The 142,380-nt window shown below is 45.2% G+C and overlaps 4 protein-coding genes and 1 non-coding gene across 9 annotated transcripts; 2 read left to right on the top strand and 3 right to left on the bottom strand.

Annotated features, from left to right (window-relative positions):
* The first annotated feature begins 3,780 nt into the window (after window positions 1-3,780).
* Window positions 3,781-32,479, top strand: MOSPD1 (motile sperm domain containing 1). The gene is made up of 6 exons (XM_033137539.1): window positions 3,781-3,900; window positions 13,850-14,109; window positions 14,900-14,975; window positions 18,270-18,487; window positions 30,747-30,908; window positions 32,037-32,479. The coding sequence occupies exons 2-6, from the start codon at window positions 13,956-13,958 to the stop codon at window positions 32,066-32,068; spliced, it is 642 nt and encodes a 213-aa protein (XP_032993430.1). The 5' UTR covers window positions 3,781-3,900; window positions 13,850-13,955; the 3' UTR covers window positions 32,069-32,479.
* FAM122B (family with sequence similarity 122B) lies at window positions 23,835-63,084 on the bottom strand. Of its 2 annotated transcripts, none has more exons than XM_033137537.1 (11): window positions 62,942-63,084; window positions 55,651-55,729; window positions 50,688-50,744; window positions 46,425-46,468; window positions 46,281-46,335; window positions 46,003-46,104; window positions 43,022-43,110; window positions 38,026-38,090; window positions 37,302-37,398; window positions 35,906-36,475; window positions 23,835-23,911 (listed from the first exon to the last, which is right to left on the bottom strand). In XM_033137537.1, the coding sequence occupies exons 1-10, from the start codon at window positions 63,046-63,048 to the stop codon at window positions 36,325-36,327; spliced, it is 846 nt and encodes a 281-aa protein (XP_032993428.1). In that variant the 5' UTR covers window positions 63,049-63,084; the 3' UTR covers window positions 23,835-23,911; window positions 35,906-36,324. The 2 variants fall into 2 exon arrangements, with proteins under 2 accessions (XP_032993428.1, XP_032993429.1); XM_033137538.1 differs by having other exon boundaries at window positions 38,026-38,087.
* On the bottom strand, window positions 51,803-51,937 carry LOC117040547. Its single transcript, XR_004425874.1, has one exon. It is a non-coding gene; the product is annotated as a small nucleolar RNA U109 (small nucleolar RNA).
* A 20,357-nt stretch (window positions 63,085-83,441) lies between the features above and the next one.
* Window positions 83,442-127,012, top strand: LOC117039929 (integrator complex subunit 6-like). Of its 4 annotated transcripts, XR_004425807.1 has the most exons (19): window positions 83,443-83,639; window positions 83,843-83,920; window positions 91,867-92,016; window positions 95,712-95,801; window positions 99,091-99,274; window positions 102,024-102,152; window positions 105,142-105,305; window positions 106,878-107,030; window positions 109,446-109,578; window positions 112,295-112,389; window positions 113,188-113,298; window positions 117,993-118,208; window positions 119,455-119,578; window positions 120,164-120,306; window positions 120,443-120,674; window positions 124,531-124,929; window positions 125,673-125,766; window positions 126,073-126,466; window positions 126,852-127,012. XR_004425807.1 is itself a non-coding variant. In XM_033137322.1 (18 exons), exons 1-18 carry the CDS (start codon window positions 83,529-83,531, stop codon window positions 126,170-126,172), a joined length of 2,706 nt encoding a protein of 901 aa, XP_032993213.1. In that variant the 5' UTR covers window positions 83,443-83,528; the 3' UTR covers window positions 126,173-127,012. The 4 variants fall into 4 exon arrangements, 3 of the variants coding, with proteins under 3 accessions (XP_032993215.1, XP_032993214.1, XP_032993213.1); XM_033137322.1 differs by having other exon boundaries at window positions 126,073-127,012; XM_033137324.1 differs by lacking the exons at window positions 113,188-113,298; window positions 117,993-118,208; window positions 119,455-119,578; ... (4 more) ...; window positions 126,073-126,466; window positions 126,852-127,012 and adding an exon at window positions 109,763-109,842 and having other exon boundaries at window positions 83,442-83,639.
* A 4,822-nt stretch (window positions 127,013-131,834) lies between these two features.
* Window positions 131,835-140,836, bottom strand: MMGT1 (membrane magnesium transporter 1). Its single transcript, XM_033137500.1, has 4 exons — window positions 140,695-140,836; window positions 137,548-137,600; window positions 135,945-136,048; window positions 131,835-134,481 (listed from the first exon to the last, which is right to left on the bottom strand). Exons 1-4 carry the CDS (start codon window positions 140,774-140,776, stop codon window positions 134,319-134,321), a joined length of 402 nt encoding a protein of 133 aa, XP_032993391.1. The 5' UTR covers window positions 140,777-140,836; the 3' UTR covers window positions 131,835-134,318.
* Between the last annotated feature and the right edge of the window lie 1,544 nt (window positions 140,837-142,380).

The raw sequence follows: 142,380 nt of genomic DNA, 5'->3' as shown, positions 1-142,380 counted from the left end.
TATACAGTGGCTCCGCTCCTTCCTCCTGGGCCATGTTAAGAAAGTGGTGATGAGGGATGAGCGTTCAGACCCCTGGGCTCTCACTTGTGGGGTGCCTCTGCCCCCATGCTTTTTAACATCTACATGAAGCCTCTGGGAGAGACCATCAGTATGCAGATGATACCCAGCTCTGCCTCTTTCAAATCGGAACCAGTGAAGGTGGTGTGAGTGCCTGGAGGCGGTTAGAGGATGGATGGTGGCTAATGGATTGAGGTTGAATCCTGACAAGACAGAAGTCCTGTTCTTGGGGGACAGGAGGCAGGCAGTGTGGGGGATTCCCTGGTCCTGAAATTCTTACAACAAATGGGGTAACTGTGCCCCTGAAGGACCAGGTGTGAAGCCTGGGAGCCATTTTGGACCCACAGCTGTCCAAGGAGGCACAGGTCAATTATGTGTCCAGGGCAGCTGTCTACCAGCTCCATCTGGTACACAGGCTGAGACCCTCCCTGCCCACAGACTGTCTCTCCAGAGTGGTACATGCTCTAGTTGTCTCCCGCTTGGACTACTGCAATGCGCTCTACGTGTTGTTCCCTTTGAAGGTGACTCGGAAACTGCAATTAATCCAGAATGCGGCAGCTAGACTGGTGACTGGGAGACTGGTGACTAAGACCACATAACACCAGTCCTGAGAGACTCCCAGTACGTTTCCGGGCCCAATTAAAAGTGTTGGTGCTGACCTTTAAAGCCCTAAACGGCCTTGGTCCAGTATACATGAAGGAGCGTCTCCACCCCCATTGTTCCGCCCGGACACTGAGGTCCAGCGCCGAGGGCCTTCAAGCAGTTCCCTCGCTGCGAGAAGCAAAGCTACGGGGAACCAGGCAGAGGGCCTTCTCAGTAGTGACACCCGCCCTGTGGAACACCCTCCTGGCAGATGTCAAAGAGAAAAACAACTACCAGACTTTTAGAAGGTATCTGAAGGCAGCCCTGTTTAGGGAAGCTTTTAATGTTTGACGCACTATTGTTGAAAGCTGCCCAGAGTGGCTGTGGAAACCCAGCCAGATGGGCAGGGTATAAATTATTATTATTATTATTAACGAAAATATAACCTAAAATTGTCATTTAAAAGCTTAATCATTTTGGTTGCACAGCTTGTTCCCTAAGTTTTATGGCAGTCGCGTGGAATTTGGCCACCCTGAGTGTGATCTCTGGATCCTTATCCTCTACCAGGGATTTTAGACATTGAAGTTCGGACCCATTTGGAGATTTTTGCATAGCAGGGGTGATCAGTACCAAGCGTATATCCCCCATAGAAACGGCAGCGTAACAAGGCATGAGAGATAGTTTCTACCTCTATCAAGCCGCAGGGGCAGACTCCTTCCACGTACAATGTGCCCTAAATGCAATGAGGGGGGGGGCAATCTTGTATGTTTATATGAGATGTTACTAGGAAGGAATCCTGTAAATCATGAAATGTACTTTATTCCTGAGAAAAGCCACAATTACAAAGAGGCGACTCCACAAGCCTCCTGATACACTCCACTGACATACCTCACACATTCACTGAAAGAAATTACATCAGGCAGGATAACTGACAATAGATTCATAATTTATTCATTAGCTGCAAACGTTGAGACTACAAGTAAATGTGCATGAGGAGATGAGACTGCAAGGGGCCACAAACATTCCAGCGGAAAACCATAGATGTCCTGAGTCAAGTACCGGTAGCTGTTACATTCTTTTAGCAAAGCTGTTCCTGTTGGGGTGAAAGAGCTGACAGATTAGCCAGCAATTATGCATACGCCCAACTCCCGAAGACCCCCATGGCTTGGGGCAGATCTGATCAACAGGAACTGTCTGTATTTAATAACGTGTTGAGCTCCAGCCAATGAATGTTATCTAACAGCGCCATCTAGAGTATGTAACTCTGGTACTGCAGCCATATGAAATGTTTCCCCTTCAATTGACAGCTGTCATCTCAGCCGCTTACAATGTTACTATGTGTCTAACCTAGAAGTCATTGTATCCTGTCTAAGTCACTGTGTAAAATGCACTGTGCAGAGCCTCAGGAGTCAACTAAAAGCAGCTGCTCCTTACATCTCCATGAGTCCTGTTTGGCACAGGGAAAAGGAGACAGCCAAGTACAGTAGGCAGAAAAACACATCACCCCAGGGGTGACACTTAACTCAAGTGTCAGACAGGTAGTCATCAAGATCACAAAGAAAGACAGCCCAGGAATGGAACTCCAGGAATGGAGAAAAAAAGAGGACCACGAGCAACTTGACCAGTTGGGTCAGGAAGTGTAGTTTTATTGTCTTGTATTATTGGGTGTCAGGTGAAGGGGAAAAGGTGAGAAGGACCTGACACCCAGATACTGCACAGGCACCTCCCCTCTGATGATGTAGAGATGACATAGTGATGATGAAAGGGGGGGGACTGGAAAGTGGGGGAACTAATAAAAGTTGGGAGCACCTTCTGGGAGGGGTTTGACTCATCTCTTGCCAGAGGAGTGCAGACCCTGCTACTATAGCAGTTTTGCTTATACAGTGGTACCTCTGGTTACGTACTTAATTCATTCCAGAGGTCCGTTCTTAACCTGAAACTGTTCTTAACCTGAAGCACCACTTTAGCTAATGGGACCTCCCGCTGCACCGCCAGGGCACAATTTCTGTTCTTTTCCTGAAGCGTTATTTCTGGGTTTAGCGGAGTATGTAACCTGAAGCGTATGTAACCCGAGGTTGTTGTTGTTCAGTCGTTCAGTCGTGTCCGACTCTTCGTGACCCCCATGGACCAGAGCACGCCAGGCACGCCTATCTTTCACTGCCTCCCGCAGTTTGGCCAAACTCATGTTAGTAGCTTCGAGAACACTGTCCACCCATCTCATCCTCTGTCGTCCCCTCCGCCTTGTGCCCTCCATCTTTGCCAACATCAGGGCCTTCTCTTCTCATGAGGTGGCCAAAATACCCGAGGTACCACTGTACAAATAAAGGTCAGGCTTCTTAGTCACTTTGCTCTAAGTTTTACCTTGGTCTTGCCTGTTTCTTCAAACCTCCGACTTCAGGGAATCCTTTACCTAGCGGGCTCACAGAATCCCCTAAGCCTAAGGACTAGAGACCAGCCTGTGAGCATTTTTGGTTCTTTTGAATGGATTACCATTGAATCTGCCCTGCAATAAGGCAGATGGCAGCACGTTGAACCTGGTGAGGCCCTCCAGTTGTTTTGGGACTACAACTTCCATCATCCCTAGTTGACAGCGGTCAGGGTGATGGGCACTGTAGTCCCCAAACAGCTGGAGGACCAGATCCTTTACAAACGGCAACACCAATAACTCATTCCGATAATGCAGACATTGCAGCGCTTCAAGTTAATAAACTATAACGGATTAGGGTAGGAAGCATAGCGCTGAGGGTCCCGTGAGCAACAAGCGACGAGGGGCGGGCCCGAGCGAGGCCCTCCTCTCTGCGCACGCGCCGGAGAAGCTACACCTACCGCCTTGCCCCCTGCCGCCCACGGACGTCGAGAAGAGGCGCCGCCTCTCGCGCCTCTGTCGCCCTTTCCCCGCTTTCCACTTCACGTTCCCAGCAGCTCTAGCGACTGGTGACGCGAAAATGGGCGGCCCGGGCGCCCGTCAGCTGAGGTGGCGGAGCGAGAGGGAGGCGGAATTCGCCTCCTTCCCAGCAGCCCTAGCGACTGGTGACGCATAAATGAGCGGACCGGGAGCCCGTCCGCAGAGGCGGCGGAGCGAGAGGGAGGCGGAGTTCGCCTTCTTCCCAGCAACCCTTGCGACTGGTGACGCAGAAGGGACGGGGAAATGGGCGGATCCGTCCGCTGAGGCGAGGGAGAGAGGCGAAGAGGCGGCGCTTCCTCGGCGGCGGCTGGTGGACCGAAAGAACCCGGAGGAGGAGGCAACGGCGGGTCCGAGGGGTGAGTGAGGGCAGGGAGCGATGTTCCGCCGTCGCCCAGGAGGGTCCTCAAGGGTCTCCTTCCCGGCGAGGGGGCCTGTTTCGGGACTACAACTCCCATCATCCATCACCGCTGGCTCCTGCTCTCTAGGGATGATGGGAGTTGTAGTCCCCAAACAGCTGCGAGGCGACCCCAGCCTGAAACAAAAGCGGGCCTCCTCGGGCTTGAGGGGAAGGGGCTGCTCTGCGCTCCTCTGCGGCTCCGGGGCGAGGGGGGGGGGCCGGCTTCGCCTCAGCCCGAGCGCGCCCCCCCCCTCGGCGGGGAGGGAGCGATCGAGGTCTCTGGCCGGTGGGTGGGTGGGGGCTTCTTGGGGGTAATGGCTCCCGAAAAAGCAGGTGACCCTCGCTGAGGGCGAGGAGGGCCTGGTTCTTTTGGGGAGGAGGTCGTCGTCGTGCCTTTGGCAGAGTTGTGTCAGCCTTAGCTGTTTGGGGACTACAATGCCCACCATCACTGCCCACTGGTCCTATTAGTTAGGGATTATGGGAGTTGGAGTCCCCAAAAGAGTTGGAGGGCCAAATTTCAGGCAAGACCCAACTCGGACATCCAGCTGTTTGGGGTCTGCATTTCCCCTTATTCCCGGACTCTGGTCCTGTTGGCTAGGTATGATGGGAGTTGTAGTCCCCAAACAGCTGGAGGGGCAAGTTTGGCTGGCCATGCCTGCTGGCAGTGCAATGAGTCTGGTAGCCCTGTTAAATAGAAAGCGAGCAGAAGCTCAGAAGCCCCTCGCCTAGAGGGGGCTGCAGCAGCAGCAGGGGCCGGATCCTCGGAGAGAGCACGTATCGATCTGAAGGTTTGACGCTGCCTGCTTGTGCCCCCGCCCCTCATTTCTTGTCTGCTGTTCCAGCCAATCTGGACAAGATCCCCCTGCCGCTATAAACACTGTAATGTGACTTGGCAGAGTTTTGTCAAGGGTGCAAGCTAGACTGGAGAGGGCCGGATTCATGCCTCCTCTACAATATTCCGTTCTGTTTGTCAGCCATTCATTTCTTTGGATTCCTCGTTCCTGCTTGGTGTGCCTGAAACACATCTGGTGAACCGTGCGTAGTAAGCTCCTTGGCCAGGCTTCCTGAACCTTGGCCTGCCAGATATTTTGAGACTACAATTCCCATCATCCCTGACCACTGGTCCTGCTAGCTAGGGATCATGGGAGTTGTAGGCCAAAAGCATTGGGAGGGCCAAGGTTGAGGAAGCCTGTCCTTGGCAATAGAGAGGAGGAAATGAATGGGAGGAGGAGAATCCAAGTTGATCCTCCAGTTCCTGTAGACCAGGGATGTCCAACAGGTCAATCGCAATCTACTGGTCGATCCACGGGATGTTGTACTCCTCCATCCGTCCCCACCCTGCCCTCGCTGCGAGGCTGACTAGCGATCTGCTGGCAAGCGATTTCATTACTTTTCTCCTTTGCCTGGATCCCTCCCAAAAACGTGTATCTCCTCTCCACAAAAACGGGACTTTCCTCCCTTAAAAAAGCTGAACGACTTTGACCTGACCCCCCCCCCATGGGACTTTCCTCCTTTAAAAAAGCTGAACGTTTTTGACCTGACCCCCCCAAAAAGGGACAATCTTTCCTTAATAAAAGCTCATCAACGTTCAGCTGAACTCCCCCCAAAGTGGTAGATCACTGCCAGTTTTTGTTTGTTTATTCCCCCCTTTATTTATTTATTTATTAAAGTCATATGACACATTAGTTACCATACAATTCTAGCACTATACATAACATATATTATATAATAATAATAATAGTCTTTATTACGGTCCAGAGACCCAACATATATTATATTAACTATACGGATTCCCCACATCTAATCCTATACCCTATTCACCATCTACCCAAATACCATGTGACTTCCCTCGCTACATTAAAACTCCATCATTGGGTTCGCATTTATTCATCGCATTAATCAATCCTCCATTCTAGAATCATTGCCTCTTAGTTTAATGAACTTGATCAGCACTTACCCCAAGATTGCCATTGAAGTCGCACTTCCATTCCTTTATTAATTCTTGTTTTGATTGCATTCTAATTGACGCTGTCATCTGGGCTAGTTCAAGTTTTGCCAGTTTTGAATTGTGTGAGTAGATTGCAGTCCTGAGAGTTGGCCCCCCTGCTGTTTCCGATAACAATGACGTGATTCATAAATGTGGCAGGCGTGCAATTTTAAGGATTAATTGGCATGGGTCTTGTGAATAGCTGCTGTGGGATCTAATAGATAGCTGCATAAAAGCTGTTTGATTACCAGGCATGGCCCAACTTGGCCCTTCAGCTGTTTTGGGACTACAACTCCCTTCGTCCCTAGCTCACAGGACCAGTGGTCAGGGATGATGGGAATTGTAGTCACAAAGCAGCTGGAGGGCCGAGTTGGGTCACCACTGTTCTAGATGAGGCATGGCCTAACTTGGCCCTCCAGCTGTTTGGGCTGGGCGTCCATCAATATGGACCCAGCTCTACCTCTCTTTTAAATCGGAAGCAGAGAAGGTCCTGTGAGAGTGCCTGGAGGTGGTTGGAGGATGGATGGCTTCTAACAGACTGGGGTTGAATCCTGACAAGAGAGAAGTACTATTTTGGGGGGACAGGAGGCAGGCAGGTGTGGAGGACTCCCTGGTCCTGAATGGGGTAACTGTGCAGCCTTGGTGTGCAGCCTGGGAGTCATTTTGGACTTGCAGCTGTCCAAGGAGACACAGGTCAGTTCTGTGTCCTGGGGGTCATTTTGGACCCATAGAGGCGCAGCTCCATTCTGTGTCCAGGGCAGCTCCATCTGGGATGCAGGATGAGACCCTCCCTGTCCAGAACAGTGCATGCTTTGGTTATCTCCCACTTGGACTACTGCCATGTGCTCTACATGGGGCTGCTGTCAGGGAGGTTCCCCCCCCCCCCCCGGTACTGCAGGAAGGTTTTGGGAAGTATAGAGACGTCCCCCCCCCTCCTCTCCAGCAGTGATAGTTGTTCGCATTCCTCCTCACATTCCAGTGAGGGGGAAGCAGGGGGAGAGAAAGCAGAGAGCGGCACAGTATCACAGCCGCAGTACAGCACTGAGAATTGGGGCACAGGTCAGGGTCTCACGCTGGGTGACAGAACTCAGAGAGGGAAAAGGAGGAGCTGGAAATTTCCCAGGATGCTTTGCTGGAAAGGGAATAGGAGGAGTTCATTGCGTGGATCTGACTTGTAATGGGAGGACGTGTCTAGCTTTTGCTCTGCTGTAAATAGCTTGCACAATAAATAGCTTGGTTTTTAGAAGCTGTTTGGCTCCGGACTGTTTTCTCATGAGCAACTATCAAGCACCTCCTGACAGCATCCACGCAATCCCTGTCTGTTGCTTGTGAGATTTATCTTTCGGGACGGCTTTGAAGAGGCGGCATGAGTTCGGAGGAGGAACGATTGCTGGCTGCCGGTCAGCAGCTGAACGCTCTCCAGAGGCGAGTGGAGGAGTTTGAGAAAGTTATCAGGCAGAGAGACGAGGAGCTGAAAGGGACCCGGCAGCAATTGGCAGCGCTTCAGACACGCAACGGTGAGCTGGAGGGACATGTACAACTGCTGAATGCACGTTTGGAGGAACGCCGGCAATTGGAGCAGCATGTGCAGCCAGGAGCCGTGGGACGTAAGCTGGGGGCGCTGGTGAGCAAATTTGGAGGGAACCCTAGTGAATATTTGGATTTTAAGACTGAAATGCAGTATGCCCTGAAGCTGCAGGAGGGGGAATTCACCCACGACAGGGAGAGGATTGCGTTTGTGATTACTCATCTGGAGGCGGGGGCCAAGGCTTGGGTCCGGCCTTTAATAGCCTCAAAGAACAAGGCGTTAGAGGACCTGGATCAATTTTTTGAAGCTATGGATGCGATGTTTGTTTCTTCAGTCCAGAAGGACGTGGCTCAGCAGGAGCTGCTGACGCTTAAGCAGGGAGCCATCACGGTGCGCGATTATTGGGCCCGATTCTCGATGCTGATCCATAGCGTGGGATGGGATTTACTGGGTGAACAGACTCAAGCGATGTTCATGGGGGTCCTCAATGAGGAGGTGAAGGATGAACTGGCCCGTTGCCCGCGCCCGAAGGACATGAATGAACTGGCGCGGGCCTGCCTTGCCATTGGGGTCACGTTGGAGGAGCGCGCTCGACTGAAAGGGGCGCAAAGGGCGGAGCATTATTTCAGCAACCGCATCCCGGGCAGTGGTGGGAATGTACAAAGGATACAGTCTCAGCCAGAGCCCATGGAGATTGGAGGAGCACCGGCCAAGCTGCTGCAGGCGCCAGGGGGCGGGCGCAAGGGGGAAGGCAAGACTCCTAAGACTGGACTCAAGTGCTATGTGTGTTCCCAGACTGGACATTTTGCTTGGTTGTGCCCCCAGAGGAGGGGGTGGCAGGGCATGGCGGGCACGGTTCAGCCTGAACAGGTCAAGGCGGAGCCGCAGGGAAACGAGGCAGCCTGGCTGGAGAGAGGAGGGGAGGGGCCAGCAGCCAGGCGGAGCAGCAGTGAAAGTGCCCCGACCAGAGGCGCCAAAGCCTAGCATTGTGGTCAGAGTGACTCTAGAGCTCCCTAATGGCCATCCGTTGGAGGTCCAGGCCTTGTTGGACTCAGGGGCAAGTGCCGACTTTTTTAGTAGGGAGTTCGCACTGGAGCACCAGCTGCATTTGCTCCCGTTGGACTTTCCCTTGCAGGTGTCAACGATTGACGGGAGAAAGCTGCTGGGGGGTGAAATCACCCATCAAACCCCTCCGATGCGCATGAAAATTGGGGGGCATGCGGAGGTCATAGCGTTTAACGTCACCACCTTGGCGGGACCGCCCATCGTGTTGGGGATGAGCTGGCTAAACCAGCATGACCCCGTGGTGGCCTGGCATCAAAGGTCCTTGACTTTCGGTTCTGCTCATTGCGTGGAACACTGTCTGGGTGGGAGGAGCAGCGAGAGCCGGAAGGTGTTGGCGGCGGCGGTCCAAGTCGAAAGGGGAGGCCAGTTGCCAGAGATTTACGCGGAATTTGCCGAGGTGTTCAGTGAAAAAGAGGCAGACCGTTTGCCCCCCCCATAGGCCCTACGACTGTCAGATTAACTTGGTGCCAGGGGCGAGGTTGCCAACGGGGAAGTTGTACACCATGTCGGACAAGGAGATGGAAGACCTCAAGGAGTTCATAGACAAGAATCTGAGACGTGGCTTCATACGAGAATCGCGAGCAGTGGGAGGTAGTCCCGTGTTCTTTGTGGACAAGAAAGACACCTCCCAGCGCAGATTGGTCGTGGACTTCAGATTTGTCAACTCCTTGACGCCACCTGTGACATTTCCCATGCCGCGAATCGACGATCTGCTGACGGGGGTGCGCGAGGGCAAGATTTTTACCAAATTGGACTTACGGGGGGCCTACAACTTGATCCGAGTGAGAGAGGGGGACGAATGGAAGACGACCATGTTTACCCTCCTGGGCAGCTACGAGTATTTAGTGATGCCTTTCGGATTACAAGCGGGAAGCCCCTGCTTCCAGGCCTTCATGCACCACGTGCTGGGTCCCCTCTTGTACAAGAGTTGTGTTTGCTATTTGGACGACGTGCTCATCTACTCAAGCACTGAGGAGGAGCATGTGCGGCACGTTAAGGCAGTGCTGAGGAGACTGCAGGAGCATCAATTGTACGCTAAGCTGGAGAAGTGTCAGTTTCACACCAAGGAAGTGGACTTTCTGGGCTATCGCTTGACAGACAGAGGTCTGGCCATGGACAGGAAGAAGGTGAAGGCGGTGTTGGAGTGGGAAAGCCCCAGGAACAAGAAAGATGTGCAAAGGTTTCTTGGTTTCAGCAACTTCTACCGCAAGTTCATTCCCAACTTCGCCAAGGTAGCAGGGCCCATAACAGACTGTTTAAGTGGCAAGAAGAAGTTCGTGTGGTCAGAGGAGGCCCAAAGGGCTTTCGAGCGTTTGAAGCAGGTGTTTGCATCGGAAGAGCAGCTGATGCATGTGAACGCACACGCTCTGCTCAGGGTGGAGACCGATGCTTCTGATCGAGCAATTGGTGCAGTGCTTTTGCAGCAGGACAATGCAGGTGATTGGAGGCCGTGTGCCTTTTTCCCTAGAAAGCTGAACAAGTCGGAGCGAAACTACACGGTGTGGGACAAGGAGCTGTTGGCCATTTATGCTGCTTTCAAACAATGGAGGCACTTTTTGGTGGGGGCCAAGCATCCGATACAGGTCTGCACCAACCACAAGAACTTGGAATACTGGCGCACGGCGAGGGTGCTGAATCAGCGGCAAATTCGTTGGGCGGAGTTTTTTGCTGACTTCTACTTCAAGATCCAGTATGTTCCGGGGGAGCAGAACGTCAGAGCGGACGCCCTGTCACGGAAGCCCGAGTATCTGGAGGATGAGGGCCCTCCGGAGCCGAGGCACATCTTCAACCAGCAGCAGTGGGCCTGCGGGGGGATTTTGGATCTCCAGGGGGAGATCGCCAGGCTGATCAAAAATGACAACTTTGCTAACAAGCAGTTTCAAGTCATCAGGGGGGTAACTCGGAAGGGGATTTTGTTGAGAAAGGGGGGGTTACTCTATCGCAGGGGTGTGTTGTATGTACCTGAGAGGGAGCTGCGGGCCAAGGTACTTAGGCAGGTGTATGACACGCCCACGGCAGGACATTTTGGTCAGCGCAAGACCATGGACCTGGTCACGAGGGACTTTTGGTGGCCGGGAGTGGGGGAGGACGTCAAGGAGTATGTGCAGGGGTGTGATATGTGTCAAAGGGCCAAGGGGGAGAGGGCGGCGCCAGCGGGGCTCCTGGAACCGTTACCCACGCCCAGTGGGCCTTGGGAGGTAATTTCGGTGGATTTTATCACTGATTTGCCTTGTTCCCAGGGGCAGACGGCGATATTGGTGGTGGTGGACTTGTTCACCAAGATGTGCCATTTCGTGGCTTGCCCGAGGGCCGTCTTGGCGGAGGAAACAGCCAAGTTGTTTCTCAAGCATGTATTTCGCTTGCATGGTCTGCCCTCGAGGGTGGTTTTGGACCGTGGACGGCAGTTCACTTCACGATTTTGGCGCAAGCTCATGGACTTACTGCAAGTAGAGGTGGCGCTATCCACGGCCAGACACCCTCAAACCAATGGCCAGGCAGAAAGGGCAAATGGGGTGTTGCAGCAATATCTGCGTTGCTATGTGAATCAGAGGCAGACGGACTGGGTGGACAAGTTGCCACTGGCCGAGTTTGCATATAACAACGCAGAGCACGTCACCGCGGGGATGAGTCCTTCCATGGCCAATTATGGGAGGCATCCAAGGGCTTTTCCGGGGAGGGACGAGGAGGTCTTGGAGGTGCCAGCGGCACAGGAGCTGGCGGGAGAAATGGTGAGAGTGCACCAGCAGCTGGTGGAAACTTTGGAGAAAGCCAAGGAGGACTACAAGAGGGATGCAGACAGGCATAGACGGGAGGGGGAAAGCATCCAGGTAGGTGATCGAGTATGGCTGTATTCGAGAGGTCTGCCCATAAGGGAGGGGTGCAGGAAGTTGGCGCACCGTAGGCTGGGGCCGTTTGGGGTTATCCAGCAAATCAATCCCGTCACTTTCCGGCTGAGGTTGCCGGAGGTCATGCGGATTCATCCGGTGTTTCATAGGGCACTTCTATCCAAATACAAGGAGGGGAGTCGTTTTCATGGGGGGGGGCCAGGGGGAGGTGCCAATCCCGGTGTTGGGAGAGGAGGAAGCATGCAACGAGGTCACCGAGATCCTGGACTCCAGGTGGAAGGGAGGTAATCTGGAATATTTGGTGGCTTGGGAGGGGCAGCCGGAGTCGGAGAATGCGTGGGTCCCAGCTGATACCATTGCGGAGGAGTATCTGATACACGAGTTTCATGCATTGTTTCCGCACAAGCCCAAACCGACGCTGAGCTCTTTGGAGGAGATATTTACCCCTACGGACGACAGCGAGGAAGAGTTCTGGGGTTTCAGATCGGGAGGGAGGTCAGACAGTGAGGAGGAGGAGGTAACAGGTGGGACACCTGCGGGGTTTAATGACATCTTCGCCCCCACCGATGAAGAAGAGGAGGAGGACTTCCGGGGTTTTCCAGCATCCCCCTCCAGTCGGGAGGAGAGGGAGTTGGGGGAGACGGGAGGAGGCGCAGAAGGTGAAGATAAGAGCCCGGCCTCGGGGGAGGAGGGGGGCTTTGGGGGGGGTGGATGTCAGGGAGGTTCCCCCCCCCCCGGTACTGCAGGAAGGTTTTGGGAAGTATAGAGACGTCCCCCCCCTCCTCTCCAGCAGTGATAGTTGTTCGCATTCCTCCTCACATTCCAGTGAGGGGGAAGCAGGGGGAGAGAAAGCAGAGAGCAGCACAGTATCACAGCCGCAGTACAGCACTGAGAATTGGGGCACAGGTCAGGGTCTCACGCTGGGTGACAGAACTCAGAGAGGGAGAAGGAGGAGCTGGAAATTTCCCAGGATGCTTTGCTGGAAAGGGAATAGGAGGAGTTCATTGCGTGGATCTGACTTGTAATGGGAGGACGTGTCTAGCTTTTGCTCTGCTGTAAATAGCTTGCACAATAAATAGCTTGGTTTTTAGAAGCTGTTTGGCTCCGGACTGTTTTCTCATGAGCAACTATCAAGCACCTCCTGACAGCTGCCTTGGAAGGTGACCCGGAAACTATAACTAATCCAGAATGTGGCAGCCAGACTGGGGTCTGGGAACGGCCGCCGAGACCACATAACACTGGTCCTGAGAGAGATTAGGGCTCTAAGCTAGAGCTTTTTCAGTTTATGTAAATCCGGCACTGCCATAGATGGATGGATGGATAGATAGATGAGTGATCGATAGATTAGATAGATAATAAATGGATAGAAGATTATAGATTAGATAGATAGATTAGATAGATAGATGAGACCCTACTTGCCCAAGGTGGCACATGCTGTAGTTATCTCCCGCTTGGACTACTGCCATGCGCTCTACGTGGGGCTACCTTTGAGGTGACTCAGAAACTGCAATTAATCCAGAATGTGGCAGCTAGATGGGTGACTGGGAGCGGCCGCCGAGACCACATAACACTGGTCCAGAAAAACAGAGGTTGGCTCCCAGGATGTTTCCGGACACGATTCAAAGTGTCAGTGTGGATCTTGAAAGCCTGAGGGCCTTCTGGCGGTTCCCTCCCTGTGAGAAGCGAGGTTACAGGGAACCAGGCCAAGGGCCTTCTTGGTGATGACTCCTGCCCTGTGGAATTCCATCCCATCAGATGTCAAAGAAATAAACAACTATCTGACTTTTAAAAGACATCTGAAGGCAGCCCTGTTTCAGGAAGTTTCTTAATGTTTGATGCTGCCTTGGTTGGAAGCCACCCAGAGTGGCTGGGGAAGGCCAGCCAGATGGGTGGAGTATAGATGATAAATTATTAGTATTATTAATTACTAGTGGAATAGCAGTATGGAGTATAGTGGCTAAGAGTATGAGCTGTGAAACAGGAAGCCCTCCGTTTGATACGACTATGAACGAGGCCATTCAATATTATTATCATTGTTTCTATATATCAGGCTTCCTCAACCTCGGCCCTCCAGATATTTTTGGCCTCCAACTCCCATGATCCCGAGCTAGCAGGACCAGTGGTCAGGGATGATGGGAATTGTAGTCTCAAAACATGTGGAGGGCCGAGGTTGAGGAAGCCTGCTATACAGTGGTACCTCGGGTTGTGCACTCAATTCGTTTCGGGGTGCCATTCGAACCCTGAACAGTGTACAACCCGGGCGGTGCTTTTGCACTTGTGCAAAGCGTGATATCGCACTTCTGTACATGCACGGGCATGCGCCGAAGTGTCCGCGCTCCGTGTTGCACTTCCGGGTTAGTGGAGTACGCAACCCAAACGTACGCAACCGGGGTATGACTATATATTAATTCATGGTCCAACCAGCTGCAAAGTAGGCAAACCGGAGCCTTGACCTTTGCTGGTTTTTTCATTCTGCCTATAGGTTTGCCAAAATGCTTTCGGATTCCTAAATTGTTCTGACGAGACGTTTGGGGAGACAAAGCCATCCGGCGAGCAGAAGGCGCAGCGGTGAGGACGACTTGGGGCCAATGCAGCAGCAAAAAAGGCAGCCAGAGTTAGTGGAAGGAAACCTTCCCGTCTTTCTATTCCCCACGGAGCTTATCTTTTACGCGGACGACCAGTCCACCCATAAACAGGTGTTGACTCTCTATAACCCCTATGAATTTGCCTTAAAATTCAAAGGTGCGTCTCAGGTACAATTCAATTTAAGGGTTTGCTTGGGGAGGAGGGATTGTCTCAGCTTCCTTTTTTTCGCCTTCTGACTTGCCTTTTGCCTGAAGAACTTGGGAGTCGCCCAACTAACTAACACGACCAGTGGTCAGGGATGATGGGAGTTGTAGTCCCAAAAAATCTGGAGGGCCAAGTTTGCCTATGCCTGTTCTAGATATTTGCTTAGAAAGAATAATTCTCCTTTTAATCGACACATCAGGCCACAATGCTGCCTGGCTTGGTGATTTTTCTTTTACAGTAACTACACATTATTTTATCGATGTCTGCTCGGATCGTAACTCTTAATTCTTGGGAAAGCGCTCAATTTTATACGAGTGTTAAAAATGTCGGTGGGGAACCTGTCGCTGTTGCCATTAGGATCACTTGTTCTGAAGCAGGCATGGGCAAACTCCGGCCCTCCAGATGCTTGGGACTACAACTCCCATCATCCCTAGCCAACAGGAGCAGTGGTCAGGTTGATGATGAGAATTGTAGTCCCAAACATCTGGAGGGCTGGAGTTTGCCTATGCCTGTTCTGAAGGCTAGAATGGAGTTGAAATAAACTAGATCAGGCTTAGCAAACTTGGGCCTCCAGCTGTTTTGGGACTACAATTCCCATCATCCCTGACCGCTGGTCCTGTTAGCTAGTCCCAAAACAACTGGAGGCCTGGAGTTTGGCCATGCCTGATGTTGAGCTTTGCTTCTGTGCCAGTTCCTTGTGATTGGCTGACATTGGATGACGGCCCCTTTTCTTTTCTTTCAGTTCTTTGCACAACCCCAAATAAATATGTTGTGGTTGACGCGGCGGGCGCAGTGAAGCCTCAGTGCTGCGTTGACATGTGAGTAAAAGGCTGGTTTGGGGTTTGTTGCTTTGTAACAAATAGCAACCACTAAGCTGCTTTTCAGAGGCTGTTCGTTCATTTATTAGATGTATAGTCCACCCTCATCAAGACATCTCAGGGTGGGGGAAATAAAAATTTTTTAAAAATTGTCCAGTGGCACCTTGGAGACCAACAAAGTTTGTTCTGGGTACTGTATAAGCTTTTGTGGGCATGTGCCCTTCTTTAGATACACGGAAACCGACGTCTGTATAAGAACTAGTATGAAAGAGGCCTCCCAGCATTCTCACAGGCCCATATAAGAATAGCGCAGACAGTTGTGCCTGATGAGCGTTTACTGTTCCCAACCCTAATCCTGCAGAAAGCCATCTAATTGGATTTGAATTTGATCCTGACTTCTTTTCAGGAGGTAATTTCATTATTGCTTGATTTTATACCAGTGTTACATATTTGGTGTTAGACACCCTGAGTCCAGTTTCGGCCGGGGGAGGACAGGATACAAATAAAAGTTTGTTATTTATTATTATTATTAACCAGACCCTGATATATAGTGGGGTGGGGCAGGGTTTTCCTCCGAAGGGTAGTAGGACTCAGTGGGTATGGTCAACCTGTGGGCGACTGTGAACGACTGCAAATAGTCCTGCAGGAAAAAGTAAAGAAGAGTATGCAGATGACCAAAAATAGCTGAAATAAATAAAAAAAAATTAAAAAGACGCCCCTATTTTGGGGGACTCCAAATTAAGAAAGCACCCTTAGCATTACCCTTGTATACGGCGAGACCCAATTTTAAACCTCATCTTTTGGTTAAAAAAAAAAACCCCATCTTATACACGGAAAAATATGGTAGTTTGAGTTATTAAACCTTGCAAGGCAGACATGCACGCTGATGAAATAAATCAGAAAATTAAAAAATTGTCCAGTAGCACCTTAGAGACCAACAAAGTTTGTTCTTCTGGGTATAAGCTTCTGTGTGCATGCACACTTCTTCAGATACACTGAAACAGAAGTCACCAGACCCTGAAATATAGTGGGAGGGTGGGGTGGGGTTTTTCTCCGAAGGGAGATGGGTGATTTTATGGTTCCCAAAAGGAAACCTTCCTCTGCTTGTCTATATTGAGAGGATGCCAGAAAGGCTGAACCTTTCCGTAAAAAAGGATTACAGACTGCGCCTCCATGATTGACATCTTCTTAATACTTGTATTCAATAATAATACTTGGCTGTCGTGGGCTGGCAGACTTCATCAGATACACTGAAGTGGAAGTCCCTAGACCCTGATATATAGTGGGAAGTGGGAGGGTGGGGCGGGGTTTTTCTCTGAAGGGTAGTAGGACTCAATGGGTATGGTCAACCTGCTGGTGACAGTGAATGACTGAAAAAGCAAGGGATGGTATGCAGATGACCCAAAATAGCTTTAGCATGTGTAATGAGACAAGAATCCAATATCTATATTCAGACCAGGGCAGTGCCCTTCTGCTATATATATTGGACCAACAGGCCAAACCCGACACCAAAGGATAAAACAGGGATGAGCAAAATTTTTCAGCAGGGGGCCAGTCCACTGTCCCTCAGACCTTGTGGGGGGCTGGACTATATTTTGAAAAAAAATTAAGTTAGCGAATTCCCATGCCCCACAAATAACCCAGAGATGCATTTTAAATATAAGCACACATTCTACTTGTGTGAAAACACCAGGCAGGCCCCACAAATAACCAAAAGATGGATTTTAAATAAAGGGGCACATTCTACTCATGTCAGAACATGCCGATTCCCGGACTGTCCGCGTGCCAGATTGAGAAGGCTATTGTCCTGAATCCGGCACCCGGGCCTTAGTTTACCTACCTATTATATAAAGGAAAACAATATCGATCTAGGAAAGAAGGTTTTTATAAAACAACACAGAAAACAATGATTCAACATTCTTATGAGAAAGGAAAAAACATGGAGGATGGGGAGTCATAGGTTCGTAAAGAAAGCCCATAGTCGAAACTGTATGTATCTTTTGTGATCACTGATAGCTTTACAGTGGTACCTTGGTTTACGATGGGCATAGGCAACCTCGGCCCTCCAGATGTTTTGGGACTACAACTCCCATCATCCCCGACCACTCTTCTTGTGAGCTAGGCATCATGGGAGTTGTAGTCACAAAACAGCTGGAAGGCTGAGGTTGCCTATGCCTGGTTTTCAACCATCATCCATTCCGGTAACCCAAGACACGCTTTCGCCAATGGGGCCTCTGGAAAAAACGGGTTGTTGTCCAAAAAACCGTGTTCGTCAACCCAAAAAACTGTTTGTAATCCCAAAAAACAACGGGTCATAACCCGAAAAAGGTTCACAAACTGGCACTTCCGGGTTTGAATTGGTTGTCACCCAAAACAGCTGTAAGCTAGGCTGTTGGCAAACCAAGGTACTACAGTCATACTTCGGGTTATGGCCACTTCAGGTTGTGTGATTTTGGGTTGCGCACTGCGCTGAACCCGGAAGTAACGGAACGGGTTACTTCCGGGTTTTGTCGCATGTGCAGAAGCGCTAGATCACGCTTTGCATGTGCGCAGAAGCGCCGAATTGCGTCACACGCGTGCGCAGATGCAGCGATGTGGGTTGCGAACGCTCCTCCCGCACAGATCGCGTTTGCAACCCGAGCGTCCACTGTAATAAAAATGATTATGATGACATGTTGTGCATATATAAAAAACGAGCTGTTTATAAATCTTAGAAGTAAGTCTAATTAGTATGGAGGTAAGGCAGGCTTCCTCAACTTTGGCCCTCCAGATGTTTTTGGCCTACCGCTCCCATGATCCCTAGGTAGCAGGACCAGTGGTCAGTGATGATGGGAATTGTAGTCCTAAAACATCTGGAGGGCCGAGGTTGAGGAAGCCTGAGATAAGGTAAATAGGGTGATTTAGAAATGCGAAGATAAAAGTGAAGTGCATAAGGAAGTCAGGGAGGGGAACAGGGGGAAGTCAAAGCTCAATTTGAGCAAAGATATATGTCACAAAGAGTCGGACATGACTAAACGAATAAACAACAACATATATGATGAAGAAATTCCCAACCTTTGCCCTCCAGATGTTTTGGACTACAACTCCCATCACCCCTGGCTACTGGTCCTGTGAGCTAGGGATCATGGGAGTTGTAGTCTCAAAACATCGGGGGGGCGAAGGTTGGGGGTGCCTGTTATAAAGGACAAAAGAAAAATGAATAAACATTATACGGTATTAAAACAAAAAACGAAAAAGGAGCAATAACACGTTAAAAAAGGAAATGTGGCCATTCACACTCTCCTCCTTTTACAGCGTCATCCGTCACCGAGACGTCCGACCTTGCCACTATGGTGTGATCGACAAGTTTCGGCTCCAGGTCTCTGAACAGAGCCAGAGGAAAGCGCTGGGGAGGAAAGAGGTCATCGCCACGCTGCTTCCAGCGGCGAAAGAGCCAAAGGAAGAGGAGGAGAAGAGGATAACGGAGCACCTGGCAGAGAGCATCTTTTTCGAGCAGACTTTGTGCCAGCCAGGTAGTTGGATGGTTGGAACGCCATTGCTTTTTGGCGCTATATACCTGCCTCTTTCTCTCTTTTTCTTTTAAAAAATGTTTTATTTAAGCATATTTACTTCTTTTAAAATAGTTTTTATTGCTTTTTCAATATATACATCCTTTATGAAATATCTCTCTAACACAGGAGTCAGCAACCTTTTCCAGCAGGGGGCCAATCCACTGTCCCTCAGACCTTGTGGGGGGCTGAAATAGATTTTTTTTTGGGTGGGGAATTCCTATGCCTCACAAACAACCCAGAGATTCATTTTAAATAAAAGCACACATTCTACTCATATAGAAACATGCTGATTCCCAGACTGTCCGCAGGCCGGAATGAGAAGGCAATTGGGCTGCATCTGGCCCACAGGCCTTACCTACCCCTGCTCTAACAACTTTCCATTTTTTCCTGCCCCCTCCCCCGGACTTCCCTCATACTTTACTTTCAATTTATTCATCCTGCGTCTTATTTCCCCAATGAATTCCTAATACATTTGTATCTATTATTATTATTATTAACAACCATGGGCCAACAAACTTTTTTAGCAGGGGGCCAGAGATGCATTTTAAATAAAAGGGCACATTCTACTCCTGTAAAAACCGTCAGAAGGATCCAGCCCCCGAGCCGTAGTTTGCCTACCTATGGCAGGGGCTGGCAAAAAAATTGCTGCGACGAACCTCCCCTTCACACTCTCCCTTTGTTACTAAGTGGATTTCTAATCAGGTGTTCTGGGTCAAATTTCAATCCACCCCACCTGTCCCTCTGAGGTCCGTCTGTGATATCAATCCCCTTTTATTTATAATCTGGGAATCTCTTAGTAACGGGAGTTTTCTTGTCCAGCTGCTGTGGCCGGTTATATCCTTTGCTCTGGACTTCAGGGGTTAAACTCCTCTTTGCCTACAGTTCAGGGTCTCTCTCTCTCTCTCTCTCTCTCTCTCTCTCTCTCTCTCTCTCTCTATCCCCCACTGTATCAATTAGCTAAGCCCTCTTAGCAACTCTGTGGCATTACCAAGGTTTCCGCCCACTAGCCCCTCCTGAGTGAAACTCCAAGACACAAACTATCACCCTGCAGGTCAGTTTTGTCCTTTCCCTGAGTTCACCACCTCATGAGCATACGTAACTCACTGGACCAAATAAATGACGATATTTTCTTAGCGCAACAATAACAAGTCTTTATTCCTTCCAGAACATAACGGTTTCAGTAATGCAATCATTTATAACAGTGTAAGCTCTTTCTTTCAGCATCACATACACATCGTCAACCTATTCTAACCCAGTGTTTTTCAACCTTTTTTGGGCAAAGGCACACTTGTTTCATGAAAAAAATCACGAGGCACACCACCATTAGAAAATGTTAAAAAAAATTAACTCTGTGCCTATATTGACTATATATAAAGTAATTCTCTTGAATTTTTCAATTTTTCCCACGGCACACCAGGCAACATCTCGCGGCACACTAGTGTGCCACGGAACAGTGGTTGAAAAACACTGTTCTAACCTACCCACCACTATCCTGGCCCCACACCCTCCTCCTTCCAGTCACCACTCTCCCTCTCTAACGGCTGCTCCCTCCTTTTAAAGAGCGGAATGTCCCGCCTCCCATGAGATACCTGCCACTCAAACTGGGGTGCCCATTAACTCATAAAACACCGTGGGTTTCTGAAAATCCCTTAAATTAAGTCTGATTCGTTACACAGGCCTGTCCACTATCCCTCAGACCTTGTGGGGGGCCGGACTATATTTTTTTTTTTGGGGGGGGGAGAACAAATTCCTATGCCCCACAAATCAAAGGGACACATTCTACTTGTGTCAAAACCATCCGCAGGCCGGACTGAGAAGGTGATGGGGGTGCATCTGGACCCTGGGCCATAGTTTTCCTACCTTTGTTATATACCAGGGGTGGCCAACTCCCAAGAGACTGTGATCTACTTTCAGAATTAAAATCTGGCAGTGATCTACCCCCGTTTTTTGGGGATCAGCTCAAAGTTGTTGACCTTTTTTGGGGATGAGGAATGCCCCGTTTTTTAGGTGTTCGGTTCATTTTTAGTTGTTGAGCTTTTTTTAGGGACTAGATCTTCTGAAATAATTGATTTAAAAATATTAAGATTAAGATTACTTCAACTTCCTAAGCATCTAGGTATGCTTGCCTAAGGAAGAATGCTTTTAGCAGGTGCCCGAAAAGAGTCTAGCAAAGGCACGTGCTTTGCTGCAATAGGCAGGGAGTTCCAAAGTGCAGGTGCTGTCACAGTAAACAATACAGTACAGATATTATGTGGAGCCTGTAGTAGTGCTTGAAACTACTGGAGGGCAGGTTTTATTTATTTATTTATTTATTCGGCTCCACTGAATTGAAATTTCAGCCAGGCATGTCCAAAGTCCATTTCGGGGACCTAATTCGGCCCACCAGTTGGTTTAATCCGGCCCCTGTGGCAGTTTATTTCCTGGGGTAAAATCCTTTAAAAACCTCAACAACTTCAACCCTAGAAAAGATTAACAACTTTGGTCGGCCCTTTGGTCAGCCCTCACGGCCCTTCACTTCATCAAATCTGGCCCTCTTTGAAAAAAGTTTGGACACCACTGGCTTACACCATACTAAATTTGTTAGCCTTTTAAGGTAACTCTTATTTAAAGCAGGCCCCTACCCACTTTTGGTCTCACAAACAGCAGCACATTCCACCTCAAAACAAAATATTAAACAGTAAAAAAATTATAACTCCTGTTAGGATAATTAAACCAATCTTACACATAGATTTTATGGGCCAATTTATTCACACAGGCTTTTCCTATGAGGTTTTGACAATTTGAGAACTCAAGCAGTGAAATTGCTAGGAACCATAATATAAGTTTCACAGGTGCAGTATGCACAGATGTTGGTCACATAAGTTGGCATCTCTTCATATATTCCTTTACTTCTCAACTACTTTATAAGAATCTGAAAGCAAGGAGACATAGCAACTCACACTTCTTCCATGCAGCAGCATATCAGAACACTAACACTTTATGACTAAATAGCTTATAATTTACTTTAATTACTTGCATGCAAGCAAGTGTTAACCATTAAGTGACAAGATGTATTCTGAAATGCAAAGAAGTGAGTTGTTTGAAAAGCACAGGAAAACATCACTGCTTATTTATACTCCAAAACAAAATAAAACAAAAAAAAAAAATCCTTCCAGTAGCATACTATAAGGGTCTGTTGACTTCTGTTTCAGTGTATCTGAAGAAGTGTGCATGCACACAAAAGCTCATACCAAGAACAAACTTAGTTGGTCTCTAAGGTGCTACTGGAAGGAATTTTTTATTTTATTTTGTTTTGACTATGGCAGACCAACACTGCTACCTACCTGTATTTATACTCCAGTCATCAATCCAGCAATAGAAAGTACATCAACACACAAGCACACCGAACTATGTGTTTGTTTACTACCAGTTAGGTAGACTTTGTTTAGTTTTAATTTAGATTTGAAAAATCATCCAAACACTTTTCTTAGGGGTTAAAAAAGGCAGCGGGGGGGGGGGGGTTTAAAGGCAATGGACAAGGGGGTAAAGTCACTCACAAAAAGATTGCTGTGGATCAAAACAGCAGCACAGAGAAAGCTCGTCTTCCCTTCCAGAGATCATAGAGCCATGGAGGGTGGGGGCGAGGGGGGAGGGGCAGGAGTCAGTTTTAGGGACCAGGGCCATCAACTGGGATTAGGCGTTAATAGGTCACAGAGTCTAAGGTGGGTGAAAACGACTGGGGGGGGGGAGGAGAGGAAGAGAAAGGAAGAAAAGAGGGCTTCTCTTCACACCACGGCCAGGTTGGGGGGCAATGGAAGAGGCAGGAACAAATCCCACCCTAAAGATTGTGTGGCAGGGGAAACAGCCTCTCTCTCTCTCTCTCTCCCTGGTGTCTGCTTTTAAAAAGAAAGTCTACTAGCCTTCTCTCCCCAGGAGGGCAACTGCACTGAGAAGGAGACATGCAGCTGCTGAAGCCACGCCAGATATCTGGGAAGGGGTTAGACCACGCCCCCTCCTCCCCCCACCGGGACCAGCTGTGTGTCGGCAAGAGGGAAGGAGCTCTCCCTGCAATTGCCCATTGTTATTGTGATTTTGGGAGGGGGAGAAAGACAAGAGTCATTGAGCTTCTTTTAAGGGCAGAGCTTTTTTCCCCCTTTAGGCTAAGGAACCCACGATCTACTGGCGATCGACCAGTAACATCCTGGCGATCGACGGGTAGATCGTGATCGACCTGTTGGACATGCCTGTTATATACATTTGTGAATGTTTACTCAAACCCTGCCAATGAGTCCAGCTCTTCATGTTGTCTCTTCATATATATCGTAAATGGCTCCCATTCTCTTTTAAAGTCTTTGTTGTCCCTCTCATGCAATTTATCTGCTCATTTTGCAAATTCTCTTGCCGTTATCCTTTCGTTGGGCTTTCTTCCATCTTCCGAGCTGGTGCTAGTAGAATCTTGCCACTGTTGTTGCACACATAAATCAGTTCCAGTTGTCTTTTCTCATTTCTTATTTATTTAAGCATATTTACAACCAGACAATATGGAAGCGCAGGTTGCAGCTACAGCAAAGGCGACATTTTCCCACCTCCGCCGTGCTAAGCAGCTGATCCCTTACCTCCCTCGTCCTGACCTCGTCATTGCGATCCATGTGAGGGTCACCCCCCGGCTCAATTGTTGTAACTCACTCTACACGGGGCTGCCCCCGAAGACAACCCAGAAACCCTGGCAAGCGCAGAACACTGCAGCGAGGCTCCTCACGGGGTCCCCGCTATGGGACCATGTCCACCCAGGGCTATGCCAGCCGCACTTGGCTCTCGGTGGAGCACAGGGTCAGGTTTCAGGTGCTGGTTTTCACCTTTAAAGCAGTCTTCCTCAACCTCGGCCCTCCAGATGTTTTTGGCCTACAACTCCCATGATCCCTAGCTAGCAGGATCAGTGGTCACGGATGATGGGAACTGTAGTCTCAAAACATCTGGAGGGCCGAGGTTGAGGAAGCCTGCACTTAACTCCAAAAACCAAATAGAGTAAAGGGAAAGGGTCAGAAAGAAAGAAAAGGATGGAGGACCACACCCATTTGACTTTTTAATGTTTTATTTGAGCATATTTACAAACAGAGAAACAAACAAACAAACAAAAAGGTACACACACTTCACCCCCCAAAACCAAAGACTGTAAACAGAAAGGGTCAGAAAGAAGGAAAGGATGGAGGAGCACACCAGTTTGACTCCCCTCCACCAGCACTTGTCACCTTGAGAGTCCTTTAAGTTCTCATTCCCATTGTGTATCATTTATCGCTGCAATTACTTCTTTGATAGTACGATTACGGTGTAACATCAAGTCACCTTACAAGCTTAACCTTCCTCTGCTTGTCAATATGAAGAGGATGCCAGCAAGGTTGAACCTTTCTGTAAGAAAAAAAAAGGATTTTATGATTCGAGAAAAAGGAAACCTTCCTCTGCTTTCTGCTTGTCAATATGAAGAGGATGCCAGCAATGTTGAATCTTGCTGTAATATATAGTAAGGGGGGAGTATTTGATCCCCTTCTAAATTTGCCCGTTTGCCCTCTGATAAAGAAATGACCAGTCTATAATTTTAGTGGTAGGTTTATTGTAGCTATGAGAGACAGAATAACAACAGGAAAACCCCCAGAAATCCAGAAGACAAAAGTCAGAGACTGATGTGCATTATAATGAGTGAAATAAGTATTTGATCCCTTTGCAAAAGATGACTTAATACTTGGTGGCAAAACCCTTGTTGGCAATTACAGAAGTCAGACGTTTCTTGTAGGTGGCCACCAGGTTTGCACACATCTCAGGAGGTATTTTGTCCCACTCCTCTTTGCAGATCCTCTCCAAGTCAGTAAGATTTTGAGGCTGATGTGTAGCTACTCGAATCTTCAGCTCCCTCCACAGATTTTCGATGGGATTAAGGTCCGGAGACTGGATAGGCTGCTCTAGGACCTTAATGTGCTTCTTCTTGAGCCACTCCTTTGTTGCCTTGGCCGTGTGTTTTGGGTCATGGTCATGCTGGAATACCTATCCTCGACCCATTTTCAATGCCCTGGCTGAGGGAAGGAGGTGCTCACCCAAGATTTGACGATACATGGTCCCGTCCATCGTCCCTTCGATGCGGTGAAGGTGTCCTGTCCCCTTAGCAGAAAAACACCCCCAAAGCATAATATGCCCCCCTCCATGTTTGACTGTGGGGATGGTGTTCTTGGGGTCGTAGGCAGCATTCCTCCTCCAAACATGGCGAGTTGAGTTGATGCCAAAGAGCTCAATTTTGTTGACCACAACACTTTCACCCAGTTCTCCTCTGGGTCATTCAGATGTGCAAACTGCAGACGGGCCTATGTGTGCTGTCTTGAGCAAGGGGACCTTGCGGGCTCTGAAAGATCTGTCCTTCACGGCGCAGTGTGTTACCAACTGTTTTCATGGTGACTATGGTCCCAGCTGCCCTGAGATTATTGGCAATAGTCTTGTAGCCCAGTCCAGCCTTGTGCAGGTCTACAATCTTGTCCCTGACAGTTACAGGGAACCAGGCAGAGGGCCTTCTCGGTAGTGTCACCCGCCCTGTGGAATGCCCTCCCACCAGATGTCAAAGAAAAAAACAACTACCAGACCTTTAGAAGACATCTGAAGGCAGCCCTGTTTAGGGAGGCTTTTAATGTTTAATAGATTATTGCATTTTAATGTTCTGTTGGAAGCCGCCCAGAGTGGCTGGGGAAACCCAGCCAGATGGGTGGGGTATATTATTATTATTATTATTATTATTATTATTATTATTATTATTATTATCATCATCATCATCCTTGGACAGCTCTTTGGTTTTGGTCATGGTGGCTACTTTGGTATTTGCTGGACTTATTGCTTCTGTCGACAGGTGTCTTTTGTACAGGTACTGTAACGAGCTGGGATTACAGGTAAGACCTCTTCCTTGCAGCAGGTGCTTCTAATCTCAGCTCGTTACATACAGTGAAGATACCAGGTAGCCTGACATCTGGCTGGTTGACAGGATCAAATACTTATTTCACCGATTATAATGCACACCAATCTCTGACTTTTGTCTTCTGGGTTTCCGGGGGTTATCCTGTTGTTATTCTGTCTCTCACAGCTACAATAAACCTACCATTAAAATTATGGACTGGTCATTTCTTTGTCAGAGGGCAAATGGGCAAATTTAGAAGGGGATCAAATACTCCCCCCCCTCACTGTATATATGATTTAAATCAAGTCTTGCTGACTAGTGATTTAAATCCGTCCCTCCTCCTGGACTCTCCCCGCCCTGCACAGAGGAGGAAGGGGGCTGTGCTGAATTGGCTGAGCATCATTTTCAGCAGCCCCTCTATGGAGCCAGCCCTTTTGCGCTGCTCATCTTCCCCCTGCTGCCCTGGTGCTCCTGTGGGCTAGAGAGCAGAGCGGACGAACTCACTCTGCCTACCCACGAGAAGCGGCGGTGGCGGCAGCCCCTGGGAAGGTAAGCCCTGGGGCTGGGGGGTAGGACTACTTGCCCCCCTTCTTCCAGCTCTCCCTCCTGTGCCGCTTCTCCAACCTGCCCCAAGTTCCCAGGGACGGTGGACCGGCCCGTGGCAAAAAAAAACAAAAAAAAAATGTCAGCCCCTGCGCCTAATGGGAAGCTCAAGAGCCAGACTTGAGCATCCCTCTCCCCACTGGCGGTTTTTGGCAACTGGTATTCAGAGGAACACTGCTTTCCCCCATTGGAGGTCAAACCTAGCCCATGGGGAGGCAAACTACAGCCCGGGGGCCGGATCTGGCCCAATCACCTCCTCAATCTGGCCCACGGACAGACCACGAATCAGCGTGTTTTGACAAAAGTGGAATGTGTCCTTTGATTTAAAATGCACCTCTGGGTGATGTGTAGGGCCTGCCTGGTGTTTTGACATGAGTAGAACATGTGCTTTTATTTAAAATGCATCCCTAGGTTATTTGTGGATCATAGGAATTTGTTCATCCCCCCCCCCAAAAAAAATATACTCTGGCCCCCCACAAGATCTGAGGGACAGCAGACCAGCCCCCTGCTGAAAAAGTTTGCTGACCCCTGCCATATGCAATCACAGCAGCCGAAATACTCCTTGCAAAGAACTGGAAATCATATACAGTACCTGGGGATGCAAAAAATAATTTATTTATTTTTTTAAATGGAGCTGCATCCATGAAGAATTAAAAAAGATGCTCAGAATATCTACTGGGGGGGGGGACCCAAGACATTCTTGCTGAGCATAACAAAATAAAAAATTAAAAAAATCCTTCCATGTGCATGCACACTTCTGCGAAAGCTCATACCAAGAACAAACTTAGTTGGTCTCTAAGGTGCTACTGGAAGGATTTTTTATTTTTATTTTTGACTATGGCAGACCAACACGGCTACCTACCTGTTGCTGGGCATAGTTGGAAAGGAGGTACCACAAGATAGGAGAAAATTATTCCTATATGTCATGGGTAGGCAAACTAAGGCCTGGGGGCCAGATGCAGCCCAATCACCCTCTCAATCCAGCGGTCGGTCGGTCCGGGAATCAGCGTGTTTTTACATGAGTAGAATGTGTTTTTATTTAAAATGCATCTCTGGGTGATTTGAGGGGCATAGGAATTTGTTCATATTCCCCCCCCCCAAAAAAAAATCTAGTCCGGCCCTCACAAGCTCCAAGGCATAGTGGACCGACCCCCTGCTGAAAAAGGTTGCCGACCCCTGAAGTCCTAGCCATTCTGGCCAGGTGCATTTGATGGGAAGCCCAGTGTCAATAAAAGCGAGAATGTTTGGTGAAATGAAATGTTTAGGAATGAAGTGGATCTCATTTGTACTTTTTGTTAGGGTGGTCAACTCCCAAGAGACTGATCTACTCACAGAGTTAACAACTAGCAGTGATCTACCCCCGTTTTTTAGGGGTTCAGTTGTTGAGCTTTTTTTAGGGGAGCCAAAGTTCTTGAGCCTCTTTGGGGGGAGCCAGTGACGACGACGACAATAATTTATTTATACGCTGCCGATCTGGCTGAGTTTCCCCAGCCCATCGAGTGTTAAAAACAATACAGCACTAAATAATAATAATACTTTATTTATACACCACTGATCTGGCTGAGTTTCCCCAGCCCATCGAGTGTTAAAAACAATACTGTACTAAATATTAAAAACTTCCCTAAACAGGGCTGCCTTCAGATTCTTTCAGATCTACCTGTTGGACATGCCTGTGTTATACCATTCATAAAAACTGTGGACAAAAAAATATAAATTTTACAGCATGTTATTTAATAAGAGAAAATTACCTGAAAATGCGCCAGAGAAATTGGCTAAAATGAACAAATCGCTTGGTAAGTGTTGGAGATGCACAAAGCAGATTGGAACCTTCTACCATATGTGGTGGACATGTCCAGAGATCAGAAAGTTCTGGGACATGATCCATGAAGAAATAAAAAAGTTACTTAGAACTTCACATAGTAAAAAACCAGAAAAATATCTTTTGGGAATATAGTCATACCTTGGGTTGCGAGTTTTCAGGTTATGCATGTGCCGAACCTGGAAGTACCAGAATGGGTTACTTCCGGGTTTCAGCGCATGCGCCAAAGCACCAAATCGCAACCCATGCATGTGCAGACGCAGCGCTGCGGGTTGCGAACATGCCTCCTACACAGATCACGTTCACAACCCAAGCGTCCGCTGTACTGAACAGTGATACTCCAAAAGAAAAAACTCATTTTTTTCTATACGCGACATCAGCGGCGAGAATTCTGGTGGCTAAGTAGTGGAAGGGGAACCAGGTACCGACCAAAGAGGAATGGTTATGTAAATTATGTGAATATTTGGAACTGGCCAAATGGACGGATATAATAAGATGAAAGCCAATGAATGCAGTCCAGGAGGAATGGAATTGCTTGAATGACTATTTAGAACACAGGTGTCAAACACAAGGCCCGGGGGCCTAATCTGGCCCGCCAGACCTCCTCATGTGGCCCGCGTAGCGAAGCCGGGCCCGGAGACGCGCAGCAGGTGGCGCTTGGCCGGATTCCCAGCCGCTTCCTTACTCCCCCACCTGCTCCTTTTCTCCGCACCCCCCACCTCCTCCAGCCTCGTGGCGCTGCTCTAGCAGACAGCAGCCGCGACACTCCCGAGATTTCAGAGCGCGCCAAAGGTGGCAGCCTCGATCCATCCGGCTTGGCTTCGGAGTGGGATTAGCCGGCGCTCAAAAGCACTTGAGGTGCTTGTTAGCGGGTGGAGGGAGCAGTCACCTCGGAGCAGGGAGCTCGAGGAGGCTTTTAGGGCTTGTGGATTTTACAAGTAGCGGCGGGGAAACTGTGGGGGAGCCGCCAGTGGTGTCAAGTGTCCCGTATTGGCCAGGATTCCCGCGTTTTTTAACGCGTTTCCCGCTGCTGTCCCGGATGCGTCAAAAACCTGTATATTCCCAGGTTCCCTCGGCCGCTTCCCTTGGCTGCCAGCAGAGCAGGAGAGCCAGCAGAGCGAGTGAGAAGACGCTGGGGGGAGCGCTCCGTTGGCAGCCTGGCCAAGCTCTCTCTCTCTCTCCTCCCCGGCTGGCTGCTGCGCCGGAACCGGCAGCACTTCCAGGGGCCGGGCACGCCTCTCGCCTGGCGGGCGGGCTGGCCTGCTTCGCCCTCCTCTGCTCGCCGGAGGGACTGCTTGCCTGCCTGCCTGCCACTGCGCGACTGTCACTAGGCAGCGAGGTCCAGGGCGCACCGGTTCTGCTCTGTGCAACTTGGTTTTATTGGGGGGGTAAGCTTTCTTTTTTGGGGTCGGGTCTCAAGAAAGGAAGATGTGCCCCCCACCGACCCCCTGCTATCCCGATCCTGAGCCAGAGATCTGCTCCTGCAACTTTCCGGGTTTGCTTTCTTTGCGCCATGGAGAGTGCAGCAGATCCGGACCAGAGAGGCAACCGGACGGGGAGGGGTGGGCAGCGGTGCTCGGGCATGTCCCAAAGTGGGAGGGGGGGTCGGGTTCTGTTTGAGGGACGGGGAGCTGTTGAGCCCCCCAAAACTGTGCCAAGGAGAAGCCGCTGCGTTCTGGGGAAGGTGGCCAAGAACAATGGGACGGGGGGGCACACACCACCTTCTTCCTCTACCCCCCTCCCACTGTGAGTGGGCGCACACGCTCATTCCCTCCGAGGTGCCCCCGCGAATTAAACGCCCCCCCATTTATTCTGGAGGAAGAGGAGCTGTAAAGTTGGCGAGGCTTGGAGGATCGCTCCCTTCCCCGCGCGGACCCGACACGCCTTCCAAACCACCCCCCCCACCCCATCCCCAATTCGCATGGCTGGGGCCGGGCGTCGTGGGGTCCCGCTAGCTCACACCCTGCCCGGCTCCTCCTTTGGGATCGGCTGCAAATCGCCACCTGCTCTGCCTGGGAGGAGGAGAAGGCGAGGAAAGGCCCTGGCAAGCTGGAGGTCCCAAACGCCCCCCCCCCCAAAAAAACCCATTGCTTCTGGCGCTGGTGCCCCCTTCTCAGTTTCTTCCCACTTCGGAACAGCGGGTGCTGGAGCGAGAAGGCGTTGGGAGGGCACGGCAAAGTATTATTCGTATTAATATTGTTATATTTCTATCATGCCTGGATGCCACGTTCTAGCTGCTCCGCCCACTTTTGCTTCTGGCTCCGCCCACCACTGCCATGTGACTGTCATAGGTGAGGCTGCTGATCCCTTATTTTCAAATCCGAAAGTTGACAGCTGATAATAAAGAGTGGACACATAGTCCTACAGATACAACCGGCCCTTTGAGGGTGACCAAACTGCTGATGCGGCCCCCGATGAATTTGAGTTTGACACCCCTGATTTAAAAAGACAAGGTTCAAATGTAAAAATCTGGCTGTGTCTAGAATGACCTGGTGAATGGAAAAGGGGAAATATACATACATATACACGCACACACACACACATATATACTAAGATGAAAATAATACTGAAATACAGATAAAATATGAAAGGTGAAAGGATGTGTGGTGAGAGTGGTAGAAGTCTATTATTATGATTTTGTAAAATAGTGTTTATTGTATTGAAATATACTTTCCTTTATTCTTTTACTGTCTACTTTTCTTTGCATTTCTTCTTTTTCTTCTTTACATTTTCTTTCTTTATATATGGTTTTGTTTTGATGTACTTACTTAGCAATATAATAAAGATTAAAAAAATGTTTTGTTATTTACTAAATTCAATAAAGGGGGGGGGAGGAAAGGAAATAAATTCTGCCCCTTTCCATAGTGTCAAATGCCTTTTCCTTTTTCCAGAAAACAGAATTTCCTCATCGGGGCCAAGTTTGCTCACCATGTTCCTCGGAATTGTGTGCATTGCGGCTCTCATGCTTCCCACACTGGGAGAAGGGGGTTCCCTCGTGCCTCTCTACCTCCACTTAAGTGTGAATCAAAAGTTAGTAGCGGCTTACGTATTAGGTGCGGATCTTTTTGTCATCATTTCGTTATGGGATTTGGGGCCGGGCAGAAAAATGAAAATGTGTAAAGAAATGTGAAAAAACCACAAAACCTATAATCGAGTCACTGCGTGAGGCCCATGTCAACAAATTGCCACCAGGGAGGATGAAGATCATTTTTTAAAAAAGAAAGTTTTTGAAAATCAGATTTTGATTTAAATCGGATTTTTTTGATTTAAATCGGATTTTGGAAATAAAATGCTTTTGGAGGAAGAATCTTTCTATAGTTTTCTGTTTAGGTTACATTATAGTCCAAAGCAGGCTTCCTCAACCTTGGCCCTCCATATGTTTTAAGACTACAATTGCCATCATCCCTGACCACTAGTCCTGCTAGCTAGGGATCATGGGAGTTGTAGGCCAAAAACAGTTGGCGGGCCGAGGCTGAGGAAGCCTGGTCCAAAGGCTATTCATCAGGAAATAAGGATTTGTTTTAAGTTTTTCACTGTGCTGAAACTCAGTCTTAAGTTGTTGTTTTTAAAAAAAGTTTAACCCCATCAGTTAACAAACATGGATCCATATGCTATAATGCTATTGTTTTAGTTAAATAAATTGTTATGAAGGAAATGATTCTGTTTCTCCTTCCAATCAAAGCTGTCCAAATGGAAACAGTTCATTTATGAAACCTCACCATCATTTCATCATTATCTGTCAATGTATTTCTAAGAGTAGAACCAAATCAGTCATTTTTGATAGAATTTTAAAAAGTATTCTGAAAATTTACGATTCCAAAAAGGAAACCTTCCTCTGGTTGTCAATATTAGGATGCCAGCAAGGCTGAACCTTTCTGTAAGAAAAAAAATGATTTAAATCAAGTCTTACTGACGAGAGATTTTAATCGTTATTGAAATCGATTTGAATCCAATTCACCCTGATTACAATTGAAAGCAAATCTGAGCCCCCTGACATTTCGGCATTTGTACAGAGATGAGTTGTCCATGTAAATCACGTTTCACAAATATTCACAAACGTGTATCTGGCTCCTGGTGAACAAGCTTTCACACACGCCGCCCCTCCCCACCTAACAAACCTCGGTGTGGGTTATTTCTCAAGTTAAGCTGAAATAACTGGATTTTTCTTCTGATACTTGCAGGTCTCATCACTATGGTCATCCTGAGAACATGAGCGATAACACAATTGGGTGCCCATCTTTTTTCTTTTTCTTTTTTACCGCATTTAAATCCGCATCCTGAACGTGTGCCTCTAACTCTTGTTTGGGTGCAAAAATCATCTGGTGATTTGCATCGCTCTTTTTTTTTTGGAAAGGAAAGTTTTAACTCTGTTTTCACCTTTCACTTGGAGGCGCTTTTTGACTAGCAGCTATGAAATGGTTGCAAGAAAAGGAATTGGCAGAAACTTTTCTACCTATGTCTACCATGCAAAAATCTCATTTGCGCTTTCTTTTTAAATTGCATGTTTTTAAATTCACGTCGACTTCAGTGTTTTACCGCCATAGGAGCCAGCAGTGTTCATTTGCCTGTAAGTATTGCAAATTTAAATACAGATAAAAACGCCAGGATGGCGGAATAGAAAGCCCGACGGTGGAAGCTGCTGTGTTTTTACGTCTATTTTTGGAGACTCCAGTTTAAGAAAAGGGGGGTGGGGAGAGAAATGGCCCAGAGCATGGGTAGGCAAACTAAGGCTGCATCCGGCCCCATCGCCTTCTCAGTCCGGCCCGCAGACCGTCTGGGAATTGGTGTGTTTTTACATGAGTAGAATGTGTGCTTTTATTTAAAATGCATCTCTGGGTGATTTGTGGGGCATAGGAATTAGTTCATTCCCCCCCCAAAAAAATATAATCCGGCCCCCCACAATATATAGTCCAGGGAACAGTGGATCGGCCCCCTGGCACCCTTTTTACAAAAGGAGAAAAGAGGACAAGCTTTTACAACCATACAACTATGCTGGATGAATTGTTGACTGCCAAATCTGCAAAATAACTAATACATTACAGCGGTACCTCCGGTTGCGGACAGGATCCATTTCGGAGGTCCGGCCAGATCCCGAAGTTTTCGCAACAGGAGGTGCCTGTTCTGTGTGTGGTGTGGTAGAGCGCTTCTGTGCATGCGGCAAAACCCAGTAAAACACTTCCAGGTTTGCTGCTTACGTATCCCGAAGTTTATGTAATCAGAGGGTTAGGTAAGCGGAGGTACTGCTGTATCTGCACTTCAGGGCAGCTCGTGCATAGTAGGCACAGGCATGGCCCTCCAGCTGTTTTGGGACTAAAACTACCATCATCCCTGACAACTGGTTCTGTTAGCTAGGGACAATGTGAACTGTAGTCCCCAAACAGCTGGAGAGCCAAGTTGACCACCACTGCTCTAGATCAGGCATGGCCCAACTTGGCCCTCCAGATCTTTTGGGACTATGACGCCCATCATCCCTAGCTCACAGGAGCAGTGGCCAGGGATGATGGGAACTGTAACAGCTGGAGGGCCAAATTAAATTGGGCCATGCCTGTAGTAGGGGATAGCTCCTTCGTTTCACATGACAACCACATCTTGTAACTTGGTCTACCATTTAAGAAGAGGGTTTGCCAACGGCAACCTATTCATTGATTCTATCACTGCTGTATTCTCAAGCATGGGTGTGGGGAAACACACTGAAAGCATCCTTTAAAAAGCTCAGCAACTTTGGGGTAAAATTGTAAAAAGAAGCTCAACAACAACAACAAAATCCTATTTTTTTGATTTTTTAAAAAAATACTGATTTTTATCCACTCTGATCCATGGACAGCGTTGCGAAGCCTTTGGCAACGCTTGACACTGCTGCCTTTGGACTAGAATGTCACTTAAATTGAAAACCATCTTTAGAAAGATACTCTCTCCAGAAGCATTTTATTTTAAATCCATTTTTGTATTTTTTTGTTTTTAATAATAATAATAATAATAATAAATAAATCATTGGTTTTTATCCACCCTGTCATGTGGTCATGCAGTGCTTTCAAACACTCTGAGCTTACCTGGGATTGGCCACATAAGCCTCAAGTGTTCTTATTTTAAAGAACAAGGAACTGAGGCTAAGCAAGAATGATCAATTCTATCCAAAGGCATCCAGTTCAGCCTTTCCTGAATTGAGGTTTGAAAACCTGACAGCTACGGTTCTGAAGTTCCAGTACCATGTCAAACAGGAGCCAGTAAGTCCACGGATGAGGATTGACAACTTGTATTTTAAAATTATTATTTTTAATAAAATAAAATAAAAATATTATTATATAATATAATTTTTCTAAGCTACAGATAACATCCTGTGTAATAGGTATTGTATTGCTGGGACTATAGGAAACCCTCTTCATATGAATCAGATCTTTGTTTAGCTTAGTGTTGTCAACACTGACTGGCAGCTGTTATCATGGGTTCCACGTGTGTCTTTTCCCCTGGAGATGTCAGGGAAAGCATAATTATTATAAAATAAAATTATTATTATAAAATATATTAATTAAAAGTATATTAATATCAATTAATAACATTGTTATTATTAAAATTAATAATACTATATTAATATTTTATAATTTATAATTATTATAAAATAAAATTATTTTAATAATAATTATTTATTGTTTATACCCCACCCCACTCTGGGCGGCTTCCAACAAAATATAATAATAATAATAATAATAATAATAATAATAATAATAATAATAATAATCTGATTTCTTGGATTTAAATCAGATTTTTTATTTAGCAGCAGCTGAGACACCAGCCAAGACAGCACAGTGTACCTACACATACAATTCGCACGCCCATTATACAGTGGTGCCCCGCTAGACGAATGCCTCGCTAGACGAAAAAGTCTATGGGGCTGCCTCGCAAGATGAAAAATTTTCGTCTTTTTTTTCGTTTAGCGAAAGCGCGGCTGTCATTGCCACTTCGCTAGACGGAAAACCCGCTAGACGAAAATTTTCGCAGGACGAATTTTTTTCGTCTAGCGGGGCACCACTGTATGTATGTATGTATGTATGTGTATATATATATATACCAACTAAGTTTGTTCTGGCTCGAAGCTTTCGTGTGCATGCAGATAAAATACTCATTTAAAAATATTTATTAAGATACCTCTGGGTGACATTTTACAATATGCACATTTATTGGAGGCGAGGAAACTTAACTCTCTCCCAGGCGAAAACAGGAAACAAGAGGCCCAACTCCGATTCCAAACCAATGCTTTCCAAAGGAAAATTCCAGGAAGGGGAAAGCCAAATGTCCTTTTTTTCTTCTTCCCCGTTTTCCGAGCCAGACAAGCACAATCTCACTTCAAATTTCTCAGAAGGAAGGAAGGAAATCAAAGTTTTCCAAATCCGAACGGCAAGAAACATTCGGAACCGGAAACGCACAAATCCGGCGGACAATGTTGCCTATCGATACAGATCAGCCAGCGATCGCAGGACTTGGGGAAAGGGCTTCAATCATAAAAAAATACTCTAATAATTCACCAGACTATTATTATTATTTTACAGAATTATAAATAATAAATAGTGTGACACAGTAATTACAAATTGGTTGCATTTTTAAAAAAAAGAAAGAAAAAGAGATTAAGCCCGATTGGATCTTCTTGCGAGAAGGAATAAATCAGGCTTCCTCAACGTCGGCCCTCCAGATGTTTTTGGCCTACAACTCCCATGATCCCTAGCTAGCAGGACCAGTGGTCAGGGATGATGGGATTTGTAGTCTCAAAACATCTGGAGGGTTGAGAAAGCCTGGAATAGATCATTTCTTGCACCCCAAACCAAATGATGTTTGCCATAGTTAAGTGTTCTTCTCATAGTTTACACCGGCATTCCTCCATCTCAAGAAATAGGCAAACTCCGGCCCTCCAGATGTTTGGGACTACAATTCCCCTCATCCCTGACCACTGGTCCTGTGAGCTAAGGATGATGGGAGTTGTAGTCCCCAAACAGCTGGAGGGCCAAGTTTGCTTAGGCCTGACCTAGAGTAAACTCATTTATTTCAACTCCATTCTTACCTTCAGAACAAGGGATGGTGACAGCGACCGGTTTCCTGCCGACATTTTTAATGTGAATATAAATGGGGTGCTTTTCCGGGAATTCGGAGGAAATGTGGGTGTCATTTCTTTGAAAGGAGAGTCCCGATCCGAGGAGACGTTCACAAAATAATTCATAGTTAAAAGGAAAACCGAGCACACGTTGGCAAAAGAATTAAAAGGGAAACCAGCAAGCCAGGCAGCGCTGGGGCCTGACGCGTCTATTAAAAGGAGGATTAAAATCGCCAGGAGATGTTGCTGAGGAGGAAGGCTGATGTGGGTGTTTCACACTCGGCGCTCCTAATCCGGGTGCCCTTGGGATTTTATGCTGCCAGTTTCTCTGTAGGTGGGTATAGCAAAAGGACGGCATGGGCAGACATCCAGGTGGGCGGCAGCGCAAGTCACTTGGGGGAAAGGTCATCCATCAAGATGAATGGGGAAGCGGGTTCAGATCGGGCGGCAGGCGGTTCTGCTGCGCCACCGCCTTTGGCCAGGGAGTCAGAGGAGGGGCTGATGCCGCTGGAACTGCCGTCAAGAGCGTCCGAGGGCAGGCTGCGGACACGAGGGGAAACCGCAAGCTTCAGTCAGGGCACATCAAATAAATATATAAAATGTTTCAGGAGCATCTTTGAGCAGGCATAGGCAAACTCCTATGTTTCTGACCACTGCTCCCGTGAGCTGGGGGTGATGGGGGCTGTAGTCCCAAAACCAGCTGGAGGGCCAAGTTGGGCCATGCCTTATCTAGAGAAGCGGTGGCCAAACTTGGCCCTCCAGCTGTTTTGGGACTACAATTCCCATCTTCTCTGACCACTAGTCCCGCTAGCTAGGGATAATGGGAGTTGTAGTCACTTAAAATAAAAAATCTTTAGAAAGATTTTTCCTCCAAAAGCATTTTGTTTTAAATCAAAAAAATCTGATTGAAGTAAAAAAAAATCTGATTTAAATAAAATTTAATTCTTTAAAAATCTGTTTTTTTAATTTTTTTAAAAAAAATCCTTGATTTTCATCCATGTTCATGTAATGTCACTTCAATAGAAAACTATCTTTAGAAAGATGTTTCCTCCAAAAGCATTTTATTCTGAAAATCCGATTTAAATCTAAAAAATCTGATTTCAGTAAAAAGATACCCAACATCCCGATATATATATATATAATCTGATTTAAGTTTTAAAAAAACCCTATTTAAATAATAATAAAAGTCTTATTTAAACAAATAAATAATCCGATTTAAAAAAATTTTTTTTAAAAAGAAATCATTGGTTTTTATCCACCCATGGTAGGAACTATTTTGGAACACTAGAGCATCAAAAGACATGGCAAACCATTTCTGGGCCATGATGAGTAGTACCGGTAGATGCATTATTAAGATTAATTTTACCATGAGCCAAGGTCGGAAAGGTGTGTCGCGTCAGGAGAAAGCATGTTGGTGGTTCCTTGGAAAAGTCTCTTGGGCTGGCTTTCGGTTTCCATTTCGCCTATCGAAATCAAGCAGATTTGTTTCAGGTGTTTTGGGACTACAATTCCCACCCATCCCTTACCACTGGTCCTGTTAGGTAGGGACGATGGGAGTTGTAGTCCCCAAACAGCTGGAGGGCTGAGCTTGGGGGTGCCTGGCAAAGTCCGGCCCTCCAGATGGAGTAAATTTATTTGGTGTATGAACAATCATTGTAAAAATGTGAAGACACTAGCGGGACTGCAATAAATCCAGCAATGATAAACCAAAGAAATAAAGAGTTGGCTGCAAGGATATAAAGGTCAAAAAATGATAATTTAAAGGGCGATACAAAGATCTGAAAAGGAAAAAACCAGCTGAAGGGACAGAGGGAAGCCAGCAGGCATAGGCAAACTCGGTTCTCCAGATGTTTTGGGACTACAGTTCCCATCATCCCTTACCACTAGGCCTGTTAGCTAGGGACAATGGGAGCTGTAGTTCCAAAACAGCTGGAGGGCCAAGTTAGGCGATGCCTGATCTAGAGCAGGAGAGACGCGTGGCTTGGGAGGGCCACAGGCCCTGTGGCGAGGGGCCCCTGGCATTTTGTCACCCCCCTCAGTAGTGACACTCGGGGTGCACCGCCCCCACCTTCATCTGCCTCTGCACATACCTTTCCTTTTGATGGGACCAAGAGCGCTGGGCCGGATGCAGTTGATTGGACTCTGGCTCCTCCTGCTAAAATCAAAGCCGGATTATGGTCTTTCTAGGAACAGGAAAACTTCAGAGGTGACAAGACGAATGACTTTAAAGATGTTTTCAAGATTATAATCAGGGTGGATAAAAATCAATGATTTTTTATTTAAAAGAAGAAGAAAAAAACCCCGGATTTTTTAAAAAAATTAAATCAATTTTTAAAAAAAATTTAAAACAGATTTTTAATAAAAGTTTTGGAGGAAAAATCTTTCTAGTTTTCTGTTTCAGTTACATTATAGTCCAAAGGCTATATCAAGGAAACAAGGATTTGCTTTAAATGCTAAAACTCAGTCTAAGGTAGGCATGGCCAAATTTGGCCCTCCAGCTGTTTTGGGACTATAATTCCCATCGTCCCTAGCTCACAGGACCAGTCGCCAGGGATGATGGGAATTGTAGTCCCAAAATAGCTGGAGGGCCAAGTTTGGCCATGCCTGGTCTAAGGTGTATTTATAATAATTAACCACATCAGTTAACAAATATGGATACATGTGCTATAATGTTATTCCTTTAGTTAAATAAATTGTTTAAATTGTTATGAAGGAAATGATTCTTTTCCTCCTTCCAATCAAGTACTGCAGAAAAGTTGTCAAAATAGAAACAATTAACTTATTAAACCTCATTTCATAATTTTTTCTAATGGTGTTACTAAATCAGTCATTTTTTATATAATTGTAACACCTCTGAAAACTTATGATTCCAAAAAGGAAACCTTCCTCCGCAAGTCAATATGAAGAGAATGCCAGCAAGGTTGAACCTTTCTGTACAAAAAGGATTTTATTATTCCAAAAAGGAAACCTTCTTCTGCTTGTCCATATTCAGAGAATGCCAGCAAGGTGGACCCTTTCTGTAATTTGATATATAGATATATCCATCCCTCACCAAAGAGTAGTCAACGTAATGAGTTGACGTTTCAAACAGTGCTGAAGCAACCTGCATATTAAATAACGAATAAACAATAAATAAGGAATACATACCAAATAATTTTTTTAGGATATCCATACAGGTAAATATAATACTTGTGGATCAGAGCTCACTAACCAGTGTAGCTAACTGATGCTAATAAAGCCGATGTATAGAACTGTTAAGGTTATTGACAGGTGTGTCAAATAACAAAATATTAAGAACAGTGTAAGAAAACTGAAAGGTACAGTATATTTAGAAATTGTAAATTTGGGGTGACATTCTACTATTAATAATAATACATTTTTATTACATTCATTAGCTACATGTTGCGGCTGTATTTGAGTAGACAAGTAAGGCAACACACAACATGTTTAAATTGTACAACTGATAATCTGGTTTTCATGTTGGTTTTATGCAAGTGGTTTTTAACATGAAACACCCAGAGAGCTTCGGATATGGGGGGGGTGTAGAAATAAAAGAAATAACAAATAAGAATAACAAATATGAAGCCACACATTGTCCAGGGGGGTAGCAGTCGAAATAAATAAATAAAAATAAAAAAATGGTTCAGCAGCTCCTCACGAGTTCAACTCAGTTTGTTCTGGGTCGAAGCTTTTGTGTGCATGTGCCTTTCTTCAGATCCATGGAAACAGAAGTCAACAGACCCTTATATATAAAGCAGGCATGTTCAACAGGTAGATCGTGATCTACGGGTAGATCACTGGTAGATCATTTGCTTCCTCCAAAGAAGCTGAACTGTGGCTCCCCTTAAAAAAGCTCAACATTTTACCTCCTCCCTGAAAAAAGCTCAGCAACTTTGACCCGAATCCCCCCCAAAAGGGAGTAGATCACTGCCAGTTTTTAACTCTGTGAGCAAATCACAGTCTCTTGGGAGTTGGCTACCCCTGATATAGAGGGAGGGGTGGGGTATTTCTCCGAAGGGTAATAGGAGATGGGAAATTTTACGGTTCCCAAAATGGAAACCTTCCTCCGCTTGTCCACACTGAGAGGATGCCAGCAAGGCTGAACCTTGTTAAAAACTTTGGAAGCCATCTGAACCTTCAAAGTGTTTTCACCTGTTGCACAGCTTAGCAGAGTAATGCAGCGATTGTTGAGCAACTCTTGAGGTTGCCCAGCTGGACGACGAGCAGGAACAGAAACTGCTGACTAGTAATTTGGTTCTTGTTGTTTTATTATTTACAGCAGCAAACATACAAGCTATTCTCAAGTTACTATTTACAACACGACTTCTTCACTCTCAGCAACTCCTCAGCACTAACCATACCACACTAGGTCATGTCTATATAAGGAACTCAGCCAATCACTTGGTTGTTGCTGGGTCTCCTTTCATGTTCTGTATTCCCACGCTGTGGAAATTCTAACTGCAAACTTGCTAACCTGCCTGCAAATCATGAATTCCAACAAACCTTTCTGTAAATAAAGGATTTTATTATTTCAACAAGGAAACCTTCCTCTGCTTGTCCATATTGAGAGGATGCTAGCATCCTCAGGAAATAAAGGATTTTATTATTCCAGCAAGGAAACCTTCCTTTGCTTGTCCATATTGAGTGGATGCCAGCAAGGCTGAAACTTTCCATTAAAAAGGATTACAGACCTGTGCCTCCATGACTGACATCTTCTTAATACTTGTAGTCAATAATAATAATAACACTTGGCGGTCGTGCGCAGGCAGACTTCTTCAGATACACTGAAGCGGAAGTCGCCAGACGCTGATATATAGTGGGAGGAGAGTCCCCAGACCCTGATATATAGAGGGAGGGTGGGGCAGGGTTTTTCTCCGAAGGGTAGTAGGACTCAATGGGTATGGTTAACCTGTTGACGAGTGTTAATGACTGCAATTAGTCCTGCAGGAAAAAGCAAGGGATGGTATGCAGATGACCAAAAATAGCTTTAGCATATGCAATGAGACAGGAATCCAATATCTCTATTTTCAGTTGAGTAATAAGTTGCAATTCAGCCACTTCTCTTTCAAATCTGTTTCTGAAATTCTTTTCCAGTAAGAGAGCTGCTTTCTCTGTAACAAGCTGACAACTTTTCTAAATGACTGTAATATACTATCTGAAGCTCAGGCTGCTTTTCGCGAGAACCACTCAACATCAGACCACTGTCTAATGCTGTCCCTCCTACCCAAGAAGTACACCAGAACTCTACAGGGAAAACTCTTTGTGGCCTTTATGGACCTGAAATCTGCCTTTGACTCCATCCCCAGATTCCAACTATGGTCCAAATTACATCTAGTACTGAAGGATAAACGTCTCCTATATCTTATTATTATCTTATTCCCTGTACTGTGGAAGCAATTTGCAGGTTAGGTGTGGGTTGCAGGGCCAGCTCCCGGACTGTATTGAGATGGACAGGGGAGTGAGACAGGGATGCATTTTGGTTCCTACTTTGTTCAGTTTATTTCTGAATGACTTAGAGGCAAGCTTAATGGACCCTGATGGCCATCTTCCCAAAATAGGGACGTGAAAGACCCCTTTCTTGCTGTATGCGGATGACGCGGCCATCCTCTCCCAAACCAGACCTGGCTTGAACTACCAACTAAGGAAATTCTCAGACTACTACTCTGGTAATAGGTTATCCATCAATTATGAAAAATCAAAAGTCCTGGTGTTTGAGAAGAGATTCTCCCCGAGTAAATGGCTACTAGACAGTCACAAACCAGAGCAGACCAAATTCGTCCGGTACCTAGGGCTTCTATTCTATCATTCCAAGACCTGGAAACATCATTGGCAGACCGCCTATCAAAAGGCGGAGGTAAGCAAACTGGCTAGACTTTGATTCTCTTATACAAGGGGAGGCCATTATGTTCCATCAGCCATTAAGGTATTTAATGCAAAATCTGTCTCTGAACTCCTTTATGCCTCAAATGTCTGGTGAAATGGCTCATTCTCTAGTTCCGATGGCTTCCAGGCAAAATTTCTCCGGTCCCTCCTACAAGTTCCAAATTGTGTTCCAAATGCAATACTATTTTTAGAAACAGGTGAATGTCCATGGTGGGTTGCCCTGAGATACTGGGTCAAGATCTCAGTCTTTGGCCTAGGGAAGGGGTTACTTCCATACCTAAACAACAAGGAGTTTACCAGCTCATGGATGAAAAAAATTCGTCTTGCGAGGCAAGCCCATTCAAAAATTTGTTTTGCGAGACAGGCTTCCGCTAGACGAATGCCTTCGTCTAGCGGGGCACCACTGTACCAACATATCGGCGTCTTTTCACCAAAGCCGGATTAAATGTATTCCCACCAGAAGTGTCAAACGGCAGACTGAGAGGGTATCCCTTATCAAAATACACGAGGCATATTTTATTGCATTGCAGACAATATGATCAAGCTAGGGAACTCTTGATTAAACCACTATTGGCAAATCGGCCGGGTCAATCTGAAGCCTACTATACCAGATATCTTCTGGACGACAAGTCCAATGATATCACAGTGGCCATGGCAAAGTTTCTTTCAGTAGTCATACGAATCAAAGATCAACATACCCAAGACTAAACAAAGAACGCTTCGGTCTCCCTTCCCTGGGGGGTTGTCTGTATGAATCTATTTTATTCTGAATCCATGTTATAGGTTGTTGGGCCACAATAAAGATTATTAAACCTCACAATAATATCATAATTATCTGTCAATCAATGTATTTTTAATAGTAGAACCAAATCAGTCATTTTTGATAAAACTGTAAAAACCACTCTGAAAATTTATTATTTTCCAAAAATGAAAACTTTAAACAAATCCTGATTTCCTGATGAATAGATTCAAATGTCACTTAAACAGAAAACTGTATTTAGAAAGATTTTTCCTCCAAAAGCATTTTATTTTAAAAACCTGATTTTAAAAAAAACCTGATTAAAAAAGACCTGATTTTTTTTTAAATCATTGGTTTATATCCACCCTGATCTGTTCCATTCACAGGCATAGTTCACGTATAAGTTAACAGTACAGAAGTCAAACTGATTATTAAGAAACGCTTCCTCTGATATAGTCACTTACTTTGAAAATCTCCTTGTGGGGCTGGGAATTGGGCTTGGAGGCAGTCCATTACTACTCACAAACATTTGCAGGGAGGGAGAGAAGCATTGCTAGGAAAGACAAGCACAGCATTGAAAAGCACCTGAAACAATGTTTTAAAGAAGTTTTATTAACATATAAACACCAGTGAAATTAGCTAAAATGTATAAAACAAGGAATTGTTGTGGGAAACGTAAAGAAAAGGAAGGCTTTCTGGGAAATGATTTATAATGAACTTTTAAAAAATGTTGAAATATTTATATAAATAAAAATGTAAATGTTCATTTGTACCTAATCAATAATCTCCCAAAGTTCTGCACTGATTACTTTGGAATTTTGACACGTTGCGTTCCAATCCTGCCTTGTTTTATGTAAAAATATTATATAGATGTCATACCTGTGATAGGTAAAAACATGGTTTTTGGCAAAAACAGCGCCATCTGTTGGATGTAAAAGCAACACATGCTATAGAGCAACACACGGTAGAGAAGATCACATTTTGGCAGAGGGAGGGAGGGGGAGCGGGATGCGAGGAAGGCTCCGCAGACACACGCAATACAGTGGTGCCTTGCAAGACGAAATCAATTCGTTCCGCGAGTCGTTTCGTATTGCGAAAATTTCGTCTTGCGAGGCACCACTGTACTGTAGTCATAAAGTAAGCCATACAGTACAGTAGCAGGTTTTTTCCACATTTGCGAGAAATATTGTAAGCCATAGTGATAGGAGCAAAGGAGAGTTCCTGCATCCTCTTTCTCTCCCCGCACTCGCTGGAGAATGCGCTCCTCCCCTCCTGCCGATCAGCTGTGAGGCTGTCGCCTCAGCGGCCCCCTCTCCCACGTGTCTGATTGCTGTCTCCTTGCTTTTACCAAAGGCATAAAGCAGCCTTTTGAAACCCCTGCTGCAGTGAGGGCTTTTTCCTTCTCGCTGTTTGATTCCTTCTCACTGTTTAACATTTTGTATCACACCCCACTTTCCTGCTGGCTCAATTGCTCCTCAATTGCTACCATTTACCAAGTCAGCAATCTTCTTTGTTTTCTATCTCTTAGCATTTTCTGCCTTCATTTTTGTCTTGCATAGACAAATTCGTCTTGCGAGTCACCTAAACAATCGTAAAACCCTTTCGTCTAGTGAGTTTTTCATTGCACGAGGCATTCGTCTTGCGAGGTACCACTGTATAAGGTCAGAGGGAAGGCGGAAAAATGAAAGGAGCTGTTTCTGAGGGAGGAAGAAAGGGGGGATTGGGAGAGGGATGGTCGGAGGGGGGATCTTGGAGGGGAAGGTGGGGAAGGAGCCTCTCCACTGGGAGAGGAGAGAGGCGGGAGTTCAACGGGAGAAGCTGTGGGGAGGCAGGCAGAAAAAAACAAAAACCAGAAGCCTTCTTACTAGGCATTGTAGGTAATGAAATACATAAGCAAGACTGTTTTTATCTGCAAGAACTGCAGCAAGAATATTATTAGCCCAGCGATGGAAGCACCCCAGATGCCAATGAAAGAAGAGGGGCTGACGAAATTAATGGAATACAGCGAGCTGCCGAAACTTGTAGGGAAAACTCGGAACCAGCAAGACCAGACTTTCCTGAAAGATTGGAATAAATTTACAGAATACTTGAAAGACAATTGTAAAAAAACTAACTTCGCAAGTAGGGTTGCAAGAAGTTTTGCAAGCTGGACTTTATCCATTATTGCAAAGTATAATTTAAAAATGGATGATTTATTATGAGGATTTAATAGTCCTGTATTTTTTTCGACTTTAAGACTGATTTTTCCCCTAAAAAATAATGTCCAAAATTGAGGAGCATCTTATACATGGGGGTCATTTCCCCCCCATCTTCTTACATCGGAGTCCCCCAAAATACGGGGGGTGCCTTATAGACGGAAAAATTTAAAAATGGTCGATTTACGATTAGGATTTAATATTACTGTATTTTTCCGCCTATAAGATGCCCCCATATATATATTTTTGATGACTCTGATTTTAAAAAATGGGGAGGGAGACGTATCCGTGTATAAGACACCCCCCAAATTTTGACAAATTTTTTTTTTTGGGGGGGGGAATTATATAATTATAAAATTATTATATACGGGAAAATACGGTAATAATTACAATTCCAAAATGTAGTATTAGATAATAATTGGGAAAACCATGAGTCGAGGGGGAGGGAAGTCTCAGGCTGTTGTAGCCAAATGCTTTCTATATTATACGTAAGTTGAATGTGATGTTTAAAACGTTTGCAAAAAAAATAATAAAAATGATATGAAAAAAAGAAATTTTATAAACATATTGCAAACATCGGGTGCTTTTTTCTCGCTTAAAAAGCACCATCATCAGGGACCACTGTGATATTCTAGCAGGTTCTCAAAATTGGTGCTCAGGATCTCACTATTCCACCCCTTTGTACCCCGCCCACCTGGATGAGTTTCCCCAGCCACTCTGGGTGGCTAGTGAAGGAAGCTGAAATGATGCCACTTGGTACTCCTTCCGGCACAAATTACTTTGACATTAAATCCGGCTCCGAACCACTGGAAATCTTAATTCAGCTGCCCGTGTAGCATTCAGCATTTGGTGGCATGCTTTGGATCAAATGTTTTGTGCTGTTAGCGAGTAGGGAACCTACGGTTTTTACCAAGGCAAGCTTTCGTTTTTGACTTGACTCAGAACACATGGGAAAGTAAAGTACAGTGGTACCTCGGGTTAAGAACTTAATTCGTTCTGCAGGTCCGTTCTTAACCTGAAACTGTTCTTAACCTGAGGTACCACTTTAGCTAATGGGGCCTCCCACTGCTGCCATGGCACAATTTCTGTTCTCATCCTGAGTTCTGACTTAACCCGAGGTACTACTTCCGAGTTAGTGGAGTCTGTAACCTGAAGTGTTTGTAACCTGAGGTACCGCTGTATATCATTTAGTTCCCGCAGAAAAGTCTTCCCATGCTCCCGCCTCCCTTGCGACTCCCAAACTGGTGTACCTTTCCAATCCCCCTCGTAGGTGAAGGTGCCGGAGAGACGGGAATGAAGTCTATCCTCTTTGGAGACGAGGATTTTTCCGATTTGTCCAAGTCGTTGTCACTCTGAGAACACAAAAGGGTCGTGTTGACAGCTTCACAGGACGTGGCGGCCCTCGAGGCTGCACTGCAAAGATCCCTAGGAAAAAGAGCAAGGCCAATCGCTCCATCCCCCACTCGGGAGCTCACTGGTTAAGTTCAGGGAGTGGAATTAAAATATTAAACATCTGTAAAAAGATTACCAGGCTCAAGCTTTCTTCCCATGATTGGCTTATCTGCATTGCTGTTTGGACTTCCCTAAAACACAAAAAGGCTTATCAGTGACAACGAGAGAACACAGTAGTTGCTTTTTTAAAAAAAAACAACAGCAGTTCAGTTGTGCCTACCTTTCATGCGCCGCTTCTCTGTTCATCAAATCTACTCCTTCCTCCTGGAGTACAAGAATTCACAGCTTAGTTCTCTAGGACTTCCTGCTCCGCAAAATATCACTTCCTATATCAACCACATATCCTATATCAGGCACTGGCCAACAGCCCTCCAGATGTTTTGGGACTACAACTCCCATCATCCCTAGCTAATAGGACCAGTGGTCCGGGAGGATGAGAGTGGTAGTCCCAAAACATCTGGAGGGCAGAGTTGGCCAAGGCCTGTCATATATCAGCAGAATCTGATCATGGGTAGTCAAACTAAGGCCCCGGGGCTGGATCCGGCCCATTGGCCTTCTCAATTCGGCCCATGGACAGTCCTGGAATCAGCGTGTTTTTCCATGAGTAGAATGTGTCCTTTTATTTTAAATGCATCTCTGGGTTATTTGTGGGGCATAGGAATTTGTTCATTTTTATTTCTTCAAAATATAGTCCGGCCCTCCACAAGGTCTGAGGGACCTGGCTGAAAACGTTTGCTGACCCCTGATCAACAGGGACTGTTCGAAACTAGTAGACTCCATGACAAACCGTGTTCAAATGCTGCTTAAAAAGAAAATGGGGGGAGATATATCCATGTATAAGATGCCTCCCCTAATTTTTGACATGGTTGTTAGTGGGGAAACCTAGACCTATACATTGAAAAAATACAGTAATTTGCACCTGGGTGTATTAGCATTTGTGTATTAGCAGAATCACATAGTGCAGCCAAACTGTACCATCGCAGATGATAGGGTAGTATGCGTTTGAATATAAATAACTGCCTAGATGCACACAGAACATAAATGTATCAGAAAGATACATTTTCCCCAACATGCTCATTTTTTTCTGCAGGAAGCTTTCAAACCTGGAAGCTCACATCTCAACTTTCTGCAGCAGCAGCAATCGGCACCATATAATTCCACTGATCCTTCCTGCCCCCCGACCATCTCAGTGCAGTGATAGCCAAACTTGGCCCTCCAGCTGTTTGGGGACTACAATTGCCATCATCCCTGACCACTGGTCCTGTGAGCTAGGGGTGATGAGAGTTGTAGTCCCCAAAAGAGCTGGAGGGCCAAGTTGGGCCATCTAGAGCAGTGGTGGCCAAACTTAGCCATCCAGCTGTTTGGGGACTACAATTCCCATCATCCCTGACCCCTGGTCCTGTTAGTGATGGCCAAACCTGGTCCCCTCAAGCTGTTTTGGGACTACAAACAGCTTGAGGGGACCAGGTTTGGCCATCACTAGACTACTGTCTGTCCAGTGTGGTGCATGCTCTAGTTATCTCCCACTTGGACTACTGCAGTGCACTCTACGTGGGGCTACCTTTGAAGGTGATCCGGTAACTGCAACTACCGGTAATCCAGAATGCGGCAGCTAGACTGGGGACTGGGAGCAGCTGCCAAGCCCACATAACACCAGTCCTGAAAGACGTGCATTGGCTCCCACGATGTTTCCGGGCACAATTCAAAGTGTGGGTGCTGACCATGAAAGCCCTAAACGCCCCAGCAGAGCAAATTTTCCTCTGTTTGTCAATATTAAGAGGATGCCAGCAAGGTTGAACCTTTCTGTAAGGTTAAAGCAAGTCTGATCAAGGCCATATAACACCAGTCCTGAAAGACGTGCATTGGCTCCCAGGACGTTTCCGGGCACAATTCAAAGTGTCAGTGCTGACCTTGAAAGCCCTCAATGGCCTTGGCCCAGTAGACCTGAAGCAGTGTCTTCACCGGAGGGCTTTCTGGCTGTTCCCTCCCTGCGAGAAGCGCAGCTACAGGGAATCAGGTAGAGGGCCTTCTCGGCAGTGGCGCCCGCCCTGTGGAATGCCCTCCAGTCAGATGTCAAAGGACAAGGACATAAACAACTATTGGGCTTTTAGAAGACATCTGAAGGCAGCCCTGTTTAGGGAAGTTTTGAATGTTTGAAGTTTTATTCCAGGCATAGGGAAGCTCGGCCCTCCAGATGTTTTGGGACTACAACTCCCATCACCCCTGACTAGAGATGTACCGTATATCGCGGCGTATAAGACGACTTTTTAAGCCCGAAAAATCTTCTCTGAAGTCGGGGGTCGTCTTGTACGCCGGCAACATCATGACCCGGAGTTCCGCCCCGCCACTGGCTGCATGGAGCCTCTCCCCGGCGCTCCAGCCGCAACCGCTGCCTCAGCCGCCATGGAGCCCGGGCTGGGCGTGGGCGGCAAGCGCGGAGGCTTCCTGTGCGGCGACGGGGAGGTTCTCCCCGCTGCCCCAGGCGTCGCTGCCGACGCCTCAGCAGCCGTGGAGGCCGTCCTGCGCTTCAGCGGCAAGCGCGGAGGCCTCCTTTGGGGCGACGGGGAGGTTCTCCCCGCTGCCCCAGGCGTCGCTGCCGACGCCTCAGCAGCCGTGGAGGCCGTCCTGCGCTTCAGCAGGAAGCGCAGAGGCCTCCTTTGCGGCGACGGGGAGCTTCTCCCCGCTGCCCCAGGCGTCGCTGCCGACGCCTCAGCAGCCGTGGAGGCCGTCCTGCGCTTCAGCAGGAAGCGCGGAGGCCTCCTTTGGGGCGACGGGGAGCTTCTCCCCGCTGCCCCAGGCGTCGCTGCCGACGCCTCAGCAGCCGTGGAGGCCGTCCTGCGCTTCAGCAGGAAGCGCGGAGGCCTCCTTTGCGGCGACGGGGAGCTTCTCCCCGCTGCCCCAGGCGTCGCTGCCGCCGCCTCAGCAGCCATGGGGGCCGCTGTGCGCTTGGGCGGCAAGCGCGGAAATCTCCTGTGTGGCGCGGGGGACGCTCTCCCCGCCTCTGCCGCCGCCTCAGCAGCCATGGATCCCGGGCTGGGTGAGTATACCCCAAACTCTGTTTTTTCACATTAAAAGTTGGGGGGTCGTCTTATACGCCGAGTCGCCTTATACGCCGCGATATACGGTAATACCAGGTAATTGTTTGGATACACTATATTTTTTAAAATGCTAGTTGTGATAATTTTATGCCCATTAAAATTGTCCATAGTTATATTTTATGTTTCTAAAGTAACAGAATGACTTTCAATCTGGAAAAGAAAAAAGAAGTGCTAATTAGCATATTTTTTTTAATTTTTCTGAAAATTTCCATCCCCCCCCCCAAAAAAACCGGGGAAAAACTGGGGTTTTTTTCCAAGCTTCAAAATTTCCAGAAATTTTACATCTCTACCCCTGACCACTGGTACTGTTAGCTAGGGATGATGGGAGTTGTAGTCCCAAAACAGCTGGAAGGCCAAGTTGCCTATGCCTGTTTTATTCTGTTTTTAGTGTTCTGTTGGAAGCCGCCCAGAGTGGCTGGGGAAACCCAACCAGATGGGTGGGGTAGAAATAATAAAATTATTATTATTATTATTATTATTATTATTATTATTATTATTATTATTATTGAATAGGACATCCCTATTGCCGTTGGGAAAATGTTGGAGGGTATGCATTTCCAAAGTTACAGCCATGTTCAAGGTGGCTTACAACATATTTAAAAAAAATACATAAGTACAAAGAAAAGTAGTCACATACAATAAAAAAACATGAAAAAGTATACAACCAAATAGAACAATTTCCACATAAATTTTAAGATCCAAAACAAAGATACAAAAAATTAACAGCAACAACCCCCCCAACAAAAGCTCCAGTTCAAGATTATATAGAGACCATTATACTGGGTTTTAGACAAGAGTATTATTATTATTATTATTATTATTATTATTACATAGCTTAGCTTCTAGAATGCAGGTACGAGTATTCCAATTAGCAATGGCCAAGGGTTAAATCAGGCATAGGCAAACTCAGTCCTCCAGCTGTTTGGGGACTACAACGCCCATCATCCATAGCTAGCAGGACCAGTGGTCGGGGGTTATGGGAATTGTAGTCCCAAAACATCCGGAGGGCCAAGTTTGCCCATGGCTGGGTTAAATGCACACTGTGGGACCCCACACCTGCAAACAAGAACTTGCTCTTAAGTTGCATTTAACTGCCGTATCTTTCCATCTATAAGACGCCCCCATGTATAAGACAGCCCCCTATTTTGGGGGGGGGCTCCGATTTAAGAAAATGGAGGGAGATATATCCGTGTATATGACGCCCCCAAATTTTTGACATTATTTTTTAGGGGGGAAAACCTTTTAGAAAGGAAAAAAAATAGAGCTTGGTTTTGGGAGCAGAGCCCACAAGACAACTGTTTTCTCCAAAGAACTGAGATATTATTGAACTTTTATATATGTTTGTACTTTAATGACAGCGCCCGTAAAAGTGAAATGTTGCTTACCCTTCTGATCTGATGGAGTCGGCTGCTGGGGATACGAATTGTAGAGGAAGAGATCAGCTGCGGGAGAGAAGGAAGAAGGTACAGACCTTTCAGAAGTTACCTTTCTTTGGTTGGGCTGAAAGACGACACTCACTCAAGAACCTGGCACGCCATTTTGTAAAGACGGAAAGATAAGCCATTAATAAAAACTGCCCACAGAACTTGTATAGTAAGAACACCAGGGTGGATAAAAATCAACAATATATATATATTTTAATTTAAACCGCATTTTTTAAATGTACCGTGTTTTTCTGTGTATAAGACATGGGGTGTTTTCTTAATTTGGAGTCCCCCAAAATAGGGGGCATCTTATACATGGGAGCATCTTATATACGGTAAATCGGATTTTGAAAATAAAATGCTTTTGGAGGAAAAGTGACATTCTAGTCCAAAGGCTAATCATCAGGAAAGAAGGATTTGTTTAAAGTTTTTCATGTGTGCTAAAACTCGAAGTTTTATTATTATTATTATTTAAATTTGTTTAACCACATTGGTTAACATACATGGATCCATATGCTATCATGTTATTGTTTTAGTGAAATAAATTGTTTAAATTGCTATGAAGGAAATGATTGTTTTTCTCCTTCCAATCAAGTACAGCAGAAAAGTTGTCCAAACAGAAACAATAATTTCATAATGATGTCTATGTATTTCTGACAGTAGAACCAAATCAGTCATTTTTGATGTGAGTGTAAAAACGACTCTGAAAATTTATTCCTCCAAAAATGAAACCTTCATCTGGTTGTCGATATGAAGAGGATGCCAGCAAGGTTGAACCTTTCTGTAAAAAAAGAGAGGATTTAAATCAAGTCTTGTTGACTAGTGATTTAAATTGTGATTTAAATCAAATCCACCCAGTTAAAGTGTACCTTCAGTGTTCTGTTTTTATGTGTTCTGTTTTTATGAAGAGGATGCCAGCAAGGTTGAACCTTTCTGTAAAAAACCGTGATTTAAATCAAGCCTTACAGACTAGTGGTTTAAATCGTGATTTAACCCACCCTGAAGAACACTAATATTTCCACAGCTGTAACCTCCCCAGGACTATGGATTATGGTAGATATGCATTCCACCCATTTTAATGTAGGAGAAATATACTACCACTCAGCCTCTACTCCAAGGCAGGTGGCCCTGAAAACTCCTTATTTTTATAGCATTGAAAGAATATTCATTCTTCTTAAAAGAAAAGAGGAATGACAGTTTCTCTCATGCAGATGCAGTCAAACTCCATCATATAAATCTGTTGCAAAGGAAGGTAATATTACTCTGAATATTTTAACAATAGAACCTGAAAACACCTTCATTGGAGGCTATGAAGAGTTGAAGCGCTATTGTCAGGGTAGAGTTAGAGAAAGAGTGAGAATGTTCCCAGAGGCAAGGGTTAAGTGATGGCTCCAACTCGGGGGAGGGGAGGTACAAGCCAGTCCTCAGAGCGGGGAAAGCCTTTGGATAGTTGCTGGTCAGGGGAGAAGCAGAGCTCAGAAGGTATCTGAACTGAATGACTCTGTGGAGTGATAGTTGAAGTTATTAATGATGTTTGTGAATTCTTAATAAAAATTATAAAAGACCAAGAGACGTTTGTGTGGTAATGTGAAGAGGAATCGACCAGCCTTGACAGCTATTTATGTGTGAAATTTCAGGTGCAAAACTTATTTTTCTCATCTTTCCTGTTCATCTGGTGGAGAGGATTGACACTTTAGCCTACCATGCAAAGACTGAGACTAAAGCTAATTCAATCTCGGGGCAAAATTAGCTGAATTTATTCCTGCACTGAAAATATTATCTTTGCAAGACAGAAAATTGCAAGTTGCTCATCTTGGGAAAAGTTAGGGAAAGAGGAAATAAAGTTTACTGCATGCTCAACAGCTTCAACCCGAAAAGAAGCTCAACACCTTTGGGGCAAAACTGTAAGAAAAGCTCAGCAGCATAAAGCCTAAAAAAAGCTCTACAACTTTGGGGTAAAATCCTATAAAAAAGCTCAGCAGTATCAATCTTGAGATATGTCATGAATAGCTACGCTCCAGAGCAGAGTTTCCCGGCAGGCCATATTTCTATCTGCAATTTCTATTTGCTTGATTACGTCGGGTGTGATGGGAAGCCCGGCCTCAAGTTGGAGTTCCGCCCTGGCGGGAAAGTGAGACATGCAAACAGCAACGATTGTAAATAATGATGTCTGGATTAGAAAAGCCTGCGTACCCAAAAAGTAAAGAGGAGACTCAACGCAGAGGAGCTTGGTGGGGTGTCCTTTTGTTCTTATATACAACCGGGAATCTTGCCCCACAACACTGCATTATATACAGACATATACAGCTCATTAAGAGACACCAGAGAGAACTTGTTGACTTGCTATTTAAAAATTCTTATTTTTGGAATGAAGCCCGGTGCCTTGAATGAGAACTTGACAAACAAAGGAGAGAGAATAGGAACGAACACCCAAATAATTGGGCAGAGAATGAGATGGGGGAGGGGGGGACATGTCTCCTGTGTGTTAACAATACAGTGGTACCTTGGGTTAAGAACTTAATTCGTTCCGGAGGTCCGTTCTTATCTGAAACTGTTCTTAACCTGAAGCACCACTTTAGCTAATGGGGCCTCCCGCTGCGCCGCCAGAACACAATTTCTGTTCTTATCCTGAAGGAAAGTTCTTAACCTGAAGCGTTATTTCTGGGTTAGTGGAGTCTGTAACCTGAAGCGTATGTAACCTGACGTACACTTAATAATAATAATAATAATAATAATAATAATAATAATAATAATAATAATTTTATTTGTACCCCACCCTCCCTGGCCTCACAGCAGCTAACATTATATAAATACAATATGCTTAATACATATGCACAAAACTTTGCTACAGAAGATGTGAGCCACAGAAATGACGACTGATCAGATTCAGAATGAGGGTAGATAATATTAGTTTTGAATTTGAACAACAGCTGGAAATGCAGAAACGTGAATGAGGACGGTTATCTCCAGACATCTAGACCATGGGAAGTCCCACATTTTTCTTTTCTTTTTTTACAACAAATTACAAATATAATTGGTGTGTGCTATTGCTGTAATTTGGATTGATTTGATTTGTCATTAATTGGAAAGTTGTTATTGAAAATGAATAAAACTTGAACAAACAAAAATAAAGAGGGTAATCAATGACAGTGAAATAACGAAAGATGGTGATACATTATGGCCTCCTCCTAACGGAGTCAGCCGGCAGGAACTGGAAATTGCAACTGGCGATGAAGACATCTCTTTTGCCATCTTAAAAAGTGGTTCTCTGATTAGGGCAATTAATAAAAAACTCTTTTTTGAAAATGCCTGCTCCAAAGGTGTTATCTTACTACACTCGGGATTGTATAGTTATCTCTGAAATTTCATTCATATCAGTTAGTATCTTGATCCTGCTCCACTGAATTGACATTTCAGCCTTCACGACATAGGAAAACGGTCAAGTAAACAGCTATTTTCATGGAGGAGGGTTGAGATATTAACTGATATGCAATAAATTTCAGATATAGCTATATAATCCATAGTGTAGTAAGGTAAGACCTTTGGAGCAGGCATTTTAGAAGAAAGTTTTTTTTATGAACCGCCCTATTCTCTGATTGATGTAAATCACTACAAGGATCCAGAAGGTCTAAGAGTGTTTTACTCCCTTTTCCCGGACCTCTGGTGTCTCGACTTCACTCTAACTGGATTACACTTCCAGATTAAGATCTCATCAAGATGCCTTTTCCTGCAAGACCAATTGCAGTCATTATCAGTCGCCAACAGGTTTTCCACACCTATCAGCCAATCACCCATTCCCACCACCCTTCATAGTAATACCCCTCCCCACTCTCTCACTATATATAAGGGTCTGGTGACTTTTGTTTCAGTGTATCTGAAGAAAAAAAGCTCATACCAAGAACAAACTTAGTTGGTCTCTAAGGTGCTCTAAGGTCCCACCTCATGATAAGAGAAGACTCCCTAGAAAAGACCCTGATGTTGGGAAAGATGGAGGGCACAAGGAGAAGGGGATGACAGAGGATGAGATGGTTGGACAGTGTTCCTCAACGCAACTAGTATGAGTTTGGCCAAACTGCGAGAGGCAGTGAAGGATAGGCGTGCCTGGCGTGCTCTGGTCCATGGGGTCACGAAGAGTCGGACATGACTGAACGACTGAACAACAACAACAACAAAGGTGCTACTGGAAGAATTTTTTTTTTGAAGAAGAAATGGGCATGCACATGAAAGCTTCTACCCAGAACCAATTTAGTTGGTCTCTAAAGTGATACTGGAATTTTTTTTATTTTTTTTTATTTACCGTATTTTTCCATGTAAATTTCCCCTAAAAAATCATAGTAAAAAATGGGGGGGTCCTTATATATATCCCCCCCATTTTCTTAAATATGAGTCCCCCCAAATAGGGGGCATTTTATAGATGGGAAAATACGGTCACTGAACTTCAAGATTAAGCCAATTTAAATTGGATGGATTTAAATTTGCTCTATAAAGTTTCTTTTCGTGGGGTCACTTTCCATTCCTTATCTCTCCTTGGTTTTATGTATGTCAGGTTTTTTAATATAGTGAATTTAATAAATGCTAAAAGAGCACAATCTGGACACGAGAGCATTAACTCCTTGGTAGGAGAGTCATATTAGAGCAAGCATCCCCAAACTCTGCCCTCCAGATGTTTGGGGACTACAATTCCCATCATCCCTGACCCCTGGTCCTGTTAGCTAGGGATGGTGGGCATTGTAGTCCCAAAAAAGCTGGAGAGCTGAGTTTGGAGGTGCCTGCAGTAAAGTCAAGGGCTGACAGCACAGCAACCAATTCAGCTTTGATTGAAATGCAACGGGGCCCCACCGCCTGTCCGTCAGTCTCCCGCACTGCCTCCATCTTCCACAAACCTCTGGTGTTCAAAAGCTCTTTGGATCTCCCCAGTGCTTACCATGCTGTGGCGGTTCATGACCGTTGTGCTGTTCCGGCGGGTGCGCAAGACGTGCGGCTGGAAGACCTGGGAATTGTCACTAAAAGAAGCAAAGGGGTCTATTACGTTATGCAGGTGTCATACATACGATTCTAAATTCTTGAATGAGTATCCTTCCCTTCCCACACTTTTCTCTCACATCTGAATGTAGACTATCAACTTTGGAAGAGGCTACTTGGTTTGTTCGGAAATGTGCTACATATATTGATGGCTCTATATAAATACATAGCTCCCAAGCACAGCTGGCACAATACCCCATGTGACACTTTGGATCCTGGCCACACTGCTACTCTGCATAATAATAATAATAATAATAATAATATTAATAATAATAAATCTTTATTGAGGTCCAAAGACCCATAGAACAATTTCTGGACAGCCAACCACATAAGAGAGAGAAACCGAGGCAGTTGTTTTGTTATGTCTTGAGCATGATGATCTTCTGAAAGAAACTTTGCCACGGCCAGTACAATATCATTGGACCTGTCCTCCAAAAGATGTTTAATACGAGAGACTTCAGATTTTCCTGGCAGATTTTCCAGTAGGGGTTTGATCGTACTGCCCACAATGCAATTGACGTCCTCAGAACATGAACAAAGCCTGTTCTCATAAGGGATAAGTCTACCATTCAGCACTTCCAATGGAAATACATTTAGTCTGGCTTGGGTAAATAAACACCGATAGGTTGGTACAGACAGGTTCCTAAGATATGAGGATATCTGAAAGTTGAACCCGTATTGGATTCTAGCTGCGACTGGGCTACAAATTACATAAGATCGGGATCGCAGGTTGCTATGTGAAATGTCCGAAAGCCTTTGCCTCAGGGATTCAAGGGCGGTATTACAGTTGTACCCCGGGTTACGTAATTAATTGGTCCCAGGTCGCTGTACGTAACCTGAAATGTATGTAATGCGAACACGTTTTGCGCATGCGCGAAGTGCACAGAACGCTTCTGCGCATGCGGCGGGTTACACATACGGGTTACGGGGGTACGTAACCCGAAGTGTACGTAACCCGAAGTGTACGTAACCTGACGTACAACTGTATAGCTTTTCTGTCCATAGTTTTCAGCTATGGGCTGATAAACTCCTCATTGGTTAAATGTAGAAGTGATCCCTCCCCCAGGCCAAATACTGAGATCTTGCGCCAGTATCTCAGGGCAGCCCACCATGGTTTAGTGGAGAGTAGGCTCCACTTCAATTCTGTTTCCAAGAATTGAATTTGGGACACAGTTTGGGACCTGTAATAGGGACAAAATAAACTTCACCTGGAACCCATCTAACTTAGGAAATGAACTACTGCCATGCGCTCTACGTGGGGCTGCCTTTGAAGGTGACTTGGAAACTGCAATTAATCCAGAATGCGGCAGCCAGACTGGGGACTGGGGGCGGCCGCCGAGACCACACAACACTGGTCCTGAGAGACCTGCATTGGCTCCCAGTACGTTTCCGGGCACAATTCAAAGTGGATTAAAAGGATGCTAGCGAGGTTGAACATTTGCGCAAAGAAAGGATTTCATTCTTACCAAAAAGAAACCTTCCTCTGCGTGTCAGAACCTTTCTGTAAAATAAAACCTTACTGAGACCATATAACAGTGGTCCTGAGAGACCTGCATTGGCTCCAAAGACATTTCCGGGCACAATTCAAAGGGTCGGTGCTGATCTTGAAAGCCCTAAACGGCTTCAATCCTGTATACATCTCCACTCCCATCATTCGGCCCGGACACTGGCGGTTCCCTCCCTGTGAGAAGCAAGGTTACAGGGAACCAGGCAGAGGGCTTCTGGCTGGTGGCTCTCGCCTTGTGGAACGCCTTCCCGGCAGATGTCAAGGCAATAAGCAACTATCTGACTTTTAAAAGACATCTGAAGGCAGCCCTGTTTAGGGAAGTTTCTTAATGTTTGATGCTGTCTTGTGTTTTTAATATTTGGTTGGGAGCCACCCAGAGTGGCTGGGGAAACCCAACCAGATGCGGGGGTTGGGGGATAAATAATAAATTGTTAGTATTATTAATTACTAATGGAATAGCAGTACATTGGTTAAGAGTATGAGCTGTGAAACAAGAAGCCTTCCGTTTGAAGGAGGCCATTCAACAGGCGCAGTCTACCTAGATAGAAGGATGCCAACAAAACAACAGAAGCCCCACTGATATAAACAGGTTAATTGCCCTTTGTAACAGACATCTATAGCAGTGGTGGCCAAACTCGACACTCCAGCTGTTTTGGGACTACAATGCCCATCATCCCTGACCACAGGTCCTGTTAGCTAGGGATGATGGAGTTATAGCCCAAAAACAGCTGGAGGGCCAAGTTGGGCCATCACTGATGTAAAGAATAAAAATTTAAAAATCAGATTTTTAAAAAATTTAAATCAGTTTTTTAAAAACTATCTTTCTAAAGATAGTTTTCTATTTAAGTGACATTCTAATCCAGAGGCTATTCATCAGGAAATAAGGATTTGTTTAAAGTTTCTCATGTGTGCTAAAACTCAGACTAAGGGGTTTCCCCCCCAAAAAAATTGTTTAACCACATCGGTTCACAAAAATGGATCCATATGCTATCATGTTATTGTTTTAGTGAAATAAATTGTTCAAATTGTTATGAAGGAAATGATTATTTTTCTCCTTCCAATCAAGTACAGTGTCCAAATAGAAACAATAATTTCATTACTATCTGTCTATATATTTCTAATAATATAACCAAATCGGTCATTTTTGATGTCACTGTAAAAACAACTCTGAAAATTTATTCCTCCAAAAATGAAACCTTCATCTAGTTGTCAATATGAAGAGGATGCCAGCAAGGTTAAACCTTTATGTAAAAAATGGATTTAAATCAAGCCTTACTGACTAGTGATTCAATCAATTCAAATCAAATCTACCCTGCTTTTCCTCCAGATGAACCCCCAGCTCACCTGGCACAAAAACCGCTTTTAAGCCTTCCATCGCGCATATATATACAGGCAAGGTGCCTATAAACAATGCTGTTTGCAGGAATTCTAGCAAATAGATTAAAATTGATATTAAAAGAGACTATTCATGAAGATCAGGCTGGATTTCTCCCAAACAGACATATAAAATCAAATATGAGGACAGTGATTAATATATTAGAATATTTGGATTTAAAACCAGATAAAAGGGTGGCATTTATGCTGATTGATGCAGAGAAGGTGTTTGATAATGTATCAAGAATTTTTTTTTAAAAAAATTATGAAATTGTCAGATCTAGGGGAAGATTATTGCAGAAACAAGCATATATGCGATTTATGAGAAGCATTTTGCAAATTTGATAATAAATGGGGATAAAACAGTTAGCTTCCCGATAGAGAAAGGCACACGACAGGGATGTCCCTTGTCGCCCTTCTATTTATATTATCATTGGAAATTCTACTGACAGAAATCAGGAAAGAAAAAGAGATAATAGGAATAACATTAGGAAGGGAGGAATTTAAGGTTAAAGCATTTCAGAAAAAACCTGAAGGCAGCCCTTTTTAGGGAAGTTTTTAATGTTTGATATTGTTGTATTTGGTTTCTGTTGGAAGCCGCCCAGAGTGGCTGGGGAAATCCAGCCAGATGGGCGGGGTACAAATAATAAATATTATTATTATTATTATTATTTGCTGATGACATTATCCTAACAATAGAAAATCCGGAAATAAGTATTATAAAAACCATAAAGTTAATGGAAGAGTTTGGGAAAGTTTCAGGCTTCAAGTTAAATAAGGCAAAAACAAAAATCATGGTTAAAAACATCCAACCACAAGAATAAAGAGAATTAGAAGAAAAAGTAGGATTGCAGATAGTTAAAAAAAAGCAAAATATCTGGGAGTAGAATTAACTATGAAGAATATAAATCTGTTTCAAAATAATTATGAAAAGGTATGGAAAGAAATAAAAAAAAGATTTGGAAAGATGGAATAGATTGCAACTTTCGCTATGGGGAAGAGTATCCATAATAAAGATGAACGTATTGCCAAGATTACTCTATCTATTCTAAACAATTCCGATTATCAATAAAGAAAATTGCTTTGAGGATTGGAAAAAAGATATTACAAAGTTTATTTGGCAGGGTAAGAAACCTAGAATAAAATACAAATTATTAACAGACAGAAAGGAGAGATGCGGGTTGGCATTGCCAAATTTCAAATTATATTATGAAGAAGAATGTCTAATTTGGGTAAGGGACTGGATTAAATTAGAAAAAACAAAAGTGTTAGATCTAGAAAGTGTCAATAATAGATATGGATGGCATGCTTATTTGAATTATGAAAAAGAAAGTTAATAAAGGAATTACAAATCATATAATAAGAGGGGCACTGTATAAAGTTTGGAATTAGTACAAAAGATTTGCAGAACCTAACACTTCCTGGTGGATCTCCCCAATAGAGGCTTTCAGTATGAAGAAAGTAAATACAAAAGCAAATTGGCCAACCTATAAACAATTATTAGAAGAAGAGCAAGGTAAATTTAGATTGAAATCATATGAAGAGCTAAAAGGTTTGGGTTTGGATAGATGGCATTATATTCAATTGAGAAGTGTGTGTAATGGGAATTTTAAAAAAGGTTTCGTTAAGGAAGAGTCAAAATTTAGGATCGAGGTTATACAAAATAATAGGAAATTATTATCTAGGACAGTGTTTTTCAACCTTTTTTGGGCAAAGGCACACTTGTTTCATGAAAAAAATCACGAGGCACACCACCATTAGAAAATGTTAAAAAAAATTAACTCTGTGCCTATATTGACTATATATAAAGTAATTCTCTTGAATTTTTCAATTTTTCCCACGGCACACCAGGCAACATCTCGCGGCACACTAGTGTGCCACGGAACAGTGGTTGAAAAACACTGATCTAGGACATATAATTTACTTTTAGATTGGGATCTGATGGATGAAGAGGTGAAGGAGACAATGTTAAAATGGTCGAAGGATCTTGGGCAAAGTATCAATTTGGAGCAGTGGGATAAATTATGGAAGCATGATATAAAATTCACGGCTTCGTATACAATTAGAGAAAATTTTATAAAAATGTTCTATAGGTGGCACTTGACACCGGTAAAATTAGCGAAAATATACAAGAGGAATACCAACATATGCTGGAGGTGTGAGCAGGGTCGTAGCAAGGGGGGGCGGGGGGGTCTGGTAGCGCCCTGGGGGTGGCACTCGGGGCGGTGCCCCGCCCCGCCAATCCCCTCCTCCAGCCAGCGGCGAAAAAAGCCGCTGAAAGAGGGGGCTTTTCCCCTTTCAGCGGCATTTTTTGCCGCTCCGCTCCCTGAGGTGACGGGAAATGGAGAGGGGCGGGCCAGCGAGGGGTGTCACCCCCTTCGCTGGCCCAACCCCTCTCCATGCACTGGCACAGCTCCGCTTAGGGAGCGCAGAAGAAGAAGAACCTGCTGCGCTCCCTGAGCGGAGCCCGAAGGGAAAGGAAAGGGGCAGGCTAGCTGGCCCGGGCGGAGGCGTCGCTCCGGGCGCATGCGTCATGACGTCATGCGCACGGAGCGACGCCCCGCCCCCAGGGGTGCCGCTTGGCTTGCCATCCCCGGCAGCCCAGCGGCTAGCTACGCCCCTGGGTGTGAGAAGGAGGTGGGGTCGGTAATGCATATGTGGTGGACGTGTGAGACAATCAGGGGCTTCTGGACAATGATACATGAAGAAATTAAAAAGATGCTAAAACGGTCAATAACAAAAAGACCAGAAGCATACCTGTTGGGTTTATTAATTCAAGAAATACCACAGGGAAGTAAAAAACTATTTTTGTATGCAAATACAGCGCCATGAATGGTATTAGCTAAGAATTGGAAATCACAAAACACCCCAACAAAGGAAGAATGGATAAATAAATTAAATGAATATTTAACCTCAGCTAAATTAACAGCAGCAATAAGAAATCAGTCTAACCAAAAGCTAAGAAATGAATGGAAATATTATGAAGTCTATTTGGCAAAGTATTGCTCCAAAAATAATATGCTAATGTGCCTAGATTAAAACATGAAGTATAGAAAGTAATGTATATAGTAGTGTTTAAAGGAAGAAACAGTATCCCATAAAAGGGGGGGGGGGAGGTTAAGAAGGACTAAGGAACGTGAGATGAGATGGAGGGAAGTGACAAGGGTGAAGGGAAAAGGGTGGGTGATGAGATGTTTATCTCTTTTGTTATTACCGATATATACATGTGATGTTAATATGGATTGCAATGAATAAGGATTGGAAATAAAGGTGTTAAATCTGGAAACAAGCAAACAAACAAACAAAAAACAATATTGTATTTCTGCTCCGGGACTGTAAGCGTGGTAGTTGGGCATCCTATACGCCTCATAATACCCACGCCGACCCCAAGTTCGGCTTCGTCACACACGACGGATCTAGTTCTCCTCACATCTCTGCACGCCCATTCATTTCAAGCAGGCATGGCCAAACTTGGCCCTCCTGCTGTTTGGGGACTACAACTCCCATCATCCCTAGCTAACAGGACCAGTGGCCAGGGATGATGGGCGTTGTAATCCCCAAAAGGCTGGAGGGCCAAGTTTGGCCACCACTGCTCTAGATCAGGCATGACCCAACTTGGCCCTCCTGCTGTTTGGGGACTACAACTCCCATCATCCCTAGCTAACAGGACCAGCGGTCAGGGATGATGGGCACTGTAGTCCCAAAGCAGCTGGAGGGTAGTTGCATCTACCTCCGGGGATGATGCCCCCTTTCTTCCCTTCCCAGCCCCAATGCCCTTTTTAAAATGATAACCATTATTTTAAACAGTGGAAACAGTTGGTCCTGGCAAGTATTAACCACTCAATTCCAACCTGACAATTGCCACCTGCCCAAATTTTAACAAGTCTGAATTAATTTTAAGATGTATTTTAAGATGTCTGTTTTTATTCATATTGTGTTGTTTTTATGATGCTAGCCGCTCTGAGCTGGGATACAAATACAATTTTATTATTATTATTATTATTACTGTATTATTATTCCTCCTCCTCTGGTGAAGGGCCAGGATCGAGACGAGGCGTCCCTTGGACCCCTGCCCTCCCCTCGCCCGAGGGGCCTCTTCACCCAGCCATGGCCCAACTCGGCCCTCCAGCTGTTTGGGGAGTACAATTCCCATCATCCCCATCATGTTTAATCTCACTGTAAACATGTGGTACAGTGACAATAAAGTATTTCTTTTCTATTCTATTCTATTCCTATCCCCGACCACTGGTCCAGTGCGCTAGGGATGGTGGGAGTTGTAGTCCCCGAGCGGCTGGAGGGCCCCTTGCCTCACCTGAGCCCGTGGATGAGCGGGGCGCTATTGGAGCGCCTCAGACCGCCCCCCTCGCTCCCGGCTGGCGGCAGCTCCAGGTCCAGCTCCATCTTCTCGGCCTGGGCCATGGAGTCGGCGGCGGGCCTTCTCACTGAGGGCGGCCTCGGCTGCTGCTCCTCAGGCCTGGCCTCCCAGCTGCGGCGGGAGGAGCATGGCAGCGCCCGCGGACAATTTGCCCCGGGGAAGAGGCTCCTCCTGCCCGTCGTCGCCTCAAGAGCGGCGTCGGAGCGGCTCCTCAGGCGGAGGTCGGCCAACCGGTAGGCATTGCGCATGCGCGCGCATGCTTGCTGGATCGCTCGGCTTCGGGCGAGACGAAGGGAATGGGCGGGCCCGGCCCTTCACGCCTGCGCCCCGCTGCTCCTGCGCATGCGTGCATCCTTCTCGCCGGAGCATGGCGTTGGAGCACTTCAGGCGGAGGTGGGCCACCTGGGAGGCTGTGCGCATGCGTAAGTGCACGCGCTCTGCCTGCTGGGAGGGAGGAGGGAAAAGGGGGGTCTGCTCCACGCATGCGCTCTGCTGCTCCTGCGCATGCGTGCGTCCCTCTCGTCGGAGCACCTCAGGCGGAAGTGGGCCACCTGGGAGGCTGTGCGCATGCGCATGTGCACGCGCTCTGCCTGCTGGGAGGGAGGAGGGAAAAGGCGGGCCTGCTCCACGCATGCGCTCCGCTGCTCCTGCGCATGCGTGCGTCCCTCTCGCCGGAGCACGGCGTTGGAGCGCCTCAGGGGAAGGCGGGCCAGCCGGGAGGCGGGAAACGGTGGGCCGGCCCTTCACGCATCCACCCCGCTGCTCCTGCGCATGTCGGCCACTGCGCGTGCGTACGTCTGGCCGGAGCATCTCCCGACGACGATTGCGCATGCAACGGAGTAGAGGGCGGGGCAAAAGGAAAAAAATGCCCGGGCGGAGCGAAAGCGAGCCTTTTGATTTCGTCACGAAGGCTTTCCCTTGCCGCTCCGCTCCCTGAGGGCGGGGCAAGCGCTGTACCCCATAGTGATTGGCTGCTCTACTTTTGACGTCCCACTTGACAACGAGCCAATCCAGAAAGTGGCTTCTTTGGTAGGAGGGAGCGGCCGGTGGAGTAAGCGTCATGATTCCTTTTCAGGACTCCAATTTTTTGTCCCCATTCGCTCTTTTGCCCGTGACTTTGATTTTTCGAGTTACAGGTACGGTAGGTAGCCGTGTTGGTCTGCCATAGTCAAAACAAAATAAAATAAAAATTTCCTTCCAGTAGCACCTTAGAGACCAACTAAGTTTGTTCTTGGTATGAGCTTTCTTGTGCTGAATTTTATTGTTTTATTTTGTTTTGATTTTTCGGGTATTATTATAATTATTAGTCGCTTGTCACCTGAAGGTCTCAAAGTGTCTTGCAGCACATAAAAATGTATAATCAGGGTGGATAAAAATAAACAGTGTTCTCGAAGCTACTAACATGAGTTTGGCCAAACTGCGAGAGGCAGTGAAGGATAGGCGTGCCTGGCGTGCTCTGGTCCATGGGGTCACGAAGAGTCGGACACGACTGAACAACAACAACAAAAATAAATGATTATTAAATAATAATAATAATAATAATAATCGGATTCCCCCCATTTAAATCGGATTTTTAAAATAAAATGCTTTGGGATGAAAATATATTTCTAATATTTATATCCTTTTTTCTTTCTTTTAATTTTATTTGCTTAATTGAAATAAATAAAAGAAATACTCATCATTAATACAAAATTATAAAGCAAATCAACTAAAATAAAATAAAATAAAGAATATCTTCTCACTTTATGTTTAACTTCCCATCCACTTAATATTTCACATAATCATTATTAACTGATTGCCAAAACTTGTCAGGTCGTTATCAAAGCCAAAAGTTTAAATAAAGATTTAATTATCTGTGTTCTCGACTCTTACTACCAACTATTACAGATATAATAACAAGATGAAAGATGACAAAATATTTTGTATTCATTCCAGTGGCACCTTAAAGATCAACTAAATATAAACTTTCAAGGTATGAGATTTTGTGTGTAATACACACTTTGTCCCGGGAATCATTTGTCAGATACTCTGAAGCAGAGGTCGCTATTATAGTTGTTGTTTTATCTGTAATAACTTACAGATGTGATTCGAACGCTACAGCAGAGCTTAGACTGCGACAATTATTTTTCAGATATATTTTAACTACTTCCCACTTAGAAATGAACACACGTTTTGTTTTATTTTACGTTTCCCCCCAACAAATTGTCCAACAACTCTGCATATTCAACCAGTTTTGGAATCCATCCTGTCCAAGAAGGAACATGGTCACTTTTCCAATGTGGAAACATTGTTTTTTGGATTCTGATTTTTGACGAATTTGAGTGATGGGCAATAATCAAGATACATCTTTGATATACTGATGCAAATTATGGACAATAAAGCATGGAAAAGGGGGGGGGGAGGAAAGAAGATCTACAATTAGAACATATGAATGTGCAGCAGAAGCTTTCTTTTTAGGTACTGTATTTTAGGACAAGATCTGCTGAAAGAAACAAAGGACATTATTCATGTATGCTACAACAGCTGCAATAATTTTAATAGCTCAAAATTGGAAGACCCGAGAAATCCCATCAAAAGCACAATGGCAAGAAAAGTTGGCGAACTATGCAGAGTTAGCAAAGTTAACGGACAAAGTGTGTGAAAGCAACAATAGCGACTTTGAAAAAGAATGAGAACCTTTCATGATATATTTGCAGAAACAGCAAAAAGAAATGATATCGCTGGCAGGATTTAAATGAGCTTTTACAACTTTAGTTACAGAGAACAATGTGATAGCAATGTGATGACGTATTGTATTCAAACAGCAGAGTGTATCGTTGGATTTAAAGGTAAAGGGACACCTGACCGTTAGGTCCAGTCGTGTCCGACTCTAGGGTTGTGGCACTCAAATTGCTTTACTGGCCGAGGGAGCCGGTACAGCTTCTGGGTCATGTGGCCAGCATGACTAAGCCGCTTCTGGCGAACCAGAGCAACGCACGGAAACGCCGTTTACCTTCCCGCCAGAACGGTACATATTTATCTACTTGCACTTTGACGTGCTTTCGAACTGCTAGGTTGGCAGGAGCAGGGACCAAGGAACGGGAGCTCACCCTGTTGCAGGATTTGAACCGCCGACCTTCTGATCAGCAAGCCCTAGGCTCTGTGGTTTAACCCACAGCGCTACCCGCGTTCCTATCATTGGATGTAATAGACCAGAAATGGTAGTTGAGGAAAGTCAACAGAGAGGGAGGGGGAATGGAAAAGGTATGTTTAGTAATGATATTTGATATTTGTTTTGAGAAAATAATATTAATAACAATTATTTTTAAAAATGTTGATCCACTGTCCCTCAGACGATGTTGATCCACTGTCCCTCAGACCATGTGGTGGGCCGCAATATATTTTTGGGGAAAAAAATGAATTAATTCTTATGCCTACAAATAACCCAGAGATGCATTTTAAATAAAAGCACACATTCTACTCATGTCAAAACATGCTGATTCCTGGACCGTCTGCCGGCCGGATCCTGAAGGTGACTGGGCCAGATTTATTCCTATACTGTATTAAATGCACTTGAAGCCAATTTTTTAAAAAAAGTATTGTGTGATGTTGCACAATTGTTTGCCATTCCTTCTAATTTGACAGCATCTAAGCAATAAATTCAGCAAGGTGTTGAATGGTTGATGGAAGCATGTTGTTGTTCAGTTGTTCAGTCGTGTCCGACTCTTCGTGACCCCATGGACCAGAGCACGCCAGGCACCCCTATCCTCCACTGCCTCCCGCAGTTTGGCCAAACTCATGCTAGTCGCTTTGAGAACACTGTCCAACCATCTCATCCTCTGTCGTCCCCTTCTCCTTGTGCCTTCCACCTTTCCCAACATCAGGGTCTTTCCCAGGGAGTCTTCATGAGGTGGCCAAAGTACTGGAGCCTCAGCTTCAGGATCTGTCCTTCCAGTGAGCACTCAGGGCTGATTTCTTTAAGGATGGATAAGTTTGATCTTTTTGCAGTCCATGGGACTCTCAAGAGTTTCCTCCAGCACCATAATTCAAAAACATCAATTCTTCAGTGATCAGTATTCTTTATGGTCCAGCTCTCACTTCCCTACATTACTACTGGGAAAACCATAGCTTTAACTATACGGACCTTTGTCGCCAAGGTGATGTCTCTGCTTTTTAAGATGCTGTCTAGGTTCGTCATTGCTTTCCTCCCAAGAAGCAGGCGTCTTTTAAGTTTGTGACTGCTGTCACCATCTGCAGTGATCATGGAGCCCAAGAAAGTAAAATCTCTCACTGCCTCCATTTCTTCCCCTTCTATTTGCCAGGAGGTGAATTAGTTTTTTTGATGTTGAGCTTCAGACCATATTTTGCCCTCTCCTCTTTCACCCTCATTAAAAGGTTCTTTAATTCCTCCTCACTTTCTGCCATCAAGGTTGTGTCATCAGCATATCTGAGGTTGTTGATATTCCTTCTGGTAATCTTAATTCCGTTTTGGGATTCATCCAGTCCAGCCTTTCGCATGATGAATTCTGCATATAAGTTAAATAAGCAGGGAGACAATATACAGCCTTGTCATACTCCTTTCCCAATTTTGAACCAGATGGAAGCATACCCAGAAGATATTGACCTGAAACTTACTGCTGAACTGAGACAAAGCCATAGGCTTATTCAGACATTTATCAGATTATATAAAAGGAAAAAAATCAGATGGCCTTTCCTACTGGGAAGCAATATTGCTGCTATTTCTTAGCCTTATGGTCACTAACTGCTCAGGAGAGAGGAATTTTTCAAGACTCAAAAGAATTAAGAATGAATTAAAGGCCACAATGTCTCAAGAGAAGTTGTCTGCACTGAGCATTATGTACATTGAAAGTGACAAACATAGACAAAACAATTTTGATGAAGTTTTGGATGATTTTGCTATGCGGGAGTGTGAGGAGTGAGTGCTGAAAGGGTTACACTCAGCTCCTAGTATGTAGAACTGCTGTAATTCAGAGTTCTCCGTTGTTGCACCGGAGACGGTCATGGCTGCTAAGTCTCCCAGAATTTAATGTATGCTTTGCTGTAATAAATCTGCTTTGCTGACAGAGGAGTCAGTTTAAGTATGTTACAGACTGCTGTTTACACAGACGTTATTGCAGGAGGCTATGCTTCGAGACGCTGCGTTTTTCTTTCAACTCTGCTAAAAGTGAAAGTGACTTTACGAACTGTGCAATCAGAAGCCTGCCGGGCGCCATTCCGTAATTTATGGCTTCTGGACGCGGGGGTTTTATTGCTCCTGACCCCTCGCAACTTCAAAGGGAGGCTGGGGGGGGCATTTTGGCCTTACTGTATTTGATGGTTGTAGTTTACTTCTCAATATGTATTTTAAAACTGACTTTTTAATGACAACAAAAAGTAATCAGGTAATCATGGCCATATTATTTACACTTCCCAGGCAATATAATTTGTAACCTCAAGGTTTTTTTTTTTAAAGAATAACATTACAACATTAACATGAATGCTGATTCCGCAAAAGGTTTACAAAGTTCAGTTACCGCAAAAGTTTCTCTTTGTTAATTTTATGCATTTTTTTAAATCACCATGATATTTAACAACAACATCTTCTGTCCTTTAGAGGAGGAATTGAGAATTGCAGAATTGTAAAGACCCATCGTCGTCACCCTTGGCTTCACTCAATTTTGCTTGTAACACTCTTCCATTTTCTTCTAGCCTTGAGGGTGGGGGGCTGGGAGGGGCCTCCCAAGTGGAGGGGCAGAGAGCCGCTTTTCCTCAAAATCCAGCCCTAGGTGAGGGAACTGGCATTTGTCCTCAGATGATTTTCCAGGTCATGTGGCCAGCAGGACTAACCCATGTCTGGTGCAAAGGGACACCGTGATGGAAACCAGAGCGCACGGAAATGCCATTTACCTTCCCGATGGTGCAGTACCTATTTATCTACTTGGACTTTGATGTGCTTTTGAACTGCTAGGTTGGCAGGAGCAGGGACCGAGCAATGGGAGCTCATCCCATTGCAGGGATTCGAACTGCCAGCCTTCTGATTGGCAAGCCCAAGAGCAGGCTTCTTCAACCTCGGCCCTCCAGATGTGTTGATACTACAATTCCCATCATCCCTGACCAGTGGCCCTGCTAGCTAGGTGTTAAATGTTCAGAAAAAGTCAGAAGCCCAAGGCAGTAATAAGTTCCTCAACTACGTTTATTCAACATTTGTCCAGTGACAACAACTCACTCCTAGAAAAACAAGAACAGAATTTGCAGGACACACACACTAAAAACCCCGGCAAGAACTGACAGTTGACAGTTGACAGTGGCTTCGCTTACTTCCCATCAGAATAAAACAAAATAAAATAAAAAATTCCTTTCAGTAGCACCTTAGAGACCAACAAAGTTTGTTCTTGGTATGAGCTTTCGTGTGCATGCACACATTTTCAGATACTTCTTCAGATTCCCATTAGAATGTTCATCTACCAACGATTGGTTAGAACGCGCCTGGCAACATAAAATGTGTTAAACCCAATACATAACACTCCTCCCCCCAACTTCCTAACAAAAGGAACAAACATAGTCATCAAGGTGTGCTGGCTAGGGCCGTTGCAGTTTCTGTGCCCAAGTGGGTGACCCGGGAGGTTCCTCCAGTACCTGCGGTCTGAGTGGGTAGGCCAATGAGGTCAGCTCTGAAGGGGTCACGGCCGATGGAGCCACTGAGGACTCCGGCCTGAGGTCGCCCTGCTGGGGTAACTCGGTCACCGGCAACCCATCTGGTTCCCACCCTGGCCTGGGCACAAAATCTTCCGAAGTTCCCATTTCTCTGTTCTCTTTTTCCGCTTCAAGTTCCGTGTTTGGAGGTGCCCTGGTTCTGATCTGGTCGAGGTGTCTCTTCCAAACCAGTCCCCCCTCTAACCCTACCTCATAGGAAACTGGACTTTTACAGCAGGCAATGGTACCTGGGACTCAACCCTGTCTGGGCCCATAGTTTCGGATGTACACAGGGTCCCCCAGGGAGAACCCTATTGGAGCCCCCCGCACCACAGTGGATGGCCGTTGCTCAGAGCCCGGTCAGGGTGCATACGATCAAGGAGGGTAGTGAGCCTCCTTCCCATAAGCAACTCCACCGGGCTCCAGCCGGTCACTGTGCTTGGGGTGATGTGTTGGGCCAATAAGAACACTAACCAGAGAGTCCAGTCTCCATGCACTATACGCTGAAGCGCATCTTTGGTAGTGCAGACCATGCGTTCAGCTTGGCTGTTAGTGAAAAGGAGTGGAACAAATGTGGTGGATTCCATTTTTGGTTACAAATTATTTGAATTCCACCGAAGTAAAAGAGGTCCCATTGTCACTCACTAGTGTGTCTGGCAAGCCGTGTGTTGCGAATATCTTCCTGAGTGTGTTTATAGTCGCTCTAGTGGACACAGTTAAGGTCGGCACCACCTCGAGCCCCTTGGACCATTATTAGGAAGTGTTGGCCCTAAAAAGGTCCTGTGAAGTCCATGTGCACCCGAGACTCCCAGGACTAGTGTACTGGTGCCTTGGGTGGATCCAGCTGGGAAACCTGGCAGGGTTCACAACGTTTCGCCCAGCCTTCTATCTCTGCATCTATGCCCAGCCACCACACATAGCTACAAGCCAATGTCTTCATCCCGGGTGAGACACGTGCAGCCCTTCTAAGACTTTTTTTCTTAACAGGGGGTGGGGGGGCTATAACACGGCTACCCCGTAACACGCATCCTCGGTGAGTAGACAGCTCATCCTTGCGGGCTGTGTAACCTAAAAATTCTGGACCTGCCTTCCTGAGCCACTCCCTCCCCACCCAGTCCGAGATGTGGACCAACAGCCTGTCCTTGGCATGCAGGGGCTGGTCCGGTAAGTCTTCCAGCCGCAGGATCTGGTGGGTAGGAGCAGGGTCAGGGCTGCTCTCCGACAGTGGCAAGCAGCTGAGCACATCTGCGTGACCCATGGCTTTCCCGGGTTGGTGCTGTAGCGAGTATTGGTAACAAGCCAGGAAAATGGAACAGTGCAATACTCGTGTTGAAAGCATATGGGGTGTGCTTTGGACTTTTTGTTTGCTCTCTGGCTCAGCCTTGGAAACCACCTGGAGCTATTTGAAGGATTGTTTGGGTTTTAGCCTGCAGAAAGTAAAGTGACCTTGAGTTCCCAGCTGCAGACTGCATTGATATGGATGTGACACCACTTGGTCCTACAAGGGCTAGAACAAAGGAAGAAAAACAGAAGGCGGAACAAAAAAGGAAAGCTTCTGCATCAAAGACTTTTGAAGAGCAGATGCTAGCAGCTTTTGAAAAAGTGAATGCTTCTATTCAGGCAGTTTCAGACAAATTAGAAACTAATATCCAAGAATCCGCAGATAGATTGGAGAAATCAATTAAATCTGTTGATAAAATGGTGAAGGAGAACACTGCGGCAATTAAACAGATTGGAAAGGAGGTAAAAGTTTTGAAGGAAGAATCAGAAGAATTTAAAGTTAAAATCACGGCTGTGGAGAATAGACTTGAAGAATTGGACATAGAAAAATTTCAAAGGCTTGAAAATAAACAAAGAGACGTGCAGGAGTCTTTGGCTTTTCTCCAGCTGAGAGAAAGGGAGCAAAACCTGAGATTGAGGCATCTTCCTGAGTTGGAACAAGAAAGTCTTAAGGACTTTATAGGTAAGAATTTTCTGCTTTTTGGGAACTGGAGGAGAGTGATTTGGCGGCATTTATTGTGAAGGCCTATAGATTTGGAGCTAAAGGCAAGAAGAATACAAAGACTGTTAATGATTGCATGATAGTGTTCCAGAATAGATACCAGAGAAATCAGATTCTTGACCTTCACTACAAGAACAACTTGGTGGTCCAACAGCATCCTGTCATCATTTATAAGGACATTCCTAGGTACTTCTTAAATTTAAGATCAGGATTTGCTGACCTGGCAGCCGAATTAAGAAGAAGGAAGAATCTTTTCAGTAGTGAGTTTCCACAAGGCCTAACATTCAGATATAAAGAAAGAAGAGTAAGAATAAGATCAATTGAGGATAAACGGAAATTCCTGGAGAAATACGCATCAGATTTTGAAGGCTCATCTCTAGATTTGACAAGACTTTACCCATCTGTACCTGGAGGACCGGCACCAGGAGAAGAAGAGGAAGAAGAAGTACCAGGAGCAGTTGGAGGTACTGCCTAACAAAATGATGCTGAAATTATTGACGTGGAACGTTCACGGTTTGAACCAGAGGCCTAAGAGACATAGAGTGAACCATGCATTAGAAAAGAAGAATTTAGATATAATTTGTCTACAGGAGACCCATGTAATCCGACAGCATAGAAGGATCCTACAAAATAAAAAATTAGGACAAGAATTCATTTCTTCAGATAAGGTCAAGAAGAGAGGAGTTGTAATCTACGCAAAAGAGAAATATAATCCAAGACAATTGTTCAAGGATGAAGAAGGGAGATATATTGCGATTGAAATAACAGTGCAAGGCGAAAAATACATGATGCTGGGTATTTATGCACCAAATGATGGAAAATCAATCTTTTTTAAGAAGATACATGACATCCTATTGGACTATATGGACTACAATCTTATTTGCCTGGGAGACTTCAATGGGGCAGTTTCCACTTTGATGGATAGATCACAAAGGACCAAAATTACAAATGAAGGGAAACTGCCAAAAACTTTTTTTGAAATGGTGGATATTTTGGATTTGATAGATTCATGAAGATTGAAGAATCCCACCAAGACAGAGGCAACGTATTATTCAGAACCACAGTTGTCATGGTCACGGCTGGATTATATATGGATTTCTAGATTTTTGGCACCTAAAATTCATAAGGCAGAAATCTGCCCCAAGACGTGTTCCGATCATAATGCAGTGCAATTGGACTTAAAAATTTTCTCCAAGGATTCCTTCAGATGGAGAATGGATGATTCCCTGCTGAGAGTTCCCAAAGTTTTGGAAGATGCCCAAAAGATGATTAAAGAGTATATTCAGATAAATTTGAATACACAAGTGGAAAAAAGAATTGTGTGGGACGCAAGTAAAGCAGTTATGAGAGGGTTCCTCATAAGAGAAAAGGCGAAGAGGAAGAAGGAGCAAAATTTAGAAAAAGAAAGATTGTTGGAACAAATAAGGCTGAAAGAGAAAAAATTAAGAGGATACCCTAAAAATCAACAAATACAGAAAGAAATAAAGATCTTGCAGTCCCAGTATTCTAAATTGCTCAACCAAGAAATAGAAAGGAAAATCAGATTAATGAAGCAGAAAACTTTCGAATTGGCAAATAAATGTGGAAAATTACTTGCTTAGCAGTTGAAGAAAAGACAGAAATTGAATACCATCACTAATATTAAAGTAAAGGATAAAAATGTGGAGAATACAGAGATCAGAAAATGTTTTCAGAAATTTTACAAACAATTGTACAAAGAAGAGAAACAAGAGGAGAATGTTATTGAACAGTTCTTGGAAAAGAATGGTTTGCATAAAATCCCAGAAGAAAAATCTATATTACTCAACCACCCTATCACAAGTCAAGAGATAGAAGAAGCAATTAAGAAAATGCAAAATGACAAGGTCCCAGGACCAGATGGATTGACTGCAAAATATTACAAGAGTTTGAAAGATTGGTTGATTCGACCATTAACGGAAGTATGCAATGGAATGTTAGGGGGAGGTAGGGCGCCGGACTCATGGAAAGAAGCATATATCACATTGATTTTGAAACCAGAAACTGATAAAACACAGATGAAGAATTATCGACCAATATCACTTTTAAATGTGGACTATAAAATCTTTGCAAATGTCATGGCCACAAGGTTAAAGAGAGTTTTGAATGAATATATCCACAAAGATCAAGCAGGTTTTTTATCTGGTAGACATATGAATAGTAATACAAGGAATGTTGTGGATATATTGGAAAGACTGGAAAAGAAGATAAATACAGAAGCTGCCTTGATGTTTATAGACGTGGAGAAGGCCTCTGACAACATTTCTTGGAGTTTTATGAAGAAGAATTTGGAAAAGATGGAGGTCGGTCAAAGATTTCTGAATGGCATAAATGCCATTTATAAAGAACAAAAAGCAAAAATTATAATAAACAATGTGATATCTGAAGAAATTAGAATAGAAAAAGGAACAAAACAGGGTTGCCCTATCTCCCCCCTACTTTTTATAATGGTTCTGGAGGTCCTACTGAATATGATTAGAAGAGAACAGTCGATAAAAGGGATTAGGGTGGGAGAGAAAGAATAGAAATTGAGAGCCTTTGCGGACAATCTAGTGCTCTCCCTACAAGACCCAGAAACCAGTGTGGTTAAAGCATTAGAGACAACAGAATCATTTGGACAGGTACCCTGTTTCTCCTAAAATAAGACATAGCCATAAAATAAGCCATAGCAGGATTTCTATGCATTTGCGAAATATAAGCCGTTCCCCAAAAATAAGCCATACCCCCAAAATAAGCCATAGTGACGTGGTACCTCCCATTAAAACAGCCTGGGGAGGCGTGGCTATGCAGCGTACCGATGCGACACGGTTAAAATAAGACATCCCCTGAAAATAAGCCATACTGTGTTTTTTTGAGCAAAAAAATATATAAGACGGTGTCTTATTTTAGGAGAAACACGGTAGCAGGATTTAAGTTGAATAAAGCAAAGACCAAAGTTTTAACGAAAAATCTATCAATAATGCAGGTACAGAAATTACAAGTTCAAACTGGACTTAGTTTTGTCAACAAGGTTAAGTATCTGGGAGTGAATTTGACTCCTAAGAATCTGAACCTGTTCAAGGACAGTTATGAGAAACTGGAGTGAGATAAAAAGTGATTTGGACATATGGACTAGGTTGAAACTGTCTTTGATGGGCAGAATAGCAGTTATCAAGATGCTGTTTTTATTTCAAGTGCTTCCGATTATTGATAAGTTGGACTGTTTTAGAAAGTGGCAAAAGGATTTATCTAAATTTGTCTGGAAGAAACCCAGGATAAAATACAAGATTTTGACAGACTCTAAGGAAAGAGGGGGATTCTCACTGCCAGATCTCAGAATTTATTTTGAAGCTGCAGCCTTTTGCTGGTTAAAGGACTGGTTTAAGTTAGAAAATACTGACATTTTAGACTTGGAAGGACATGACAATGTATTTGGCTGGCATGCCTATCTTTGGTATGATAAAGTTAAGGCCCACAAAGCTTTTAAATCTCACATTATCAGGAATGCATTGTATCAGGTTTAGATTCAGAATAAAGATTTGTTAGAGAGAAAAACTCCCAGATGGATATCACCAGTTGAGGCTAAGGCCTACAAGAGACCTAATATGCCTGCAAATTGTCCGAAATATGCAGATATATTAGAACAAGAAGGTCAGAATTTCAAATTGAAAACTTATGAACAATTGAAAGAGAAAGTATCTGACTTGTTGCAATACTACCAGATAAACGAAGTTTTTAAGTTGGATAAGAAACAAGGCTTTCAGTCAGAGAAATCCAAGTTGGAAACGGAGCTAATAGAACCAAGTACCAAAAATCTTTCCAGAATGTACAATTTGTTGCTAGAGTGGCATATAAAGGATGAAATGGTTAAATCTGTTATGATTGACTGGGCTAAAGATGTTGGACATAATATAATGTTGGAAGATTGGGAGAGGCTGTGGAAGGAGGGTACTAAGTTTACTGCATGTAATATGTTAAGGGAAAACATCATGAAAATGATTTATAGATGGTATCTAACTCCAGTTAAGTTAGTTAAGATGTATCATGGTTTGTGTAATAAATGCTGGAAGTGTAAGCAAGTAGAAGGTACCTTCTTTCATATGTGGTGGACGTGCCCAAAGGTAAAGGACTTCTGGGAGAAGACTTATAATGAGCATAAAAAGGTGTTGAAAAACACATTCAGTAAGAAACTAGAGGCCTTTCTGCTGGGCATGACCAACTATGAAATCTCCAACAAAGATAGAACATTCTTTATGTATGCCACAACAGCTGCTAGGATTTTAATAGCTAAAAACTGGAAAACTGAAGAATTACCAACAGTGGAAGATTGGCAGATGAAGCTGATTGAATACAGTGGTACCCCGCTAGACGAATGCCTCGCAAGACGAAAAACTCGCTAGACGAAGGCATTCGTCTAGCGGAAGGCTGCCCCGCAAGACGAAAAAGTCTATGGGGCTGCCTCGCAAGACGAAAAACTTTCGTCTTTTTTTTTTTCCGTTTTGCGGAGCGCGGCTGTCATTGCCGCTCCGCAAGACGAAAAACCCGCTAGACGAAAATTTTCGCAGAACGAATTATTTTCGTCTAGCGGGGCACCACTGTACATGGAACTCGCAGAACTGACCGCGAAACTCCGAGACCAGAAGGAAGAAACGGTGCAGGAGGATTGGAAGAAATTCAAAGACTATTTGAAACAACGTGAAAAGATAGACATTTTAAATTAAAATCAGAGGATATATAAGGCTACGGTAATGTCAGAAGTTAGGTTAAGATAGGATATAAGAAGTAGTTAGAATTATGTTAAGTTTATTTTTTATTTGGATTAAGATTAGAGTTAAATGATGATTAATGTTTATAAAGATTAAGAACAGATGAGAAGGAAGATTTTACAATGTTATAAAGTTACTAAAGAAGATTAGAAATGAACGCAGAAGAGAGGATGTGAGGAGGTCCCAAAACAATGTTAGGAATAAGATAAGGATAGTTTAATAAATGTTTGTTAAGGTTTTTGTATTTTTGTGTTTAATTTTTTTATTTTTTGAAGTTTTGTAGTGTTATGTATTGTTTTGTTGTATTTTGTGCTTGTTGTTTTAAATTTTTTAATAAATTCTTATTAAAAAAAAAAAAGCATATGGGGTGTCTGGCGGTTGGGCGCAAAGAGTCTCAGGAGTGGCTTGTGTTTGGTAACGATAGTGAAAGGCCGACCATAAAGGAAGTCATTAAACTTTCTGACTCCCTTAACTATCGCCAAACCTTCCTTGTCGATCTGGGAGTAGTTGCGCTCTGCCGACGTGAGAGTTTGGGAGAAGTAAGCCACTGGGACTTCATAAGGGGAAGTGTCGCAAGCCAGCACATCGAAGTGTGCCAACACTGCGTTGGACACAAGCAAGTCTTTGACCCCTCAGAAAGCCTTGGCCTGTCGAGGGCCCCAGACCCACGGCACTTTTTTGTCCAGGAGCCTGTGCAAAGGCTCGGCTACAGCTGCCTTGTGCGTCAGGAACGTGTGAAAAACATTAAGAAGTCCCAAGAAGGCTTGTAACTCTGGCTTGCTCTTTGGGTCTGAGGCATCGCAAATGGCACACACTTTGTCCTCTGCTGGATGGAGGCCGTCCACATCAACCCGGAACCCCAGGAAATCCACACTGCTCACTCCCAACAGGCACTTTTTCTGTTTTACCTTAAGTCCTGCCGCCTGGAAGCGTTGGAGCACTGTCTGTAATCTGGTGGCAAAGTCCTCTCTTGACAATGCGGCGATCAGCACATCATAGAAGAACAGCATGACTCCAGGGATGCCTTTAAGGAGACGGTCTATTAGGCTCTGAAATAACCCTGGGGCCACGCTAACTCCAAACTGTAGGCATTTGACTGTGAAAGCACCCCTATGAGTCACGATTGTCTGGGCATCTGCAGCGGCCTCGTTAATGGTTAGCTGCTGATAAGCTTGTGCTAAATCTAGCTTTCCGGAGATCTTGGCCCCAGCAAGGGTCACTAACACGTGGCTCACTACAGGAACCGGGTATGCGTGGTCCTGTAAGGCCCGGTTCAGGGTGCATTTGTAATCAACACATATACGGACTAAGCCATCCAGCTTAACTGGTATGACGATTGGGGTTTCCCAGGTCCCCAAAGCTACCAGCTCTAAGACCCCTTGGACGACTAAGCAATCAAGCTCCTCATTGATCTTGGGTTTAAGTGCAAACGGGTCTCTACGGACCTTGACCCAAATGGGTTGCACCGTAGGGAAATCGGGGGTCCGTTGTACAGGCCCAGGGTTCTGATAGAAACTCCTGGCAGATCAATTCGAATTCTGCTTCTGGGGAAATCTGATTAAGCCCTAACGACACGAACCATGCTAGGCCTAGAAGGCTAGTGAATGGGCCTTCAGTTATGATGAGGTTCAAATTCTTGGTGTACTTCTTAAACTGGACCTTGAAGGTGCCCATACCCTTTAGCTGGATTCTCTTTTCTCTGGAAGTTTTGCAGCACTATGGGGGCTGGGCGGAGAGGAGGGCCACCGTCAGGGCAAAGCTCTTTCAGAGTCTTAGCAGATATTATGGAGTAGGATGAGCCGGTATGCAACTCCATTGTACATGGGGTTCCCTCTATCCTGAGTTGCACCCTAAGCTTATTGGACCCCGGGGATGGAGGTTCAAGGACACTGGCTGGAGAGATAGACTGTAACTCCTCCTCTTCATAGGCCTCGTGGACAGGTTGCTTGGGTTGTGCTCCAGAGGTCTTGGAGTGGCACTCGTCCAATGTGCCCAGTCTTCCCACAGCAGCGACATGTGGCATCCCGAAACCTGCATGTCCGATGCCCGTGGTTTTCTCCACACCTGGCGCAGGTCCCTCGAGGTGAGTCAGATGATTGCTGGTTCGATGATGCACTCATAGCTTGGGAGCGGTGGTGTTGGTTGGATTGGTCCGAAGCTCGGTGGACATCCTCATTGTGAGTATCTATGGAAGACGACTGGCCTCGCTGGATGCAGTCAGTTCTCCTTTTGGTACGTGGGATGTGGGCTGCCTCGTGGGCGTTATCCTTCTCAAAGTCCGTGGCCATATTAATTGCTTCCATCATTGTGATGTTGTATTTTGCTAGCAGCTTGCGGCAGAGACAGCTGTCTCGCACGCCAATGATGAACCTTTCAAGAAATAATTCCTCAGTGTCAGTGAGCTGGCAATACATCGCAATCGCCTGGAGTGCTGTGATGTATTCACTCACTGACTCTTGCGCTTGTTGCTCTCTGTGCGCAAAGTCATAGCGGCGGTGGTTCTTGGTTGAGGAGCAAGGTGTTTTGTCATAGCCTGCGTCAGCTCATCAAAAGTGCAGGCCTCTATGTCCCTGGGTGCTATCAGACTTTCCAGTAGGGTGATGGCGGAACTGTGATGAGGGAGAGATCTTCAAATGGAGTCTGTTCTTCATCTTCCATGTTAAGGGAGAGCACTTCAAATCGATTGTGTAGTTCTAAACACTCAGAGCGATCCCTGGACCTGCTACTTCTATGAGTCACGTTCCTCCATACATCTGGCTCCTGTGTTGGGTAACTGACCTCCTCCTTAGGGATGTGCCCTGACTACCCCTTGGTGCAGACAGTGTGCTCGGCTGCATCCAAAAAAAAGCTCCAGCTCTTTAATTTTCTGGAGCGTAGATACATGGTCCTGAAGTTTCTGGACCTTGTCTTCTAGTAGGGCAACCAACTTGCACTTGCTGCAGGTGTAGCTGCCTACATCCTTTGGCAAGAAGACAGACATTGTGCAGGAATTGCAGGTGACTGCAGTTGTTCCCTCACCCTCCATCCTGAAAAGCTTGAAGACAGGACAAAAAAGAAGCCTAGGTCTCCCCCGGCACACGCCACTGGCCTCCAGGCACTGACTAGCTCTGCCCACAGCTAGTCACCTGACTCACCTGACTCAACAGAAGCCCTGTCCCCACAGACCATGTGCTCAGGGAGAGCACACGGCCAGAAACAAACACACACACAAGCCTGGACAGTCACACAAATCCAACAGGCAGATAGATAGATAGATAGATAGATAGATAGAAGATAGGTAATGATGATGAATGATATAGATAGATGATAGAGAGGTAGATGATAGATAGATAGATTAGATAGATGATAGATGGTAGATGATAGATTGATAGATTAGATCAGGGGTGGCCAACTCCCAATAGACTGCGATCTACTCACAGAGTTAAAAACTGGCAGTGATCTACCCCATTTTGGGGGGTGCAGAGCTTTTTTTTAGGGGAGCCAAAGTTGTTTAGCTTATTTTGGGGGAGCCAGTGATCTACCACAGATGTCCAGTGATCTACCAGTAGATCACGATCTACCTGATGGGCGTGCCTGGGTTAGATAGACAGAAGATTGATAGATAGATTAGATAGATAGAAGATTGTTTGATAGATGATTGATAGATAGATAGATAGATAGATAGATGATTGATTGATTAGATAGATAGATGATAGATTGATTAGATAGATAAACAGAGAGATGACTGATAGATCGATTAGATCAGTGATGACCGAAGTCCGTTTTGGGGGCCTAATTTGGCCCGCTGGTCGGTTTAATTCTGCCCCGTGGCAGTTTCTTTATTGGGGTTAAATCCTAAAAAAACCCACAACAACTTTCATCCTAAAAAAAGGTTAACAACTTTGGTTGGCCCTGTGGTGGGCCCTCATGGCCCTTCACTTCATCAAATCTGGCCCTCTGAAAAAAAGTTTGGACACCACTGGATTAGATAGATAGATGATAGATAGATTAGATAGATGATTGATAGATTAGATCAGGGGTTAGCAAATTTTTCAGCAGGGGCTGGTCCACTTTCCCTCAGACCTTGTGGGGGGCTGGACTATTTTTTTGTGGGGGGGAAATGAACGAATTCCTATGCCCCACAAATAACGCATTTTAAATAAAAGGACACATTCTACTAATGTAAAAACACCAGTATGGTGTAGTGGTTAACAGCGGTAGACTCGTAATCTGGGGAACCGGGTTCGTGTCTCCGCTCCTCCACATGCAGCTGCTGGGTGACCTTGGGCTAGTCACACTTCTTTGAAGTCTCTCAGCCCCACTCACCCCACAGAGTGTTTCTTGTGGGGGAAGAAGGGAAAGGAGAATGTTAGCCGCTTTGAGACTCCTTCGGGTAGTGAAAAGCGGGATATCAAATCCAAACTCTTCTTCTTCTTCTTCACCAGGCAGGCCCCACAAATAACCCAGAGATGCAATTTAAATCATCATCATCATCAACCTTTTATTGGCATCAAACAAACATACATACATACAAAACAGAAGCGGATTAATACTTTCACAGTGGCACAGACTATGTTAGAAGAGAAAAGAGACAAGACTCCGCTATCCACGATCACATCTCTGGGACTCCTGATAACTCAGACGACTGCAGAATATTACTATGAGAAAAGAGCAAATGCAGGTATTGAGCTACCAATTTGGTAAGCTCCTGGTCAGTCCCCGTTAGTAGGAAACGTAAGACTTCCCGCTCTGGTCTCCTTCTAGGGATACAGAGCTGGTCCAGGAATTGCTGGCGGAGATCGTCATAAAGTTTGCAGTGAAAAACCATATGAACAAGGCTTTCCACCTGGTGGTCATCGCATGGAAAAATCCTCTCACCCTCCACCCTGCCTGAGAACCTTCCCCATAGGAGGTTCGATGGATTTGCATTGAACCTGGCCAACGAAAAAGCCCTTCTTTCTGGGGGGTTTAAATTTAAATAAAAGGACATATTCTACTCATGTAAAAACACACTGATTCCCGGACCGTTGGCAGGCCAGATTTAGAAGGTGATTGGGCTGCATCCGGCCCCCGGGCCTTAGTTTGAGGACCCCTGGATTAGATAGATAGATGATAGATAGATAGAAAAAGGTAAAGGGACCCCTGACCATCAGGTCCAGTTGTGTCCGACTCTGGGGTTGCGGCGCTCATCTCGCTCTATAGGCTGAGGGAGCCGGCGTTTGTCCGCAGACAGCTTCCGGGTCATGTGGCCAGCATGACAAAGCCGCTTCTGGCGAACCAGAGCAGCACACAGAAACACTGTTTACCTTCCTGCTGCAGCGGTTCCTATTTATGTACTTGCACTTTGATGTGCTTTTGAACTGCTAGGTGGGCAGGAGCTGGGACTGAGCAACGGGAGCTCACGCCGTGGCAGGGATTCAAACCGCTGACCTTCTGATCAGCAAGCCCTAGACTCTGTGGTTTAACCCACAGCGCCACCTGGCACCCTGGGTTTCTATAGATAGATAGATAGATAGATAGATAGATAGATAGATAGATACAGTCTTACCTCATGTTGCGAACACTGCGGGTTACACGTTTTTGGGGTTGCACTCCGCAGAAGCGCCGAATTGTGACCCACGTGTGTGCAGATGCAGCGCTGCGGGTTGTGGATGCAGCGGATTGCGGCTACGCCTCCCTCACGGATCACGTTCACTGTATTAGATAGATAGAGGTCTGGATTTAGGTTTGATGAGGCTTCAGCAACCAATTGTTGCTGTTTTTGTGTTGAATATATGCTATATGGTCATTGATATCAATCATCTATCTATCTATCTACCATGAGACTCTTGAGAGTCCCATGGACTGCAAGAAGATCAAACCTATCCATTCTCAAAGAAATCAGCCCTGAGTGCTCACTAGAAGGACAGATCCTGAAGTTGAGGCTCCAGTACTTTGGCCACCTCATGAGAAGAGAAGACTCCCTGGAAAAGACCCTGATGTTGGGAAAGATGGAGGGCACAAGGAGAAGGGGACAACAGAGGATGAGATGGTTGGACAGTGTTCTCGAAGCGACTAGCATGAGTTTGGCCAAACTACGAGAGGCAGTGTAGGATAGGCGTGCCTGGCATGCTCTGGTCCATGGGGTCACGAAGAGTCGGACACGACTGAACGACTGAACAACAACAACAACAATCAATCTATATATCTATTTAACAAACAGGTATCTCAAGCTATATGCACGTAACAAAACAACACAAAACACTGTTGCTGTATGTCAGTTTTATTTGTTTTTTATCTGATATTTTGGAAACGTACATCCGGTCTCTCCCCCCCCCCTTAACATGCCCATGCATGTTTACTCGAGGGCATTGCCACCTTCTCTGGCTGGGATCTCATGTCCTCCTCTTACCTGGAAACCACTGGGTTTGGCGAGCACCAATGGGCTGCCAGTAACACCCTACCCGATTTGTGGCCCAAACACGTTCCTCCAGCTGTTTGGGAACTACAACTCCCATCATCCCTGACCACTGGTCCTGTTAGCGAGGGATCATGGGAGTTGTAGTCCCAAAGGAGCTGGAGGGACATTTGCCTATGCCTGTGATGGACTATGCAAGGCTTCCTCAACCTCGGCCCTCCAGATCTTTGGGGACTACAACACCCATCATTCCGGACCACTGGTCCTGTTAGCAAGGCATCACGGGAGTTGTAGTCCCAAAACAGCTGGAGGGCCGTGAACCATGTTTGCCGGCCCTAATGCTTCTGCCTCCCCCGCTTTCTCCCATCAATCATGCCTCCCAGCCCCGCCCCCTCCTGCCTGCCCGCAACGTATATTCCAATCGCATCCCAGAGGAGAAGCTGCGAGGGTGGAGGCAGCAGCATTCTCCGCCCATCATGCATATGCAGATGACGGCCTCATCGGGGGGCCAATGGCGCTCCGGCGTTCGGGTCACGCGCCGCCCCCGAGCGGCGGCTCGGCCGGGAGGAGCCGAGAGCCTCTCAGTCCGTCCGCACGGCCCGAGCGAGGTGGTTGTACGCGGAGCGGCAGCAGCAGAAGCCCGGCGCGGGCTTGTGGGCTGCGGCCTCCCTTCGTCGCCTTGTCCCCCGGCCGGGCCTCCCTCGGAGGACCATGCCGATCCTGCTCTTCCTCATCGACACGTCCGCCTCCATGAACCAGCGGGCCTACCTGGGCACCAGCTACCTGGACGTGGCCAAGGGCGCCGTCGAGCTCTTCATGAAGGTGCGCGCGCGCCCTCCTGCCGCCTGACGTGGCCTTCCGAGTCCGCGCGCGCGCACACACATTCTCTCTCTTTCTTAAGAGACCGCGCTCCTTCCGCCTGAGGTGGCCTTCCCTTGTGCGCGCGCGCGCCGAGAGTCCCCCCGCCCCGCTCCCCCTCAGACACTCCTTTAACGCGCTCCTTTCTCCCGTTTTTTCCCCCTCAGCTGCGCGCCCGCGACCCGGCCAGCCGCGGTGACAGGTACATGCTGGTCACCTTCGACGAAGCGCCCTATTGCATCAAGGTAAGCCGGCCGCCTTCGCCCGCCTCCCCCCGCCGGGCCCGTCGCGGGCGAAGATGGCGGACATTTTGCTTTTGTATGGAGGCTGAGGGCGCTGACGAGATGGAGGAGGAGGAGGGAAGAGGAAGGAGGAGGAAGGCACCACGCGGCGCCTCCCGCCCCGGCCCGCCCAGAGGAAGCCAGCGGGGAGGCGGAGCACCTTGAGGTACGGGCCGTTTGGGGACTACAACTCCCAGCATCCCTAGCTCGCGGGACCGGCGGTCAGGGAGGGTGGGAGTTGTAGTCCCCAAGCAGCTGGAGGGCCGAGTTGGAGGAAGCCTCGCATAGTCCATCACAGGCATAGGCAAACCTGGCCCTCCAGCTGCTTTTGGACTACAACTCCCATGATACCTAGCTTAAAGGACCAGTGGTCAGGGACGGTGGGAATTGTAGTCCCAAAACAGCTGGCCGGCGAGTTTGACTCTGCCTGGAAGAAGGAGCAGGGGAGTTCGGGGGTGAGTGGGTGGGCTTCCCTCCCACAAGCCCCCCCTCAGGTCTCCCAAGAGCAGGAAACCCATGGGCGCGGTATAAATAAAATTATTATTATTATTATTATTATTAATTATTATATAGCTCAGCTTTTAGAATGCAGGTAGGAGGATTCCAATTAGCAATTGCCAAGGGTTAAATCAGGCATAGGCAAGCTGTTTTGGGACTACAGCTCCCATCTTCCCTAGCTTGCCAGGACCATTGGTCAGGGATCGTAGTCCCAAAAGAGCTGGAGGGCCAAGTTTGCCTATGCCTGCCCAAGAGGCCAAAATGCGGTTGTGGCGATGAGTTGCGGGGTCCAGGAAGTGGCCTCCTGTTTGTTTTTGTGGGGGAAGGGGGCTGTTGGAACTTGAGAAACATGAATCGCCGTTCGCAGGCACACCCAAAGATGAAGGCGCACACATCCCCACATGTGAATGCTTGTCTGTCACCACTGTGTGTTTGTGTGTGTTGCACGCATGCTATGCATTTATATCATTCTTCCAGGCCTTTGGTCGGGGCCCAGTCTGATCCCCTATATATAAGAGGCCTCTCTAACTCCTCTCACCAGCTCATATAGCCATATATTGCCGGTTGCCTTCTGATCTTATTTGATTTTAATCCCATTTTAAGCTGTATTTGTATTTTGATGTTAGCTGCCCTGAGCCCGGTTATGGCTGGGGAGGGGGGATATAAATAAAATTTATTATTATTATTTATTCTTCTTATTATCTGTAAAGCATCCCCACCTTGCACCCCCGTGCCTCCAGGCAGGCATGGCCAAACTTGGCCCTCCAGCTTTTTTGGGACTACAGTTCCCACCATCCCTGACCACTGGTCCTGTTAGCTAGGGATGATGAGAGTTGTCGTTCCCAAACAGCTGGAGAGCCAAGTTGGACCATGCTGAAGTCTGCGGCGATAGAGAACAGCAGCGGTGTCCTTCTGTCCTGGAGTACAATTCCCATCATCCCTGACCGTTGGTCCTGTGAGCTAGGGATGATGGGTGTTGTAGTCCCAAAACAGCTGGTTGTTGTTGTTGTTCAGTCGTTCAGTCGTGTCCGACTCTTCGTGACCCCATGGACCAGAGCACGCCAGGCACGCCTATCCTCCACTGCCTCCCGCAGTTTGGCCAAACTCATGCCAGTCGCTTCGAGAACACTGTCCAACCATCTCAACAGCTGGAGGGCCGAGTTTAAATGGTTGGATTAGATAGTACAGCAGGCATGTCAACTGCATCATGGAAATCTGGTTTGTTCCAACAAGGAGTTAACAGTAGCTTTATAGCAGGCTTCCTCAACCTCTGCGGGAATTGTAGTCTCAAAATATCTGGAGGGGCGAGGTTGAGGAAGCCTGCTTTCAAGGGTAAAAACCCCCTACACCCAAACTTTTTGGTCTCTGTCGTACTGTTCTAACAATCACTAGAACAGTCATAGGCAAACTTGGCCCTCCAGCTGTTTTGGGACTATAACTCCCACCATCCCTGACCACTGGTCCTGCTTGCTCAGGATCATGGCAGTTGTAGGCCAAAAACATCGGAGGGCTGAGGTTGAAGAAACCTGTACCAGAACAAACTCCCAAGAGACTGTGATCTACTCACAGGCCCTTCGATCATCATTTGATTTCCTCAACCTCAACGGATTAGGGTCTAGAATGGACAGGTAGTGAATTTAATTTAATTTCCTCACTGCCTCAACTGGAAAATCGAAGCATCTAATTTTTGGATGTGAATATTTGCTGACACGCTTAAAATAAAGCAAATGGGAACTCACTGCTACTTGCTCCTGCAACTACCAGAGCCTGAGAAAATTGCCTATTTAGTACCTTGTATGGTGAGCCGACATATTTTGTGCCAGGGGCCAGAGCAGACTTTGGTGCTTTTCTACATATAAATAGATAGATCTCATTTGCATGGTGATGGATGAGATCCTCTAATGCAGGGGTGGCCAACTCCCAAGGGATCTACTCAGAGTTAAAAACTGGTGGTGATCCAACCCCTTTTGGGGAGTTAGGTCAAAGTTGTTGAACTTGTTTTAGAGAGGAGGAAAGCCCCGTTTTAGGGGTTCAGGTTGAAGCTATTTGGGGGGGGATGAATTTCCCGCTTTTGGGGGGGTCAGCGCAAAGTGGTTGAGCTTTTTTTAGGGAGGAGGAACACAGTAATGTTGAGCTTTTTTTTAAGAGAGCCAAAGTTGTTGAGCTACACTGGGTGATCTACCACAGACGTTCAATGATCTGTTTGTAGATCACGATCTATCTGTTGGACGTGCCTGGGATAACCACATTGGTCCTTTTTGATATAACAGCAAAAACTACAGTGGTGCCCCGCAAGACGAATGCCTCGCTAGACGAAAAACTCGCTAGACGAAGGCATTCGTCTTGCGGAAGGCTGCCCCGCTAGACGAAAAAGTCTATGGGGCTGCCTCGCAAGATGAAAAAATTCCGTCTTTTTTTTTGTTGTTGTTTAGCGGAGCGCGGCTGTCATTGCCGCTTCGCTAGACGAAAAAACTGCTAGACGAAAATTTTCGCAGAACGAATTATTTTCGTCTAGCGGGGCACCACTGTACTCTCCAAATTTATGATTCCAAAAAGGAAACCTTCCTCTGGTTGTTGATATGAAGAGGATGCCAGCAAGGTTCAACCTTTCTGTAAAATGAATAAATATATGATTTAAATCAAGCCTTACTGACAAGTGATTTAAATCAACTCTTACTGACTGCTGATTTAACTCATGATTTAAATTGATTTAATTTGAATCCAATCCACCCTTCTTGTAGAGGATTGACACCCAGGGACTTCAAAGAAAAGTTGCTGCCAAGTTTTCTCCTTGTCAGGCTCTGATGAATGGACAAGGGCAGGGGTCAGCAAACTTTTTCAACAGGGGACCGACAAGGGCAGGGGTCAGCAAACTTTTTCAATGGGCCGGTCCACTGTCCCTTCGACCTTGTGGGGTGACCGGACTATATTTTTTTGGGAGGGGGATGAATGAATTCCCATGCCCTACAAATCACCGAGAGATGCATTTTAAATAAAAGGACACATTCTACATGTGTGAAAACACACTGATTCCCGGACCGTCTGTGGGCCGGATTGAGAAGGTGAATGGGCCAGAAAAAATCCGGGCCTTGGGTGTCCAAACTTTTTTTTTTTGAGGGCCAGATTTGATGAAGTAAATATGCATGAGGGCCAACCAAAGTTGTTGAGTTTTTTTTAGGATTTTACCCCAAAGCTGTTGAGCTTTTGTGGGATTTCATAATACTGCCACTGGGACCGGATTAAATCGACGGGCGGGCTGTATTAGGCCCCCCCCCCAGACTTTGGGCATGCCTGTATTAAGACATTAAGAATCACAAAAACCCTGGCCCCCAATTTGAGATATTTTTGCAGAGTGGATTTGATTTAAATCAAATCAATTTAAATCACTAGTCAGTAAGATTTGATTTAAACCACTTGTCAGTAAGGCAGATTTAAATCTTTTTTAACAGAAAGGTTCAACCTTGCTGGCATCCTCTTCATAATTCATATCAAGAACCAGAGGAAGGTTTCCTTTTTGGAGTCATAAATTTTCAGAGTTGTTTTTACAGATAGACGAAAAATGACCAATTTGCACAAGCAAACAACAGAGAACCTACATAAACAATGCTGACACCAAACCCTATTCATATCAAGTGAAAAAGAAACACAGTCACCCACCCCACCTACCTCCCCGTCCCACCCACTTCTTCCCCCCTTCCCCCACTTTTCTTTTCTAATGTCTCACCAACACTGACTTATAAAAATGTTATATGGAAAACCTTGAGTGAGACACTGTACTACCTTTGAAAATCTTTAATAATAATAATAATAATAATAGAAAATTTAAAAAAGACCAATTTGGTTATACTATCAGAAATACACAGGAGGGAACCGCATTAGCAATTCATAGCACACCAAAAGAATTGTGCCGTGCAGGGTGGATAAAAAAATCAAAGAAATCGGATTTTTTTTATTTAAATCGGATTTTTTAAAATAAAATGCTTTTTGGGGAAAATATATTACCATCCAAAGGCTATTCAATCATGAAATAAAGATTAGTTTTTTTTAATTATGTAGAATAAGGCTGTATATGTTTGATTTTTTTGGTAAATAAATTCCATTAATCCATTCACAATGTCATTTATGCTCTTCCAGAGGTTTTTGTATGATTATTGGGCAGTTTCTCTGCCTACAAGATATTATCACAGATGCTTGGTTTACTTTTGCAGTTCTCAAAACTGAATTTGACTCAGCAGAGGTCACATGCCTCTTCTTCACAGCAAAAATGTTATAACATGAAGAGAGTTGAGAAAAAGACCTTAATCCTATTGTTCTACAAACCTATGAATACAGAATCAACCCCTTCAGTGTTAAGTTTCAAGAAGTTCAGTGAACTGAATAGAAACAATATTTTTCTGATTGTTTGGAGTGGAATGGATCTAATAAATCTATTTAAATTGTTATTATTAAGGTAATGATTATTTTTCTCCTTCCTAAGTACAACAGAAAAGTTGTCCAAATATGAATGATTAACCTATTGAACTGGGGATAAAAAAACTAATATGAAAAGTTGTTATTCTAAAAATCTTCATCTACTTGCATATTAAGTTATACCAGCAACAATTAGTCTTTATGTATAAAACTGTGATTTAAATCAAGCCTTACTGACTAGTGATTTAAATCGTGATTTAAATCAAATCCACCCTGGTGCCGTGTGACAGAAACCAGCCACTTGGAAGGCATGCAAGGCTGACGCGCTTAGGCAGCACAAGGCAGCACAAGGTGGATTTGATTTAAATCAAAATTTAAATCCCTAGTCAATAAGACTTGATTTAAACCACTTGTCAGTAAGGCTTGATTTAAAACTTTCTTTTTTACAGAAAGGTTCAACCTTGCTGGCAACCTCTTCGAGAACCAGAGGAAGGTTTCCTTTTTGGAATAATAAATTTTCAGAGTAGTTTTTACAGTGACATTAAAAATGACCGATTTGTTTCTGCTATCAGAAAGACATAGACAGATCATTATGAAATTATTGTTTCTGTTTGGACAGCTTTTCTGCTGTACTTGATTGGAAGGAGAAAAATAATCATTTCCTTCATACCGGTAACAATTTAAACAATTTATTTAACTACAGCAATAACGTTTTAGCATATGTATCCATGTTTGTTAACTGATGTGGTTAAACTTTTATTTTTTTAAAAAAACACTTAGACTGAGTTTTAGCACACATGAAAAGCTTTAAACAAATCCTTATTTCCTGAAGAATAGCCTTTGAACTAGAATGTCACTTAAAGAGAAAACTATCTTTAGAAAGATTTTTTTCTCCAAAAGCATTTTATTTTTAAAATCCCATTTAAATATCCAATTTAAATTAAAAAATCCATTAAAAAAGAAATCATTGATTTTTATCCACCCTGGTTTCTTGTACAGCTTATGTCAGTCACTTGGAGAACTGAGAAACCCTGCTGCTAGCGGGCGAGAAAAAATCACAGGGTCACAGTAGGTGAAATAACTTAAGATGACATTGTAACAGAAGAGGGTTCAATTTTAACTATTCTCACGAATGCGTGAGTTATTTCAGGCTCAAAGAGACCTTAAACCTGTACAAAAAAGCAATATATTTTTGGGTAATTTTTTCCCCTTGAAATCAATTTATTTTATAACCACAAAAAACACCCTCCCTATTTTTAAAACATAACAAGTACATTGCTAGCCCATTCTACAAAAAAAGGATGATACATGGGTTAGTTGTGGGAATAAAATGAGAAAAATACACATTGATTGATCGGTGGCCATTTTCTGGGGCACTTCATGCCATTTTTATACCTTATTTGGAAAGAGACCACAATTAGCTTTACCTTGATCCCAAAATATGCCCAGTTGGTTGAATTATTATTATTATTATTTATACCCTGTCCATCTGGCTGGGTTTTCCCAGCCACTCTGGGCGGCTTTCAACAAAAATTAAAATACAATAGTCCGATATTAGAATACAATATGTGAAACACGAGGTTTTTTTCTAATTGCATGAGCCTAAATTCCAACCTAGCAGTTCGAAAGCACATCAAAGTGCAAGTAGATAAATAGGTACTGCTCCTGTGAGAAGGTAAACGGCGTTTCCGTGCGCTGATCTGGTTCGCCAGAAGCGGCTTAGTCATGCTGGCCACATGACCCCGGAAGCTGTCTGCAGACAAACGCCAGCTCCCTCGACCTATAGAGCGAGATGAGCGCCGCAACCCCAGAGTCCTCCGCAACTGGACCTAACGGTCAGGGGTCCCTTTACCTGTACCTTTAAATTGCGTGAAAATTCCCATTGGATCTGGGCTATTTTCACACAGTAACACCCCACCCTGTATAATTCTCTGTTATATTTCATCTGCACAGCTGGAATAAATTTCAGGAGCCCAAAGGTCTTACTGAAAAATGCAGCTTTTGAGCCGCCTAGCCCCCAAATGGTAACTAGGCATTCTGTTTTAGCAACTGTAACCTTAATACCGGTAATTACAACATCTGAAGGCAGCCCTGTTTAGGGAAGTTTTGAATTTGTGACATTTTAATGTATTTTTTAATCTTTGTTGGAAGCCGCCCAGATGGAAACCCAATCAAATGGGCAGGGTACAAATAAATTATTATTATTATTAACATAAACACATAACAAAAAAGCAACAAAACCCCCCTCAAAAATGAATAAAACAAAAGGGGGGGGGAGAATGAACAAAAGAATGCTGAAGTATATACACACCCACACCATATTTACATTCTTCTTTCCTTCCATTTGACTTCCTTAATGCGTTACACAGTTTTCTTTCTCATTTCTAGTAAACTGTCTCCTTCATACTTTGTTATCACCCCCTTTTTAACCATTTATAACCTAAGTAGCACATATCATCCTGCGGAGGTTAATCGAAACAAGTCCAAGTATTGATTTGGGGACACTGCTTTTTGCCGGAATATGTAAAATGTATGTAAAATCAGATCTGTATTGGAGGTGTAACAAAGTGGAGGGGACACGCATACATATGTGGTGGTCTTGCAAAAAAAATAAATCAAAGTTTCAGGGACATGGTGTATGAAGAACTAAAGGAAACGTTTAAACAAAATTTTGCAAAGAAAACGAAGCCTTTCTCTTAGGGTTAACGGACACAGATATAGCCAAAGGAAACAAGAAAATCTTCCTTTATGCTGCAGGGACCGTGAGAACACTCATTGCCAAAAATTGGGGGAAAAGTAATAACCCCCCCCCAAAGAATAAAAAATTATTTGATTATATTGAACTGGCCAGACTTAACAGAGGTAATTGGGTAACAGAGGTCAGTCCAAGCAAAAAATGTCAAAGAATGGGGAAAATGTAGAGTAATTATATATACCTTGCAGACATTTTTTTAAAAAGTAGGGCTGTCACAAAGTAAGTGTGGAATTATGTTATTTTGCAGGCTGGATGGAAGGAGAACCATGCCACTTTTATGAACGAACTGAAAAATCTGCAAGCGTCGGGACTGACCACCCTTGGACAGGCCCTTCGATCCTCGTTTGATTTGCTCAACCTCAACAGATTGGTGTCTGGAATAGATAACTATGGACAGGTAATGGATTTAATTTAATTTAATTTCCTCCCTGCATCGTCTGAAAAACCTTAGCATCTCTTTAGGATGTGAATATTTGCTGGCACGCTTAAAATAAAGCAAATGGGCTGCTTGGGGAACTCACTGCTACTTGCTCCTGCAACTACCAGGGCCTGAGGAAATTGCCTATTTACCGGTAGTATCTTGTATGGTGAGCCGACATATTTTGTGCCAGGGGCCAGAGCAGACCTTGGTGCTTTTCTACATATATATAGATAGATCTCATTTGCATGGTGATGGCTGTGCTCCTCTAATGCAGGGGTGGCCAACTCCCAAGGGATCTACTCAAAGTTAAAAACTGGTGGTGATCTAACCCTTTTTGGGGGGTTCAGATCAAGGTGGTTGAGCTTTTTTTAGGGAGGAGGGAAACCTGTTTTTTAGGGGTTCAGGGTGAAAATGTTAGCTTTTTTTTTTTGGAAGGAAAACCTTGTTTTTGGGAGTTCAGGTCAAAGTTGTTGAACTTTTTTTAGAGAGGAGGAAATCCCTGTTTTGGGGGGAAGGAAATGCCCGCTTTTGGGGGGGCTGCTCAAAGTTTTTGTTTTTTGTTTTTAAAAAATTATTTTCTACAATGAACAACAATACATCAAACAAAAAGACAAAGACAATTAACAATAAAAAAGAAATAACACAATAAAAACAACATAAGAAATAACAAAAGAAAACTTATACATACCTAAAACAGGAACATAAAAAGAACATTGTTCAATTCTAGTATCAAATCTTCTTTAAGGGGGGGGGCTTCCTCCGGACTCTCAGCTGCGTTCAATATCAATATACTTTGGTAACTTTGTAACTATTTTCTTAACATTCACCACTATTCTTAATACACTTTAAAACGCTAACTAAGCATAATAACTCTTTACTTAAACAGCATGTCTTTAAGCATTTCTAAATATTCAAAATCATTCATAACATTACTTCTTGTGTACTATTTTCATCTACATCAACTAGCTAAAGCCAATTAAACAAGCCGATTCTGCTTCAAATATCCAACTTTTCACGATTTTTTTAAATAGTCCTTAAATTTCTTCCAATCCTGTTGCACCTTCTTCTCCCTCTGGCCTCGGAGTCTTGCGGTCAGTTCGGCGAGTTCCATAAAGTCCATAAGTTTCATCTGCCATTCTTCCACTGTCGGGAGCTCTTCACTCTTCCAGTTTCTTGCAAGTAAAATTCTAGCAGCTGTTGTGGCATACATAAAAAACACTCTATCCTGATTGGGTATCTCATGATTGGTCATGCTCAAAAGGAAGGCCTCTGGTTTCTTACAAAAAGTAATTTTCATTACTTTCTTGAATTCATTATAAATCTTCTCCCAGAAAGCCTTAACCTTCGGGCATGTCCACCACATATGATAGAAGGAACCTCCTACTTTTTTACATTTCCAACACATATTACTTGAAACATGATATATCTTAGCTAACTTCACTGGTGTCAAATACCATCTATATATCATTTTCATAATATTCTCTCTCAATACATTACAGGCTATAAATTTAATACCTTCTTTCCACAACCTCTCCCAGTCATCCATCATAATATTATGTCCAACATCTTTTGCCCAATCTATCATTACAGATTTAACAATTTCATCTTTAGTATGCCACTCTAGCAACAAATTATACATCCTGGAAAGGATTTTAGAGTTCGGTTCAATCAACTCTGTTTCCAGCTTTGATTTTTCAATTTGAAAACCAATTTTTTTGTCCAATCTAAATATTTCATAAATTTGATGGTACTGCAGCCAGTCGGTAACTTCCTCTTTCATTTGTTCGTAGCTTTTCAACTTAAAAGTCTCACCTTCTTGCTGCAGTATATCCACATATCTTGGCCATCTCGCAGACATATTAGGTCTTTTATACGCCTTGGCCTCTACAGGCGATATCCATCTAGGGGTCTTTGTCTCTAATAGATCTTTATTTCGTATCCAAACCCGATAAAGGGCTTTTCTAACTATATGGTTCTTAAACGCTTTGTGGGCTTTAACCTTATCATACCAAAGATATGCATGCCATCCGAATATATTATCAAAACCTTCCAAGTCTAATACATCAGTATTCTCTAACTTAAACCAGTCCTTCAACCAGCAAAAGGCCGCTGCTTCAAAATAAATTCTTGAATCTGGCAGGGCGAAACCTCCTCTCTCCTTAGAGTCCGTTAAAATCTTAAATTTAATTCTAGGTTTCTTCCCCTGCCAGACAAACTTTGTCAAGTCCTTTTGCCATATCTTAAAACATTCTAGTTTGTCAATAATTGGAATCACTTGGAAGAGAAATAACATCTTTGGTAACACATTCATCTTTACTGCAGCTATTCTACCCATCAATGACAGTTTCAATCTTGACCATGTCTCCATTTCTCTTTTTATCTCTGCCCACACTTTTTCATAATTGTCCCTAAACAGGTTTAGATTCTTTGATGTTAAATAGACTCCCAGATATTTCACTTTTTTAACAAAGTTCAAGCCAGTACTTTCCTGCAATTTCTGTATCTGCAAAGGGTTCAAGTTTTTAGTCAGTACTTTGGTTTTCACTTTATTTAATTTGAAGCCTGCTACACGTCCAAAATGTTCAATTATCTCTAAAGCTTTGGGGACACTGCTTTCAGGTTCTTGTAGGGATAACATCAAATCATCCGCATAGGCTCGTAATTTATATTCCTTCTCTCCCACCCTTATTCCTTTGATTTGTTTCTCCGACCTTATCATGTTTAGGAGGACCTCCAGGACCGTAATAAATAATAAAGGGGAGATAGGGCACCCTTGTCTTGTTCCTTTCTCAACTCTGATCTCCTCCGATATCACACTGTTTATTATAATTTTTGCTTTTTGTTCAGTATAGATGGCATTAATGCCATTAAGAAATCTTTGACCGACACCCATCCTTTCCAGATTTTTCTTCATAAAAGTCCAAGAAATATTGTCAAAGGCCTTTTCTGCGTCAATGAACATCAGTGCAGCATCTGTATTTATATTTTTTTCAAGCTTCTCCAAAATATCCACAATAATTCTTGTGTTGTTACTTATCTGTCTTCCAGGTAAAAAACCTGCTTGATCTTTTTGGATATAATCCTTCAGTACTCTTCTTAATCTCATGGCCATGACGTTGGCAAATATTTTATAATCCACATTTAGCAACGAAATTGGTCGGTAATTTTTCATTAGAGTCTTAGCTGATTCTGGTTTCAAAATCAGTGTGATATAGGCCTCCTTCCAAGTTTCTGCTGCCCTACCTCCCTCCAGCAGTTCATTGCAAAAAAGTTTTTGACCTTTTTTTTAGGGAGGAGGAAAGCCTGTTTTGGGGGGGGGGTTCAGGACACAGTTGTTGAGCTTTTCTTTTAGGGAGGAAAGCCCTTTTTTGGGTTCAGTTCAGTTTTTGACTTTTTTTAGGGAGGAGAAGAGCTCCATTTTTTTAAGGGGTTAAAAAAACTTTTGGGGGGAAAGTTCCAGGGGGAAAAGGGGTTAAATCACTCACAAAAGGGCATGGCAGGAGTCAGTTTCAGCGATGCTAAGTAAAGGGAGCCAGAGATCGACCGTAATCTACCAAAACCTCGTGGGGATCTACCAGTAGACCGTGATCGACCTGTTGGACATCCCTGTCTTTAATGGATCGTTTGTGTTTCAAATGTTAACACGGATATATTTTCCCTCCTCTCTGTAGGGAAGGAACCCATTCTTTTTAGAGCCCTCAATTTTAATTACTATCACAGATGGAAACAAGTTGACAAATGCGGCTGGCGTGCAGGAGGAGGTAAGCTATCAATGAATATGGCTGCACTGAATGTGTTCTCCTGCCGGGAGTTTAAAAAGCACTCCTGTCTGATACTCCCTGCAGTGTTAGAGCTGCTTGATAACCATTGCATGCGGAATTATTAATTATGTTTCTATCCTGTTCTTCCTGTCTTGCTCAGAGGGAGATCAGGCTGGAAGAAGATGCGAACATACATACTACTACTACTACTAATAATAATAATAATAAAAACAACTTTTATTTGTATCCTGTCCTCCCCGGTCAAAACCGGGCTCAGGACTGCTATTTTTTTAATTTTTAATTTTTAAAAGACATCTGAAGGCAGTCCTGTTTAGGGAGGTTTTTAATATTTAATGCTGTATTGTTTTTAATACTCGATTGGGAGCCGCCCAGAGTGGCTGGGGAAACTCAGCCAGATGGGTGGGGTATAAATAATAAATTATTATTATAATGTCAAATATATGATATGGTTTAAAATCAAACAATAAATCAATTACCTTGAAAAAGTCAGGATCAAATTTCCGCAGGATTGGGATTGGGAACAGTAAATGCTCATACTGAGTCAGGCTGCTGGTCGCTCTAGCTCAGGATTCCCTGCACTGACTAGCCATGGCTGTTCAGGGTTTCAAGCAGGGGGCATGCCCAGCCTAGCCCGGAGATGTTGTCCTTGTTGAGTTGATTAGTCGTGTCCGACTCTTTGTGATCCCATGGACCAGAACACTCCAGGCACTTCCTGTCTTTTCGTTTTTCTTCTAGCAAGCATGAAAAAGCCAGTTCTCTTCCTGGTAGCAAAGCCGTACTTTTCCAGAGTAAAAAATCTGAGTCAAGACACTTTGCTTTCCCACCTGCAATAGGGCAAATGCTGCTGCTTCTTCTCTTCCTCCTCCTCCTCCTCCTCCTCCTCCTGTGATCCCTCGTAGCTGAATAAGATTTTCTTCCATAAATATGGGTTTTAACAGCCAATAAGTGTCAATGGAGGCCAATTCTGGATCCACACATCCTATAACAGTGGGGGCATTGATTTCCGGGCGGGAGTTGATGACGGTGAGGCTTCCTTCCTCTTCACCCGTTTCTCCCTTACTTCCCGAGTTTGAGTGTCTTCAAAGACCACAACGCCTTTGGTCAAGGCTGTTCTCCCATTGGATTGCTCGCAGGCCAGTGTTTCCCAGTTGCTGGTGTTTGTACTACATTTTTTTAAAGATTTGCCTTGAGATCTTTCAACCTTTTTTGGGGACCACAAAACAGACTGACCTCAGCTTAACACTCAAAGTGGAAGTATGGCACTCAAATCAGAAGTGGAGCCAGGGCCGTCTTGAGCATATGCGCCGCCAGGGTGCAAAGATCCGGCCACCGACCCCAAATTTAGTTTTGTTGTTGTTTGGTCGTTTAGTTGTGTCCAACTCTTCGTGACCCCATGGACCAGAGCACGCCAGGCACCCCATCCTCCACTGCCTCCCGCAGTTTGGCCAAACACATGCTAGTCGCTTTGAGAACACTGTCCAACCATCTCATCCTCTGTCGTCCCCTTCTATTTGTGCCCTCCATCTTTCCCAACATCAGGAGCTTTTCCAGGGAGTCTTCTCTTCTCACGAGGTGGCTAAAGTATTGGAGCCTCAGCTTCAGGATCTGTCCTTCCAGTGAGCGCTCCGGGCTGATTTCCTTAAGAATGGATAGGTTGGATCTTCTTGAAGTCCATGGGACTCTCAAGAGTCTCCTCCAGCTAATTCTCCGGTGGCCAGCCTTCTTTATGGTCCAGCTCTCACTTCCATACATCACCACTGGGAAAACCATAGCTTTATCTATATAGACCTTTGTCGGCAAGGTGATGTCTCCGCTTTTTGAGATGCTGCCTAGTTTTATCATTGCTTTTCTCCCAAGAAGCAGGCGTCTTCTAATTTTGTGACTGCTGTCACCATCTGCCGTGATCATGGAGCGCCAAGTAAAATCTCTCACTCCCTCCATTTCTTCCCCTTCTATTTGCCAGGAGGTGATGGGACCAGTGGCCATGATCTTAGTTTTTTTGATGTTGAGCTTCAGACCATATTTTGCGCTCTCCTCTTTCTCCCTCATTAAGAGGTTCTTTAATTCCTCCTCTCTTTCTGCCATCAAGGTTGTGTCATCTGCATATCTGAGGTTGTTGATATTTCTTCCGGCAATCTTAATTCCGGTTTGGGATTCAGCCAGTCCAGCCTTTTGCGTGATGTATTCTGCATATAAATTGAATAAGCAGGGAGACAATATACAGCCTTGTCATACTCCTTTCCCAATTTTGAACCAATCAGTTGTTCCATAGCCAGTTCTAACTATTGCTTCTTGTTTCATATAGAGATTTCTCAGGAGACAGATAAGGGGGTCTGGCACTCCCATTTGACAATGAAGAAGTAAGGGGACCAAACTTGGCTTACAAGTCTGTTCCCCAGTTCATAGCCACAGTTGCCCTGTGGACTTCATAGCCCACCACAAATGTTCCCTATGGATAGCTGGAACATAGATGACACGAGGTGAAGAAAATAAATCTCGACCTGAAGCATTTTCTCATTTTCCTTTGCTTAAAAGCACACAGACCAATGGACGTCATTAACTTAGTTGAAACTTTTAGCAGGAGGTGGAGCTGGCCACAGGTCAGGAAGAACTTGCTGTTTGACAGTGTATGACAATGGAACACACTCCTGCGAGTGTGGTGGTCTTCCCTTCCTTGAAGATTTAAAAACAGAGGTTGGATGGACACCTGTCATGTATGATCTGGTTGAGATTCCTGCGTTGCAGGGGGTTGGACTAGATCAGCGGTGAGCAGACTTTTTCAGCAGGGGGCCGGTCCACTGTCCCCAGGCCCTTTGGGGTGCTGGACTATTTTGGGGGGGAAATGAACGAATTCCTATGCCCCACAAAAAACCCCAGAGATTCATTTTAAATAGGGGTAGGTAACATAAGGCCCGGGGGCTGGATGCGGCCCAATCGCCTTATAAATCTGGTCCGCGGACGGTCTGGGAATCAGCGTGTTTTTACATGAGTAGAATGTGTGCTTTTATTTAAAATGCATCTCTGGGTTATTTGTGGGGCATAGGAATTCGTTCATTTACCCCCCCCCCCAAATATAGTCCGGCCCACCACATGGTCTGAGGGACGGTGGACTGGCCCATGGCTGAGAAAGGTTGCTGACCCCTGGACTAGATGTTCCCCTCAGTCCCTTCCAGCTTTGTGATTTGTGATTCTGTGGTTCCTTTCCAGATGGAATGAAATGAGCTTACTGTTGTAGCGAAATCTCTAGATGTCTTGCCTTCCTTTTTAGCTTCATCTTCCTCTGAATTCTCCCCTGCCTGGAAGTGAGTTAACCAAAGAACCGTTTCGCTGGGATCAGAGGCTGTTTGCTCTTGTGCTGCGCTTACCTGGAGCCTCTTCAGTGGAGCCCGAACAGCTAGGAAGCGTCCCGACAGATGAGTCTGCCATTACACAGATGTGTGAAGTCACAGGAGGTACCCTTTTTGTGCCTTTTTCTTGGTTTGCCAACCTCAATCCTTCTACTTTGAAATCATGAAGAGTGTTAGTGCATTGACACGTAACATCTGGCTAAGATTCTCATTCGTGTCTATATGTGTCTAGATGCCTGTGTGAAACCAAAACCACCAGAAGGTCTGTATTATGCAAATCCAATTGAAAAAACACACAAACGTTATAGACCATATAGTAACAATTGCAAAGTTCTTTACTAGAAACTACTTACTTTGTGACATAATACATTAAAAAGTAGCTTTTCATTTGATCACCAAGTCCAGTATGTACAAAATACAAATCCTATTTTCTCAGTGTCGTAGTACGTTCTTTTCTAATTTCTCCATCTTCTCTTGTATTTTTCTGTCTGACGTATTCCTTAGATGAGTGACATGAAATAATCTTCTAAGTGTCTAATGAAGATGATAGGGTTGGCATGCATACTGGACTTGGTGATCAACTGAAAAGCTACTTTTTAATATAGTATGTCACAAAGTAAGTAGTTTTGGTTTTCTGGTGGTTTTGGTTTTGCATTTTGCCGTGGCTGTTTATACTAAAAAAACTGGGTACACTGATGTAGAAAAAGACAAGTTATTAAGCATGTTTGCCTTCTTTCAGAGTAAAAGTGACCAGGTGCTTAATGATGAAATGAACTTTATGAGTTTATCTAAGCAAAAATGACGTTTAGTGAGGCATGGAGCCTCACTTACAGAGTATGTTAAGAATAATTTGATTCCTAGAGGGTTACGCATCCCGAAGGCACCTACTCTATTCGAAGAGGATAAAGGATTCGTGGAAAAATGGGTGTCAATTCTCAACAAATGTTCCAATGATTTAATGCTGTTAATAAAAGAACAATCCGTAGCCAGTTTAGACCAGATTAATAAGGATATAGAGGAGGCAAATGGGATGCGGCTGGCGCTGTGGTCTAAACCACTGAGCTTAGGGCATCGCCGATCAGAAGGTCAGCGGTTCAAATCTCTGCGACAGGGTGAGCTCCCGTTGTTCGGTCCCAGCTCCTGCCCACCTAGCAGTTCAAAAGCACATCAAAGTGCAAGTAGATCAATAGTTACCACTCTGGCGGGAAGGTAAATGGCATTTCTGTGCGCTGCTCTGGTTTGCCAGAAGCAGCTTAGTCATGCTAGCCACATGACCTGGTAGCTGTACGCCAGCTCCTTTGGGCAATAAAGCGAGATGAGCGCCGCAACCCCTGAGTCGTCCGCGACTGGACCTAATGACTTTACCTTTAGAGGAGGCAAAAGAATGTCCTAAAGCCAAGCTAAACAAACTCGATTATAACAAACGACAGAAAAAGACATGAAGAACTTCTCTAATGAACTCACTAATTTGAAAAGGAAGAAATTAAGTAGAGATTGCAATGGCTATTCAACAAGTGGAGTTTATTTATGGCTTACCCCCACTGGACAGGTTGGAAAAAAGTCCAAGAGACCTACTAATCAGCAAACTTTAACCACTCCTCCAGATTATGATAGTTCTAGTTTTTCTAGCCGGAGTAGAACAGATGAAGATAGGGAACCTAGACTCAAATCGTTGTCTGCCTGTGCCAGCAATCTCCCAGTGCCAGGTTCCTTTTCTGCCAACCCTATCATCCTCATTAGACCCTTAGAAGATTATTTAATGTCACTTGCCTGAGGAATACATCAGACAGAAAAATACATTTTACGTTGATGTGTATATGACTATGTTTGCAAAAATGTCCTGAATGGGGTAACTGTGCCCCTGAAGGACTAGGTGATGAGAACAGAAATTGTGCGGTGGCAGTGGGAGGCCCCATTAGCTAAAGTGGTACCTCAGGTTAAGAACAGTTTCAGGTTTAGAATTGACCTCCGGAACGAATTAAGTTCCTAACCCGAGGTACCACTTAATTTTGGTATTTTGTTAGAAGCTGCCCAGAGTGGCTGGGGAGGCCCAGCCAGATGGGCAGGGTACAAACAAACAAAACAAACAATATTATATGTACAACCATCCTGTCTATCAGTACTGACTTGCTTGGGAATTGGGTAGATCAGCGCAAAGCTGCAAAGTTGGGTAGTAGAGACTGCCAGATGGAATGGTGGGCCCAGTGGTCCTTGGTGCACTTCATAGAATTGTATTTCTGCAGTGCACAACCTCTGCCTTTCCTCCTCAGCGTGGGAAATACCAAGCTTCCCTCTTCTCAAGTAATAGAGGTGCTGAATGCTCTGCATGGTTTTTTCCAAGTTCAATCTTCCAGTTTGAGATTCTGTTCAGTGGCGCTTCTTTACCTCACAAAGGAGATGGACAAGATTCATCAGCTCGTGTGCGAAGTTAAATATCCTCCGCTTTAATCAGGCCAGGCATTGGTGCCATAGCCAAGACTCAATGGCAGGGGGTGGTTGTACCTCCCATACAACAATACTGATGTCTTCTCTTTTTCCCATAAGCTGGCAGGATGGAAAGTCTACTTTCTCAATCCGGTCGGCGGATGGTCCGGGAATCAGTGTGTTTTGGCATGAGTAGAATGTGTGCTTTTATTTAAAATGCATCTCTGGGTTATTTGTGGGGCATAGGAATTTGTTCATCCCCCCCCCCCTCAAAATTTAGTCCATCCTCCCACAAGGTCTGAGGGACAGGGGACCGGCCCCCTGCTGAAAAAGTTTGCTGACCCCTGGTCTACTTCAATAGTAGCCTTTTGCCATATTCACAAGTCATGTTGCCTTCATAATCTCCTTATCTCTTTGCTTTCCATTATAGGACGTTCCTATTGTGTTCGGACTCAGAGGATGCTGAACCAGTGTTTAGAATCTCTTGCTCAGAAAGTTCAGAGTGGTGTTGTCATAAACTTTGAGAAATCGGGACCTGATCCACCCTACATTGGGGAAGGTATGGTAAACGCTTTATGACCATTGTAAACTCTTAAGGTTCATAAATGTGCAAATGTCTTTAGTAAAAAAAAGGACAATATTGCAAAATCAGAGTAGATTCTGTACACAGTATTGTTTTGTAACTTTGCTTCCGACATTTCTGTTGAACAATTATCTTCTTTGAATGCTTCAGCTGGTTCATTTCTTGCTCTGGAAACGATTCTCCTGCTGCTTGTTTTCATTCTTGGACGCAAAACTAATCTTTTATCTTAAACACAAAACCACCACACAGACTTTTTAATCTCCCCTGCCCCCAAATTATCTTAGGTGCAAAACTGTTGAACGGACTTCCTTTTCCCCAAAATGTCTTAGATGCACAACCACTACACAGACTTCTTTATCTTTCCAACTCAAAATAGCAGTTTTACAGCTAATTCGTTCGTGCGCAGCTTCGAGAAAACGCATCTAAGTAGCGATAGGAAAAGTAACACTCGAGACCTAATGTGCTGTACTAACTTATTGTTGTTCTCCTTTTGGATTTTTTTATAATTTATTAAGAGAAATTTAAGTCCATACATTTTATCAGTATTACAACCAATTGCATTTCCCCTCCTCCCCCCCAACCCTCCCTCCCACCTCCCTCCCTCCCTCTCCCACCCTCCTCGGACTTTCCTCAGCTCCCTTTACTGATTTACTTATTCATGTTGGTTCTGTATGTTATAAAAATTACACATTTCCCTGATGGTTCATATTCTACTAATAAAAAGTTTGTGTATGTTTATTCAAACCCTGCCAGTGAGTTTAAGTCTGTTGCTTTTTCAAATAATTTGTAAAAAGTTCCTGTTCTTCCTTAAAGTCTCTGTTGTCCTCATTAGTTTTGCCAGTTCCGCATAGTTGATCAGCTTTTCTTGCCATTGTTCCTTCATTGGTACTTTGTCCTTCTTCCATCCTTGTGCTAGCAAAACTTTTGCCGCAGTGGTAGCATACAAAAACAAATTCTTTAATTTTTTTGGCAAATTTTGTTGTTGTTGTTGAGTCGTTCAGTCGTGTCCGACTCTTCGTGACCCCATGGACCAGAGCACGCCAGGCACGCCTATCCTTCTCTGCCTCTCGCAGTTTGGCCAAACTCATGTTAGTAGCTTCGAGAACACTGTCCAACCATCTCATCCTCTGTCGTCCCCTTCTCCTTGTGCCCTCCATCTTTCCCAACACCAGGGTCTTTTCTAGGGAGTCTTCTCTTCTCATGAGGTGGCCAAAGTACTGGAGCCTCAACTTCAGGATCTGTCCTTCTAGTGAGCACTCAGGGCTGATTTCTTTAAGAATGGATAGGTTTGATCTTATTGCAGTCCATGGGACTCTCAAGAGTCTCCCAGCGCCATAATTCAAAAGCATCAATTCTTCGGCAATCAGCCTTCTTTATGGTCCAGCTCTCACTTCCGTACATTACTACTGGGAAAACCATAGCTTTACCTATACCTTTGTCGGCAAGGTGATGTCTTTGCTTTTTAAGATGCTGTCTAGGTTTGTCATTGCTTTTCTCCCAAGAAGCAGGCGTCTTCTAATTTCGTGACTGCTGTCACCATCTGCAGTGATCATGGAACCCAAGAAAGTGAAATCTCTCACTGCCTCCATTTCTTCCCCTTCTATTTGCCAGGAGGTGATGGGACCAGTGGCCATGATCTTAGTTTTTTGGATGTTGAGCTTCAGACCATATTTTGTGCTCTCCTCCTTCACCCTCATTAAAAGGTTCTTTAATTCCTCCTCACTTTCTGCCATCAAGGTTGTATCATCAGCATATCTGAGGTTTTTGATATTTTTTCCGGCAATCTTAATTCCGGTTTGGGATTCATCCAGCCCAGCCTTTTGCATGATGAATTCTGCATATAAGTTAAATAAGCAGGGAGACAATATACAGCCTTGTCGTACTCCTTTCCCAATTTTGAACCAATCAGTTATTCCATATCCAGTTCTAACTGTAGCTTCTTGTCCCACATACAGATTTCTCAGGAGACAGATGAGGTGATCCGGCACTCCCATTTCTTTAAGAACTTGCCATAGTTTGCTGTGGTCGACACAGTCAAATGCTTTTGCGTAGTCAATGAAGCAGGAGTAGATGTTTTTCTGGAACTCTCTAGCTTTCTCCATAATCCAGCGCATGTTTGCAATTTGGCCTCTGGTTCCTCTGCCCCTTCGAAATCCAGCTTGCACTTCTGGGAGTTCTCGGTCCACATACTGCTTAAGCCTGCCTTGTAGAATTTTAAGCATAACCTTGCTAGCGTGTGAAATGAGCGCAATTGTGCGGTAGTTGGAGCATTCTTTGGCACTGCCCTTCTTTGGGATTGGGATATAGACTGATCTCCAATCCTCTGGCCACTGCTGAGTTTTCCAAACTTGCTGGCATATTGAGTGTAGCACCTTAACAGCATCATCTTTTAAATTTTAAATAGTTCAGTTGGAATATCATCACTTCCACTGGCCTTGTTGTTAGCAAGGCTTTCCAAGGCCAATTTGACTGACCTAAAATCCCTAATAGAAATGCTTCCAGCTTTTTAACAATGTCATTTTAAACATTTAAAAAAATTCATTATATATCATTTCCCAGTATTTTTGGCTGCTCTACATTCCCACCACATATGATAAAAAGTCCCTTCTTATTTTTTTGCATTTCCAACACATGCTTGATCCGGTTTTATACATTTTTACCATTTTGAGTGGTGTAATATACCACCTGTACATCATTTTCATGTATATTTTCCTTCAACAAAGAACAGTCTGTGAATTTCAAATTCACTTTCCATAACTTTTCCCAGTCCTCAAATTGTATATTATGTCCTAAATCCTGTGCCCATTTTATCATTACCGATTTAATCTCTTCATCTTTCGTTTCCCATTCTAACAAAATACTGTAAGCTTTCTTCAATAACTTCCCATCTTCTTCTACAACCTCTTTTTGAAATCTAGAGATTGTATAACTGAACTCTTTTCTGTTATCTCATTTTGTATTTTAGATGGACTTGTTGATGTCACCAGACCTATCAATTCTTTTGGTTCTCAGCCATGGCACAGCTGTCATAAGCTCATCTATGTGAGGCCTAATCCTAAAACGGGCGTTCCTGTTGGGCATTGGCCAATTCCAGAATCCTTTTGGCCTGATCAAAATTCACCAACACTGGTATGTCGCAGGGCTTTTGGGCTTCTTTACAGATATGGTCAACGTAAATGTCTCTTGGTGAGCGTTGGTAATATGGTGGAAAGTAGCTGGGCAGCTTAGTCAGTAGAGCATGAGACTCTTAATCTCAGTGTCGTGGATTTGAGCCCCACCTTGGGCAAAAAAGGTTCCCGTGTTGCAGGGGGTTGGACCAAATGACCTTCCCTTCCAGCTCTGATTCTGTTTTCAAATCGCATCCAATCTCAAGGATCACTGGGTAGCCCTAATACATGGGTTGGCAAAATAAGGCCCGCGGGTTGGATCACGCCCAATTGCCCACGGACAGTCTTGGAATCGCTGCTTGGATCGGCGTGATTGTTCGGCCTGTGCCATTTTTTAACAATTTTTTCAGGTGCCTTCACCCCCAACACACACACACCGCAACACCGCCTCCTCCCTCCCGGCTTCTCCCTGCCCCGCGGAGGAAGGGAGCTGGAATTTGATTGCTGCCAGCCAATCCATAGCCATGCCGCCTACGCGCCCAGGCTCACCACCCACCCTCGCTGCCCATGGGCATCGTGATAGGTGTGTCGTGGGGCTTCAGCTGGAGCTGGGTGCATCTTCGGGCCCCATGCCTGGTTCCTGGGAAAGCTGACCCAGAAAGGCTCCCAACCACTGGCAGGGAGGCGGAGGAGATAGGAAAGCAGGGGGAGGGGAGGGGCAGTGAATCGGCCCCCTCCTAAAAATGTTTGCTGACCCCTACCCTAATACCCCCCTCCCTGCAACCTCTTAATTCTCCCACTGTGGGGAGCATACAGGCCATGGGTAGGCAAACTAAGGGCCTGGGGCTGAATCTGTCCCAATCACCTCAGTCCATTCCCTGGACTGTCTGGAAATCAGGATGTTTTGACATGAGTAGAATGTTCCCTTCTATTTAAAATCCATTTCTGGGCTATTTGTGGGGCCTGCCTGGTGTTTTAACAAGAGTAGAATGTGTGCTTTTATTTAAAATGCATTTTTTGTATATTTGTGGGTCATAGGGATGCGTTCATTTCTCCCCCCTTAAAAAAATCTAGTCCAACCCCCTACAAGGTCTGAGGGACAGTGGACCGGCCCCCTGCCGAAAAAGTTTGCTGACCCTTGATACAGACCAACCTTCTGGAACATTGCGGGTAGCTGTAGATTCTTTGCCACGTTTTGTGGAGGATTATGAAACAAGGAATAAATTAACGTTCTTGGCTAGCTGGCCAATTGGCTCTGGGGATGACGCCCAGTAAGCTCGGTAGTGGCACCCGCCCTGTGGAATGCCTTCCCACCAGATGTCAAAGAGAAAAACTACTAGACTTTTAGAAGACATCTGAAGGCGGCCCTGTTTAGGGAAGCTTTTAATGTTTGACAGACTATTGTATTTTAATGTTCTGTTGGAAGCTGCCCAGAGTACCTGGAGAAACCCAGCCAGATGGGTGGGGTATAAATTATTATTATTATTATTATTATTATTATTATTATTATTATTATTTCTATTTCCCTTTTCCTCCAAGTGGTTCTTATTCCTTTCTTTCTTTCTTTCTTTCTTCCTTTCCCCTCCCCTCCTAGCCTCCCCGCACAGCCCACCCAGTGGTGAGGTTCTCCTGCATGGATTGCGAACCCATGGTTATTGACAAGCTTCCCTTTGACAAGTACGAGCTCGAACCATCACCTCTAACGCAGTACATCTTGGAGCGGAAGTCACCTATTGTGTGCTGGCAGGTATTTGCGATATACCCATTGCAGGGTTCCCAAGCCAGTCCAGGGTAAACTTCGCAGGGGAAAGTAGAGAGAATGCCTTGTATTAGTTTGCCCCCCCCCATTAGCAGCGAGGTCATCGTATGCTGAAGACCCCAGGTTGGGACCTCAGCATTTGCAATCCAGCTTAGCAGAGCTGGAGAAGAACTTTCTCTTCCTGAGGACTGTTCACAGTTGAAACATCGGTTTTCACAGCTGATTAGACTTCTGCCCATGCACCATCACGAAATTTGCAGAGTTGCTAATCCCTTACAGCCCTTTAGTGCTGCTATGTGCCATGTTTTTTAGATAAAAGTTCAGAGAAGTTGCAACGTTTAAAAAAACAAACAAACCCGGTAAAGGACCCCTGACAGTTAAGTCCACTTGCGAACAACTCGGGGGTTGCAGTGCTTACCTCGCTTTACAGGCCAAGGGAGTCAGCGTTTATCTGCAGACATTTTTTTCCCCAGGTCATGTGGCTAGCATAACTAAGCCACTTCTGGCGAAACCAGAGCAGCACACAGAAATGCCATTTACCTTCCTGCCGGAGCAGTACCTATTTATCTACTTGCACTTTGATGTGCTTTCAGACTGCTAGGTTGGCAGGAGCTGGGACTGAGCAACAGGAGCTCGCCCCGTCGCGGAGATTTGAACCGCTGACCTTTTGATCGGCAAGTCTTTGGCTTAGCAGTTTAAACCACAGCACCACCCATGTCCCTTTCTGCAATGTTTTGAGAAGCTCATATTTATAATAACGATACAAGAATTATCAAAATTGATCTCATTTTATTCAAGCCTAGCCTTATTTTCGTTTAAGGAGCCCAAGCAAAAGCATTCGTTTTCTCCCAGGCTATTGGCTAACCATACCATCTACCGCGCCATGCACCTGTGCAGAAGAGGCACCTCCGGTTGCAGAAACTTCGGGATCCGACCGGAGCGGATCCCGTCGACAACCGGAGGTACCACTATATCTTGGTTTGGTAAGGGGGAGGGGGAGAAGGAATCTTTGCTTGCAGAAGCAATGCCTCTCCATAAACCAGGCATGTCCAAAGTATGTTCCTGGGGCCCAATTCGACATGCCAGTCGGCTTAATCTGGTTTATTTCCTGGGGTAAAATCCTAAAAAAAACCTCGACAGCTTCAATCCTAAAAGAAGCTCAACTTTGGGTAAAATCCTAAAAGAAGCTCAAAAACTCCAACCGCCCCCCCCCAAAAAGTTCCAAAAGTTCTGTTCTAAAGAAAGCTCAAGTTTGGGGTAAAAAATTTTTTTAAAAAAGCTCAACATCTTCAATCCCAAAAGAAGCTCAACAACTTTGGCCGGCCCTCACACATGTTCACTTCATCAAATCTGGCCCTCTTTGGAAAAAGTATGAGCACCCCGATCTGTGGCCTTTAAATTGTGAGTGTGGGGAGTTATTGTTTTGGTTTGCTAATATACTATGCATTTTTGTGTCTTTATACTGTAGACTGTGTTTTGATCCTTGGATGAAGGGTGGGGTATAGATATTTAATAAATAAAAGATTCTGACACTTAAAAAAAAAACACCACTGCACTTTGCGGCCCTTGATCAATTATTTACCCATGCATTTGCAACTGACTCAAGTGGATCCAGAGCATTTTCCTAATTGCTTAAACAACTGTCAATCAAGTGGGCAACACTATCTCTATGATTCTTAGTCCCGTGAACCAGTTTTAAGCGGACTATTTGAGCGATCTGCTTGAGTAGCCAAAAAAGGCTCCACTTGCCCCATGGAGGGATGGAGATATCTACTCTGACCTGAACCCCCCCAAAAACGGGCCTTCCTGTCCCCTAAGAAAAGCTCAACAGTATTGATCTGAATCCCAAATAGGGGGTAGATTGCAGTCTCTCGGGAGTTGGCCACACCTGATTCATAACATTTTCTTTCTTCTAATCATCATAAAATAATTACAGGGCAGGTCACAGCATAGTATAGCAAATACATAAAACCTACCAAACAAAGTGAATTTACAAGAAGTTCAGTCAAATTGCGTGGTTCCCCCCCCCCCCCCCGTCAACTTGAATCAGAGTGTCATGCAGACCAGCTGCTTTTCTCATCGTATTAACTGTGTTGAGGTAACAGCTGTCCATAAAGAAATAAGAGTAATTTTATTATAGATGCTTTGTGCATTGGTAGCTCTGTTCAGCCAGGAAACTGCCCTTTCTGTGCAGTGCTGTAAATGGGCAAAAAAAATGAGTAGATGCCCAGGATTCCTCCCCTGAATCTCCGAGAGAAGGGGGAAAACAATTGTGCCGTGTCTCTTGCGAAAAACACATGCCACGCCGTGTCTGAAAAATGCCAGGACGTTTCAAATTCCTTTGAAGGCCAGCAGCCCCTTGCGTGTGCTAAACTTTTGCCTCTTCCTTTTGTCATTCTCCAGGTGTTTGTGAGCACCAGCGGCAAGTACAGCGAACTGGGCCACCCCTTTGGATACCTGAAAGCCAGCACCACTCTGACGTGCGTCAACCTCTTTGTCATGCCGTACAACTACCCCGTCCTTCTCCCCCTGCTAGGTGAGTGTGGTGCAAAGCGTCTCAGCGCAGCCGAGCAGGAAAGGAAGCCTGTCCGCCCGCGGTGTTTACTTGCCAGCCGTTTTCTTAGGCGGGATGGGAGGCCGGAGCGCCTCAAGGGTTGCAGGCGGCTCCATTGGAAGAAGAGGGATTTTTACACCCGCCCTCTCCCTTTTTCTCTCTGCAGCAGAGGAGGAGAGCCGCCTGGTGCCTGGGCATGTTTGACGCTGCTCACCTCCTCGACTCGTAGCTCCTTCCTTAATTGGAGTAAGGTTCAACCTCCGTTCTTTTCCCCTCTTTTCAGGACGTTGGTGCCTGCATAGTCTTTTGCAGCAGCGTTGTGTTGCCCATTTTTCATTGGGCTTTGTGAACTGGGGCGCACATTTCCAAAGGGGGCACATGGGGAAGAAGGCATCCCAGAGAGGACTAGAATATTGTTCGTTACAGTACGTTCCCGGGACCACAAATGTATGCCTCCAAGAAACAAATGGGATTAGAGTGGTCTGGGAATCAAGAACAACTCTGTATGGAGCTGAGTGTGTTCTTCCAGAGAGGCAAGAAATATGGTTACCAGGCGACCCCCTTTCCTGGGGACAGTTGCCGGATTTACAGACCTTTCCCTGGACAAAATCCATCCCCGGATTTCATTTCATGTCCCTGGTTTTATATTTTAAGTGTGGTAGATTTATTAGCATGGAATGAAGGTTGCGTGATAGGTTCAATGGCCCAAGACGGGGACTTTTGGCAAGGCAAAATGGCGGACGCCACGGCAGCAAGCAGCTCCGGAAGCCAGTCAGAGCGAACTGCGCTACCAGGCTGGCTCTGGGCTGCTGAGAATGCCGCGGACACCACCACTGCAGAGGGGCAAATGGGGACGCCTGGCGCATCAATGGGGGGAGCCACTGACCCGCCCCCCCACGACCAAAATCGAGCCGCGAGCAAGAGCATCTGGCTGACTGCCCAGCAGTGCTCTGGGGCCAGGAAAACCCTGGAGCCAACACGGAGAAGGAGGAGAAGGAAGAAAGAGGAAGGGGAAAAAAGAGGGGAGCCCCAACTTTGCCGTACCACTGCTGGATATCGTCTGGGGACTGATTTGTAAATCCAGGGACTGTCCCTGGGAAACGGGGTCATCTGGTCACCATAAAATAGAAGCTACTTCTTGCCTCTCTGGAAGAACACACTCAACCCCATACGGATTTGTTCGTTTCCTGGACCACTTCTCGAAAGGTTCCAATCACATTTGCTTCTTGGAGGCATATATTTGTGGTGGCTGCATTTTAAAAACACATGCTCTGCTGAACCTGCTCTTCCATGCCCCCTTCCCCGCCACTCTTTAATAGAAAGTTTTGGGGAAACGCTCAGGCAGGCTTCATGGACCCCCTGGGGCCTTCCAGAGGCTTGGAATTGCTTTGCTGCAGCTCATGGTGTCCTGAAGTGATCTCGTTTCTCTGCCCCAAAGGAAACACAACTGTGGGGTTCCTCCTGACTGCAACCCGTTAAAAAAATTCTTTCCCTGACATTCATGTAGAAAGAATTGTACATCAGAGGACTCTGTTTTTGTCTGCATCAGCCTTCCTCGTTCAATAGGTGCTATTTGTTGGATGTGCCGCCCCTCTTCTGTGTGGTACCCCTTCTGTCAAATAACCCTTGGATTCTTCCAGGAATTAAGCTACAAGGAATTTTTCCCGTCTCAATAATGGCACATGTAGGGTACCTTGTTTTGGGTCAAGCTTCTGGGAATAGTTTTGACTGTGAATAACTTCTCAGATACTTAGTAACTTACTGTAATTTTTCCGTGGACAAGACTAGGTGTTTGTTTGTTTGTTTACTGTAAAGCAGGCATGTCCAAAGTCTGTTTCGGGGACCTACTCTGGCCCACCGGTCGGTTTAATCTGGCCCCTGTGGCAGTTTATTTCCTGGAGTAAAATCCTAAAGAAACCTAACTTCAGCCCTTAAAGAAGCTCTACAACATCAATCCTAAAAGAAGCTCAACAACTTTGGTTGGCCCTCACGCATGTTCACTTCATCAAATCTGGCCCTCTTGAAAAAAGTTTGAGCACCCTGATCTATGACATTTAAATTGTGAGTGTGGGGAGGGGGGTTATTGATTTTGGGGTAAAATCCTAAAGAAAGGTCATCAACTTTGGTCAGCCCCTACAGCCCTTCACTTCATAAAATCTGACCCTCTTTGAAAAAAGTTTGGACACCACTGCCTAAAAGAATGTTAAAAATGGGGGTCATCTTATACATGGGGGTCATCTCCCCCCATTTCCATAAATTTGTGCCCCCGAAAATAGGGGTCATGTGAGACACAGAAAAATACACACTTAAACCATTTCACTTTCAACAGTACCACAGAATAAGAGTTCAAAGTGTGGGCTCTCCCCTTTGCATGGGATTGTAAGGGGAATATATGGAATGTGTTGGCATCTAAAATGAGGAGAATCTTAAGTTGTTTAGGATAGGACTTCAGAGGTCTTCAGACTGAGCTGCGATTGTTACTCTGCTAAGATCCAGCTTAACTTTTGGCTCTGTGGATCCTTTCTGCTGCCTGTGTCACAACTGGATATATAAGGAGGAGAGAAGCTAAAGAGCGAGAAACATAAAAACTCTCCGGATCGTTGTTCTCAAGGGTCGTTCCTACAGAGCATGACTGCTGGGATGCTGTGACTGGAACGTGGGGCACGCGGGTGACTGGTCTTCTTTCTCCTCCTTGCAGACGACTTTTTCAAGGTTCACAAACTGAAGCCCAATCCGAAGTGGCGGCAATCTTTGGACAACTACTTAAAAACCATGCCTCCCTACTACTTGTTGGTACGTGCCTCTTGAGAACTTGATGGGCCTAAATAAATGAATTGGTGGCTGGAGGTCCTGGGCAGAACGCTTCTCACATGTCTTCTGCTGGAAACCAAACAGGTTCAAAAGCCATAAATGCTTTGCAGCTTGGCACGACTTACTGGCCTCTCCTCCTCTTGTGACTGCCGTCCAGCGCAAATCCAGCATTTGTTCTTTCGCTTCTCCCTCCCCCCCCCTTGGGAATATTTATTTGCTACGACTGGCAATGTGGGAAAGCTCCTAGCGAAGCCCCCCTCCGCCCCCAGATAAATCTCATTTAACAACAGGCTGGGCTAGGGAGGAAGCTGGTGGGCGTGGTGGGAGCAGCAGAAACCTCCCGCATTGCTTGGGCAAGCCGCCGCCGTATGGACTTGCCATATCCCGGCAATCGGGGACTCTTGCCTCTGTGTGGAATCAGCTGGTGGCGCTGCACTGCAAAGCGCCACGCTGGCAGTGTAGCCCGATGCCCGCCAACAAGCCAACCAGAACCCACCTTGATTCCCAAAGCGTTAATGCCAGGCTTCCGCAACCTCGGCCCTCCCGGTGTTTTTGGCCTACAACTCCCACGATCCCTAGCTAGCAGGACCAGTGGTCAGGGATGATGGGAATTGTAGTCTCAAAACATCTGGAGGGCCAAGGTTGCCTGTGTCTGCCTTAGCTTGACGTAACACTGATCCACAAGGAATTTTTTAAAAAAACAAAAAACGGAAAAACATTTTTTAAAAAAGAAAAGATTTGACCGTCTTCTTACTTTTTTGTGTTTTGTTTTCCTTATAGCCGTTAAAGAAAGCCCTAAGGATGATGGGAGCTCCAAATCTGATATCAGATAATTTAGATTGTGGACTTAGTTACAGTGTTATCTCTTACCTTAAAAAACTCAGCCAACAGGTAGTATCGACAAAACCTTTGCAATGAGAAGTACATTGATGATGATGATGATGATGATGATGATGATGATGACTATAATGATGATTTGTTTTTATTTTTAGTGTGTTGCTCTGGTTGGATAAATGCATTGCTTAAGGATCCCCCCCCCCCCCGGTTTTTTGAGATGGGTAAAGACTGGCCTACGTTTCCGTTTTCATGTACAGTGAGGGGGGGGGAGTATTTGATCCCCTTCTAAATTTGCCCATTTGCCCTCTGACAAAGAAATGACCAGTCCATAATTTTAATGGTAGGTTTATTGTAGCTGTGAGAGACAGAATAACAACAGGATAACCCCCGGAAACCCAGAAGACAAAAGTCAGAGATTGGTGTGCATTATAATCGGTGAAATAAGTATTTGATCCTGTCAACCAGCCAGATGTCAGGCTACCTGGTATCTTCACTGTATGTAACGAGCTGAGATTAGAAGCACCTGCTGCAAGGAAGAGGTCTTACCTGTAATCCCAGCTCGTTACAGTACCTGTACAAAAGACACCTGTCGACAGAAGCAATAAGTCCAGCAAATACCAAAGTAGCCACCATGACCAAAACCAAAGAGCTGTCCAAGGATGATGATGATAATAATAATAATAATAATAATAATAATAATAATAATAATATACCCCACCCATCTGGCTGGGTTTCCCCAGCCACTCTGGGCGGCTTCCAACAGAACATTAAAATGCAATAATCTATTAAACATTAAAAGCCTCCCTAAACAGGGCTGCCTTCAGATGTCTTCTAAAGGTCTGGTAGTTGTTTTTTTCTTTGACATCTGGTGGGAGGGCATTCCACAGGGCGGGTGACACTACCGAGAAGGCCCTCTGCCTGGTTCCCTGTAACTGTCAGGGACAAGATTGTAGACCTGCACAAGGCTGGACTGGGCTACAAGACTATTGCCAATAATCTCAGGGCAGCTGGGACCATAGTCACCATGAAAACAGTTGGTAACACACTGCGCCGTGAAGGACAGATCTTTCAGAGCCCGCAAGGTCCCCTTGCTCAAGACAGCACACATAGGCCCGTCTGCAGTTTGCACATCTGAATGACCCAGAGGAGAACTGGGTGAAAGTGTTGTGGTCAACAAAATTGAGCTCTTTGGCATCAACTCAACTCGCCATGTTTGGAGGAGGAATGCTGCCTACGACCCCAAGAACACCATCCCCACAGTCAAACATGGAGGGGGGCATATTATGCTTTGGGGGTGTTTTTCTGCTAAGGGGACAGGACACCTTCACCGCATCGAAGGGACGATGGACGGGACCATGTATCGTCAAATCTTGGGTGAGCACCTCCTTCCCTCAGCCAGGGCATTGAAAATGGGTCGAGGATAGGTATTCCAGCATGACCATGACCCAAAACACACGGCCAAGGCAACAAAGGAGTGGCTCAAGAAGAAGCACATTAAGGTCCTAGAGCAGCCTATCCAGTCTCCGGACCTTAATCCCATCGAAAATCTGTGGAGGGAGCTGAAGATTCGAGTAGCTACACATCAGCCTCAAAATCTTACTGACTTGGAGAGGATCTGCAAAGAGGAGTGGGACAAAATACCTCCTGAGATGTGTGCAAACCTGGTGGCCACCTACAAGAAACGTCTGACTTCTGTAATTGCCAACAAGGGTTTTGCCACCAAGTATTAAGTCATCTTTTGCAAAGGGATCAAATACTTATTTCACTCATTATAATGCACATCAGTCTCTGACTTTTGTCTTCTGGATTTCTGGGGGTTTTCCTGTTGTTATTCTGTCTCTCATAGCTACAATAAACCTACCACTAAAATTATGGACTGGTCATTTCTTTATCAGAGGGCAAGTGGGCAAATTTAGCAGGGGATCAAATACTTTCCCCCCTCACTATAAGTCAGACTTCCTCAATCTTGGCCCTCCAGATGTTTTTGGCTTCCAACTCCCATGACCCCAAGCTAGCAGGACCAGTGGTCAGGGATGATGGGAATTGTAGTCTCAAAACATCTGGAGGGCTGAGGTTGAGGAAGGCTGATGTAAGTGGTGGGGGGCTGCTGGAAGAAGGTACTGAAGAAGTACCTTACCTGCCGCGTGTTTTTAGTTTGCTGCTAATGAGCATTGCAGTCAACATTGCGGATGATTTGAAAGAGTGGCAGCTGTCAATCTTGTGTGGCTGGTGGCTGAAGGCCTCCTGTCTTCCTGAACCCATTTTTCATAAAGACTTCCTAAATCTGTAACTTCAAAGTGCTATTCCAGTGGTCAGCAAACTTTTTCAGCTGGGGGCCTGTCCACTGTCCCTCGGACCTTGTGTGGGGCTGGACTAGATTTTTTTTGGGTTGCGGAAATGAACGAATTCCTATGCCCCACAAATAACACAGAGATGCATTTTAAACACAAGCACACATTCTACTCATGTAAAATCACCAGGCAGGCCCCACAAATCACCCAGAGGTGCATTTTAAATAAAAGGACACATTCTGCTCATGTCAAAACACTCTAATTCACAGACCGTCCACAGGCCGCATTGAGAAGGCAATTGTGCCGGATCCGGCCCCCGGGCCTTAGTTTGCCTTTGTTGTCGTTCAGTCGTGTCCGACTCTTCGTGACCCCATGGACCAGAGCAGACCAGGCACGCCTATCTTTCACTGCCTCTCACAGTTTGGCCAAACTCATGTTAATAGCTTCGAGAACACTGTCCAACTACCTCATCCTCTGTCGTCCCCTTCTCCTTGTGCCCTCCATCTTTCCCAACATCAGGGTCTTTTCTAGGGAGTCTTCTCATGAGGTGGCCAAAGTACTACCCATGGACTATTCCCTTGCTCAAATTTGCCCTGTTCCCCATGGTATTTAAGAAATGCGACCAGTGCTTCCTCCTGTTCTGGTTTTGCCGAATATTAAATAGAGTAATCAGCTGCTACCGAATTTTTCCGTGTATAAGATGAGCTTTTTTGACCTAAAAATGGGGTTCAAAATTTAGGGTCATCTTATACACGGGTAGTGCTGAGCAGGCGAATGGTTTTTTGGCGCGAGCCTATTAGTGGTGATTGGCCGCTAGGTCGTTGGGGGGAGGATGTCGAAAATCGCTCACCCTCCGGAACGCAGCACACAACTGCCTGTGTCGCTTCCAGTTGCTGCTTCCAATCTCGGGCTCGCGCTTTGTTCCGGCGGGCGAGCGATTTTCGGGATACTTTCCTCCCCCCAAACAATCAAGAGGCAAATCACCACTGAACATCTTGGGTTCACGCTTTGTTCCGGCGGGTGGGCAATTTTTGGCATTTGCTGCTTGATGGGGGGGGTGCCGAAAACCGCTTGCCCACCGGAACACGGCACACAGCTGCTCGTGTCACAACTGCCCGGTCGCTGCTGTTAGCCCTCCCGATCCCACTGCCACAGCCAATAGACAGTTGCCCTTGTTGCCGCAAGTGGGAGTGTGATTGGCAGCTGCCGGACAGCTGATAGGTGGTTTCTGTGATGTGAGTGGTTGTGTGCTGCTTTCTGGTGGGTGAGCGAGTTTTGGCATTCCCCCCAAATAGTCCTCCCCCCATAGCTCAATACTCAATAAGGGGGGGGTATCTTCTACATGGGGGCGTCCTATAGACGGAAAAGTGTGGTAAATGTCGGCTAAAGCTTTCTACCTTCCTATGGACAAGGAGGATGGAAGGATTCAGCTCACACACAACATGGGTGGATTTTGCTGATTTTGGAGAGTTTGGAAATGTTCACTTGAGTATCATGCTTGCAGTTCTAGAAATCGGCATTCCCCTCCAGGTGAAGCATCTTGAAATACTGAAGCAAGGGCCTTATTTTCCAGTGAAATTCTAGTCCAGTGGTTGCCTAACTTGGCCCTCCAGCTGTTTGGATACTACAATTCCCATCCTCCCTGACCACTGGTCCTGTTAGCTAGGGATGATGGGAGTTGTAATCCCAAAAAATCTGGAGGGCCGAGTTTGCCTATGCCTGCTTTAGACACAGGCCTTGAATCTTGGGAGTTCTGTGACAAGTAACCCTCAAACCATGAGTAGGCAAACTACGGCCCCGGGGGCCAGATCTGGCCCCATTGCCTTCTCAATCCGTTCCTTAGTTTGCCTACCCATGGACTAGATGACGGGTAGGCAACCTAAGGCCCAGGGGCCGGATGCGGTGCAATCGCCTTCTTAATCCGGCCCGTGGACGGTCTAGGAACCGGTGTGTTTTGACTTGAGTAGAATGTGTCCTTTTATTTAAAATGCAACTCTGGGTGATTTGTGGGGCATAGGAATTAGTTCATATTTCCCCCCCAAAATCTAGTCTGGCCCCCACAAGGTCTGAGGGACAGTGGACTGGCCCGTGGCAAAAAAAAATTGCCGGCCCCTGCTCTAATCCATGGGGAAGCAAACAAAGGCCCACGGGCCGGATCCGGCCCCATCACCTTCTCAATCTGGCCCACGGACGGTCTGGGAATCAGCATGTTTTGACATAAGGGGATGTGCCCCTTTAAAAAAAAAAAAAGGCACCTCGGGGTGATTTGTGGGGCATAGGAATCCATTCATTTCCCCCCCCCTCCAAAATCTGAACTGGCCCCCTGCTGAAAAAGCTTGCTAACCCCTGCAACTCTTTCAGTATGTAGACAGCAGGTTTGGGTTGCCTTTTGACGCAGCCAGAATTTGCTTTACGCTGACTGCCATTTGCTTAATGTACCCTGTGCTTTTGTCGTAGACGAAAATCGAGTCAGAGCGGATCATAGGTTCGGTGGGCAAGAAAGTGCCGCAGGAGACGGGCATTAAAGTGAAGAACCACTCTAGCGGCCTCTCCCCTATCCAGAACAGGGATTTCAAACAGCTGCTCCGAGAGATCTCGGGGGAATCTCCGCTCAGGCTGTCCGAAACAAGCGCAAAGGAATTTGCCGGATTCCACATAGGGCTCTTCAACAAGGTGGGTGTGCAGCGACATTCGCTCAAACGTATGAAATGGAGTCGTCGTCGGGAATGGAAAGAAAAGAAGGGGGGTGGAAAGGAAGGTGATTTTTAACCAGTGGTGTCCAAGCTTTATCCAAAGAGGGCCAGACTGGATGGAGTGAAGGGCCGTGGGGACTGACCAAAGTTGTTGAGCTTTTTTTAGGATTGAAATTGTTGAGCTTTTTGGGGGATTTCCACCCAAAGTTGTTGAGCTTTATTTAGGATTGGAGTAGTTTTTTGGAGTGGTTCTTTGAGGATTTAAGCTGTTGAGCTGCTTTTAGGATTTTATCCCAAAGTTGAGCTTTTTTTAGGGTTGAAGTTCTTGAGCTGCTTTTAGGATTGAAGTTGGGCTTTTTTTATTTTATCCCAGGAAATAAACTGCCACAGGAGCCAGGTTAAACCGACTGGCGGGCTGGATTGGGCCCCCAAAACACATTTTGGTCATGCCTGTTTTTAACTGTATGTGGTGGGTCTGTAAGGAGATGAAGGCTTTCTGGGAAATGATTTATTATGAACGTTAAAAATGTTGAAATATATATTTGTAAAAAAACAAACTAGAAGCCTTCTTATTAGGCATTGTAGGTAATGAAATTCATAAGCAAGATAAAAGACTTTTTATCTGCAAGAATTGCAGCAAGGATATTATTAGCCCAATGGTGGTAGGGTTGCAAGAAGTTTTGTAAGGTGGACTTTATCAGTTACAGTGGTACCTTGGTTTACAACCATAATCTGTTCCGGAGGTCCGTTTGTAAACCAAAACAGGTTTTAGCCCAAGGTCTGCTTTCGCTAGTGGGGCCTCCCCCCCAAAAATTGTTTGTCATCCAAAAAAAAGGTTGCAAACCAGGACCCGCACTTCCGGGTTTGACTTGTTTGTAATCTAAAATGTATGCAAACCAAGGTACCAATGTATTGCAAAGTATAATATAAAAATGGTTGATTGATGGTTAGTATTTAGTAGTAATAATTATAATTCCAAAATGCAGTATTAGATTATAAATAGGGAAACCATGAGTCGAGGAGGAGGGAAGTCTCAGGCTGTTGCAGCCAAAGGCTTTCTATATTATATAGCAGTTGAATGTTACGTTTTGCAAAACTAATAAAAAAATTTATATATATGAAAAAAATAAACAAGGTGGGTGTGACATGGCACCAAGGGGGAATAAACTGCTTGCTTTGCAGTTTCCATCTTTGCAAATGATCTGTTTTGTTTTGACAAAAAACAGGATCTGAAGCCACAGGCTTACAGGAATGCTTACGATATTCCTCGCCGCAGCCTTTTAGACCAGCTGACCCGCATGAGGACGAACCTGCTGAAAACACACAAGCTCATTCTTGGCCAAGACGAAGGTGGGTGCCGTGTTTGTGTGGCACTGAATTGAGGTTGTACTTTGGTTCCTTTAGATCAGGGGCCGGCAAACCACAGCTTGCAGGCCAGATCCGGCTCAATTGCCCTCTGCATCTGGCCCGCGAACGGTTCCACAATCACTGCTTGGATCGGCGCGATCACCATTTTTTTTTTTTTGAACCCTCCCCCAACTGCATCTCCCAGCATGCTCCAGTGTTTTTTTCCCTCCATAACCAATTATCAGATCTCTTTGAAATTTTACACAGAGCTCCATAAGATGAGGATTTCAGGAAAAAATACACCAGCGCTCAAAAGATTTTATAAATGCCTTTTTATGGAGGCGGAAAAAATAAAATGTACATGTGCCAAGGATCTAAAGAGGGACATACAGTGCCAATTTTTTGAAATTTTGAAGTGCTGTAAAATTAAAACCGTTTGAGATAGAGGGGGGAAATTTAAGGGAAGGGTGTATACACCAAGTTTCATCCAAAACCCGAGATGGTGGGTGACATGATGTGGAATGACCCTTTCGGGAAGTTTCAGTCTTCTGGAAATGGAGTGTAGTGTCCTTTCTGTTTCTGTTGCAGACTGCCTTCATAGTGTCCCTGTGGCTCAGATGGGGAACTACCAGGAATATCTCAAGATGATGCCCCCTCCACTACGAGAAATTGACCCAGATCAGCCCAAAAGACTGCATACTTTTGGGAACCCTTTCAAGCAGGATAAGAAGGTAGGCCGATTTCATGGGGTCCCCTTCCCCCCGGCAATTTCTCACTGCCCGTGAATGAGTGGAGTTGCCCCTTTCTTACAAAACTAGAAGAAGAATGCTGTGGGTTGTTCTTAACGGGTAATGATGTGTCTTCCAGGGCATGATGATTGATGAAGCAGACGAGTTCGTCGCTGGTCCTCAGAACAAAATCAAGCGCCCAGGAGAGCCCAACACGCCAGCTTCTCTGAAAAGGAGGCGCAGTATGTCCCCACTGCTGAGGCGGCCCCAGTCTCCACCAGCGATAGCCAACCATATCAGTGGGAAGGGGCCCCCTTCTGCTTCAGGGACGTCAGCCAACACCACCCTCAAAGCCATGCCAGCTTTCAATGGTAATTTGTGCTTAGCTTCCTAAAGGCTCCCTGAGCGATTTCCGTCTGCCTCTTTGTGTGCTTTTGACAATGTGTGTAATTCGGTGAAAAATGCATATATATTTTTGTCTTGTGTGCACTGAGGTTTTGTCTTCTGGAATCATTTTTATAAGCAGAGGAATTGAACTGTTTGACGCTATTGTAATAAAACATACCCAGAAGCACTATAATAAATAAGCAAGCTAACTTACTGAAACAAAACTCCCCAAGCATGCTCCGGGCAGCTTCCAACAAAATATTAAAAGTACATTAAAATATCAGTCATTAACAACTTGCCCAAACAAGGCTGCCTTCAGATGTCTTCTAAACGTCAGTTGGTTGTTTATTTCCTTGACATCTGACAGGAGGGCGTTGCACAGGGCGGGTGCCACCATCGAGAAGGCCCTCTGCCTGGTTCCCTGTAACCTTGCTTCTTGGAGGGAACCACCAGAAGGCCCTCAGTGTCCGGGCAGAACTGTGGGGATGTAGACGCTCCTTCGGCTATACTGGACTGAGGCTGTTTAGGGCTTTAAAGGTCAGCACCAACACTTTGAATTTGGCCCGGAAACGTACTGGGAGCCAATGCAGGTCTCTCGGGACCAGTGTTATGTGGTCTCAGCGGCTGCTCCCAGTCACCAGTCTAACTGCTGCATTCTGGATAAATTGCAGTTTCCAAGTCACCTTCAAATGGAGCCCCACGTAGAGCTCATTGCAGTAGTCCAAGCAGGAGATAACTAGAGCATGCTCTACTCTGGAGAGACAGTCTACGGGCAGGGAGGGTATCATCCTGCGTACCAGATGGAGCTGGTAGACAGCTGCCCTGGACACAGAATGGACCTATGCCTCCATGGACAGCTGTGAGTCCAAAATGACTCCCAGGCTGTGGACCTGGTCCTTCAGGGGCACAGTTACCCCATTCAGGAACAGGGAGTCCTCCACACCAGCCTGTCCCGTCCCCCAAGAATAGGACTTCTGCCTTGTCAGGATTCAACTTCAATCCGTTAGCCACCATCCAACCTCCAACCGACTCCAGGCACTCACACAGGACCTTGACCACCTTCACTGATTCCGATTTGAAAGAGGCAGAGCTGGGTATCATCCGCATACTGATGAAAGCCCAGCCCAAACCCCCTGATGATCTCTCCCAGAGGCTTCATGTAGATGTTAAAAAGCATGGGGGCAGAGGCACCCCACAAGTGAGAGCCCAGGGGTCTGAACACTCATCCCTCATCACCACTTTCTTAACACGGCCCAGGAGGAAGGAGTGGAGCCACTGTATAACAGTGCCCGCAGCTCCCAGCCCCTCTAGATGGTCCAGAAGGCCATATTGGCGGTTTAATGACTGCCTCTTTCAGTGGCCCTCACAGAGGGAAGCATTCGCCACCCAGTGGATCCCATCACCCAATCCTTCCCGGCTTGCTTTCATGAGCCAGGATGGGCAAGGATCAAGGAGACAGGTGGTTGGTTTCACTCGTCCAAGCAAGTGGAACAGATTGGAATTGATTCCATACAACTTGACTAGACAGGACTCTTAGCACTCTCCCACCCCGTCCCTGATCCCACGGTGGAGTCTACCCCTTTCCAAACCTGAGCAATTTTATCTGCAGAAAACTTTCCAAAACTGTTGCAGGAGATCTTGGGGTCTTTACAAGGCCCCGGTGACAAAGGTAGTTCCGTGAAATTGCGAACCACCTGAAAGAGTTTCCTGCTGCTGTTTTTTGCAGATGCAATAGAGACGGGGAAGAAAGTATTCTTCGCCGTTGCCCTTGCCACTCACTAGGCTCGACGTTGAGCTCTTAACTCGTGTCTGGTCCGATTCAGAATGAGTTTTCCGCCACCGGCGCTCTAGCCATCTCCGTGATTGTTTCATTGCCCTCAGCTCGGGGGGAAACCGCGGGGCAGTCCAAGCTCCATACAATCGGAGAGGGCGCTTTGGAGCCAGACGGTCAATAGTGGGCCCCCAGGGAATCAGTTGAAAGGCCATCAGCATGGGATGAAGCACCCCCTACCACTCTCTGGAAACCAATTGGATCTATTAAGTGGCAGGAGCGGCCCATCCAAATCGGTCCTGACTCCCTGCAGAGGGGAAGGGTCATGGAGAAGTCCAAGTGATCTGGTCATGACACTTCTTTTGTTTCACTTTTACTTAATGTCAGATTCCCCCATCACTAGAGGTGAACCCCAGGTCTAAGGCATGTCCGCAACTATGAGTTGGGCCAAACTTATTCAGGGACTGCCCCACGGAGGCCATGCTTTCCATGAGGTCCCGAGCGGCCCCTTGTAAGGTTGTGTCGGTGTGGATGTTAAAATCCTCTAGGCCAACCAACCTAGGAGTCTCCAGGAGCACATCTGCCATGACATGAAGCAGCTTGGGCAGGGAATCATTGGTGCAGTGAGGAGGTCGGTACACCAAAAGGAATCCTGCAGTGCCCCTATTGCCCACCTTCTGGAACATGCACTCAGAGGACTGGGTCTTCCCAAGAGGGCGCCTGGTGCAAAGCAGTGACTCCCTAAAAACCATGGGTTGCTGTGTGTACAAGAAACCTTGTGGACAAGCAGCAGCAAGGACAGGCCTGTCTGCTTCGTCCAACCAAGTCTCTGTCACACATGGCCAGGTCAAGTCCTCCAGCCACGCTCAAGTCATGGGTGGCAGCGGTCTTGTGAATCATTGACTTGGCATTGCACAGGTCATGTGGGTCTCCCTTGCTGATTCCACTATCCATCCAGTCAAGACCAGACCCGGAGGCAGGGATAGTCTTCAAACAACGACTGAACTTCATGACAGGAACGTGCCCCAGCCATTCTGTCGGCTAGGGCACACTCCCTGGCAGCCCTCACCCTCTCCCCTTAAGAACCTAATACAAACTATAAAAAAATAGAAACTTTTTTTTTAAGAGAAGGGTTACCACTGATGAGCCAAAAATAGGGGAGCTGAGCTTGTAAAGCAGTGGTGGCCAAACTTGGCCCTCTAGCTGTTTGGGGACTACAACTCCCATCATCCTTAGCTCACAGGACCAATAGTTAGGGATGATGGGAATTGTAGTCCCAAAGCAGCTGGAGGGCCGAGTTGGGCCACCACTGTAAGGAAACGGGCCTGGTTTGCCTGGGAGCAGAGAGACCTGGGGCGGGTCCTTTAGATACCTTGATCTTGGGGCCATTTGATCTCAAAAGGTTGGTTGTTTTTTTAAAACCACAGGTGTCATTCCTGTTGGTTGCTATCAAAATGAATTCATGCTACACCTTACCACTGCCGAAAGAGTTGTTTAAACACAGCCTAACTGGTTTGTTCCTTGACTGATTAACTGTGTAATTAACTATCAAATTCCTCTCCCCGCTTCATTTTTAGGTCCTATTTTTTGCTTTCTGCTGTGGTGCTCCCATTGCTAGAATTAGGATCTTGAGCCGCCTAGGAGGTGCCTTCTGCTGGGTGTTTAGCTACTACTAATACTAATAATTTATTTCTGCCCCGGCCCATCCGGCTTGCTTTCCCCAGCCATTCTAGGCGGCTCCCAACCAAATATTAAAAACATGATCAGGGATGGCCAACTCCCAAGAGAGTGCCGTCTACTCATGGAGTTGAAGACTGGCAGTGATCTACCCCTTTTTGGGGGGTTCAAGTAAAAGTTGTTGAACTTCTTTTAGGGAGCAGACCCTGTTTTATGGGGCTCAGGTCAAAGTTCTTGAGCTTTTCTTAGGGAACAGGATGGCCCTTTTGGGGGTTCAGGTCAAAGCTGTTGACCTTTTGGGTGGGGAGCTGGTGTACTGGTTGGGTGTGCCTGCGATACGGCATTGAGCATTACGAAACTTCCCTAAGAGGGCTCTTTTTTTCTTTTGGCAGATGCAAATAGCAATGCGGTCCTGGATGGCAACGGTGAGAAGAAAGCTGAACACTTCCAGTCCCTGGACAAGCAGGGAGATGGGCTGCCTATGCCCATGATGGCCTTGATCCCCCTGCCCCCAGCAGCCCTGATGGATGATGACCTGCCCGGCGAGGTGGACTCCCTGCCCGGCGAGCTGAATTGCCTCGGGGAAGACGGATTGGACCTCAGGCCTGTCGCCAGCTCCCTGCTTCGCAGACCTGTCAGCTACAGTGTGTCTTCAGGGGACCCAAAACTCCTACCGGGATCCGCACCCGGGACCGTGTCCCATTCGGTGAAAATCACGCCCAGCATGTTCGAAGGGAGCAACGAAGTGATCAAAATCAAAGTGATGAAGGAGGTCCGGAAACCCGGGAGAAGTGAGTGTCAGAGAGGGGGCTGGGTTGTCCTGAGGGAGGTCCTGCGTTGCTCCCGCCAGCCCAGATAGAGTGCCAGGGCATCCAAAAGCAGACTGACTTTTCATGGGTGTGAAATGGAAGGCAGCTCTGATGAAGCTTGTGGTATTTCATTCTCCGCCTCTATCATTTATTGCAGGGACACTTCAGTTCCCGGGGCGCGCGGGGCGTTTTCTACGGTGCCAGTCTAGCTTGGCACCTTTCAGAATTTGTGAGGATCTCTTTTTTTTAGAGTTGGCAGAAATGTAATTGTAGAGTTCGTCTGTAAATGGCAGCAGCCACCCATCATAGTGGAATTCACATTTAGAAACCTGTGGAACATGACCACGAGAGAAAGTGACTTGTCAATTTAGTGTGGAGTGCTGTTACAAAGGGGAGAGGAGGAAATCTGTGCTAGCAGGAAAAAATGTCTTTTCTGCAATGAGGAGGGTCAAGTCGAGGCAGCAGACTGGCTCATTTATCACCAGGCTTGTCCCATGCGATCCTGCACAAACAGCTACGCCCCAGGAATGAAGAGGAGTGGCCTTTAGGAGGACACTGAGGGTCTAATAAGGGCAAAAATTCCACCATGGTTAGCTTCCAGCACTGTGGGAGAGTTTGAGATAGCAGCCACTGCTTGGAAGCAAAGGGCAGGGTTGAGGGCAGGATTCTGATGGTCTTACCATCGCTACCATGATCTCACTTTTTGTTTTGTTTTTTAACTGTAGATTTTGAAAAGATTTTCTCTCTCCTTGAAGAAGTTCAAGGCCCTGTTGAAATTCAAAAATATTTCATTGAATTTGCTATCAAGGAAGCAGCAAGGTTTGTATCCAGATGACATGTTCAAAGCTTGAGCAGTTATGTGCATGTGTTATGATAGTGGCCTGTTTGCTTCTTGCTTATTGTGCTGCAAGATGTTCTTTGAAACCGCTGCCTTTGATGGTGGGAGGAACCTCTTTTGCTCATAGGTTGCTGGGACTTAACATTCCAAGCACAGGAGGGTGTGCCAGCTCTGGCCATGCATATGTTCTACAGAGTAATGCAAAGGCATTTGTTTGTTTCAGAGGGGGAACTTGGAACAGAAGTGCAAAACCCACATTAAATTGCTCCCCCCCCTCTTTCTCTTAGGTTTAAAAAACGGGTGTTAATTCAGCACTTAGAGAGAATACTAGAGGAAATAGAGTTCAACAGCCTGCACAACAGAGTTAATCATGTCAACAGTAGATAATTGTGCCCCAGCAAGATGAGTACATGGGCCAGGGAGAACAAGTTTGCTGTGTTGAAGAGGAGCTGAAGAGGACGTAGCAGCAGCTGCCCCTGGCAGTCAGGCGGCTTTTCTGTTGGAATCTGAGAAGAAGGGTGGAGTTTTTTACATTTGCAAGCCTCTCTCAATGGAAACTGGGCTGTGACCTTAATGGATTTGCTGCAGGGGGTCTGGCGCCCTCCCTCCCCACCTCACATTGAAGGGCCCAATCTGCTCAGTGGGCTGAAGAAAAACACTCAGTGCTGCCCTCTGCTGCAGGTGACGAGAATTTACTCATTTGAACCTTTGTTCTAAGACACTTTTTAAAGAGCTGCTTTAGGCAGCAGGTCGAATCTGGTAAAACAAAAATGCATACGTTTTATCTGCGCTTGTGTTGGAGAGAGCCTTTGTTCAAAAAGGAAAAAAAAGAGGAGAGAGAGAAATCCCTTCGTGATGGTAGTGCATGTTGCTGCTACAGACACGAAGGCAAAAGTTTCTGAGAACTGGCAGCCGACCCAGGCATGAGTTTTCAGGGTATCATTGAATTTGAGAGTAAAGCAGCTGCTGAAACTGGGTTGAGGAAAAGTGGTCAAGAGCCCTGTGACTGCTGCTCCTGGTAGCCACTAAGCAACCTACCTCAGCCTCTCTTCTCTTTTGTCTGCAGACTTTATGAAAGCGCGTGCCTGAGGCTCCCCAGGTCCTGACTTCAGTTCTCTTTCATCTTGTGAGGAGGATGGAGACTCTTCACGTGGACTTGGCCTTGGAAGCACTTAGAAGGAAACTTTGGGGTTTTTAAAAAACAAACAAACAAAAACAATCCCTGTCCCCCAAATAATACACGTACGTGTGTGTGTTTCACTTTTTGAATGTTCATATGAAAAGAGATTATTTTGGACAGTGTTGTTTACCAGATCCTTAATTTGATATATCAAACAGTGTGTGCGTGTGTGTGTATATACACACACACAGAGATGAATTTTTTTAGCACTTGTAAATAATAAAAATCATTTTATGGTTTCCTACGAAGTGCCTAATCTGAATGAGGTGCTGATGAGGAATCCCTGGTAATCCCAGTTGCCTGCAAGCACAAGAAACAAAAGAACAAAACACCCCAAAAACAGAAGACCCCTGCTGTTGTCTTCCCTCCTTCCTCCAAAAGACCACTTTGACTTTTGGAATGCACATTTCTTCTTTGCAGGAGGAGCTGGTTCACATGGTTTGCTTTGACTCTATAGTTGCCACCTGATTTTCCACATTATGTTCTTCAGTCACTGGCAGATTGTCCCTTTGCATTCCATAGTGGTGCTTAGCCAGGAGTGGGGTGACTGCTTCCTCTTGGATGCCAATGACTTGCTTTATGTTTGGGCCCCTGCAATGGGATACGGCGCTCCATACATTAGGCCCAGTCTCCCCGGCTTTGAAGCAACAGAGCTTCAGTTTTGAATTTGAGCAGCTTCCACAGCACTAGTTTGGCTCACGTTTTATCTAACCCTTGATGAGGGAAGCTTCTACCGTATGCCCCATCAAAAAGACTTGCACCTTCCGGGTGGAAGTATCCCAGATCTGAAAAGCATCCTCTTTCCAGTTGGGAATAGGGGCTGCCTCTCCTACACAGAAGAGAAAAGGCTAACTTCAAACAGGAGCAGAAGGAGCTCTGACCTAGTTCTGGCAAGGGTGGCCCAAGCACACTTCCCTTCCAACTGCCATTATAGCATGGGGGTGCAGACCATGACCTTGGTTGTGGGGCTGCACAACTTGCATTTCAGCAGGAATGGTGTCTGATAAGCTTGACCTTGCTGCCATTCTTTAACACTTGGTGTTGGTACTTGGATGCGCCATGACCTGACTGGTGCTGCCAGCTCTCTGTTGGAAAGACTTATAGAATAGAATTTATTTACGGCCATAGGCCCATACAAGTAAAAACAAAAACAAAAAAAACACATAGATAACAACTTGTGCAAGTGGGAACAACAGCCGCTAAAACACCACAATACAATAAAATACAATAAAATTGGAAAGACTTAATGTAGAGAGTGTTTGAAGCCATGCTCTGAGTAATCTTTTAAGCTGCACTCCATGGCACTGACTGAGCCAAAATTGGATGAAGGAAAAACCCAAAGGCAAAAAATAAGCCACTGCAATGACAAAAGACTTTACATTACTCATCTGGTGTGCAGCTACACAGCAGTCTGCATAAGTCACTTCTCAGATTTGTTCTTCTGACAGAGCAAGGCCTTGGATTCTTCATGATCCCCCCCCTTGCAGTGGGAATAGAGCGCAGCCTTTTACAACTGATGACCCCCATCAACTCCAGTCAGCACAACCATATTGTGCATGGACTGATGGGAATTGAGGAGTTGTAGTCTAAAACGCAGAGGCTGGAGAAGGGCAAGGAATGGTGAGATAAAAGGAAAGCAAATGAAGACCGGGGGCCCTGTTGTGACTTGAGGCAACACTACCAAAGTACATTTTCATATTTGCTTGATTTACCTTCCAGAACCCTATGTGTGAACAAGCTGGTGTGTGTTTCCCTAGCAGAAGCCCATTCCCAAGTTGGTCTAATCAGGAGCAGAACCTTCTAAAGATTTGAGCTGCTCTCTCATGGCCGTGTGTGCTTTTGGCTAAGGATAACCTTGGCTGACAGATTCTGGTTATGCACATAATTTATCTGAAGCTAGGTCCTTTTGGGGCTCATCTTGTGTGAACACAATTTGCCAGTTCTGCAGGCTGGTATTGGCAAAACAAGGCAGGGCTCTCCCTGGAATCATGGTAGAAGACACATGCACAAAACACATACCCATGTGAGTGCTACCCTAATTGTGTAGTTTGTCTCGTTTTCTTGCACTGAAGTAGTCTTTAGCTGCTCTGCTTTGTCCTAAACATCTCTAGGGAGGGAAGTGGAGATTCAGCTGACCATAGATGATGGGAGTTGAGACAAGTACAGGTGAAACTCGAAAAATTAGAATATCGTGGAAATGTTCATTTCTTTCAGTAATTCAACTTAAAAGGTGAAACTAATATATGAGATTGACTCATGACTTGCAAAGCGAGATATGTCAAGCCTGTATTTGTTATAATTGTGATGATTCTGGTGTACAGCTGATGAAAACCCCAAAGTTGAAATTGTTAATTTGGGGTTCTCATCAGCTGGATGCGATAATCATTACAATTATAACAAATAAAGGCTTGACATATCTCGCTTTGCATGTCATGAGTCTCTCATATATTAAACTCCAGTAGCTAATGAAAACAATTGCTTACATAAATGGACTTTTTCACGATATTCTAATTTTTCGAGTTTCACCTGTAATTAAGAAGTTACCTCTAGATGACCAGTTGCAGGGTTTTTTTTTATTTTGAAGTAGACGGTCTAATGCACGCCTGCATTTTGATGTTGCCTCATGCACAGGTGCGCCTGCCTGCTCTGTTTAGCTTTAAGAATTCCTAACTTCTTAAAACTTTGGGGAGGCACCACCTTGATTGGGGGCAGGCAAAATGGTGACATTTTCTTTTAAAATATCCTATTCACCGTGCTGGTATGTGAAAGCTGACAGCCTCCATGCTAAAGGCCTCGAACCAGAAGAAATTGGGACCTCACATCTAATAAGTGTGATGGGAGCAAGGAGGTCCTATGGAGGGATGCGGCAAAACACAAATTTGGGAACTGCAGGGTACACCTGCTTAAGTAAATTGGTGACATAATATTTCAAGATATGCAGTACATACCCAACTAGCCGTGGGTCCAAATTCAAATTATGCATGTGTGCAGGTCTGATTTTTACAGCCGCCACCACCATGCATTATCTTTGAGAAAATGTTTACATGAGGAATACTTGTTTGAGTGCCCACTTTTTACCTGTAGACAAACTTGTTTAAAGCAACTTTGGAACAAATAAGAAGTCTGGTTTAGATTGGAAAAACTGCAGCTTACACCTGTCTTCAAAAGGCTTCCATGAAAACTTTCTACTAAGGAACAGCATATGGCTGTTCCCGTGCTCCTGGACAAGAGTTCCCTCCTCCCTGACCGCTGGTTGGGGTGGATGGGAATTGCAGTCCCAAGAAAAAAGCAGGGACCACATCCCTGATTTATCAGCTTGCTTGTTCTCTGTGTGGAGTATGGAGTAACTAGTTGCATGCTGGGTGTTATTGCTCCTTAGCTAATGATGCTAACTCAAGTTGGAACAATTTTAAATTTAGTAAGCTGGCTAGGCAGGCAATTGTCAACTATATTAAAATTTACTTGCTAGGCAAATTAGGTATATTCTGCATGGCTGTTTGCCATAATACAGTGGTACCAATACAAGGGCGTTGCAGAGAAAGGGGTGGTGTTGCTATCAAAACACAACCTGTTCAAGGGGTGGCTTACCTGTGGTCCTCCAAATATTGTTGGACTTCAAATTCCACTCTACTCTTATCCCAAGAGACAGGGAAAGTGCATTTTGTGTATTGCAAACGAGCTTTAGAATAGCAGTTCCTTAGAACTTCCTCTCACCTGTGTGGGCGTAAACCAGGGGTCAGCAACCTTTTTCAGCCATGGGTCGGTCCACCATCCCTCAGACCATGTGGGGCTGGACTATATTTTTTTTTGGGGGGGGGATGAACAAATTCCTATGCCCCACAAATAACCCAGAGATGCATTTTAAATAAAAGCACACATTCTACTCATGTAAAAACATGCCGATTCCCGGACCGGATTGAGAAGGTGATTGGGCTGCATCTGGCCCCCCGGGCCTTAGGTTGCCTACCCCGGCATAAACAGACATGGCCACTGCTATCTAATTTAGCTGCTGTTTATAAAATTTTAGTGGGCGTCTCTCAAAAAGAGCTGTTCTATGCTGCTACTTCAGGCTGAAGCTGGAGCTCTGCCTGCCTCAATAATCTCATACTGAAAAAATCTTATGTATTAAAAAGTTGCCAACTTAGATGACGGGCAGTAATGCTTTTCAAAAAACAGGTACGCTTTTTGTACAGAGAATTCAAGTCACAGGCTTCTAACTAGCACTAGGATTCAGTTGCTTGCATGCTTTCCAGGTAATGTCTTCCTCCTGAAATAAGGCCTGGGGAAAGTGTCTATAGTAGCCCGTAAGATTCTACTGTGCCTGTAGAAGGTATGTGGGTGCGCTGTGGACTAAACCACTGAGCCTCTTGGGCTTGCCAATTGGAAGGTTGGTGGTTCGAATCCCCATGATGTGGTGAGCTCCCATTGCTCTGTCCCAGCCTCTGCCAACCTAGCAGTTAGAAAGCACGCCAATGCAAGTAGATAAATAGGTATCGCTGTGGCGGGAAGGTTCCTTTACACCACAAGCAGTTTAGTCATGCTGGGCACATGACCTAGAAATCTGTCTGTAGACAAACACCGGTTCCCTTGGCCAGCAAGTGAGATGAGTGCCGCAACCCCAGTCACCTTTTGAGTGGACTTAACCGTCCAGGAGTCCTTTACTGTGCCTGTGGGATCAAAAAGGTTGCCAACCACTGCTCTATGCAAACCAGAAGGCAAATTCAATCCAGTACAGTAGCAAGTGCAGTAAAACAAGCCTTTTCCAAAGAAAAGAGAAAAATAATGGGTGTATTTAAAACCATCCTTCAAGCTTTATAAAAGTGGCATTTTTCTTAGTTCAATCCTTGAAGAAAGAATTCATAACCCATGTGCTTTTTAAGGATGTTAGTTCTTTATTAGGCAATGCAAGATCAAAAATGAAAGAACAAGTTTTGCACAAGTGATAGTTAACATCAATGCTGGAGGTTCAAGCTGCTACTCCTTGCAAGTTGCAAACTTAAAACACAAACATGGGGAGGACTCCGTTCATGCAGCGATGCCTGCTGTGATGGAGCCTTTTTGGCAACCCAAAGCAGGTTCTTGCCAGGTTTGTAGGCACCTGGTTAATAAGGAGAGTTTAGATGAAAATGATTTTCATACATGGTACTAAGGCAGGGGGAGGGGAGTTCAAACTGAAGGACACCTGTGACACCAGCCATTCTCTTACACACAGCCACTAGCCCACAAGCTCTACTGTACTGTGCGACCTTTTCCTAGCAAACATTCAGGACTGTGCTGCAAGACTTGGATTGGGTACTTTTCTCACCCCACCTCAATTTTATGCAATGAGATCCACAGGGAGCTGGGTTACCACAAGGGACGACGATATCTTTTTATGCAGCCCAGATCACCCATACAGGGTCAAGAAAAACTTGGCTCTAACTCCCAACAGTAGCAGCTGTAATTCTGAAAATGTGCTGGGAGACCCTCACTGGCTTTAAAGGAAATATTAAAGTGAACCATCAAGTAGGTGAAGCATAAGACCTGCAGTCTCTCTTGTCAAGAAAAGGAGATCCCACCAGCTGCTGTTCTCCGTGCTTAGTTCTGAAGCACTTTCAGGTTTTTACAGAGCAGGAGTCTTCACTCCAGGACAAGGGATGGGAAGGGAACAGTAAGGCCATTACAAAGCAGCAGGCTTTATGTTCAGTTTGCCACTGCGTGTACTTGGGGGACGGGGGACTGTAACAATGAAATAACTTCCATAAACAAGCAGCAATCTGAGTTTAAACAATGCCATGTCTTCTTTACAGTCACAGCTCAACCATCCTGACCAGTGTGGTTAGGGTGCCTTTTGTGGAACCAGGAACCACCATGCAGAGAAAAGAGCAAACCATAGTGGGTGGAATGCATGCGTTTTATTCTATCACAAGTGCACCAACAGTTGATGCCCATGTATCTATACTGTGCTGCCACAAATGGATGGGGCACCTTTCTTTCACTGCAGAAAAAGTAAAATGTAAACACGCCATTACAGCCAGGGAGAGACGGACAGCTTTCCTGCAGCCCACTCCAACCAGTTTAAATCTATGGCAAACAAACATGGGGACAAATTAAATTTAGTGAACTGACAGAAATCTATTCCCTCTGCTCAAACACCCCACATGCTCCAAGGCAGGTGACTTGAAGATGCCATTGGCAAAAGACCAATGCAGCAAAGTGGACAAACAAGACAAACGGGGTAAATTGTTTAAACAAAAGCAAAGCAACTCTCCCACCTCTGGACAAACTTTGTCCTACGTTTTCAGTGAGTGCACTCTTGTAAATGGAGGGAGCTGGATTAAAATGCACCCTTCTGAGCAGAAAGCCAGGAAGCAACTGGTTCACGTTGCAAGAACAAACTGTACAGCCTTGTGGCATCTCAAGACAGACATCCTAAGCAGTCCCTGAGACCCTTGTGCGTTATAAGCCACTGACTCATGTAGCAGTCCCATCCTCACCCAGACTTGCAGCCCTTCCTTAGGTACAGCCCTCCTGCTTTGCAGCAGTAATCCTGTTGCGATCCACCTTGCTTCCAGCTTAGGCAACAGCCGGCACTTGCTTGGTGCAAAGTGGATGAGACTGCAGATGGTGTGATTCAGCATCTTTCCTGCCTAACCCCCAGTGAGATCACCAATGGATCTCAAAAATGATCCATTTCCCTTCAAAACCTGTGAGCATTTCAAGGTAGCTCAAGGACACTGAGCAATAAACGAAGGGAGCTTTTGTGTCTCTGGCAACAGTTTGGGTAAAACTCCCACTTCAGAACTGCCTGTCCTAATGTCTGTGTGCCCCTTGCCATGCCGGTCAAATCATATAACAGCGGCCACATTACTTCAGCCAAAGTGCTGAAGACAGGAAAGAAACACAATCACCATTGTCTTTTGTGTAAAGGATGGGAGGGAAGGGATGGACACAAAGCACCCCCCTTCCTCATCATTTAACTGAACAGCAGCATAAGCCAATACCCCCTTTCTTCTGTGCTCATCTGTGGCATTAAAACAATCACCTACTTTTAGGAAATAAAGTATTTGCTTTCACTAAATTTGAATCAACCATGATGGTGGGCTAATGGACAAAAAGTAAAGTGATGTTTCCCAGCATAATTCTAGCAACAATTTAACTGTTTTGCCAATTCAAAATTCAGTCATTGTCATTAACAGTGTTTGAAGAAGGTCCTTTTTAATAACTATATATATATATGTATCTATATATTTATAAAGTCTGGATGACCAATATAAATACTGCTCCAGAAATGAAATAAAAGTGTTTACACCCCCAACTCCAATGTTATAGCTCAGTGTCCTGTTCTATTTTTAGAATAATCTGTAAAAATCTTTAACGGCGAAGAGGTTCAAATTTTCGCAACTTCAGCGATGCGCTAGACGACAAAGCATCCCTGCTGGAGGAAGAATGGACCGTGTCTGGGGACTGGAATAATACTCTGCCCCGGTGATTAAATACGTAGAAGGAGGGATGGTTCCTTAATGTGTCAAATGTCCTGAAACAAAAAGCAGAACAAAAAGGAGAGAAGTGCAATTGGCAACAAATCATAACTGTTAATTCACAGTCCCATTCTGGTTAAAATGCCTTAACCAAGGTTACCTTCAGATCTTCCTGGGACATATTAGAAAGTTCAAACTTGGCCTCCTGCCCCAATACTAGTAAGAATTTCCATTCCACCCTTCAAATGAAGATGCATTGCTCAGGGTAGCTTATAAAAATTAAAATCACATGAGAAAACCAGCAACAGCAAACACACAGTACAATGGAGGCAGAGAGATAAAAATCAAACTCCAAGATAAAAATACGATCTGTTCTTAGCTAGAAGTAGCAGCAGCAGGGGTGGCGAACCACAGGAACAACACTGGGACATCAAAGAAGGATGCTGGGGCCAGGCCAAGGATGGCTACCAAAAATGTGGCAATAAGCCTGCTGGGATAATGGGAGGCAGAAAAAGCAGTAGAATCATAGAATCATCGAGTTGGAAGAGACCACAAGGGCCATCCAGTCCAACCCCCAGTCCAAGCAGGAAACACCATCAAAGCATTCCTGACAGATGGCTGTCAAGCCTCCGCTTAAAGACCTCCAAAGAAGGAGACTCCACCACACTCCTTCGCAGCAAATTCCACTGTCGAACAGCTCTCACTGTCAGGAAGTTCTTCCTAATGTTTAGGTGGAATCTTCTTTCTTGTAGTTTGAATCCATTGCCCCGTGTCCGCTTCTCTGGAGCAGCAGAAAACAACCTTTCACCCTCCTCTATATGACATCCTTTTATATATTTGAACATGGCTATCAGATCACCCCTTAACCTTCTCTTCTCCAGGCTAAACATACCCAGCTCCCTAAGCTGTTCCTCATAAGGCATCGTTTCCAGGCCTTTGACCATTTTGGTTGCCCTCCTCTGGACACATTCCAGCTTGTCAGTATCCTTCTTGAACTGTGGTGCCCAGAACAGTTCAAGAAGGATACTGACAAGCTGGAACGTGTCCAGAGGAGGGCAACCAAAATGGTCAAAGGCCTGGAAGTCCAGGATGCACTAAACCGAAGACAAGCTCTTAACTATCTGGTCTTTTAGTGTGGGTGGGGATATCCACCACCCCGTTTTAATGTGTGTAAGTCACTTTTAGTTGCAGTAGCAAAGAAAAAGTAACTAATAAATCCAATAATAATAATTACTAATAATAATAGTCATTGACAGACATAAAGCATAGAACAGGTTTCTTTAAACTTTGTCATGTGTGAGAGGGAAGTATGGCAAGCTGTAGTTTCTCAATCTTACAGCATTGTGCAAACGATGAAATAACAACTGCTAAATGTCTTCTTAATTGATCAGAAAGAGAGAAACCCTCCTCTTTAAACAGACCTGGAAAGCTGCCTAATGTAAAGGGTGGGGGAAAGAATAAAAAGCAAAGCACTGAGCAAAGTAATAATGCCAGCAGAAAGAAATGGGTAAAAACATACTTATTCTTCAGCTCTGAAGTAGCATCCATGTCTTTAAATTCCCCTGCAATGTGTACTATGCCGTAACAGGTAACTGCAAAGGCCAACAGTGTTTGAAGAACTATCTGTAACAGATTAAAAAGAAAACAGCACTTGAGTGACTTAAGTAAAATCCTGCTAATAGAATTCCCCCTCTTGTTTGGTCTTAAATATCCAACCCCTGTGCTTTTCAAGATGGGAAATCTCACGGCTTCAGAAATGAGCAATGCAGCAGTATTAATTTTGGACTTGAGACACCTCAGGTTATTGACATGGCTGAATAGGCATGAGCCTGGCAACTACTTCCCAACCATATCTAGCCATCTAGTGTGGAAAGGAGGAGGGGCAGACGTGGGTGGGAATGGGTAGAATGCCTCACAATGATACGTAATAATTTTTGAAGGATGATTACATTAGGCTGGAAAGTAGACAGCGGATCCCACACAACAGCTTCATGCAAACAAATACCTGCCAAATGGGAGAGGGAGAGGCTGTTTGTTCTGCAGAGTATGGGGAGAAAAGCAGAGGCTTTCAAAGAACTGACTGGAGAAAGTGGCAATTCCTAAAGGAATGCTGCTAAGGGAGAAGAGGAAGATGCCAAATTTCAGATGAATCTCAGTCACACTGCAATGTAGGCTGCAGATTAGGGGAAGGAGCATGGTGACACACAAAAATCTGCCCTTATTCCCTTATGGGGTACACAAGAGCCCTTGTAAAGTCCTTTGCAGGTTCTCCATTGGTAGGAGTAAAAAAAACAGAGGCCAACCAGAGAAGATTGAGAAGCAAAGCAGCTAGTAAGCTTGATCTTTATTGTTCTGTTGCAACAGGGTACCTTCCTCACACACAGGTGAGCAGGAAAGAACCCCAAACAAAGGGCTGCCCGTCCTTAAAAAGACATCTCAAAAAATCCCCCTCAGAGTCCAGCCCCCACCCCCCAGAAGCATCATCCGTACATCACCAAAGAGGTGCAGCCCGAAGCCCACCCCCCAGATACATCACACAAAAGGCGGTCTCCAACAGATTTCAAGAGAAATCTGAGAAGTTTGTTTTTCTCCTGCTTGTCAATTTATATGATAGAATAGAATAGTATAATAATTTATTGGCCAAGTACATTTTTCAATATACTTGGAATTTGCTTTGGCTACATTACAATGTAAAATACATTATACAAACAATAGTAATTTACAGAGCAAGAGGCTGCCCTTCTCAGCGCCTCTTAAGCTGTGTTGGTGATAATGTCTTAACTGATTGTTTTCCTGGGTAGCCAGGCCATTCCTTTGAGATGGTATTTTTTTTAATTCCTGGGCAATTGGGAAGTTCCCTCACCACTCCCTCCTTGCAAAGGAACATTTGGTAAAACATTTGGTCAGTTTTGAGAGTCAAAATGATGTCAGGACTGTCTGCCTCAGACATGTGGCCTTGTTTGCTTGGTACATTAATAAAATCATTATGTATAAATAAAAGACCTTAATATTCTTACAACATTTCATTGCAACCATACTAGTTTAAATGGAAACATGTCATCTTACAGATCACAGTCAAGTCAGCACTTCCATCACTGAAAGAAAAAGAACATTTAACTTACATCTATTGGCAAAGTTTCATCTTCCTTTTCTGTTAATCTCATGTAGGAGCGATCTGCAAAATGAAGACATACTGGTAAATTAATCTGATTTCCTTTCCGCACAGCTGGGTTTTCTACCAACTCCACTACAGATGAAATCCACCTCCACCTCACTTTTTCTTTGATTAATCAGATCTTCAAATCTGGCCTTGGTGGATTAACTCATCACCATACTGCACACAAGAGAAATGTGTCCAACAGCTATAACTGAGTAATGCAAGATGATCACTGGTAGCTCTCTGCTGCTTTATTCCAAGTCAGTTCTTTAGTGCACTTGTCCATAAGCATTGGCAACAGTTCTGCAGGGCTTCAGCCAGGTCTTGCCCATACATACCTGGGACTGAACCACAGACTTTCTGCATGCCATGACCCTTCCCCTTATGTATCTTACAGAAAGGCCTCAAGCTCATTTAGTAATAATAATAATAATTTATTATTTATACCCCGCCCATCTGGCCGGGTCTCCCCAGCCACTCTGGGCTGCCTCCAACAAATACCAAAATACAATACAGAGTCACAAATTAAAAACTTCCCTAAACAGGGCTGCATTTAGACCACCACTAATCACTATTTCGAATCCCTACAATGGGGTGAGCTCCCATTGCTCGGTCCCAGCTCCTGCCCACCTAGCAATTCGAAAGCACGTCAAAAGTGCAAGTAGATAAATAGGTACCGCTCCGGCAGGAAGGTAAACAGCTTTTCCGTGCGCTGCTCTGGTTCGCCAGAAGTGGCTTTGTCGTGCTGGCCACATGACCCGGAAGCTGTACGTCGGCTCCCTCGGCCAGTAACGTGAGATGAGCACCGCAACCCCAGAGTCAGACACGACTGGACCTAATGGTCAGGGGTCCCTTTTCCTTTAATCACTATTTCAACTAAAGGCAACCAGTCTATGTTGCTTCAGTATACATATTAAACTGTTCTCCCAAACTTCTCACCACAGGGAATCACTGCCAGCAACAGGAAGAAATCACTCCACCATCTAGTTTCTCCTGTCCAACTGACTGCCCTGATCCAGAAATACGCGAGTTTGTGTAAATTCACAATGCAATTTCACATCCAAGCTGAAAAAGTTACAACTGGTACTGTGTCAGCAGTCACTCATGTTGTAGGCCAGAGTGTCAGTACACAAATATAGAGTTGGGGTGACAACCCGCTACTGTACTATTTTAACTGGTTAGTTGAACAGTGTCCAAGTGCCTGTATCAGAGAGAAGCTGTCCCTACCCCACAGATTACAATATATGTTAGAGCAAAAAGACACAAATGGGGGGGATTCACATTGGCTGCCTTCAATCCAAGTATTTTATGAACTAGGCCAAGGTCTGGCAGCATGCTACCAGTCCAGTCACCAAAACCCATCATGTGACAGTTCCAGGAGAGGCCCATGAAATTACTAGCCCAGCTACTCATCCATTTTTGGTATTTCTATACTACTTCTTCTTAATATTTATCCTGGAGTGGTATGCAATGCAATTTTTAAATAAAATAAAAAACAATGAAAAGTAGTCAACACAGCAGAATGCACGTGAAATAGCAATTAAAACAGCAAAACATGAAGTATCTTCTAAAATACAGCATTCCCCAATACTACTTTAAATTTTACTCTACAACTGGCCTGCCATACTGGGAAAACCCTCTCCTTCATTATTGCCCACATTATTTTTAATGGTTCTCAAAGGGGCCTCAGTAGGAGATCTTACTGAATGAAGGCTGATGTGGGAGAAGGCAAACTTTAGGGACCAGAGTCTCAAGCAATGATGAGTTTTCAAGATTAAAACCAACACCTTGAACAGTTTGGAAGCAAACCAGTAACCAATCTAGATATTACAAAACTGGTTAGATATGTTCCCAACAAGCTGTTCCCATTAAAATCTTGACTGCTGTATCTGGAGGATTCATACTGAAGCACAGAGTACATAACCCTGAAGGGATTTGCATGGTTATTGTTAGCTAATCTGGCGTACAGATTACAGATGTAGAGACCAGATCAAGCAACACATTGCATCAGGAGTTGCTTCTTAATACTCCACAAACCTGTCTGTTTCTAGCGTGGGGAAAAACAGAACTCAAGATGGTACCAGGAATGGGTACAATGCTCAGTATCTGGGAATGTGAGGAGGCAGCAATCCATCCCTCCCAGGGTCCAATGGCTGCCATACGTAATAATGGGTATTTCACTAGCATCTCATAAAATTCAATTTTCTGCTGTCTCACCACACCTGAAAAAGTTGCGGGCTCCAATCAGCATAAGCTTCACCCACAGCAAGGCTACAGCCCTATGCACCCTTACTTGAGAGCAAGCCCTACTGAACACAACAGGGCTTCCTTCCCAGTCAACCAGAGCAGGATTGTCACACGGGATCCCCTTCCGACTCTACAACAATTCCCATGCTGCGCAGCTGGTCAGGGCCAGATTTAGGCTTGATGAGGCCTTAAGCTATAAGCTACTGAAGGTAATGGGGCCCTTGATTTGTGCAGCTGTCCTTGGTCCACAACAAATTGTCGCTGTTTTTGTGTGTTGAATATATGCTATATGGTAACTTATAAACCTAATAGGTATCTAAAGCCATTTGCACATCACAAAAAATGTATTTTATCAAAGTAATTGTTGAACTTATCTTATATATTGGAAATGTACATTCAGTTTTTTTTCCTTAATTTTTTTGGGGAGTGGAGCCCTAAACTAGAGCTTGTTGAGCTTTTACGTAAATCCGGCACTGGTTAATTCTACCCTCGCCATTTATGACACGGACCTCCTCCCTTTCCTCCAAGCGAGGCAGGGGGAACTCCCTCCCTCCCTCCCTCCCTCTAAGTAGGTGAGGCGGGGAAGCGCTGGCGGCCCCGGGCCAGCGAGGAACCTGAGCGACCCCCACTGCCAGCCTCCCCCCCCCCCCGGGAAGCGGCACATCCCAGAAGACACGTCCTGCTCGCGCTGGAAACCCTCGGCGCCCCCGCGCCCCTTCCCAGGAAGAGGAGGAGGAGGCTGGGTCGGCCGGCGAGGGGGGCGCCGAAGCCCACCAGGAGAGCCCCCTCCGCCAGGGTGCGCATGCGCGTAGGGCGAGGGGATGGGACGCTGCTGCCGCCGCAGGCGGAAGCCGGAGCCACTCACGCTGCGCGGCGGAGAAGGCCGCGTGCGCCAAGGCGAAGAGTCCGACGCCGACAAGCCCTTTCCACAGAGAGGCGGCCGCCATCGTCTGCCTTGCTCCCTCACAGGCACTGCCGGGGCCGCGCACGCGCACGAAAGGCCAACGGGAAGCTTCCGGCGAGAGCTGAGACGCGAACGCGATGCGACGCGAAGGGTCGGGCCTTCGCCGATCGGCGCGCGGTGATGACGTAAGGCGCAGCGGAGGCCGGTGGGAGCCTCTGAAGCAAGCAAGCGCTTAAGAGAGGGAGGAGGCGGAAGTGGGCGGGGCCGAGTCCAGCTGGGCCTGCCAATGGCTGCGCCACACGCCCCTCTTCGCCCCCTGACTCTCTCTTGTTCTGTCTTGGCTCGGTCGCCCCCGAGTTTTTGAGGGGGTGATTTTGGCGCCTCTTTTCTTCCCCCTCAGCGCCTCTTCCTGTTCTCTTGTCACCAAGCACCTTTCCCATAACCAATAAATATCCATAAATATCCATATACAAAGCAAGGGTAACTTTTAAATTGAAAAAGACAACAGCAGCAAACATGCCATGAAGAAACACAATAGAACACAGAGTTATTACGAGTACTCATCCGGGTCCTATTTCTGCCGAAGGAGCCCAAGATGGCAGACACAGCAAGAGCAAACATTCAAACCAACAAAGCAGCCGTTAAAAATAATTCACAAGCCTTAAAAACAGCCAAAATATTCACACCAGTTTTTTTCGATAAAAAAACCCACAACTTGAAGCTATTCACAACTAGGGATCTCAGAGTTGCCAGAAGTAGTATATCTTCTAGCCACCAAATGCCTGAGCAATTAGAGGTGTTTCTAAATTTCTTCTGAGATTCGGTAATGACCGAAAGTGTCCAACAAAGGGGGAGCCACCACTGATAAAGCACCGTCCCTGCCCCCCAGGCAGCCCCTGGTGGGGCCACCACCAAGAAGGCCTCACCTGCCAGCCATAGGGTGGGTCTGGAAGTCGCTCTGGTTCAAATGTTGCTTTAAGTGAGATGCATATTGTTTGAATAATATATTTTAAAGTCATTTAAAAAGAAAAGGCCTTCTAGGTAGTTAAAGAATAGTATATGACAGTAATAATATTGAAGCCTTGGCTGTCTAAAGTTCAGCTGAAATGTCAAAATAATAACATGCCCAGTAACAAGATAGGTGGAAACATAAGTCCTTCCAATTTATTATTTGTCTTATATTTAAAGCATTTTTATCCTGCTCTTGGGTTAAAAAAGACTGCCAGAGTGGCTTACAAATGTCACTGATGAGACAGTCTCTGCCTTCAGGTTTAAAATCTAAAAGATGCTACAGTACCTTTTGTGTCGTTTCTTTTAGATTATAAAATGGAGTGGAGAGGCTGTCTTTGTAAGAGATATTTGTAAGCTGCCAGGGCAGCCTTTTGAGGAAGGTAAAAGGAAAGGGGAAACTTGGGCTCTGCAGTGTTCTTATTGGGACCCAGTAAAATGGAAGAATTTAAAAATGGTAGCTGCTCTTTCCTGCAAAACTGACACAGTATTAATGAAGTCAATAAATTTTATCAAGCAAATGTATAATGTATTTATCATTAGTCATTTACTATTATGGATGGTCTGGGGTCTTCATTATAATTAAACTTTTCATGATCAAGGTTAAATCCCCATTGAACATCTGAGTAGACATGCATA

The sequence above is a fragment of the Lacerta agilis genome, chromosome Z, assembly GCF_009819535.1.
Source record: "Lacerta agilis isolate rLacAgi1 chromosome Z, rLacAgi1.pri, whole genome shotgun sequence".
Taxonomy (NCBI): Eukaryota; Metazoa; Chordata; class Lepidosauria; order Squamata; family Lacertidae; genus Lacerta; species Lacerta agilis.
Note: the sequence above shows the minus strand (reverse complement) of the source record. Positions and strands in the feature narration are given on the sequence as shown.

What these genes read in the sequence shown, in the direction of transcription:
- MOSPD1 (XM_033137539.1), top strand. Translation starts at nt 13,956, where the DNA reads ATGCAGCAGCAAAAAAGGCAGCCAGAGTTAGTGGAAGGAAACCTTCCC. An exon ending in CCTCAGTGCTGCGTTGACAT is followed by an intron (nt 14,976 to 18,269) that starts GTGAGTAAAAGG and finishes CTCCTTTTACAG; the next exon opens with CGTCATCCGTCACCGAGACG. An exon ending in GCAGACTTTGTGCCAGCCAG is followed by an intron (nt 18,488 to 30,746) that starts GTAGTTGGATGG and finishes TCCTTTTTCCAG; the next exon opens with AAAACAGAATTTCCTCATCG.
- FAM122B (XM_033137537.1), bottom strand. Translation starts at nt 63,048, where the DNA reads ATGGCCCAGGCCGAGAAGATGGAGCTGGACCTGGAGCTGCCGCCAGCC. An exon ending in CCGCTCATCCACGGGCTCAG is followed by an intron (nt 55,730 to 62,941) that starts GTGAGGCAAGGG and finishes TGCTTCTTTTAG; the next exon opens with TGACAATTCCCAGGTCTTCC. An exon ending in AGAGAAGCGGCGCATGAAAG is followed by an intron (nt 46,336 to 46,424) that starts GTAGGCACAACT and finishes TTTGTGTTTTAG; the next exon opens with GGAAGTCCAAACAGCAATGC.
- LOC117039929 (XM_033137322.1), top strand. Translation starts at nt 83,529, where the DNA reads ATGCCGATCCTGCTCTTCCTCATCGACACGTCCGCCTCCATGAACCAG. An exon ending in CTTTCAAGCAGGATAAGAAG is followed by an intron (nt 120,307 to 120,442) that starts GTAGGCCGATTT and finishes TGTGTCTTCCAG; the next exon opens with GGCATGATGATTGATGAAGC. An exon ending in AGCCATGCCAGCTTTCAATG is followed by an intron (nt 120,675 to 124,530) that starts GTAATTTGTGCT and finishes TTCTTTTGGCAG; the next exon opens with ATGCAAATAGCAATGCGGTC.
- MMGT1 (XM_033137500.1), bottom strand. Translation starts at nt 140,776, where the DNA reads ATGGCGGCCGCCTCTCTGTGGAAAGGGCTTGTCGGCGTCGGACTCTTC. An exon ending in GGCCTTCTCCGCCGCGCAGC is followed by an intron (nt 137,601 to 140,694) that starts GTGAGTGGCTCC and finishes TTCATTTTGCAG; the next exon opens with ATCGCTCCTACATGAGATTA. An exon ending in ACTTCAGAGCTGAAGAATAA is followed by an intron (nt 134,482 to 135,944) that starts GTATGTTTTTAC and finishes TTTTTGTTTCAG; the next exon opens with GACATTTGACACATTAAGGA.